We start from the raw sequence: 116,447 nt of genomic DNA, 5'->3' as shown, positions 1-116,447 counted from the left end.
CAAGGAGCACAGACCACTGCCTAACAGAGTGAAGGTTCTTATTGTATTGTTCCTTTCTACTTCCCCCATGCTTTCATTGCTTGGGTACTTATCCATCAGTGTTTTTTTTCATGTTGATGGGTGGGGTGGCCAGGAAAAGTATTAATTTCATAATTACAGAGATTTTCTTTTTCTGGCCATCTTCCCTGTCAATATGCCATCCCTAACCGCTTATTAGCTTTATTATAAACTCAAGGGGGCCAGAAAGGGGAGGGTTTCCTTCCGTTGGGTTATTATACAGATGTTATTGCATTACTTATTACATTATTGGTTTTTCATATTCCAGACTTTAAAGGAGAAGGAAAGGCTAATAAAGAGTTAATCCCAAGCTGCAGGCATACCTTCAGTTCTCTCAATAGTGCCCTTAAGTCTCCCCATATTGCGATCGTTCAGACGATCAGAAGCCAAACGTGAAAAAAAATCCGCTGAGCTGGGTAAAGAGGATTCCCATAATGCCTCACTCCTGCACAGACACTACGACCAGGACACTGTAGGTGGCGCATGCGCATTGCTCTCTTCAGTGACAAGCAGGCACGCTCCCCTACCCTCTGAGCTGGCCCCTATGAGCTCGCACCATTAGCTTGCAGGACCCAGAGACACAGAAGGAGAAGGCGAGTGCTGTGGGGAGCGGAGGGGTGCAGGGGGGTTTGGCTGCCGCAGGGACGATGCTGGGGGGAGCTGGAGGATGCGCATTTAGGTGCACAATAGATCCAAGATGGCGCCTGCGACAGGACACAAATAGAGCAAAGTTAAAAGGCATAGTTTGGGAGAGCATTATTTTAAAAAATAAAGTTGCCGATCTGCTACAGGCAAGGGGGCTCTACAATATATTAAGGGCTATAGTAGAAGCCTTTCCTTGCTCTTTAAGGACATCTAAGGGGGACACCATAGATGTGAAAATAAGAGGATTTAAACTGGAACATAAAGGATTTTTTTCCCAAGACCAAGTGATATAACAGAAGGTGAAAGAGACATTTACTACACATTAAGGGGTAGCTTGCTTTCTCTGTACTTGGATAGGAAATCCCTCAGCTGTTTTATCTCATGTAGGAAGGGTCTCCTGAAAGTCAGAGAACAAGCTGCAGACCATGGAAGGGCTCTCCAGACAAACATTCTCTTTACGTTCATATGTTGAACAATTAGGTTGGGCTGGAGACTACAGAGAAGGAAGTCTGACAGCAGCTTCTAAGTACTGACGTGCAAAATGCCAAGGCCCAGTCCGGCGTCTGTTCTCCATTAGGTAACTTGAATGCTGCAACAGTTACGCTTTGCTTAATGCAGAACATTCACAGCTTGACAATCCCAGACAAAACAGAGCTGTGCTTCTTGGGGCTGGTTTCAGAGGACTGAAATGTATCCCACCTGCAGGAGCCTTTTCCTTTGCGCAGTGGTTTAGAAATAGTAGTCAGAGGTCTCAGCGTTTCTCTAGATTTATATCAATCCATATTGCTTGTGTCTGGAATATGTTTTTCACATTAATATGAGAGCAGCGCATACATTCTTCCCAACCAGAATGGCTTTCGCTAATGCTAGGATTATTCCATCTGTCCTGCTACATTTCATCAGCCCTGATTTCCTGCCTACCACAAACACTGGGAGAGCGCTGCTTTTAATCAAGGGAGACACCGAGAAAAGTGCAGAAAAGTGACAATGAAATTGCTGTAAAATAAATCTGCCTGAATTCATCTTTCTGCTCCCAGTGGGCCTTTGCCACCTGACATCTGTAATTAGAGAGTAAGCTCTGTGGGGTATGGATCAAGCAATGCCTTGCATAGGTTTTGTACATGATAGTTTGCAAACCTGACTGCATTATATGGAGATATTATTCACAAGATAGTAAAATATGTAGTCAAATGTATTTGTATTTTTCATATTGACGTCCAGTGCCACAATTTAACCTTTTGTACCACAGCAGTCACCACGTGTTCCTGCCCATGGCGCAGTCTGCAATCTTTGTCTGCCCCAGCTCTGCCAATTTGGCATCAGATACAAGTCATTGCTAGGGACTTCCCTGTTCAATGCCTTTAAATGCTTCACTCTTTCTCTGTTGTCAATAACATATTGCCTGAGGCATAGAGGCGGGGCAGTCAATTACTTTCACTTTCCGTTCAGCACTTACGAGGTGTCACTGCACTCCTCATATTCCTCCTTATGCTCTATAAATGTGTATCAGGGGCATGAGCTTCAGGTCCCCCATTTTAGTGCATTCAAAAGATTTTTAGGGTAATAAAAAAAACATCTGTTGACTCCAAAGGATTTGACACAAGAAAAAACCCATTGATTCCAATGCATTTGGAACAAGAAAAAAAACAAGACAATGCCAACTGACTCCAATGCTTCGGTGTGAAAAAAACTTAAGAAAAACCACACACTGACTCCAATTGCATTTGGTGCAAGAATAAATGCATTAAAAAATTACCTTTGGCTCCTTTCACTCATCACTAGTAGGGAAGATGGACTTTAGGGTCATGACAGACGGGGAGATTAGTTGTAGCACAACAGATCTCCCTTGCCGCAGGTGACTAATCTCCCCATAATGCTATTCCACCGGCTAGAATGTAAATCGCCGGTGGGATGGCATACGCGGCGCAACGATTTGCCGAAATCGCCGAAGTTGCCTTGAGAGGAATCTTTGGCGATTTCAGCGCCACATATGCCATCTCTCCGGCAATTTACATTCTAGCCGGTGGGATGGCATTACAAAGAGTTTAGTCGCCCGCGACAAGGGAGATTTGTCGTGCAGCGACTAATCTCCCCGTCTGTCACAGCCCATAGTGTTGGACTTTAGCATTAAATAACGACTGTATGGATTTACTAAAGCCGGCATAGCTGGATGATAGTGGGTGGCAATTAGAGTTGGATAGGGGATTCAGAGTTTATAAAGGCAAGGCTGGTAGAATAGGGTGATGCCAATGAGCCGCTGGCCAAGCTTGTCATATAATATGAGGGAATCTGCCCCTGAGTAATTCATCAAAATAACAGGTTTCTATTCTGATACAAACAAAGGGGCCCTTTATATCCACACGCACCAACATTTTCTCGGTGCCCATTCTCACGTCATCGCAGGCTTTACAGACTTTTTGCCCCAGACTTGTTTTCTTTTCTAACCAAGAAACCTTTTAAAAATCTCAGTATTTCCACTGACTCCAATGGGCTGTTGTCTTTTTCCTGCAGCCACACGTGGTCTCAATAAACATGCTGATAATATGCGGGAGAGTTATATCATAGCTGGATGCTTCCTGTGAATCATGGGATCTGCACACTAACCCAGCGTATTTAAGGGATCAAACCTTGGCAAGGAAACGCTGTACAGAGGAGAATATAAAACCCATAAGCATCGTTTAAACCCTAGCTGTGCTCATGTGTCCAAGAACTGCTGCAAACTCTCCATTTAACCTTCTAACTCCAAGTGCAGTGTTTGAGACTTCATCGACCACAGACACACGTATCTTACTGCACCGGGGAGGAAAATCGTAGAAGGGGTTATTTGCTAACATACTGGCGTGTTGGTTTTATCGAGTCCCAGTTTGCCTTTTTAAGGGATGAAAACCTTATTTTAAAAAGGGGCTCAGCATGATACTTACTGACTACGGGTCATTTAATATGGGCACTTAGACTTGTAGTGCAAAGGTATTAAAACTGTGAGTGCAGAAGCTAAAGACCACCAAAAGTATGATGGCAATCTACTGTATCTAAAGTGGAGGGTTATGGCACGCCGACCAGAGTTTGCCGGATTGCCGTGCCAAAATTGAACAAGAGACAACCCTAAGCTAAGGTGCACCTAAGTAAACAATAAAGGTGCGTATATAATTTTAAAATGGCCATATAAATGAACCTTAAAAAGAAGGCTACTTCAGGGCCATTCGAAATATAATATATTGTAAAATAACTTGATCTGATTTCATAAATCTTGAAAATTCATGGTAAAAAATGTAATCATGTTTTCATGCAAAACCTTTATCTGGAATTTATACCTCCTTTTTCAGCATTTTATAATACTTAAACCTTGTGCTGAACATATTTTTGCCTATTGTTTTAATCAGGAAATATTGGTGGTTTTTTTGTTATTTCTAGGCCTAAACAGGGTGAAATTTGAAGTCACATTCTGCTTCCTGATCCCAAAAAGCAACAAGCACAAGTCCAACAAACCTCTATAAGATGCACTTTGTCTAAATAGAGAAGGGAGGGGTTTATTTATACAGAGGGCTTCCCAGTGGTTTGTTTGTTTGACTTGCTCTTTGGAATCAGGAAGTAGAATGTGACCTTAGTTTTCATTTTCAAATTTAGCCATATTTAGCTCAAGCAAAAAAACATAGATATCTCCAAATTAAAACAATAGGTAAAAAGTATATTTGACACAAGCGCTATTCATTGCACCAATGTTGAAAAAGAGGGGAAAGTGTCCCATTAATATATTTGCCCCCATCGCATGATGACTTTTATTAAAGGAAGGTGGATATACGTGGGTGTAATTTAGACCTTGATGGTTTTACAGTGTATGCTGATATCATAGATTAGACAGTATTCTTTTATTCCCTATATCACATTCATTAATTCTGTTTCACCATTCTATTTATTACAATTCTTGGTTTTTATACTCTCTTTCCTGTGCCCTACATTGTGTGTTAGATACAGATTCTCGTTTCCTGTCAAGCAGTCCATCAGCAAGGAATATGCTTTTGGCATGAGCAAGATCCAAAACCCAGCAATATCCGTTGGGTCCACCTTACGGTTGTCTCGGAACCGTCTCACTATTACTTATAAAGGCCACACAGATGCTGAGCCGGATCCCTGCTGAGGAAATACAGGTTTCTATGACTCCCATAATGTTTTCACATCAGTAAGATTTACTAGGGCATGTCAAGAGAAAATATCTAGAAGAAACACCAAGACTTCCATCTGTGCTCAAATAGAAACACCAAGACTTCCATCTGTGCTCAAATAGAAACACCAAGACTTCCATCTGTGCTCAAATAGAAACACCAAGACTTCCATCTGTGCTCAAATAGAAACACCAAGACTTCCATCTCTGCTCAAACAGAAACACCAAGACTTCCATCTGTGCTCAAACAGAAACACCAAGACTTCCATCTCTGCTCAAACAGAAACACCAAGACTTCCATCTGTGCTCAAACAGAAACACCAAGACTTCCATCTGCGCTCAAATAGAAACACCAAGACTTCCATCTGTGCTCAAATAGAAACACCAAGACTTCCATCTGCTCAAACAGAAACACCAAGACTTCCATCAGTGCTCAAACACCTAAATTTCCATCTGTGCTCAAACAGAAACACCAAGACTTCCATCTGTGCTCAAATAGAAACACCAAGACTTCCATCTGTGCTCAAATAGAAACACCAAGACTTCCATCTGTGCTCAAATAGAAACACCTAAACTTCCATCTGTGCTCAAACACCTAAACTTCCATCTGTGCTCAAACAGAAACACCTAAACTTCCATCTGTGCTCAAACACCTAAACTTCCATCTGTGCTCAAACAGAAACACCTAAACTTCCATCTGTGCTCAAAAACTTCTTTCCCAAGCTACCTGCTCACCAGCTCTCCTATGCCTCCTAATATGAAAACAAGTATGAAGCATGCCCCCTACGGCACTAAATGAATGAGCAGCCGGCCCAGCTTTGGCATTGTTCGTGTACCTTCAGGTACCATGGCAGCACCAATGTGTAATAAACATGCAGAAAATAAATACACACAGATGCTGAACTGAGGATTTTTATTTTTTTTTAAATGCATTTTCCCCATAAAAAAGATAGATCCATTTATACTTTATAAGGTGTAGAAGACATAGCAGTCACTATTTTGGCGTAGCTTGCCAGTTATCATCATTGTTGGAACATCCTATTTATAAAGCTTCAAAACGATCCTGTCGGAGTCAGAGTGATGTTGACATTGTGGATAAAGACGTGGAAATTTTGCCAAAGCAGTAAAAGAAAGAAATCTCCTTACAAATGTTCCACATGAGCTCCATTTTGCCTACAAAACTCAGCGGTGCTTAGCGGTGCTAGTGTCCTGCTGCTTTGGCCATGTCACTTCCCTTCCCAACCTTGGCCTTGTGATCAGTGGGCCCAATCTGGCAATCTGTGGATTCGGGCAAATACCAGAGGGGTTGCTGTAAGATGCCATAGACAGTCACTATTTAGCGGGCTGGTGGGGGCTGTTGATTCCCTCAGAACTGCCAACCAACCCCATGTCAAGAGGGAGATAATGATCCAGTCCTGGTTTGTTTTAGGCCTGAATTCCTCCTAACACTAAATGATAATATACAATAAGGTCTGAAAAGGCCTGGAATGGATCATTATGTCCCTCATGACATGGGGTTGGTTGGCAGCTCTGTTCACTTTATTTGTTCACACAGCAATACTGGGACCTGTTATCCAGAATGCTCAGGGAGGGGGGGGTTCCAAATAAGGTATCTTTCTGTTATTTCAATCTCCATACTTTGTCTACTAAAAATCATTTAAACATTAAATAAACCCAATAGGATTGTTTTGCCTCCAATAAGGGGTAATTATATCTTAGTTGGGATCAAGTACAGGTACTGTTTTATTATTACAGAGAAAAGGGAATCATTTAACCATTAAATAAACCCAATAGGGCTGTTCTGCCCCCAATAAGGGGTAATTATATTTTAGTTGGGATCAAGTACAGGTACTGTTTTATTATTACAGAGAAAAGGGAATCATTTAACCATGAAATAAACCCAATAGGGCTGTTCTGCCCCCAATAAGGGGTAATTATATCTTAGTTGGGATCAAGTACAGGTACTGTTTTATTATTACAGAGAAAAGGGAATCATTTAACCATGAAATAAACCCAATAGGGCTGTTCTGCCCCCAATAAGGGGTAATTATATCTTAGTTGGGATCAAGTACAGGTACTGTTTTATTATTACAGAGAAAGAAAAATAAATGGTTTTAAAAAAATGTAATTATATTCAAATTTTTAATTATTATCTATCTATCATCACATTGGAAACAGAGATTGCTAAGCTCAGTTACCATTGACTACAAGCTACTGTTTTATTATTACAGAGAAAAAAAAAATATATTTTTTAAATTATTATAATTATTTGATTAAAATGAAGTCTATGGGAGATGGCCTTCCATAAACTAGAGCTTTCTGGATAACAAGTTTACCACCATACCTGTGCCACACATCATATACACAAGGCACTGACAAAGTTATATATTCCATACACAGTACATGGCTACAGCCACATGCTTCAATCATACCCTTTACCCAAGGCATGTCCCCAGGTCGTGTAACCCATAGGCAATACTTTGGCCCATGTGACCCATACGCAAGATGTGATTGGTGCATGAATAAAATATGTCAGATCTTTTAAATTGTTTTATTTCTGTTGCCATGCTTATTATGGCTGTACACGATATGACTGACTTTGTAAATAGAATGTGTTACGTGTACTTTCAGCCCAATAGAGCAACAATGAGGCAGAGACATCATGATATGAAAATCCAGACTGGAAAATGTTTTCCTGGGAAAATCAATGATTTAGTGGCAATACTATATTTCTGGCAAGGACATATTTACAATTCCGATTGGAAAGCACACATATATATATAGATAGGAATATAGAATATCTATCCACATGTCCCTAGGTATCAGAGCTTCCCAGAGGAATGGTTTTGATGCTGAACTTGTGTTTCTCAGGTACATGACAGAAGAGCACTCGTGTTGGTGTGGAAAGGGTACAGTAGGTAAATAATCCAGCCAAAATGTTCATCATGGCAGCTCGTCTATTGTAAGAGAAGTACCATGATGCAATGCAACTCCCAGCTACCACACTGAAAAGCTTGTTACTTCAGCCAATCCATCTTTAGTTAAAAATGTTCTCAGAACATAACAGGGCAGGCCAGGAGGCCGTATTTGGTACTCCACAAAATTATTATGGCCTTTCCCTGGTCATGTGATGTAATGGCCGACTGGCCCACTGCATGGAAAGTCTTGTTTAGCATTGCTTTATTACATGTCCCGTTGACTTCCCACCGCTCCCTGAGCTCACCAACTTGTCTCTGCTCCTGGAGTCCTGCCAGTCCGGCACCCAGTGCACAGTCAAATGCAGTGACTACAACGCGGCTGTGATAGGTGGGGGTACGTTATGCACCGAAGGAAGGCAAAAGGGTCATTTTTATGAACAGATATTAAATGTAATGTAGTAAATTTTTTAAAACGTTTCTTGCATACGTGGCTTTACTGTATGTGTGGTGGGGTTTTCAGTCACTGATGGAAAGCTTCTAAACGTATTCTGTTGGGGTCTTCTGGGTGTCTGAGCGCAATGCCGTACCGCAGGAGCATTTCTATGTACGGAGGCCAGTGATGGGGTTCTATGACAATATAAGGATCATGTGGCGTTGTCATCAGTTTGTTTATGAGGATCTAAAATAGAAAAGAGGAATGACAATTAGATTATTATAGTTCAGTTAAAATTACCAACATATCCTGCAGCAATGTCCAATTACACAAGCAAGAGACCTGCATGGATCCAGTTGGGCTGACCAGTGCCCAACCCAGACTCATAACCCAACCAGCACACACTACTTCTCTCTGCCTCCTACTTAGACCTGCTATTCGACCTGCACTCACAATTTGTTTATTTCCCATCTGACCTGGGGACCTGCGAGGCTGGACGTGACGTCACTTCAGGAGGTGGATCAAACAGGTAAAGGGGAAAAATAGCCTGATCATCACAGGGGGGTGGGAGGGCTAAGCTAAATCAGATACCCAAGTGGAGACTGGCTGTCCTGGTTGGTGAATCAGGAGCTTTCTACATGGAACCTGCCTGCTTTGCGGGTATTCTGTGGGTACCCAACCCAGTCCAGGTCTCTAACACAAGCATAGGGACGTGAGCTCAGAGCGCCCTATCCATGGGATTCTTGCATTCTAGGGTTAATCGTAAGTTCAGATGCTGCTTGCAATAAAACATTAGGCAGTGGCATAACTATAGACTAGACAGACCCTGTGGCCATGGGGGGCCCGTCAAAGGGGTTGTCTGGGGGTACAGCCAAGGTGTCAAGGGTTATTTGTGATCTTGTCATTTCACATGCAACCCTAATACTGGTGACACATGATTTCACGTGGAACCGGGGCCCCTGAAGTTACACCACTGACATAGATAGATCATTTTCTAGCTCATATACACATTAATGCTGCAGTCAGAAATGAACAATGCAAAATATCAGTGATTTTAAGGAATACCTCTACAGGTACGGGAGCTGTTATCCAGAATACTCGGGACCTGGGGTTTTCTAGATAAGGGATCTTTCCGTAATTTGGATCTCTATGCCTTAAGTCTACTAAAAAGCATTTAACCATTAAATAAACCCAATAAGATTGTTTTGCCTTCAATAAGGGGTAATTATATCTTAGTTGGGATCAAGTACAGGTACTGTTTTATTATTACAGAGAAAAGGGAATCATTTAACCATTAAATAAACCCAATAGGGCTGTTCTGCCCCCAATAAGGGCTAATTATATCTTAGTTGGGATCAAGTACAGGTACTGTTTTATTATTACAGAGAAAAGGGAATCATTTAACCATTAAATAAACCCAATAGGGCTGTTCTGCCCCCAATAAGGGCTAATTATATCTTAGTTGGGATCAAGTACAGGTACTGTTTTATTATTACAGAGAAAAGGGAATCATTTAACCATTAAATAAACCCAATAGGGCTGTTCTGCCCCCAATAAGGGGTAATTATATCTTAGTTGGGATCAAGTACAGGTACTGTTTTATTATTACAGAGAAAAGGGAATCATTTAACCATTAAATAAACCCAATAGGGCTGTTCTGCCCCCCAATAAGGGGTAATTATATCTTAGTTGGGATCAAGTACAAGGTACTGTTTTATCATTACAGAGAAAAAGGAAATCGCAGGCAGCAGCTGCAAGGGCAAACAAGGTTCTGAGCTGTATTAAAAGGGGTATAGATTCACGGGAGGAGGGGGTTATTCTTCCCCTTTACAGAGCACTGGTAAGGCCCCATCTAGAATATGCTGTTCAGTTTTGGTCTCCAGTGCTCAAACGGGACATTATTGAGCTAGAGAGGGTCCAGAGAAGGGCAACTAAGCTGGTAAAGGGTATGGAAAGTCTCAGTTATGAAGAAAGACTGGCCAAGTTGGGTCTGTTTACACTGGAGAAGAGGCGCTTAAGAGGTGACATGATAACTATGTATAAATATATAAGGGGATCATATAATAACCTCTCTAATGTTTTATTTACCAGTAGGTCCTTCCAACGGACACGAGGGCACCCACTCCGGTTAGAAGAAGGGAGGTTCCATTTAAATATTCGGAAAGGATTTTTTACAGTGAGAGCTGTGAAGTTGTGGAATTCCCTCCCCGAATCAGTCGTACTGGCTGATACATTATATAGCTTTAAGAAGGGGCTGGATGGATTCTTAGCAAGTGAGGGAATACACGGTTATGGGAGATAGCTCTTAGTACAAGTTGATACAGGGACTGGTCCGATTGCCATCTTGGAGTCAGGAAGGAATTTTTTCCCCTCTGAGGCAAATTAGAGAGGCTTCAGATGGGGTTTTTTGCCTTCCTCTGGATCAACTTGTAGTTAGGCAGGTTAGGTATAGGCATTATGGTTGAACTTGATGGACGTATGTCTTTTTTCAACCCAACTTACTATGTTACTATGTTACTATGTTACTATGTTTTTTAAAAACAGATCCCATACCTGTAGAATGCAATGAGATAAGCTGAGATGTTGCATTACAACTTTAGCAACTTTAGGCGAAGGTCCCTTTTGTATTCACATTTACTATATATTTTGTTTTTTTTTTTTTATCAGGAGTCAGTTAACCTGCTTGTTATTGGAACGTAGAAGGAATGTTTGTTGAAGCTGTACAACTGGCAGTACTAATGCTGGATATAAGGATACAGCCAGGGAATTAGCCAGGACAAATTAGCCTCTGTCCAAATCTATACCTTCAGGCATATTCTCTGCAAGTGGTTCTTTAGCCAACATGCCTGAATCTGTCCACGCTACCCATCACCATGCCACAAAATGTACATGTCAGGGCCTTCAGGACAAACACTGTAGGTGAATAGAGATGCAGCTGCAGCTTTCAAACACAAGCTGAAGAAACAAGGATTCCCACAATCATTAATTTTTAAAGGGTATGAACCCAGGGGTACCTCAGCTGTTGCTGGACTGCAGATCCTTGCCTAAGGAATACCGGGGGTTCAGTTCAGCAATAGCTGGAGAGCTCCCAGATGTGATCCCATACATCCTAATGCTGTGAGACTACTGTGGGATACTGAAAGCAGCAGCTGGAATAGGAAAACTTGCACATCCATGGTATAAACATTGCTGTTGTGTTTGGAATGAACCTACTGCATGTTATAGTGGTTATGGCACCACAAGGAATAGCTTGGATCCCTTCTATAATAGGATATGGAGTAGAGCAAGGTCCCCGCGTACCAGTACAAACAGATATCGCAATGTAGCCTCTGAGGGTCGCGCTGACCTGACGTTTGGCAGTACTTGCCCTGAAGGGGAAGCAATTGTTTCCAGCACAAGTCAGCTTCCCAAAACAACAGCTCAGATTTTAGCATCTTTATGGGTTGTCTATTTTAGTTTAGAAGAAACATCCCTGCGAAACTGATGCTGTGACCAAGCATGTCAAGCTTTTTTAGTGTCAAATGCTGCAGGCAAGGTCAACCAATACTAGCTTTAGTTTAACCCCCTGGTAGAAAAGGACTGGCAAAGCTTCATTCCAGCGCCAACAGCCATGTATCTAAGGGCACCCATTTTAGTGATTTGCACTTGTGTTCTTAAATAAACCCTACAATTCTCTAAGAAAAGTGATTCACAAACTGCAGGATAAATCTAGTAGCTGCTGTAGGTATCTGTCTGATTTCTGCATTTGAAGGAAAAGCCATACAGTTTATGTACGAAATAAAATTTTGAGACAAAAGGGCTCATTTCTGAATGCAATAAACAAAGTATAAAGGTGCTCCTTACAACTTGTGTGTAGCACCTATGCACCCATTCAGCTGCTCTGATGAACTGCACGCAAGGTGCATAGTACTGGGTGTATAGTCGCAAAGTAGCCCTGGAAATAACACCTGTCTTGGCGTGTTGCACTTACAGGCAGCTGCTGCCTCTACTGACACAGCATGGGAGAAAACCATACTTATGATTAATATAACTGCACAGTGCTTTGCACACTTTGTTACTTTAGAACTCTTTTCCCTGCTCACTCAGAGAATCATTTTCTGAGCAAATCAAAATCAGAAGATGTTCCTTTAAAGCAGCTGTACCTGGGATGTACTTGCTGTCTTTCAGCGTAAGTGACTAAATCTAAAATGGTGTGAGTAATGGTGCATGAAGTGTTTATCAGCCTGCATGATTTCTAGCTCACAGGTTAATGGCAAAGCATTCAGTAATACCCTTCTGTAGATACAAATGTTAATGGAGCCGATCCTGACTGTGTAAATGCAGGTTAGGTGATTATCGCGCAAAAACTGGATGAGACCAAGAACAGCAGCTTGCAGTGAGGAGTATAAGGAAGCTTGAACATACAGGATATACTTGTGTTACAAAATGTTTTTCATATGGGATGAACCTGTACTTTAGGTTTAGTGTGCCTTTAAAAAGAAATGAGTACACTCCAAAGAAAGAAAATAGTGACTGACAAATAACGTGTGTATAAGACAATCATACAGACTATTTGGAACCACTGCATGGCAGGATTACCTCTAAAATTTCATGCAATGTCATCAGGGGGACAGTTTTCTTCCCGGACTGGCCCTAAAAAAAAATACAAATATAGAAAATGAAATATACAATCAATATCGGTCAATATCTAGTCACGTGATATGAGGGACTTATTTACACCTGAGACATCATATAACACATCGTTTACCCACTGCTGTACAAGATCCACACTCACGAATACAAAAGATTCAAACTGTATTCAAGAATATTTAGCTCAACCCATTTCACTTCACAGGGCAGGGGGGGGAAACGAGTTGAGCTAAATATGATTGAATACAGAGTGGATCTTTTTTACTTGTTAGTACAGATCTTTTCCTTTGATGGGCTTATTTATAGGGATATATATTCACAATACAATCACAGTACAAAATAAAAAGTCAGTCAATACATCAACAGCCTTTTTACCATAAGCATCAACCTATATAAGATGTTTGATATAAAATTCTTAGAATGTCAGCTTGGCTAGAAGTGACATCAGTTTATTGCCCTCTAAACCCATGGCCAGTGACAAAAGCAGGACTAAAGCAGCACAGCCTTCTGCGGGTAAATGGTCTCTGTGCTTTAGCTAATATAAGATATTTTCTCAAAACCCAAAACCACCACCCAGAAGATCAAAATGATACCGGGAAGGGGTTAAACATTTGTTTGGATTTGAACAATGAACCTCCCAAGCATTGGTGTGACTTTGTGTTAGGCCAGCAAGACCTTTATATTATGAATGGTTTCAATAGAGCAGACATGAATCAATGATAAAAGAGAACATCAATAAATTCAAGAATACACATATATTCAAGATTAAGTGCTAAGTATCATAAGACAAGTGAAAGGAGGTCCCTTCCCAGTACAGAGTGGGTAACTTACAGACAAAATAGGTCAGTCAAGAAAAATAAAGAAAATAACCCCCCCTTTTTGACATAGGCTGGGCTTATGAAGAAAAGAAGTATAAATGCAATCTAAAACTTGCACATTATATATATATATATATATTTTTTTTTTTTTGTAGAATTGGCAATCCTTAGTAACTTTCTAATTGGGCTTAATTTTTTTATTTTATCATTTTGAATTAATTTGCCTTCTACTTCCAATTTCTAGTTTTCAAATAGGGGTCACTGACCTTAGCAGTCAAAAACTACTGCACAGGCTACAATTGTATTGTTATTGTTACATTTTATTACTTATATTTCTATTCAATCCCTATCCTTCTTAATCTTCCTGTCTGGCCGGTGGTAATTTGGACCCTAGCAACCAGACAGCTGCTGAAATTACAAACTGGAAACCATAAATAGTAATAAAATAAAAACCAAATTGTATGAGAACAGCATTCTGTACATCATACTAAAAGGTGAACTACACTTTAAATAGAATACAAAACGTAGATTCTGTTTTCTGTACAATCTATGCTGTTGGCAAGCAAAGGGATTATAAAAATGTCATGCAGTTTAGTGAGTGCAAAACTCCTTGACTTTCTAGACATTAAAAAGAGGCAGGGGCCAAGATGTTGGCAAGGACGTCTAAAACATCTCAGCTAAGGAAAAATACCTGTGAAAAGCAGCAGAATTTGTGTGAATCATTTCTAAATGCACAACACAGCTAAAAAGCAGCTCTGGGGGTAAACAGATTCAAGCAAAACCCACAGGACGTCAAAGAAATGAATACTGCATCTTTACTAGTAAACATTAATTATCTTTTGTAATAGAAATGGTTCACAAACTAGGAGCTTGGGACCAAACTTCCTTTCCACACACTAGCAGCTAGTCTGTTCCAGTAGTGCTGCCCAAATGCCTGGCACAGCAGCCAACAGATCCAGTAAATAGGAGCCATACACGCCGTTAGAGGGTAATGAAGGGTTAACCTATTTACTAGCCACAGACTGAAACCAATAGTGTTTTGCGGGACAAGTTCCCCTTTGTCAGATTAGAGTAGTGCCAGGGGGCTCAGTCTCCTTATAGAAATATAAAGTGGCAGAATACACATATAAAATTACTAAATGTACCTTTTTCTTTTTACTCTGGTTCTCTTGTTCTTCGGGAAGGGGAAAGTGCTCCTCTAGAAAATCCCCCAGTGCTGATAAGAGTTCTTCTTTGTAAGCTCTCACCTTAAAAAGTTTATTTGCAATGTCTTGAAAAACCCTATGAGTAATACAGAAATAATGAGATTTAAAAATGGCAAGTTTATAAAAATAGCAGCACCAGCAAGATATATTTATATATACATATCACGGGGACTTAGGAAAAAACAAAAATGTGTTTATTGGAAAAGATCTGACGTTTCAACCACCAACTGTGCTCTTCCTTTTTTTTTTTGTCCCTGAGGAAGAGCACAGTTGGTGCTTGAAATGTCGGATCTTTTCCAATAAACATGTTTTTATTTTTTCCTAAGTCCCCGTGTGTGCCGCATTCTGTTCCTTTATTGTTTCTTTCTGGCCAGCACCCAAAGCGTTTGATTGCCTGAAGGGTGTGCTCCTTCTGTTCTTGTATATACTGTATATAAACATACATACACACACAAAGCTTGGCAATATTGCTGGGTACTCTTATGCAACTACCTTTTCTCTGAAAATGTAGAAAGTTGATTTTTCAGCTCATCTTGTCTGGAGGTAAGAGCATCTACTAATTTCTGTTGGCCATCCAACCAGTTTTGCTCTCTATAACAGAAGAAAAGAGTATTATTTGATAGCTTTGTTAGTTTGACAGTTTAAATATTCTATTAAACTCACTAAGCCCCCCCTGGAAACCTGAGACCATGATTATCCCACCCAGTAGCATTGCTTTAAGTAACACCTTAGTATTCCTTGACACCTACCTTCTCTGTATTCCACCTTTCCTACCCAATGGTGCATTTAGCCTTAATTATTTGCATTTCTTTTACTCCCTCTCAAAATTAGTCCTCTTTTCCTTCCTGAACAAGCAGTCGGGCAAGGCAGGGTGCAGGAGTGAGCATGCATGTATAGAAAGAACATGTAGGTATGTGCCAGAGGGTGTGTGGCACCCTGCCACACATGATAATGACTATTAAGACTAATGTAATGTGGGGAAGCACAGTTCATACCACTGCCAATGCTCTGTAGCCACACTGATCAGCTTCCCTTGTACTGTGCTTCACTCACTTGTGTCTGGTTCTGACAACACTGAGCATACAATGTCTCTCTCTGTCATTTCTCATACTTTACTCACTAGTGCCTCTCATTTCTAAACAGTTACAAAACCTCTTTCTTATGCACTGTAACAAAGTGTTAATAATTCCACTGTCTCTCCCTTAAACTCCCATCAATGTGCCCCAGCCTGGCTGACTGCCTAAGCCTCTTCAGTGGGGGGGCGTCTGATCTGAGTGAGGTAAAATGACTTGAAGATGTCTCATTGGTAAAAACATTCAGATACTCTGGAGCAAAAGGACTGATGTTGATTGAATAGCACTGTAATAATAAACCTCAGAATACAGTGAAACTGTGTAACCTTAAGGTGAGAGAACTGATATTACAGCAGGATAATCCTACTTAATTTTAATTAAAGAGTATGCCACTTGTGTAGTATGGAGGCCACATAGCCTGTGTATTATATGAAATACACGTATCTGTGGCTGAGTCATACATAATATTTTCCTACCTGGTACACTCACTACAGGTTCCGGGGCACAGGTGAGATAGCTCTGACTAGATGTACAAATGAAAATCTGCTTATTTTGCCTTCCTCCTTTATATAGACAGTCAAAATAGAATGTCAAAATATTATGGTACAGTTATTTCCTTGAGAACATAGCTATCTGAAGTGCATTTAGATACTGTTCCACTGGCTCCTATAGGTTGCTCTGTTGTGCAGCTGTATGACATTTACAGGCATTAAACATGCCAAACTATTATGGTGGTCTTCTCTGGCTTTCCTAGGAAACATGATGGGAGGTAACAGCAAAGATAAAAGAAGATCTAGTATGTTCTGAAGCCCTTGTAACAAAGCATGTATGAGAAGTGGTTATGGTTATGTCAGCTACACATATATACAGGTATTTCATATTTATAAATTTCATACTTCTCCAGATCTTTCTTCAATTTCTTGTTCTTTGCTTGGACTGATGAAAGGACCATCTCTAGCTCTCGGGCTACTTTATCTAACTTCAGGGGAAAAAAAAGAAAAAAGATCTCAGGCAGCTGTTCTATAAAACAAAAGCCAGAGGCATTCAAACTGTTTTCATAAAATACAGAAATACAAAACAATGACCAAAAGAGAAAGCAACAAAATGATTAAGCAAAAAAGTGTTATCCTCTTATACTTTGTACAGGTTTATTAAAAGAGATCTAGCATTATGACATATGCAATTGGTCTTTATTTTTTTATTGATTTATGTTTTTGCTCTGCAGCTCTTAAGTATGAAACTCCAGCAGCTACCTGGTTGCTAGGGAACAATTTAGCATAGCAACAAGGCAGTCAGTTGATTGACAGATAAGAAGATGAATAGTAAAAGCTAAGTAATAAAAAGGAAAAATAAACTTGTAACCTCACAGAACAATCATTTATTGGTTGCCGGGGTCAGTGACCTCCCATTTGAAAGCTGGAAAAAGGCAGCAAATAACAAAATAAAAAAAGTCTAGATGAAAAGTTGCTAGGAACTGGACATTATATAACATTCTAAAAGTCAACTTAATCACCCATTTAAGTACCTGTAGACCCAGATTCTGCACTCTCCAAACTGAATGCACAAATGTAACCCTTCTTTTTGCTATGGAGCTCCTGATGCTCAGAGTAAAAATGATCCTCAAATGCTTCCAACGTAATGATAATTTATGCATTTCATCATTCAAAACGGAGCAGATTATATAATCCATTCTGTTTTTATGATCTGTGACATGAGCTCATGGAAATATGACAAACCTCATGTTCTCTGCGCCACCATTTCCCCGCAGCCTAAAACAAGCTTAACTTGCCTCTCATTTGAATGGCGCAACATGTTCCATGGGATGTTAAATTTAGAACTGAAGCATAAAACAGGAATCTGAAAAGAAGGAGCTCAAGTGCTTAAGGTATGAGAGGGGAAATGTATAAACCATTTTCTGTGGAAAAGTCGGCCTAATCAATAAGTATTTTAGCAGGGATAGTGTGGGTCACATTCACCATCTTGCCAATGAAATATACTGCTTATGGGCGATCCCACGAGATGGTTACCTCTTCTTTTCCGACAGCTAGCAGAACATCCTGGTTGTCAGATATTACTAAGAAACAAAAAAAATAAATAGTGGTTAATGTTTTGGTTGCCACAGCAACAAATGGACAAAAGGCATCTTCCTCCTCTCATGACATGAAGAGGAGCAACAAAAGCCAAGAATGACTGCACTGGCCACAATGTTGGACATGGCCAAATATATAGGATTTCCAGCGTTAGGTCATGGTAGCTAGTAGGTAACGTGTGCTTCCACACCCAACATTCCAACAGTGTGTGTTAACTGAATGGGTGCAGAATGGAACATTGCTTCCACTCTGATATTTTTAATTACAATGTAGTCTATGGGAGATGGCCTTCCCGTAATTTGGAGCTTTCTGGATAACAAGTTCCGTATAACGGATCCCATACCTGTACTAAAAGTTAATTTAAAGGCAAACAACCCCTTTAATTGTAAAAGTTAGAATTCTAACATTTTCTTTATTAATTAAGGTGCCCCCTTTCTATTGTTTTGGTTATTCGGGCAGACCTCACAAACTATTAGGAAGTAAAGATGAGATATCGATTGAATTTTCCATCAGCACAGGTAATTCGCAATTCACCACAATCACAGGATTATCTGTCTAAACGGCTGCTCAATTTGCCATGCATGCCCAGAGAGTCAAGCAGTATAGTCGGATTATTTACCCATATGGAAAGCTCTGAATCTCCAATAACTGTGCTTCTCTCTCTCTCATTGGCCCCTCATAAAATGCTAATGCTGTTACTTTAAAAAGGTACAAGTGCCCCCCCTCACACACTGATATTTACATTCACTACAGTTGGCATATATCAAAATATACTTGAATATATATACTGAATATTCTTTCATATGGTATAATACTAAGAATCCAGAATGTGTCTGCCCATGGATAGTATATTTACATTAGAATAAATATTTTGGGATAATTTGAGGAGGATCTATAATTTGCAGCAAAATAAACGTCTATATTTTTAGAACACTGCAAGTCTGTTTCAGTCTTTTTTCGTGTATATGTTTATATTACAGTAAGAAAAAAGGGCGGCCTGTCTTATATCCATAAGCAGTTAATCCAACGCTATACGGAGGGATGGAAAATTCACTTCCGTTTTTCCAAAGTCCCAGGCCTCAGACCCCAAAAGATATATAGATAGCTAAATGACTGGATTGTAAGCGGTAGTTTCCAGTGCGTGTATTAGGGACACGCCCGCGCTGAAAACCCAACGTGCTATTACTTATGTTTGCATACAAACAGGGTGGCAGTTAATGCTATTTCAGCTTCACCAGTATATTTGTCAGGTTTACACTCAGTTGCAATTACAAATACCCTCTCAAAAGAAGAGAAACTAAATGAATAAGCAGTCAGGTTTCTGTCCATAAATAAAAAAAATACCACCTTATTTACAGTCATTTCTAGAAAAATTCAGTAAAACATATTCGCATGGGTTATTCTGCCCAGGGAACCTTATTTATCTTCATGTTTTTGTTGATTTACAAATAGCACCTACTCTACTATTCTGCTCCAAAGGCACTAATTAAAGGGGCAGTGTACCCCCCTTTTCAACACTAGTTCAGTAAATAAAGCTTGTGTTGGACTTGGATGTATGTATATATATATATATATATATATATATATATATATATATATATAAAATTATAGCCATAAACATTAAATGTACTATAGGTTACATCATTAGGGCAAATAGGTGCTGCAGATAGCCTGCAGATATTCAACTAAGCTGCCTAAGCTCTTCCACTTAATACCCTAGTGGGCTTAATTCAGGAGGGTCCACAAGGACTGCAAATTAATTAGTTGTGTGCTGGGTAACCTACTTAGAAAGAAATGTATGTGTGTGTTGTGGTCTGCCTCAACAATATTTTATAGAGGGATAAGTAACCTAGTGAGAGTAAAGAGAAATGCAGATATGCAAAGAAAAGACAAAGAAAATTGGTGAGAAACAGGAAATGATGGAGAAAGGTTAAGTGACAGACACTGATAAATCATTATTGGGGTGTATTCTACAAAAGATAAAGGAATGAGAATCTTTACTAGAGAAAAATGGGAGAACAGGAACACATATATCATAAATGAGAGGGCAAGATTATTATACAAGGTTTGGGAAGGTGTTTGGATAAAGAAAATCTAGGAGTTTAGGAATGGAGTTAACCATGTGATACATGTATATAGAGCAGAAAATAAAACTGAGTTAAAAATAGTTAAAAATAACAAGGAGTGTGAGAGAAAATGTGGGATGAGGAGGATAAAGACTGCATAATATCATACTAATAACTGAGTAAAGAATAGTTAGACACAGCCTTTGGTTGGAGAATACTACTTTAGAACTTAAGTGCAGTCTGCAGATCAGGACAGGATCAATTTGCAGTTACTACTGGTCACTCTGGAGCCCCTGATATTTGCACATGAGGCCAATACTATGCCACTTTCTATACCTTATAATACAGTCCAAACCAAGAGATACTCTGCTGACCTCTGTACCTGTAACAGTGCAAGGGGTCAACAGATGATGAACGGAGGAAATGTCAGTGGAGCAATATGATCTTGACCATTACACAGATGCTCACTGCAGTCTCCCCCACTTACTTTCAGGTGTTCTCTTCTGCCACTGTTCATATTCAGCAGTTAGGGCTTTCACTTGCATCATGAGCAAGTACAGCTAAAAGACATACAAGCCAAACATTACAATGGTGCCATGTGCCTTCCTTTACTGCACATCTAGCCTAAAAAGAACAGTCACCATTTAATAAGGGCCTATGCCTATGGGTATGGGACCTGTTATCCAGAATGCTTGGGACCAGGGGCTTTCTTGGATCACCATAATGTATATCTTCTAAAAAAATCTTTTAAAAATTAGTTAAACCCAGTAGGATTGTTTTGCCTCCAATAAGGATAAATTGTATCTTAATTTGCTTTAATTACAAGATACTGTTTTATTATTAAAGAGAAATCATCTTTAAAATTTAAATTATTTGATTAAAATAGAGCCTATGGGAGATGGCCTTCCCATAATTCGGAGCTTTCTGCATAATGGATTTCTGGATCCCACACCTGTACAGGAAATAATGTACCACCTAGTGTTAAAAATACAAAATATATGGTCATATAGTCATGGACAGTGCTGGGCCAAGTGCAAGGGCACCCAATGCAAAGCCTTGTTTGTGATTGCCTTCTCAAGGTGACTAGGAGGGCTGATGCCACTCATATGTATAAATACTCCATAAGGCCTCTGTTTCCTCAGCAGGCTGCTGTTCTGAGATACAGAAAGGCTGGAAAAAGGGCAGGTATGTACCGATCGCCTACTGGCAGCCTTGTAATAGCCTGAGTTTGTATAAAGTTTATGCAACCCTGGCTCACTGGCACTAAAATCAGATTTGTAAGATCTGCAGATAAGGGATAAGCAGCACCTAAAAACAAATCAGCTTAATAACAACAATACAGGCCAAGTATAGAAAGTACTGGTGTTCTTTAACAAGTTTTGAATTGCTTTTGCTCTCTAAGGTGCTTTTCAACAACACTAGTGATTTATAAATAAAATAACAATCTCACCTGCACATCCATCTCCGGCAGCGTTTCTGGCCCAGACATTGTCAGTTTGCTCTGGCACTGTTTGCAGAACAGATAGAATAGTTAATCCCTGAGGCCACACATGCATAAGACATGTATAAACAAAAAAGGTAGCAGAGAAGATACTGTATCACCTCTAAAGGAGAACTCCACCCAAAAACCGATTTTATCCATAATGAAAGTCGATGTAATTCTAAGTAACTGTCAAATAAATATGAATTAAACTTGGTGTTTTTAAAGTTTTTTTCTTTAATGGAGAAGAAAAGGTGAAATCATGGGGGGGGGGGGTGGCAAATGTTATGCACACCCCAGTGATAATAATCACTTACCTTAAAGGAACAGTAACACCAAAAAATCCAAGTGTATAAAAGAAATTCCAATATAATGTACTGTTGCCCTGCACTGGTACAACTGGGGTGTGTGCCTCAGAAACACTACTATGGTTTATATAAAGAATGCATCTGTGTAGCCATGGGGGCAGCCATTCAAAGGAGAAAAGGCACAGGCACTTAGCAGATAACAGATAAAACACTATTGTACTCTACAGAGCTTATCCATTATCTGCTATGTAACCTGTGCCTTTTCTCCTTTTTTCCAGGTTAAATGGCTGCCCCCGTGGCTACACAGCAGCTTATTTATATAAACTATAGTAGAGTTACTGTAGCAAACACACAACTTTTACCAGTGCAGGGCAACAGTTCATTATATTTCTTTTACTTTAAAACTCTTTAATTTTTTGGTGTTACTGTTCCTTTAATTCTGAGCAAGCATCACGGAGCAAAAAGACTTCTTCCGCCAATGGTCAATGCATGGGCAGTAGAGTGAAAAGGCCAGCTACAGGTTAACGGTAAGGCCCCACAACGCAGAAAAATCTAATTGTGCCTACACCCAGAAGCATTGAAACCGCCCAGGTGCAGGCACACTCAGCCAATATCAGGGAGCAGGCACACTCAGCCGATATCTGCCAACAAACACCGGACTTTACGTTTGTTGCCGGATATCGGCTGAGTGTGCCTATGCTTGGGCAGATTCAATGCTTCTGAGTGCAGGCACAATAACTCTATTACGCATGTGTACTGGGCACAAAAGAAAGAGGCAGGAAAATTGCTCTATGGTGCTTGTTCAAAAGTATTAGTCACTGATACAGTTTTCTGCTAAGAGGAGCACCAGTCGAGAGTATCAGGTAAGTGATTATATTCACGGGGGGGGCTAACATTTGACCTTCCCCCAGTTCTCCTTCAGGTCTGTGAATCAGTTGGCTTCTGCTACATTGTTCAGGTGTTAGAACCAGCAGCAATAGCAATTACATTTACATATAACATAAAAATCAATTACAGCTTTTAATTATGTCCAATCCCTGACTTAGCTTTAACTGGGCATGCTCCTGGTGGCAGGTCCTACAGAGAAGCAGCGTGAGAAGGTGCCTATCAGCCCATTGCACAACTGCATTTTTCTATTAGACACACACACAGGGGCATTTTTGAAAGTAACAGGTGGTACAGTTGTGGGTTCATTCCCCTTTATTTAGTTCTTAGTTAATAGTTACTTAGGGTGCTCTTCTATCGTAGTATAAAGAGCAGATGTAAAATCAAACAGTCTACAAGATCTGGGATACATCAACAATGGCGATTGACCTTCAGGGTATAATATGATTATCAAGAGGGAGAACATGAAGAAGAAATGTATGGGGGTACTTGGGCCCCAGCAATGGAGAGTACATTAAAGAAAAGTAATTCTGAAGCGTATAAAAAAACAAGAACCAGTAGAGCATACATGTCTATTAGGGATGCACCAAATTCAGGATTCAGTTCGCGATTCAGCCTTTTTCAGCAGGATTCGGATTCAGCCGAATCCATGCTCCAGGCCGAACCTAATCAGAATACTTAAAATCACATGACATTTTGTCACGTAAACACAGAAGTTGAAAATTTTTCGCCACGCACTGTGTGCGTAGTTCTCTTTATTGCTTCCTTGTCCTAAACTGCATATGCAAATTACGATTCGGTTCAGTATTCAGAAAAATCTTTCATGAAGGATTCAGGGTTCGGCCGAATACCAAATTAGTGGATTTGGTGCATCCCTAATGTCTAGTGAATCAAAGTTCTGTCATTATATTTACCAATACTGCAGCGGGTCTTTATGCTTTAGGAGAAATCCAATGCAGGCTGTACATCTTGCTATCAGTTTAACTAGAGAAAAGTGTACTGACCTCCTCCATTTGTTTCCATATTTCTTCACATTGTTGCAACAATTCTTCCCGGGCTTCCTCTGGAGCTTGTGATGTTTTGCTTATGTCGGGTGGGAGCTCATGTTGGTATCCTGACATATAGCGTGCCAGGGTCTCTGCCTACAGGATTTAAGAACAAAATACAGAGAAATAATGGAAACACCAAGCAAAAATAAAGAATCTGGTGACTTTTTGCTACAGTGTGACGATATGAGCATCGAGAGGCTAGGGAGAGATACTGAGCACAGCTGCTAGTAGTGTAGAGAAAGGAGCTTATGTCTGTGCAGGCAGGGGACTCTGATAGCAAGCCAATATAAGCCTGGCATGAGATGTGCCCACATTGATAAGCAGTTACAGAAACATTTTTGGTACTGTTCCACCTCTCAGCCTATAGAGACAAAAGAAGGCTTTCAGCTATGGCAAGGTATGGGTTATACAGGAATCTATTTGTTCATTGGGATAATAATTAATTTAAATATAGCTATCTCCTCTTCTTCACAGCACAGTACATAAACCACAAGTACCAATTCTGCTACAATACTGATCATGCATGCCTGGATAAGCACTACACATGTAACTCACCTCTTTAAGAAGTTCATCCTGCTTGTCCTGGATATAAGAAAGAATGGCACATTAGCAAAGGGGAAGGATAAGGCATGTTCTATAGCAGGAAATTCGGTTGGGGAAAACAACAGTTTTTGTTTTTTTAAATACAGCCCCCACCGTAGCTGGGCTGCCCATACCAGAAGGGAGCTGCCATATTGTTTATTGTGCAATGGCATAATTAGCTCCCATCCCTGCTTGCACATTTTGCACCTGATGTAGAAGTTGTAGATGCAATTCACCCTTCTACATCACATGCATGCGCATAATGAGCGAGTTGTGGCATGCAAGTGTCACAATATGGCTGCCCGCACTGGGAGCTCCCTCCTGTTGTGGGTAGCCTAGCACTGGTGGGGGCTATTTTTAAAAAAAAAGGAAAACAAAAAAACAGCTATTGTTTCACCCAACCGGAGTGTGGGATCTATTAGCCAGTGCCTCTGGTGGGGAACAGAATATGAGGACAAAGGTAACTCCTTAATACCAGCCACATGTTGAATCCACATCCTGCATGGCTATTAAGCAATTAATTTAGATGCATGCATTATGATCCAATTGTTGAATGATAAAATCATGATGCCCAGCTAGGGGATGGGGGGGGGGGGGGTTTGACGTTCTCCTTTGACCCAGTCCCCACTCTCAACGTTATTAAACAGAAAGCATTTATAATCCCCCTGTGTCATTAGACTAAAGACTTTATAAAACAAGGAGTATATTCTTTGGCTGTAATGATTTGTGGTTCTACATATTTTGGGGTATGCTGTCCCTAACCTGCCCACCCCTAACATGAGACTGACCTGGCTCACTCACTGATTCATACACTCATGCCAGACCCGCCCATCTCTGACATCACTGGATGGGAGTGTATATATATAATCAGCAACCAGTTCCAGCAATCACAAAAGCGGGCTTGGGATAGGGTGGGGAAGACTGGAGGGGCTGCACCAATTGCGGGGGAATTGTTTAGCCTGAACTTGCCTGACCTGCTCGTTACTATTTGGCTGGCATTTATTTGTCCTTTATATTCATTATTATGTGGAAATCTAATAGCCCCATATGTAATAAAAGGCATTAAGGCGCAGGTGCAGTAACCCAAAGCAACCTGATACATTATAGCAGTGATCCCCAACCAGTGGCTCAGGAGTAACATGTTGCTCCCCAACCCCTTGGGTGTTGCTCCCAGTGGCCTCAGAGCAGCTGCTTATTTATTAATTCTTGGCTGGGAGGCAAGTTTTAGTTGCATAAAAACCAGTTGTATTGCCATCAGAGCCTCCTGTAGGCTGCCAGTTCACATAGGGGCTACCAAATAGCCAATCACAGCCCTAATTTGGCACCTCAGGAACATTTTTCATGCTTGTGTTGCTCCCCAACTCTTTTTCCATTTGAGTGTGGCTCATGGGTATAAAAGGTTGGGGATCCCTGCATTATAGGATACCAGTACATTTTACTTGCTGGCTGGTTGTTAAAGGTAACTAGACCTGCAACAAACTTTCTATTCCATAACCTCAGTCACTGACTAAAACATTCAACGTTCAACATGAAGCCACACACAGTGAGCCGCAGGCACAGCCCGGATAGCCCTGGGTTTGTAGGACATTTCCACAACGCCCGAATCTCCTACTGATACGACTGAGTGCCACTATCCCCCCACACACACACCAACCCATACTGCCCCGTCCCTGCACGTTTTATAGGCTCAGAGTGAGCCGCTGTAACGTTACCATAGCGACAGGCAGGTCTCCCTCTCCGTCCGCTGATGTCACGCTCCCGCGCTCAATACAAACGGTTGGAACTTCCCCGGCACGTCTGCACCCTATTGGCTGCTCCCAGACAGTGACATCATCATACCGCGCCGAACTCGCGTCAAGGGTTTTATGACGTCATTGAGACAACATGTCGTCTGATAGGAAACGAAGGGGAAGGAGCAGTAGTTCTAGCAGTAGTAGTTCCAGTAGCAGTAGCAGTGAGGATGAAGTGCCGGAGAAGCGTCGGTGCGAGCAGAATGATGAGCCGGAGGAAGGCTGGGTGGGGCCCATGCCGGCCGAAGCCTCTCACAATAAGAAGCGAAAAGGTGAGTTGAGCGTGGGGCGCCCAGGCTTGTGCCAGAGGGGGGGGGGGGGATGCCTCAGTATGGGAGCTCTGGGGGGCAATGCACTTATACTGTAATGGGAGCTTAGGAACAGGAACACCAAAAAATGCAATTGTTATAAAGTAGTTAAAATATGATATACTGTTTCCCTGCACTGGTACAAATGTTGTATTTGCTTCATAAACACTACTATAGTTTATATAAACAAGCTGCTGTGTAGCCATGGGGGCAGCCCACTGGGAATTCTCTGAATTGCTATAGCTGGCCTGAGGTTGAGGGGTAGAATCAGTTCTTAAAGGAACAGTAACACCAAAAAAGTGCTTTAAAGTAATACAAATATAATGCACTGTTGCCCTGCACTGGTAAAACTGGTGTGTTTGCTACAGTAACACTACTATAGTTTATATAATAAGCTGCTGTGCAGCCACGGGGGCAGCCATTCAAGCTGGAAAAAAGGAGAAAAGGCACAGGTTACATAGCAGATAACAGATAAGCTCTGTAGAATACAATGGTGTTTTATCTGTTATCTGCTATGTGCCTGTGCCTTTTCTTCTTTGAATGGCTGCCCCCATGGGTACACAGCAGCTTATTTATATAAATTATAGTAGACTTTCTGAAGTAAACACACAACTTTTACCAGTGCAGGGCAGCAGCACTTTATATTTTAGTTACTTTTATACACTTTCATTTTTTGGTGTTACTGTTCCTTTAAGTTCGGGCCCAGAGCCCTCTATTGGCTTTTATCATCGGTGCTGTCTGATATGAACCTCTTTAATTAATTACTATATGGCTGATGTAGGGAGCTGCTGCACCATAAGCATTTAGTGGCACATATGTGCCCAGAAATGTTAGCATTCTCTTATTCCCCATGCTTGACAAACGCTTTTCTGGGGAGAAATACGAGGGAGAGCAGCTCGGCCAGAAGCTCCCTAGGGACATCTCCAATTAAATCACCCCCGGCACACTAAGATACACATGAAATCACGAGTGGCGGGCAGGACAGCTGATGTAGGATTTTTTTTTTGGACTTTGGTTATTTCACACATGGCAGTACCCTTGATTTACAGAGAAGGATGGCTGTACAGAATAAAGGATGTTGCTACCCCCACAGCACTTGTTAGTAACAAAACACATATTATTGAACATCTCACAGGTTACTGATTGCTGTTGCGGTATGATGCAGAAAAAAAAAACAATTTCTCTATTTATTCCCCCCATCCAGTTCTTGAATTTGAGAGAGTATACTTGGACAATCTCCCCAGTGCTTCCATGTATGAACGCAGCTACATGCACCGAGACGTCATCACCCACATCGTATGCACAAAGTAAGTATGACCCATAGTCTTGTGCCTCATGTAAATGGCATAAATCATTTATACTGGAGGGAAGCCTGGCAGGCAGGAAACCCACCTGTTACAGGAAAGATAAGGTATTCTATAAATGTGTGAATTTTAAAACCTTTATCCAAGTGCAAGAAAGGACAAATGAGCTTAGAATGCATTTGGCTTGTCTTTATTAATGCACTGGATTCTGATTTAAGCCGAGAGATCTAAATCTGTTCTACTGAGTGTATTTTTGTTTTAAATGGGCATTGGCATGACAAAGGCTTTGCTGTATTACGTAGCTGTTTGTTTGCCTTATTGGTGGTGCTGTTCATGAGGGGTAGGGAGGCCTCTGTATGCTATATAATAAGTTTTATTCTCTCTATTCTCCTATTCAGTGTTTACATTGCAACCATATTTTGTACGTTAGGCCAATTTTTGTGAGAAGACCTTTCTCATGCCAGCCTACAATATGTATGTTTTGTGCTGTGGGAGGGCTTGGGAAGGGGTGTGTTGGGGCAGAAATTAAGCTCCAAATGTTCTCAATCCTTGGGAATAAATACAGCAGTTTTTAGTATGAGTTACAACTTTTTTTTTTTTATTTCAACAGAACAGAGTTCATCATTACTGGAAGTCATGACGGACACGTCAAGTTCTGGAAGAAAGTAGAAGAAGGGATAGAATTTGTAAAACATTTTCGAAGCCACTTAGGTGAGAGGCTGTGTTTTAAGTCATTTATTGCAAATGTCATTAAATTGTCCTGGACCTATAAAATAATAGTGTGTGTTATATATTTCCACTTGGCAAAAAGCTTGTGTAGCCATTTCCTTATGTTAAAGAGCAAGTAAAAAGGCTACTACTGTAGCCGTTAATATAGTGTAGAGCTCCCTTGCCCAAAGTAAATCGCCAAATTTGTTTTTTTAAAATCGTGCTCACATCTCCCAAAAATTTGCTTGTAAGTTAAGTTTATTTGCAGCCTGTCACGGCCGCCATCTTGGATTCCCCGCTAGCACCCCCCCGTGATCTAACATCACCGCTCCCACCCCGCCGCTCGCTCCCCGCTTGGCTCCTTGCCTGTTCGGCGCTTCACTGTGTCAGTGTGTGCAAGAGGGGAGGGGAGCGCGCCGGCTTCTCACTAAAACCTACCACAGCGCATGCGCCGCCCTCAGTGTCCCGGTCACACAGTCAATGTGGGAGCGAGTCATTATGGAAATCCTCTGTACCCAGCTCAGCGTTTTTTCTTCTGGTTTGGCTTCAGATCTTCTGAACAGGTGAAATATGGGGAGACTTAAGGGCACTATTGAGAGAACTGAAGGTATGCCTGCAGCTTGAGATTAACTCTTTATTAGCCTTTCCTTCTCCTTTTAATGTTAGTGCAATGAATAAGGCTTGTGCCAAACATACATTGTTTATTCTTGTAATCACAAAAAATTCTATTGTTTTTATTATCCCTTGAGCTGAACAAGGCAAACAGAAAATCTGAAGCTAACCATGTTTGGCCCTTGTGAGGCAGATAATTAGATTACCAATGCACAGATAAACAGAAGTCCATTATATGGGGGGATTATGTGAGCGCTGGTAATCTGGATCAGCACAACCCTGTTCATTGCACTCCTGATGAACATGCATGTACGCTTTACCAGGATGAAATTTAGCAACTCTGGCCCCCCAGCAGTGCCAAGCATATTTGCACCAGGTGCTCGTTATATTTCTGTTGTCCTTTCTTATTGCAATGAGTTTAGCTATGTCAGTATTACTGTAGTGTAGTTTCCTGTAACATTTCTATCATGGCTTTTCTTCTATTCCTGTTATAGGTGTAATAGAGAGTATAGCAGCTAGTGCTGAGGGAGCCCTGCTTTGTACAGTTGGAGATGATCAAGCCATGAAAGTATTTGATGTGGTGAATTTTGATATGATCAACATGTTAAGACTTGGGTATGTATTTCTGAGACTAATAAAGGGGCGGGTCGCCTTTAAGTTAAATTTTAGTGGCCACTTCTAAACAACTTTTCAGTTGGTCTTCATTATTATTATTATTATAATTTACTAGCCGCCGCCTTTTGACTTTTTCCAACTTTCAATGGTGGTCATTGACCCCAGCAGCCAAAGAACTATTGCTCCGTGAGGCTACAATTTTATTGTTATTGTTAAATTGTATTACTTATTTTTCTATTAACGTGCTGTCCTATTTATATACCACTCCCTAGTTGCTATGGTAATTTGAAGCCTAGTAACCATATAACTGCTGAAATTACAAAATGGAAAGTTGCTGAACAAAAATTGAAATAATGGGGAAAAAAAACACAAATAAGAAAAAAATTAAGACCAATTGCAGTTAGTCTTAGAATATTACTCTCTACATCATACTAAAAAGTTACATTTGCTTCATGTATAGTATAGTAACAGGTTGCTTCTTATCTTTGTGCAGATACATACATATGTATGAATAGCTCTGAATACTGGGTAAACAGATTTTTTTTTTGTTTGTTTTTTGCCTGGCTTCTCTTGTAGTTTCCATCCTGGGCAGTCAGAATGGATTTATTGTCCCGGTGATGCGATATCAGCTGTTGCCTGTTCTGAGAAAAGCACTGGGAAGATCTTCGTTTACGATGGTCGAGGAGATAACAAACCAATGCATGTATTCGACAAGCTTCACTCTTCCCCTCTAACCACCATCCGACTGAATGCCATTTACAAAGTGGTTGTGTCTTCTGACAAAAGTGGGATGATTGAATACTGGACTGGTCCCCCTAGGGGATATAAATTCCCAAATAATGTCAGTTGGGAGTTCAAGACTGACACAGACTTGTATGAGTTTGCCAAGTGTAAAGCCAATCTCACAAGTATTTCTTTCTCACCGGATGGCAAGAAAATGGCCACCGTTGGATCTGACAGAAAAGTTAGAATATTTCGCTTTTTGACTGGAAAACTGATGCGTGTTTTTGATGAATCCTTAAGCGTAAGTATTACTAAAAAAATGTATCTGGCAATATTTTTTCTATAGATAATCACAGGATAAATTGAGTTAATCTTAAGGCAGTAGGTGCCCACAAAACATATACCAAGCCCTAGGCACCAAACAATGTTCCCTTCAGTCGTTAGTAATAAGCCCCAAAGCATGGCTTTTTTTATATGAGGAAAAGGTTTCTCCTGTTTGATTTTTTTATTCTTAACTTGATATTTTACGTTAATCTTGAGTCAGTAGGTGCCGACAACACCTATACAGAGCCTCCAGCACCAAGTACATCAAAATCCAACTTTTACCGATTATCATGATTTCCATATTATGAGTAAACTGCAGACATTAAACATATTGAGTTACTAATTAAAGAAAAAAGGCAGTCCAATCTAGAACCAGATCTCTGGCTCATACTCCTACCCTGTAAACTTTCCAGTTTACAAATAGTAATAGTTTTAGTATACAACTGTACTTAGCCACTAGATGCTTTGTAGCAAAAAGATGGTCTGGGGTGCCCCCAGCCCTACAAGAAATCATAAATATATTCTGCTGGATCCTGAAATGGAAAAAAATTACAGTTTTGCTAAATAACATGAGAAAAATCTGGAAAGTCGGGAACATCTAGCTATACAGACAAGGCATGTTACATACTCAATAATCAATAAAGCAGAACCCCAGCTCCCTCCTCCCTAGTTTCCTTTACCCTGGTTAAAAAATCCAAGAGATATAAAAATTATTACATAAGGTAATGTTTTAAATGCATGACATAAGAGCGATGTTCCTTTTTCTTCTGATCCATTTAATGTTGCAAACTCAAGCAACAATGTAACTTTGAAAAAATAAAAGTTAAAAAAAAAAAAATTTTAAGAAAAATATTTAACAAAAAGAACTGTGTTTGAAAAGATGTTCACAGAGCTGCAGCAAATGAAGCAACAACTTCCTGACATGGAGTTTGGGCGCCGTATGGCAGTCGAGAGAGAGCTAGAAAAAGTGGACGCAATGAAGCTAATGAACATTATTTTTGACGAGACTGGGCACTTTGTGCTGTATGGGACGATGCTGGGCATTAAAGTTATCAATGTTGAAACAAACAGGTGGGTTTTCCTAACTCTCTTACAAAATTATAAGCGTTAGCTCTTCCTCTGCCAGATATGTTTGTACATGCTTGAGAAGCTAGGTCCTTGCTGATATATAAAGGCTGCTTTACTTTGTCAGCCTGAGGGTGTACAGGAGCACCTTTCCTCTCTCCAGGCACCATGAATGCCAATTATTCAGTAGTTCTAACAGTGCTACTGTAAACTGACTCCAAAGAAGTGTTTACTTTTATATTCTGATCCACTTGCATGTCTCCCTCTTGCAGGTGCGTCCGTATTCTGGGCAAGCAGGAGAACATCAGGGCGATGCAACTTGCAGTGTTCCAGGGAGTAGCAAAGAAGCACCGTGCTGCTACCACAGTGGAGATGAAAGCCTCAGATAATCCTGTGTTGTTGGCCGTTCAGCCTGACCCAACCATTGTGTGCACAGCCTTTAAGAAAAATCGCTTTTATGTGGTCAGTGGCTATATAGTGGATAGGTCAGATCTTCCTGTTTATAGTGTGCAATATGCTGGGCTTGCCAGCTGCCATTTTGCCAGTGTATACGCCATGGGGGAGGATTTTGCTATTGCTGCAATGACCAAATAGAGGTGTAGGAAGTGACTATAAAAACATGTCTTGCTGGCTTGTTTGTCCTGCATGTTAACATTGTAATATGGCTTTCCCTTGTAGTTCACCAAAAGGGAACCAGAAGACACCAAAAGTGCAGAGTCAGACAGAGATGTATTCAATGAGAAGCCATCCAAAGAAGAGGTGATGGCCGCCACTCAGGCAGAGGGATCTAAACGAGTGTCAGACAGTGCTATTATACACACCAGCATGGGAGATATTCATGTCAAATTATTTCCTGTTGAGTGAGTATTTCTGTGCTTTCTGTTTAATTATTACGACAAATTGTTTGTCTCCATTTATTTAGCTAAGTGCAAGGCTTTTGGGAAGAATAACATGATTGCTTTTATACCTTACAAAGTAGCAGGTGTGTTGTACAACTGATAACGTACCTACATATAAGCTTGTAAACTAAGCTTTGAACTCAGGCATATTTCAGCTGCAGTGGAAATGTACATTTAGTATTATCAACAAGGAAAGAAATCTATCTTAGTGACAGCATTTTTTGCACTGTGGGTCAAACGTAGATCTTTGTATATTTTTGTGTGATGAGATGATGAATTATGTACGGTGTATAAATGATTTTGTGTATATATGTGTTGTGTATAAATTATATTGTTCACATGATATGGTTGCACAGAGGTGTGCTAAGGTGTATTCAATAGCTAGCACTATGTAGCAAACAAAAGTAATTTGGTGTGTAGATATTTGGGCTTAACATGGGAGCTAAATTTGACTAGTCCAGTAACTCATAACTAATTATCAGCTAAGAAGGTTGGCTTTGTTTGGCCCTCCAGTGATTCTGTGTGTCTCCAAGTTGGGGCTAAGAGTGAGAAAAGTGATGAACATTCTGTACAATCTATGGGAAGGTGAATGAAGGGAATAAATGAGGATGTGGAAAGTACAGAAGGGTATACAGCTGGGGGCAAATGTCCTACTGGGCCAAATAGACAGCTGCTTGGTACTGGTTAAGATTGGTTTACAGACACAGACAAGGATACTAATATTCTGCATTTATCTCACTCAGGTGTCCGAAAACCGTAGAGAACTTCTGTGTCCATAGTCGGAATGGCTATTATAACAGACATATGTTTCACCGTGTTATTAAGGTAAGGAAGGGCGATCGAGCAACATCAGTGAGTATACATGGTGTTGGCTCACTTGTGAGTATATTTTGGCAGACACATGCTTCTAGTGGATAATTACCTGCTACAGAGCGTCAGTATTACTGAGACTTCGCTAAATGTTCTCAATGTACATGTATGTATATCTTTATTTATAAAGCGCTACTTATGTACGCTGCACTGTACAGTACATAAGATTTCATTTTTACATTGTGAGTAGTGATGTGCAGGCTGGACTGAATTCCGCATGCCATTGCCAGCACAAAAAATAGGTGCCCGTGGGCCATACTGTGCATTCTTCCGCCTCCAGTGCACGCCTTTTATAGACTTGCGCCTGCTTGGCCCTGCTCCCTTCCATGATGTCATAGCGGGGAGGGCACGGGTCTATAAATTTGGTGGCGCACCAGGATAGGTTCTGGGGCAGGTGGTGCAGCTCTTTTGGGCAGGGCTAGCTCTGTATTTACCATATTGGCACTCAAGGGCCTGTGCCTAGGGCAGCAGCTTTAGGATCGCGACCCCCAGATGTGGTAAATTAAAATGTTTTTGTGGAAGAAAAAAAACACTTTCCACTGCCACTGGATCCTTTCCTTTTAACCAGAAGCTTGGTCTGTACTGAGATGAGTAAGACATTAGTATTGTTTAGGGCAACTTTTTAACGTGACAGTGATGATATTGTGAGCACGTTGTGTGTTTTTGTCATTTTGCAGAATTTTCATTCTGATTGTTCCAGTGCCTAACGTAGTGTAACTTATTTTCTAGGGATTCATGATCCAGACTGGTGACCCTACTGGTACCGGAATGGGAGGAGAAAGCATCTGGGGAGGAGAATTTGAAGATGAGTTCCATGCAACGTTGAGACATGATCGCCCCTATACTCTCAGCATGGCAAATGCTGGCCCCAGCACAAACGGCTCTCAGTTTTTTTTGACTGTTGTGCCTACAGTAAGTGACTTATACTGTTAATGTTTAGTGGATATTGAATGTGGTCTTCAGTGTAGCCGAAGAATTATTAGTTTATTCACATGCAGCCAAAATGGTGGTGTCATGCAAAACAAAATATCTGTGGCCTTCGTTCCTGGCAGGCCTTAGGCTCACAACTTGCATTTAGTCTTTGACATCTCTCATATTTATACAGTATTCTTAGCAGCAAGACTAAAACTCAAGGCATATCCTTTTCAATTAAGAGTTCTTCACAGGAGGTTATGCGCCCAGTATACCCCTGCAATGAATCCAAGCCCTCTGACCCTGGGGTTGGACTGCACACTGTGCTGCTTGGATTGCATGTCCCAGTGCACCTCTATGAAGCTAGGCATGTACATTATGTCAGGCCTTGTTGGTCCCTGTAGAGCTTAGATTCTGTGTTTTGGCTCCTGAGATATAGTGCCGTAGAGATCAACCCTGGCCTCCTGTCATGCAGTTAATTAAGTGAGCCACTCCTTGACACAATGCACTCCTTTGTGTCTCTGTTCAGGCTGCTTCCCATAGGTATGATTATCCTGTGTATAATCATGTACAAGGGACTGGGACATGGTACCCAAGCAACAACCCATTCCTACTGCTAGAATACAGGAAATGTTGATTCCGTTACATGCTGCCGTGTCTCACATTCTCTTCTTTCTTCCCAGCCTTGGCTTGACAACAAACACACTGTCTTTGGGCGAGTAACGAAAGGAATGGAAGTCGTACAAAGGATCTGCAACTCCAAGGTTAACCCTAAGACGGATAAGCCTTATGAAGATATCAGCATAATCAATATCACAGTTAAATAAGATTGCGACCGCTTGGGTTTTATCATGCAGTGTACATATGTTCATGATTTTATACTAAACTACACAAACCAAAACATGTCCTGTCCTCAATAAATATGTGGCCACTTGGACTGCTGTGTCTGCTTCTGTTTTTGTTTGTGACTGAGTTGGGCTGAGTAAATGGGACACTCACTATATTTTTAATTGTAAATACCACCGCATCCACCCTCAAAGCTCAGTCTGATTCTTTTACTTTGTGGCCGGAACATCCATTTATCTTGCTACCAAATTTATAATAAAAGGTGCTCCAGTATTTCTTGTGTATTTAACAACTTGAAGGTTGGGACTGTATTCCCATTAAATGGAGTGCGATTTTTTTTTCTTAGGAGCATTAATAATAATTTCAATCAGATGTTTTTTTATGGAGGATTCGGTATTCAGCTGATCTTAAAGGAACAGTAACACCAAAAAATGAATAAAAGTAACTGAAATATAATGTGCTGCTGCCCTGCACTGGTAAAAGTTGTGTGTTTACTTCAGAAAGTCTACTATAATTTATATAAATAAGCTGCTGTGTAGCCATGGGGGCAGCCATTCAAAGGAGAAAAGGCACAGGCACATAGCAGATAACAGATAAAACACTATTGTATTCTAAAGAACTTATCTGTTATCTGCTATGTAACCTGTGCTTTTTCTCCTTTTTTCCAGCTTGAATGGCTGCCCCCATGGCTACACAGTAGCTTATTATATAAATTATAGTAGTGTTACTGTAGCAAACACACCAGTTTTACCAGTGCAGGGAAACAGTGCATTATATTTTTATTACTTTAAAGCTCTTTCATTTTATGGTGTTACTGTTCCTTTAAAGGAACAGTAACATCAAAATATGAAAGCGTATTAAAGTAATTACAATATGATGCACTGTTGCCCTGCACTGGTATAACTGGTGTGTTTGCCTCAGAAAGACTATTATAGTTTATAAAAGCAAAGCTGCTGTGTAGCCATGGGGGCAGCCATTCGAATGAGAAAAGGCACAGGTTACTTAGCAGATAACAGATAAAATGCCTTTGTATTCTACAGAGTTTATTTGTTATCTGCTATGTAACCTGTGCCTTTTCTCCTTTTTTCCAGCTTGAATGGCTGCCCCCATGGCTACACAGCAGCTTATTTATATAAACTATAGGAGCGTTCTGTAGCAAACACACCAGTTTTACCAGTGGAGGGCAACAGTACATTACATTTTAATTACTTTAAAACACTTTCATATTTTGGTGTTACTGTTCCTTTAAGTTATAGCACATCCTTGTACTACACGGCCACATACAATGACACCCCTAGGTGGCAGTATGAGTACAGTGTAGTAGGACAAGTAGAAGTACCCCAGCAACATGAACAACTAAGATGGCTCGAAAAGATATTCCACTTCTTCAGCTTAGTTTTGTGGTGCCATTTCCAACATGCCGAAATAGGGAGGAGCAAAGAAGCATGTTTCAGCTGGCTGACAATTCACATGCATCCTTCCATTCATGTAAATTGAAGCGGTCATGGTTTTGGGCCAAAAATTCACATTACGGTATTTTTCGGAACCTTTTGGAACAACCTGTTGGGGTGTACAATAATATAAATGACAGGGCAGGAATGTTGGGCATTTCTCCACCAGCAGAGGAACATTAAGGGGCCGATTCATTAAAACACTAGTTCGAATCCCAAATGGGACAAATTTGCATTGGATATAATTTCTGGAGATCGCAAAAATCACGAAAATGCTTACGAAAAAATCGTATTAGTTGCGATAATATCGTATTGGTGTCCGAAAGTCACGAAATTTTCGTATCCGAATGATCATAAAATGCAGGAAAACCTTTCCGACTTTAAACCTTCAGTGCATGATTTTGGAAGCCTCCTGTGCAGCTCCAACCTGACCCAAGGAAAGTCACGATAACGAAGCTTGAATGAATCCAAAACTTTTGTACTTGGCGCGACAATACAGTTTGCGCACATTTTGTCGCAAAGTACAAAAAAGTCATGAAAGCGGTGAAAAAGTCGCGCTAGGTACGTAATTGTCGCAAAAAACACGATGATTACGAAAAAAACACATTCGGACGGTTCGTGCGTTAATAGATCTCCCCCTATGTGTACTATTTGCCCAAGGCAGCATGTAAATACAGCCATGAGCACTCACAGAAACGCTGCACTGACTTCTCTGTAAAAAGATTAGTTGTGTCTGTTTTCCTCTGCCACAGGCACGCAGCTTTCTCCTCTCTGCTGCTCCCCCCCCCCCCTTAGGACTGTGGATCTAAGCCAATCAGCAGGAAGATTCCTCATAGTCTTACTAACTGAGCATGTTCACTTGGTCTGGGTGTCTGTGCAGGAGTGAGGCATTATGGGAACGTTCTTTACACAGCTCAGTGGTTTTTCTTCCTGTTTGGCTTCAGATCTTCTGAACAGGTGAAATATGGGGAGACTTAAGGGCACTATTGAGACAACTGAAGGTATGCCTGCAGCTTGAGATTAACTCTTTACTAGCCTTTCCTTCTCCTTTAATCACTTGCCCTTCCCCAGACAAAACAGCAGGGGGCATTTAATTTAGGATTCCTGATAAAAAGGCCAGGAAACACTGTCATAAAAGGATAAGCTCTTCTGCCAAATGTACATGTAGAGTGTTGCATACCGATGGAAATGCAATAAATAGAGTCGCGCTGTGAGGACAAGTGGTTTATTCTTAGAGTTCATTCATGAGAAGCAGGAAATGGTTACATGAGTTAGAGAGTGGCTACTCAGATCTACAAAACAAGGTCCAGAAAGATCAGAAACAACAGAAAAAAGAAAGTTCCAAATGTCCTTAATGCAAGAGCGTAGGCAGGCAGGCTAGCCGAACGCCGTGCAACCGCTTCCACATGTATCAGCAAGGTCTTCGCTGAGACTCCATCCACAGTTACAGCCCAGGTCGGACCAGCCAAGCAACTAGACATAAATACACTCTCAGGACACATTATTTTGTCACACCCTAAATATTCTTTCCTTTGTGCTTCCTTCTCTCTGAGGTGTCTGGACAAGTAGAGGTGCACCAAATCCTGAATTGGTTTGGGATCCGGCTGGGCCTTGGTCCTGGACAAGCCAAATCCTCAACATCAGGTGACTTTGGACTGCGTGGCGACTGAAGGTAACAATTATTTTTTGCATGTTGCAATTTTTTAAAAAATTGACAGGGTAATAACTTGTATATATAAATTAGGGTTTGGAGTCAGCCTTTTGTGGTGGATTCAGTATTCAGCCAAATCCTAAAACTGTGGATTTGGTGCATCTCTGGACAAAAGTAACAGGTCACAGGGTCCACAACAAAGTGCAACTAAATACAATGCAGGGCCTGTATTGTAACTTTCTCCCTTTTATTTGTATACATTTGGCCATAAAAAGGCACAATCACTCCATAACATTTCCTTTGCATCATTGTAACATTTACTGAAAAAGTGAAAAATGAACGAAAAATGAAGCTGTATATTTCTGCTCATAAGCTGGGTTTGGGGTACGAGTTAAGGTAGACACACATGGACTGAACTTCCACATATCTAAATGCATGGACATGGTGCTCTATGGCCACTTTACATTGATCTAATTGCCTAATTGCCTATTGGTTCCTCACTAGACAGAAGTCTGGTACATGCAGTTGCTGTTGGGTCCTTGATCTCCGTGCGGGGGAACTTATAGACCAATAAACATTCACAAGCTGAATCACAGGGTCAGGGGCTGTCATGCAAAGGCAGATAGTCAAATATATTGGCTGGAAAGGGCAGAACCTTGCGAAGCCCCTATGCGGCAAGTTACCAGATTATGAAGAGGGGCTTCTCCATGATGCTGCAGGGGTTAGGCCGTTGCTTAAGAAACCTATGTCAAACAAAACCTGCTCTTGCTTTGTGATATTTTTCCCCCAAACAGATTAAAACAAGGTTTGCCATTTATAGGAGATGGCTTTGAGTTAGAATTGACAGCTTTGTCATCTGCAGTACCTCATCTTGCCCTTTAGCCCTGGGAGGCATCACAGGCTATAACTTGCACAGCATTTATATCACTACACAGAATCTCCCCGAAACCACCCCTCACTCTAATCAGCCTGGAGAGTACAGTCACTGTGCAATGTGAATACTGCACTTTTACACAGCAGCAGGGGGGACTGCAAACTGGACATGCCTGATGTCATACACAATGTAATTAAGCTAAATGCCCCTTTCTCTATCCAAAAACTGTCCCTGTGTGTTTGGCAACACTAGGAGAGATTCCGGCAGGCAGTGGATATAGTGACACATTACAGATAGTGCTCGTACTAAAATCACTTTTACATCATTCCCTTCTCAATAAACTATGAGCATTCCTAGGGTGCCCACCGGGCAAGGCACTGCCTGACATATACACACTAATGTCACTCTTCATGTTTTCTCTGCCAGAGGGAAACTGCCAATACAACTCTGAGTCTCAAGGCAGCACTGTCACCCTGACTTTACACAAGGGGCAGATATTGTCCCCAAAATGGCCTCTGGAGCATTTACAGACCCCATGTGCGCATGTGTCCTAAAAATTTATATTCTGTGTATTCCCTGTTCAGAGGATTTCTGACCATACCTCTTCTCTATTTACAATACATAATTTTGTGTGCATTTAGAACATGATTATGTTATTAGCACAGGCACAACCATAAGGAATACGTCTCTGGGCAGCGGATTAAATAAAAGGACCTCCCTTTAGAGCCCGTGTTCTGATACATTTCATGTTCCTGGGCTGGATTATATTAAGATAATGGGGCATATTAAAGTCTAAGAAGCCTGTGGGTAGGCTGGGAAGTATCCCCCTTGCAGGGCTGCACTCACCCTGCTCGACTATTAATTAACCTGTGCGCAGACTCTGCTCTTTTGCTTATTCACCTATTTGTTACTACAGAAATGTAAGTGAAGTGATGACATGTGCCACTGCTGAATGTTTCTAAGTAGAAAAGTTAAAAGCACACTGAAAGCAGCTGTACATATGTTCATTTATTGTACTAGGTTACCGACTGGGATTCTGGCTGATCCCCATGCTGTGCAACTGTGCCATATTTAAAGTCACGCCTCAAAGCTGCAGGGCTGAAGCCTCACTATTTCATGAGCATGGCATTGCCTATAACACACAAAAGCACAGAAGCCAATGCAAAAAGAAAATAAAGCCGCTCAACTACTGTTTATGGTTTTAATGCACCTCGTAAGCTACGCTCCCGATTGCTTAAGCCACAAGCTAACGTTAATTCACTGCTACACCACTTACACTGAAACTGCCTCTTAAACACATACTAATACAGCTGGAGGCATGGATGGAAATGTCCTGCACACACACGCAGCTTATTTGGACTGGTCATGGGCCACCTTTAACCCATTCATTGCCAAGCTGCGCTGCAGCGGTGGTTAGTGGGTTAAATGTAACCTAAGATGTAACAATTCCACGGCTATGGTGGGAAAGGCTTTAATGTGTCGTTTTGTTTAATACTGTTACTGTAGTGTAAACATTAGACTGTTAAACATATTAAATAAGAGCAACAATTTCTTACCTAGCTAATTAGTTGTATTTCCAACCTTCACAGTCAGGCATCACAAAAACTACTAATTCCGGGGAGTTTTTGCACTAGCTATAGTAAAGTGACGTAAAGAGATATGTTTTCTAGCTGTCAATACAGTTATGTTTTCAAACTAGCCTTAACCAACCTGTGGGGCTCCCAGCAGGCCAACAATCACAGCGCCACGGGCTGGTTAGACATGTTTTAGGCTATTCTCAGACAGGCCACTGTAGTGTTAGCAACAGCTGCTCACACATAGATTACTTGCCCCTGGCTTCAGTTAGGCAACATCAAGCACACCGGCTGCCACCAGTTGCCTTGAGAGCCAGTCAAGACCATCATAGAGCCCCATACCACTCCTGGCATCACAGCCCTGGATGTACCAGCTGCGGCCACAGCACAGTTTGTGAAGACTCAGGAGCTCAGTCATTTCTTCCACTGAGAGGGCACCTGTTACATCCTGTGTAGAGAATCAGACAGAACAGTTCATTTAATGTGCAAATCACAAAATGCTAATGCACACCCTGCATGCAGAAGAATACATTTAAAACTATACTATATTAAAAATTGTGTGGTTTTTATTTATCCTTAGCCTGATTTATAGCAATATTGTAAAACTGCTCTTTGATTGGTTAAGCACATTGCACGGCAGGATTAAGGAGTGCCAAGCATGCTCTGGTAGAAGAGTAAATGAGCCTTAATTTTGGTGTTGGGCTCATAAGCAAATCACTTGGAGAAATTGAGGAATCGATGCAGCCCTGTCCGCCACTGACTTTTATGTAACTTTTATGCTGGGAGTGTAACCGCTTGAAGGCTGTGGCCTGCTAATGTTACTTTTACTTTTTCCATCTCATTTAGTTACCTGTTTATTGGCAAATATTAGCAGCAGAGCATCTCGCAGTTCCTTCTCAGTAAGCAGCTTTGAAAGTTCACTGTGTGCTTCAGTGACTCTCTCCCGGTGACTGCTATCGATTACAAACACCACGGCTGCACAGGGGACACAGACAGAGAGCATGAGGATTGGAGAGTCATGATCTTATGAACAAACACAGGCTTAAAAGGAGAAGGGAAGGCATTTTGTCCTTTTATTGCCAATAGATTAGCCACAAAAGTGCTAGCTAGAACGCTATATTTATTCTGCAGAAAGCTTTACCATACCTAAATAAACAGCCCTAGAAGCTTTCTCTATTTGTTCAAGATAGCAGCTGCCATTTTAGCTTGGTCTCAGCAACTTCCGTGCTGCAGCTCTAGCTGTTGGTAGTGCAGATTACACAGCACAGTTGGGAGGGGTAGAGAGGAAAGTTGGGAGGTGGAGGAGGAGAAGGGAGGGAGAGAGAGGAGCAAACTGAGCAGACTCAGGCCGTGCCCTGAAGGATTATTTTAAGCAAATGAAGTCTGATACCCGAAGAAAATATGTACATGAAAGAAGAAAATAAATCCTGTTTTTTTTTTTATAAAGGTCTCAATGCAGCTTTTCTGCGAGTGCTTATGGCTGTATTTACATAGACCTTTCTGATAAAGCTTACTTAGTTTTTACCTTTCCTTCTCCTTTAAATCTCAAGAACTAAATACAGGGTTATTTATATGTATGCCTACATGGAAATGCTACTCAGGGGAAGAGTAAAGGGATCCTCAGGGCAATACCGGTGCCTCAATGTGTAAAAAGAGGACTAATCTGAAGCCCCTCCGTTTGAGAACTACTCCTTTACCAGCCATGCGTGACAAAACTGGCCTTTAACAACAATGTTCAGACATCCCTGATGTACATGCCACAAATAGTTACCCACTTATAATTATTCCCTATTCCTGCTGTGTCAGCCCTGCTGTGTTAACCCTAAAACCAGCCATAATGATCCAGTTTGGTTTTGCCTTCACTGATTCAGGGATACTAGATGGCAGAGCCTGTATCAGTACATGTGCCTTTGTCAATACATAAAAAAATTAAATATAACTAAGGCAACCGTAACTTACAATGGAAACTAGGCCTCATACCCATAAACGTGTTCCACTACATTTGCCACTGATGTGCACTGCCCCAAATGTATTAAAGGGGCAGTTCACCTTTAAGTTAACCTTTAGTTATAGAACAGTCAATTCTAAGCAACTTTTAAATTGGTCTTCATTATTCATTATTTCAATAGTTTTTCAATGATGTGCCTTCTTTGCCTTATTTCTCTAACTCTTTCCAACTTTGAAAAAAAACTATTGCTCTTTGGGGCTAGAATTTTATCATTGCTGTTTTTACTTTGTATTACTTACCTTTCTGTTTAGGTCCTCTCCTACAAATATATTACTCTTTCATTCAAACCACTCCCTATTTGTTAAGGTAATTTGAACCCTAGCAACCAGATAACTGTGGAAATTCTGGAGAGCTGCTGAACGAAAATCTAGAATATTCATAAACTACAAGAAATGAAAAATGTGACCAATTGCAAATTGCCTCAGAATATTACTCTCATACATCATATTAAAAGTTTACTCAAAGGCAAACAACCGCTTTAAATGATCTTACTCATCCCTATAGGTTTGGAATAATGTACAGGAAGATGAACAGTGAATGCAGCAAACACTAATCTTGTCATGAATTGGTTTTCTATTGGGAACATAACAACAGAATTGAAAAAGAGCATTAAATACAGGAGGTGCCCAGAGGCAGAATACGGCAGAAACACCCCATAGCAACCATAAATCAAATGGTCATGGGTATAAAGTACGCTAGTACTTTAGTGATGCTGACAGGAGAGACTATAAAAAGAAGCCAGTTTCTTAAGAGTGACAATAGTCTCAAGGGACATTTAGGGAACTTACTTAAACACTGCTTTATAAACATTTAGGAACCCAAACTGTTAATCTGGTCTGTAGCACAGCACATGTGCCAAAGGCCAAACAGCATTAGACTGCAGTGCCTAGCAGCACATGGCCTCCTTACCTTGGGTATTAAGGTAATAATGTTTCCACAGTGGCCTAAGTTTGTGTTTGCCTCCAACATCCCAAATTGTAAACTTCAGGTTTTTGTATTCGACAGTCTCCACATTAAAACCTTTAAAAAAATAAGATTTCTGTAAACCACAAAAAGAAACAGTAAGGTGCAACTAGAAACTGTGGTAGCAAGCAAAGCCTGTCACTGGTAGGTATCAGCAGTCAGTGCACCCTACAGAGCAAGCAGAATGGTTAATGGTTTGCTTCACAAGCACAGGGATATGTGCCATTAAAGGTAAATATACAGTATATATAATCATTTATTTAGAATAATAAAGAGCCATTCTTCCCCAAATCTAAGCCTAACTGTCCTTTAGTGTGGGCCCCCTGCCATGGATCTGGTTCCCCCTAGGTGGGCCACCCCTACAGTATGGGAACCACTTCATTAGAGGCACTGATCTCCATAGCAGCATGTCAAAGCTTAGTTATTATAAGTAACCCTGGGAACAAAGATAGCTGCAAATAACAAAAAGCATTTCAGAATATTATTGTAACTAGGTATCAGGGTCATAAATATCTCTGCTCATACTATTGTAGTACAAGAAACACAACTCACTGAAAGTGTATTACAGTGTAACTATGGAAATAGCGATTTTCATGCACCCCTGATAGGAAGCTGCCTGACATATGCAGGGAGTTGCTGAAAGTCCTGTAGTTCAGTTACTGCTGAAGAAGTGTGTTACAGATACAGATGGGAAAGACTTTCACTTACACACAGGTTTACAGACAGACACAATAACTACAAGGTCTTATTATACATTTGCCCTACAGGGAAGTTTATAACCTAGTACATGTCATTTACAGAATCTAGATATATATATTTGTTTTGAGACCAGCCAATAGCTAGGAGACACTACGCACCAATTGTTGGGATGGGTTGCATGAACTCATCTTGTTTTAGCTTAAACAAAATGGTGGTTTTTCCTGCTCCATCTAATCCCAATGTCACAACACGAATTTCCATTTTTGGGCCAATATGAACTCTATTATCCTGCAAATTAAAGGGCAAAATATTATTTCAATTTTGTAAAGCATCAACATGTCCCTGCATTACTATTACAAAACAGACAAGAACATAAGCCTAGACACAAGTAGTCCTGCTTCAGCATACAAATCACCTCTTTCTGATGGATTTTTATGATCACATGCGAGTCTTCTGAACAAACAATATGGTGGGGTAAGTAGAAGGATGAGAGCAATCTAGTCATCTACCTGCCTAGCCAAACTTTTAGCTATTTTGCAGTTATAAAGTTTACATCTTCTTTGAATCCTAATATTTACCCACACATTCTCTATTATACTGAAGCCTGTGTTTGAGCTAAGTCACTTTAGGACACATTTTATTTGAATTCACTCATTTTCACTTTCAGCATAACAAAATCATCATCCCAAAGCCCAGTCTGGCATTCCTCCAGCTTGTGTACCACCATATTCACCCTTAGTCTGTAAAAACCTCCCCTATCATGCTACAGAACATTCCAAAATATAACCCTGTCGATGTGATTTACTGCAGAGATATTTACACTGCAGCAGCGTATGATATGAAATAAGAATGCCCAAAGTTAGGTTTAGTTTGCCCAAAGACATTATAGGATACAACTTGCCTTTGTGAATGTGACAGGGATACTGGAGTCCAGTTGGATGTGATCTGCAAGGTCTGTAAACTGCTGCTGCTGTTTCTGTAAAGTCTCTAAAAGTCGCGTAATCTCCTGCTTGGCAAGCACCACTCTGCAGTCATCCTGTGGCACAGCAATAATGGGTGTCACTTTTAATATTATATATACACATATATTTTTTTAGGAGAAACCATACTGATTGCTTTAGCCGAGCCATTGCCATAAATTACAGCAAAAGTTCTTTCTCTTTGAATCTCTTGCTTCTGTGGACTATTAAAAATAAATAAAAATGCTGGAGTGTTAAACTAATTCTAAGGGCTCTGGCACACGGGGAGATTAGTCGCCTGCAACAAATCTCCTTTGTCACGGGCGACTAATCTCCCCGAACTACCATCCCACTTGCGAAAATGTAAGTCGCCGGTGGGATGGCACACGCTGCGCAGACGATTTCGGCAAATCACCGAAAATGCCTCGCAAGGCAACTTCGCCGATTTGCCAAAATCGCCTGCCCAGCGTGTGCCATCCCACCGACGACTTACCTTTTCGCAGGCGACTAATCTCCCCCTGTGCCAGAGCCTTTAGGGGGTAATTTAACAACAGTTGAGTTCGATTTTTTCAAATGTCTGGTATTTATTAAGTGCATGAAACCCGAAAGCCATCTAAAAGCTTGCGAGTTTCTATAGAAGTCAATAGGAGTCATAAGCAAAGCCAGGCCATATCTCACTTTTTTGAGTTTGTAAACTCGAAAAATCTAAGATATTCAAGTTTTTTTATTCGAACAAGTTTTCCTTTTTGATAAATAAGCACTTATATGTTTGTGATATTATCATGTATTCTGGACAAGCTGCTAGCATGCTGTATGTTCTAACCAATGTTACGACTCTTCTTTATAAATCCAACTGAATGTGAAGCCCAAAAGGGATACATATAGAAACCATATGTATCAGTGTAAATACGCAGAAAAGTGTTTCCTTAGAGTCCTTTAGCAAAGGCAAGGTGTGGCATGCTGGGAATGCTCACAAGTGCTGGATACCTGCTGGAGAGCCTTCTCGCAGTGCAGACAAGCAGTTGACACTTCAGACAAGAGAATAGTCATGTTTTCCTGCTGCTGCCGAAGCCACATTAGCTGTTCTCTCACATGGGCATCAACGACACTGAGGGCCATTTCTTCCTGGCGGCAAAGTGTTTCATGTAGGTCGGAAAAATAGGCTCTGACACAGGACCGGGCATTCTCAGCGGTTCCGGGAACCTATTCAATGGTACAGAATAAGGATTGCGAGATGTTTAAACCAAGCATATCCCAAAAAGCGTGTCTACAAGCCATTAGTGATATTAAAGGCAATGCATAGAGAATAATAATGCACATTTTGTTGCCAGTCTGTCATCTATTTGTGTATGTGGCCAGAAAAGACCATCAGGTAACCTTAAGAAGTGACCTGACTGGCTTTTCTCCGTGCTTTTTTTTGGAGGCCCCAAATCTGTCGGTCTATATTAAGAATACCTTTCTCCCACTTACTGGCCATTTAGTAGATTTAAGAATGTGACAGCTGGCATATTTCTGTAATTCAGCAGCCAAACAGCTGTAGGCTGATACAGTTGTGACAGGGAGTGGGTGAAACATCAATAGTCTAAAGCTGAAAAAATAAATACCTGTTGAAAGACTAATAACCACTTTTTCTACCTGCATAAAAAATATAGTGCATTCTGTCTACATCTATCCAGTCAAATAATGCTTGCTGCCGGTCTGTATAGCTGAAACCAAGACATGATCTCTGGTTGCATACCTACCAGGAAAGAACCTTAAAATGCACTGATGCAGTCCTGGCCCAATGGCATTCTGTAGGCAATCAGAAAGGGCAATAAGCTGCCAAGTTGGCAGTTCTATCAGCCTGTGTGTGGGCAGCTTTAGTCATGTTCTTATACAACTATGTATGTGATTAAATATGTGGACTTGTCTGATTTATTTTTAAATCCCACCCATTTCTTGTATAAATATATTATCAGTCTTAAATATTCTCAAATAAGATAGCAGAGGGATTTCATTTAGCTCAGGCAAATGACATATGGTTTTGCTTATCATATGATGTCAAAGCACCTAAAATAACCCCTTCCAATAAAGTTAACGGGTTTCAGTGGCATAGCTACCAGAGGGGCATGGAATGCCAAATGAACTTGGACCTGAGGTCTGCAAGGGATACCATAGAGAGAACCTTTGGGTGAGGTGTGGGTTGCAGGTGGCTGGACTGCAGGGGCCGGGTGCAGATTTTCTTTAGATAAGGGTTATGCAACTAATGGCCTTTGTGTGTGTTTCAACTGGCTAAAACCATTACTAAAGTAATTTTTCTTACCATTCACTGAACATACAAATTGCTTTTAGGCAAAAGTAAACCATTTTTGTATGATTGTGTTCCTGTAATATATGTTAAAAAAAAAAATGTAATAAAGGTTTCATGGTTATAATGACATGGTATTTAGCTAATGTGCTGTATGTAACTGAGAGCCTATTTCCACCTAATTCAGCAATAATGGTGAAAAAATAAACGAAAAAAAATTACATGTTCTGTGTGAGCCATTCCAATGCCATCCTCAACAATCTGCTCCCCTCCTTCGATCTGCTGAACAATGCCAGTCAGTTTCCTGGAGTACTCAGAGATCTCTTCTGTAAATGTCCTTATACAGTGTGCCATATCCAAAATTGAAGCACGGATCTGGCTTGCTTCGCTTTCCAGAACAGCATGCTTAGAAACAGAAAGGTATATTAACTCCCATTAAAGTATTATTTTATTACAATACTAACAGCACAATATGTTCTGTCTAACATTGTAGTAAATATAACAGTTGTTACAACAATATAGTACTATAAATCTAAAACATATTCCTTGTGCTGTCTCTCAGCAGGGGTGTTAAAGCTGCAAGTGTTCGGAAATAGAAGTTTAAATATTCACCATGTACTTACAACCTGTTAAGGAATGCAGAGAGCGGCAGCTCACAACAGATCAAGGGCTGCAATTTTGCACTCTCTTTTTAGACAGTTACATTGGGCCTGTCAGTGTGTTGAAATTTCCTTTAACACCAAAGATATGTTTGTTGGGGAAGGTTGTAGGGTAAAATGACTGAGCTGCCAACAAGCACCTGTCATATTTCCTGTCGACATTTTGGCAGCTGAACAAATTCAATACTTAAATAAATATTATCTTAATATGTTCAACAACAAAACTACTAGGCACTGTTTTAGCTGGCTGTGTATGGCCAAAACAAGCTTTTTGTTAACAGTTAAATTCCAGTAAGTTGGGACCTCTCATGGCCATCTACAAAATCATGTAATACTGATACCAACACTTTCCTATGAAAATCCATAGGACCATTACTGGGTTGCAGCAAAAGCCAACCTCAGTGCAGTAGTACCTTCCCAAAGCAAGGGGGACAGAAAGTAGAAGAAGCCATGTTGTTTTCCATCTGTCACTCTGGTCTGGGGGTGGCACAATCCTTCCACAAGCTAAGCAGAATTTAAACCAGTACTCCAGCCTGTGGAATGACCGCACCGCCTCTAGCCGAGTGTGACTGACACAACTGCAGAGCAGCCTTTAGCTATGCTGGAGTGTCGGTAAATATCGCTGGGCTGAAGGCAGCTTTTGAGGAATTCTTTTTCCAAAACAAAATTCTTTATTAATACTGATATGTTTCTATTTATTTTTATAGGAACATGTCATTATTTTCTGGCTCCCTGAACAAAGTAAAAGAGGGGTTCTACTGTAGTTTCTAAGAAGGTACACACCTGCAATTCAGGGATGCCATATTTTCTCAAAATGGCGTCCCTGATATGTCTACAGTAAAGCTGGTCATACATTGCCAGATCTGGCACACTGGGCCACTTTAGGCTGATCCGATCATTGGTCATCAGATAATATAGAGGGGTCTATAGGCCTATTGGATGATGATGTCATCATATGCTGATGCAGACCTCGTTGGATGACATAATCAAACCTGACAGATTGATAACTAGCCAATTTACGTCAATAGATCAGTTGGGCAGGCCCAAGAGCTGCTAACTCTTGTAGGCAGAGTTGGCAGCTTTTATCAACCTTTGTATGGCGACCTTTATTCTCCTGATACCTACCTTGTGTCCCTGATGTTTTCCATATTCTTTGCAGACACAGCACATCAGAGGACTGGGCTGGCAGCCATCTTCCAAACAAACAAACTCTATAGCATGGACTTGGTGCTGAGAGCACAAAGTCTTTTCATAAGGCTTATCAGCTAAAGGAACACGTCGGTGCTTGGCCAGTGTTTTAGTGGAATGTGTATTCAAGGAGCAGTCTGCACAGAGATGGGTTGCACAGACTGTGCAGTACACAGATGCTACATGGGCTTCATCTTCATCACAGCGTACAATGCTCTACAGAATGAAAGCAAGCACAAACACTGCTGCTTAATAATCAAGCTGATACTCTGACAGATTAAAAACTTCCAGCGAATGAATAATACAACAGAACATGTACAATATTTTTCCAAAGAATCCTAAAACAGGGTAATAATAGAATGAAATATCTAGAGCACAGGTCCCTAGAACTGCGAGACCCATAGGTATCCCGAAACAAGAAATCCAAATGGAGTAAGATATGGATATATGCATACTTGTGGTCCTGTATACACCCAAAAATTTGTAGGAGCACTTCCTGAAGTTCAAATAAGATAAACTTTGTGCTGATTTGCTGTCCTTGGTATTCTGCAAGCTGTATTAGCATAACTAATAACTGATAAAGTGATGCTTACATATATTTGTAGCTTTGGTATATGGTAAGGGGCTGGCCCTGACCAAATCTAGGACAAAAAAATGCATTTAGAGGGTCAGAATGGTGTTAAAACTTTGACAACTTCAACAACCAGATTATATTTTTTGTTTATAAAATCTACTTTTATAATCTACTGAATTAGCCAATAAAAGATATTGTATACCCTGTAGCTTCTGGTTTTGATGTAAATCATACAAAATTAACTGAAAAGTGGCTTATAATAGGTCCATCTATATTAACATAGCTAAAACAGGTGAATAAAAAAGTTGAATACCCTCTCTACCACATGTACTATACAATAACTACAGTCAGCATTACCTCTCCAGAGCCGCCCATTGCCTCTTCTACAGTGCTACACTGACTACTGGCACCATTCTGCAACCGCTCCAGGAGTTCCAGTAATGCAAAATTTTTCTTTAAGCCCCACACACCAGAGTCTCCTGTATAAGAACAAGACATTTACACATTATTTAAACAAATAATAATCTTAATTTCTTACTGTTCAGCTTCTCTGCAATTATAAGACAATGCCTAGTACTTGATGGCAATGAAGGTAGCTTATTGTATCCAAACTGGCATCAAAACAATATATATATTTTTTAAATATGTCAATGCTTATTTAACAGTCTTAAGGCATGATGATCCAAATTAAAGAAAAAAACCTAATCCCATACCAAAGGAATAATTCATTAAATAAAACAAATGGTTTTTAACATTTTGGAACAGAATAAAGGAGAGATTCTCAAAAGATGGGCTGTTCCCAGAGTTTCTAAAGCACACCCAGACTGGCAATCTGTGGATTCTGGCAAATGCCAGAGGGGCAGCTGCCTATTATAAATCCCAGTCTGGGCCTGTTTGAGAGCAGTGGGTCACCCAGTATCTATTTGTTGCAAGAGAGAGCAGCTAGTGCAGAGCAACTTGAAGCAAATGGGAAGCAATCTGCAGCAGGTAACAGCTATCAAAATCCTTGTGTTATAGAGACCTTAAATACATTACATAATACTATTGCTTAGTAAAGTAAAAAATGAATTCTTTAATACCTAGTTCAGTAGCTTGTCTGTCAAATGGACAGCGTATGGCTCTGCCATGAAGAGGCAGGCGTGTTAGACAGTCATGGCACACAGTATGGCCGCAAAGCAGCAAACGTGGAACTTTATCTCCTTGCAGTGAAAAGACATCTTCACAGACACCACATTCCAGAACCTAGTGTTGATTAAACAATTGTGGAAAGGTTACATTGTGGAGAGACATTTAAATATATCAGTCTGAAAGTTACGAGGATGCAACCATGTTGCTGGATGTATCATTTGCTTGCTAAAGATCAGGCTGGGGACCACTGCTCCTCCTGAACAGCCCAGGAAAGCTGCCTGTGGAAGTGGAAAGGCTGGGTGGTGCTAATAAGGTTTAAGATAAATTAAAGCAGCATTTTCTCTTAAAATGATACAGTGCTATGTATCCTTGCAGCAATATAAAAATAAAGTTATAAATACATACAATAGGCTTATTGCCTTTGCAGATGTGGGTATGGAATATCAATAGCTGCCATTGGGTATTATCCATATGCTTCCTACATCTAGCTGACTTTGCATGCTGGGAGTTGTAGTTCATTGGGAGTTAAAACGCATAGGAAAGTTGAAAGACAACCCTGTATAGGACATTTACACTTATCCATACAGCCAGGGCTGGAGTTAAAGGGGGGTGGGTAGCTTGCAATGCAGAAAGCCTGGAGTCTGATGAAGGGGATTAATATATGTATATATAATATATTAGGGATGTTTAACCTGCAGCCCTCCAGTTGTTGTTCTGCTAGAACTCTCAATAGCCCTACTAGCCAATGTATGGAGGTGCAGTACAACAAGAACAAAGAGCTCTAAGGCTGCCCATAGCTAATGTCAGTGGCATAACTAGAGGTGTCTGGGCCCCACAGCAAATTCATATTACCCCCCCCCCCCCCCCCTAAAGTTTAAGAGTTATTGTACATAAGTATATACTGGAATTGCTTATCACTCAGTGTCTGGGCCCCACAGCAAATTCATATTACCCCCCCCTAAAGTTTAAGAGTTATTGTACATAAGTATATACTGGAATTGCTTATCACTCAGTGTCTGGGCCCCGCAGCAAATTCATATTACCCCCCCCCCCCCTAAAGTTTAAGAGTTATTGTACATAAGTATATACTGGAATTGCTTATCACTCAGTGTCTGGGCCCCGCAGCAAATTCATATTACCCCCCCCCCCCCTAAAGTTTAAGAGTTATTGTACATAAGTATATACTGGAATTGCTTATCACTCAGTGTCTGGGCCCCGCAGCAAATTCATATTACCCCCCCCCCCCCTAAAGTTTAAGAGTTATTGTACATAAGTATATACTGGAATTGCTTATCACTCAGTGTCTGGGCCCCGCAGCTTCCTCTCTAGCACAATATAATAGGCCCTTTCTGCTTTGTTTCCCCCTAGGAGTATCCCATCTCCGAAACTGCCCTTTCCCCTAAAGCCTCCCTGCACTCTGCAACGAAATGATGTAGGAAGGAGAATGCATATAGCCAGACGCAGGGGGGCCCTCCTGCAGGGATAAACCAGGGCCCAAACTACACGGCATACACTTCTCCCGTAACCCTGCTCTAGTATCACCTTTACTGCTCCCCCCGGACCGGTCCGGCTCTGCCGTCCGCTGCCCTCCATTCTTCCAGGGCCGCCGTGTCTGTTTACAGCGACAGCCATGTTGACAGCTGGACCGTACCACTTCGGGTAGAGGGTTGAGAAATCATGTGAATCCTGGTGTTGAAAATGGCATTATTTAAGAATAAACCCTGTTTTAAAAAACAATGAATATATCTACTTAGGTTCATAACAGTAGCAATCTGAGAAGTCTAATCCGTATGACACCACCGACTGAGCAAAAGGCTTTTAAAACTATTACTAGCGAAACCGCAAAGTGGTTTCACCCAATAGCTATAACCCAACTCAGTCTCTTGCCTCAGAAAAATGGGAGCTAACGCTATAAGGCGCCATCTTAAACATTGGCAAACGTGCCCTCATATTTTTCCCCTGAAACAAAAACAAAATGATAGATAGCAGAGACGGCGATTCTGTGGTTCTGCAGCTTTTGTCGAAATAAAAGTTTTGCAGGGCTCTGTTGCAATGTGAATAATAGAACTGAGAAGCGGAAAAAGCCTCTGCGCATGCGCATTTTGTTTTACTAGAACTGGCCCTTTCGTCTTCCCGTACAGGCAGTTCCGGGTGTGTGTAGGGGTGGTGACGGCGGTTCTGGCACCATGGACGTCAATCAGCCCAAGCAGGAACATTTGTTGGCCCTGAAAGGTATCAGTGTGAGGCTGTGGTGTGTGTTCTCTGCGCCCTGACTGGGGAGTCAGCCCGGCCTGCCCCAAGCTGTAGCACAGGAGCCAGAGCTTTCCTGCACTGGCCATTCCCATAGGTGTCCTGGCCCACTCACTTCTGTTCCAGAGTACATAGACTATGCACCTAAGCAAGAGGCTGCCCTGCCTTGCCCTGTCATTTCTAGTTACTTCCATCCCTTGCCATTATGGTAGCCACATTGAGTGATCTTCTTAACCATTGATGCTACAGTAACCCCATGGCAGCGCAGTTAGTGCAAATGATTATTCTGCAAAGCAGCAGTTACTCAGATTGTCTGCCATAGCTGAGTGGCCCCCTCCTGCTTATGCTTGCGTTTGGAGCAGGTTGGGGGCCCATAGGACACAAAGAAAGTGCATGGAATTAACCAATTGGGCATGATCTCATTGGTGGGCTCCACAACGGTTACAATACATTTTTGTATGATTATCCTCAAGCAGGGGAACTAAAATACAATAATGCTGGAAATACAGAAAAACTCTGTGCTGACTAATAGACATGATAAATGATAGACATACCAACCTGTACCAACAGTGATGGGAAAGATAAACTGTAATCTCAACTAAACCAGGTTTTTATTAAGAATATATCATTAAGGAACATTTGTTCTAATTAAAAGTAAGTTAATAGCAAGGATGAGCTCATCCAGCTGACAAATATAAGGGTTCTACTATTTTTTGAGAGCAGCGTCATTCAAAAGTTACAGTAGATGTAATAAATAGCCCTGGTATCAGGTAGTAATTATTTAGGTCTTTTGGGGCTTTAAAACATTACACGGGGGCCAATTTATGCATATACGTGTAAGGGGTGCAACAAACAGCATTGTAAAGTGAACCTTGTGCAAGCAGAGCTGTGCAGCAAAACAAATTAATGGCACACACAATGCCAAATTAACTAACATTAATGGAACAGGCAGGTCAGTACAATGAAATATAATACAAAATACAGTTACATTCAGGATTAAGTGGTAGAGACGAGAGGAAAGAGATTTTCCCCATAGAATCTAGATAGGAGTTCTCTAATAATCAGACATTGATAGATGTAAAGCAAAACATTTTTTCCCATAAGTGCTTTAAGAAGATTTTTCTGATCAATTTAGTGGCTTGGAATATAAGCAATACAGTATGAAAATAATACGATAATTCTCTTTTGGTGCTGGCTGCTTTGTAAATAGCTGCTCCAAAGTGCAAATATAAAATTTAATAGATTGTTAACAACATTTTTTTTTTGTGGATTTGCTTCAGTTTATGGTGTCATTATGTGTTACAGGTATGGAACCTGTTATCCAGAATGTTCAGAACCTAAGGCTTTTCCACATAATAAAACCTAATAGGACTGTTTTGCCTCCAAATTATTTGGATCAAATGCAAGGAACTGTTTTATTATTGCAGAGAAAAAGGGAAATCATTTTTAAAAATGAGAAATATTTTCTCATAATGGAGTCTATGGGAGATGGCCTCCCATAATTTGGAACTTTCTGGATAACAGATCCCATACCTGTATGTTATTTGCTTCAGTTTATGGTGTCATTATGTGTTACATTAGCCCATAGTCTGCCCTTAAGCTATTCCAGGAGATCTGTGTCAATGTACTTTACTGAAAGTCCTATTTGTGACTACTTCACATCCCCCCATGCAACACTGATCATTTATAATGGATAATTCAAACATTTTTGGGCTGATTTCTAACCACTGTTAATCTTTCCTTCTCTGTCAGGGTTTTAGATGTTCTCTTTCTGAGGATACAGAGTCTATTGATATAGAAATGTTTAGACCATTATCTAGAACAGGGATCCCCAACCTTTTTGACCTGTGAGCCACATTTAAATGTAAGTTGAGTTGGGGAGCAACACAAGCATTTAAAAAGTTCCTGGGGTGCCAAATAAGGGCTGTGATTGGCTATTTGGTAAGCCCTATGTCAACTGGCAGCTTATAGAAGGCTCTGTTTGGCAATACACCGGGTTTATATACAACCAAAACTTGACACCAAGCCCAGAATTAAAAAAACAAGCACCTCTTTTAGGGCCACTGGGAGCAACATCCAAAGGGTTGGTGAGCAACATGTTGCTCACGAGCCATTGGTTGGGGATCACTGATCTAGATCATGGAGATGATCTTATTATATCCTATAAAGCTTTATTCTCATGCAGTTGTACATAAAGGCTAAGCTATCAAGGGCAACTAACCACTCCGAAATGGCTTTCCACCGCCAACAATAGGAATCGGTGGGAAAGCCTTTCACATCACCTCGGTTTTCCGAAGTCACGTGAAGTTGCCTGCAGAAGGGAACTTTGCACAACTTACTGAAGAAATGCAATGGCTTTACCATTGGTGACTCCTGTTGTTGCTGGTGGAAAGGCATTTATGAGCGGTAAGTCGCCCATAATAGCAGAGATCTATCACATGTGACTGAACCGCTCCCTTGGTCCCTAGCCTTAACAGATTTTCTTAAAAAAAAAAAAAATTTTTTTTGTGTGTGTGCTGTATCTGTGTGATTTATAGTAGCACCCTAAGTGAGCTCTGGTTTGCACCAAATAAGCATCATAAATAGAGGTTATGGGGAGCTATGTTTGTGGTTGTTGTTTTTTTTCTCTTACCTATGGAAGTTGGTTGTGTTAAGGTTTGTAATGAACGTTCTGATGCTCTGGTTGGCTACAGGTTGTGCCTGTTCCTTCCCTCTCAATGGTTATACACACAAGATCACAAGCAGAGATATTGCTGTAGGGGCTTATACATCAATCAAATACTTTTAGGCTGTATTTTTAAAGAAACTTTAAAACTAGTTGTATTTGTGCTAGCAAAATCCAATAATAACCATAAAGGTCCTTTAAGTTTACACCAGTCATTGGGTTATTGATAAGTGAAAGCAAAAAGTCCTATACCATTTCAGTTATTCCGGGTAAATGCCTACTTTGCAGTTTAATGTCATTTATCTTGTGCCCTTGGATGGCATCATAACACAGCTTATGTTTGGGCTATTGTTTCATAGAGGGTGATTGGTTCCTGATGATTTGTGATATGATTTGTGATAATACATGGATTTTTTTTTATTCATTTATTTTGTGCAATTTTGGAATTCGCTTCCGAGTTTTTTTTTTTTGGGGTTGCACAGAGAGCTAAATAATACTGTCCATTTTTAGTGACATGACCTTTGACCAGTGTAGGCAGAATGATATGTATCTGCTTGGTTCTGGGGGTATTAATGCAGCTGTAAAGGGAACTTTAAGATTTAACTACAATAAAATCAGACAACTGAGCAAGGTATGCCTAAAGTACAATTGTTTAATGTCTTGACTTCATAGAAAGAAGTGACTTAACAGGAGTATTTGCTACAGCAGATGGGCAGAGTTTCACACATTAAACTGGGCACTAATGGTTATGAGACTACATGAAGTAACCAGCGGAGCCAAGAGCTGCAGCTCAGTGTTGCTGAGGGCACTATTGTCCATGGTCACATTATGAAAGCATGTTCCTGTTTATTTGCACAGTTCATAAAAGAGTAAAGATTATTTTTCTCTTGTTGCTCTGCAGCTGTGTTGTACTGGAGGGACTAGTTGTTAATAATGGTCATACTCTGGCAATGGAATTGGTTCTGCATTATCGACCGTACTGCCGACAAGAAGAACTTCAAAAAATTGCAGAAGCAGCATTGGAAGAATTTCCTACTCGCCCCTTGCCAACCTTTGTTCCTTGGTTTCCATGTCATCTAAAGAGTTTTACACTCAAGCCAGCAAGATGTGCACCTACTCTTTCCAAAGAGGACATTTCTCGGTACGTTTCTTCTGTAGGTCTGGAGCAGTATAATCCCATTACCAGCTATGATTCCACCGTAGGCCTGTTAGAATTCAAGCCAAAAAGCACTAATTTGAGGACTGGAAAGGAAGTTATTAACGGCCAAGAGAACCACACCAACCGTCACAAACTATTCCCAAGTGGGACTGATGGTGTGGGAAAACCTACAGTGAGGAGGTCATGGAGTATCTGTACTTTGAAAGGTACCAGCCAAGATCAAATTGCCCCAATTTCACAAGATCTGAAGAACAAGTTGGAGAAAATGAAACTTCCCCTCTTCCATCGAGGGAAGTGGATAATTCCGCCATCTGTTTGTTCTTCAAGTTTAGAGAATATCTGGGAAAAACTAAACAGCTTGCTGAGACATCATTACTTTCCAAACTGTAATGCAACCATGCAGAGAGACATCTGTGAGATCTGGGTGTTCTGCGACTTGCTATATTCTGAATACACTGGGCAACTGCTTAAAACAAAGTTACAACTGACTGGCAGAATCGACTTAATTGTTCATAAATATGGAGTACTCTTAAGCTTATAGGCTGATTGTTCACATTTGTTTGTTCTGATACTGCAGAAAAACAACCATGAATTTAGTGATGCCACTTGTTTGGTTTCAACCAGGACTTTTAGTTTTTTTTCTTAGGGCTGTTCGGGTCTTAGTTGTCTGTTTTGGTTTTAGCCTTATGAAACCCTAGTGTCCTAAATGAAAACTCTTAGCCTGTGGTCATGGAACTAAACACTGAAGTCTATTATCCTTATATAATATACAGTTTGGTAATTTCCCTATGGGGCCAAACTGTAAATTATATCCTTATAATCGGAGCTTAGTGATGTAATTTGTCACATTACTTACTAAAACTTATATATTATAACAAAGTACCCCCCCCTGTTGTAAAATATGAGAATGTTAGAAGTTACCTTGGCATTCCATGACCTGTATAAAAGCACTCTGCCTTTGGATCGTGCTTTCATGTGGTCATGGAACTCCTAATGACAAGCGGCGGGGGCAATGACAGAGGAAGAGGACTAGGGGTAGAGAGGAGAGGCTCCTGCCTGGCGCCCCCCAATCGTTGCGCCCTAGGCAGCTGCCTCTTCTGCCTACCCCTAGTTCCGGCCCTGGACCATACAGGAGCAGATAAAAGCTGCCAACCGATCGATTGCAGCTTACCGGCCTGGGTATGGGGCCCTCAGATGGGGCCTACCTGACGAATATCTGAAAATCATCCAGATGTCAATCAGGCAGGTTTAAAATTCCTGTTAGGGCAAGGAGCATGTCTGCTTATCATCCCGTCAATGTGATTTGATTGTTTAGCCTTCAGGTAAACCAATCAAATCAGTCTGATATATTATTGCACCTTAAGGTGGGCAGATCAGCTTGATTGGTAACCTTGCCAAACAAGCAGATCTTTCAGTGTATGGACACCCTTAATTTTCATGGATTTCATTAATTAATTATTTGTGTTGTTCACTCATAGATAGCGGCACTGTTGTGTTTGAGTGTCTGTTCAAGAGGTTTGCACTGGCAATATAATGAACCAAAACACCTTTTGATCTAAGCATTTTCCAGTAATAACTGATCTGATAATAAATATCTGAAGATGCTCAGCTAGCTTTGGAAATCAGTGTAGCAGCAGAAAAAATACATTTATTTTTTTTTAGGAGCTGATGCGAACTTCTGCCTGCAAATGAACTGTCACATTCTATAGGCTTGCATGTATATAAAATATTTATTTTTCTACTGTTGTAATAAAGTATTTTTATATTGTTATTTTTTTAATAATTCTATAAAATGTGCAAAACCAATTACAGGAATAAAACATTGTTATATTAAAACTTGAAATATATGTTTTGTGTTATTCTGTTCTGTAAGAAGCTCACACACTTGATGTGCTGTGCAGATTATTTTTATTAGATCCAAAGAAGTTCAAGTGCATTATGTCCTATCGCAGTAGAGCAGGGCACCTTGCCATGCCGTGCTGCAGTAGGGAAGGCAAAATGCACTCTGCACAAAAATGCACCTATATATCTGAACAGGCAGGAAGATCATTTTCTTCATCTAAACCATCTTCTTCATTCTCAAAACTCTGCGGGGCTGTTTTACTAAGACGGGTACTAAACTGGCTTTGGCCAATTGGATCTTTGCTTTCATTTTCTAAAGCTGGCCGTACACTTAAAGATCCGTCCATTTGGCAGTCTGTCGGTCTGTCATTGGCCCGTTTATGGCCACCTGAACTGATAGTAGACAAAATTCGTACATGACTTATGACTATGGGAAACTTATGGTACTATAAGTTACTATGGTAACTTATTAGCTTTAAAGTCACTTCTGTAAATCCTTATTTAGATTCAGCTTGAAACCTGCAATCTGGGTTGGAGAAAATATTTACCCGGGTTAGGTTAGTTTAGGGCTAGATCCAAGCTCTAGTAAGGCATGGCAGAACCACCATGCACAAAAGTCCAGTTGACTGTTTATCCTCCTTGCAGTTTTGGATCAGAAAAATGGGCAGACTTTAAGGTTGGTTGTGGGTGCGAGTAAATTGTGTCTTTGGTTCAGGCTTGCAGCTTTGCAGCAAAATAAATCATGGTAAAATGGTTTATAGGTGGCATCAGTGACCAGGATTTTAATACAGCAGCAAATGTTATCTGATTGAAGCCCCTTATAGTAGTGAGCCAGTGTACTGAATGTTGTAGCCCTCTGCCTGCAAAGCTTTGAATTGTGAATCTGTTCCCTGCTGGTGCCCACTGTTTTTCACTTGCTCTTGGAGCTGGTTGTTTTAGAGACTGGTATCCCATATTATTATGACATATTACTTAGAATTCCTATTAGATTATTTACTTGGGTGTGAGCGCCTAAATTACTTGCTTTTCTTGTGTGTGTAAACTTCTTTGAGATGGGCAGGGCTTTACCAACCATTAAGTATTTTAAAACTAGCAGTCAAACTGTTGACTTCCATATGAACAAAGAAGTTTAGGTGCATAATTTACCTAGTTCTAGTAACCCATAGCAACCAGAAGATCAGTAGCAAATGTAGCCAACCTGAATATTAGATATCGTGATTCAAAAAGTTCTGGCAGGTTTTGCAGTCTAATGGACTGAACACTATGGTATTACTGTGGTTTTATGTCCTGTGTTTTTTGGGTTTTTTTTTTTTTTTTAGACATCGTGTCATTATGTATTTGGCTCATAAGGGCAGGGGGGTTGGTTTTATTAAATCTTTAGGTTTTGATTAAATGTAATTTTAATTGTTTTTCCCCCAGTAATGCGCCTTACGAAACCAACATTATTCACCAACATCCCAGTGACATGTGAAGAACGAGATCTTCCAGGTACTGTGGTTGCTTTATTATAGTTCCATACAGTCTGATTAATCATCATATCAGAAATCACTGTAAGCCAATATATAACCTATAGCCAACTATTCAGATCTTATTTCATTTGGATCACCTGAAACACTGTTTTGGCATTACTGTGGTTTTTACAAAGTCATATCCCTTCATTAAAAAAAAAAATATAAAGGATTCCATCTTGGTCTTTCTGAATCAGATTGCAGTTTCCTACATTGTTATAAGCATTCCAGTAAGGTACTGCGGCTCTATTAAAGGGTATTTCTTCCTCCCACACAATATCGGACTTTCCATCAGAATGGGACAGGCTGAATCCTTTTATTTTTAGTTTGGCCACATTTAAAGCACCCTCAATAGATGTAGTGCCCAGCATACATGTCTTCCAATACTGTTTGACTAGATATTAAAGGAACAGTAACACCAAAAAATGAAAGTGTATCAAAGTAATTAATTATGTAGTATTGTCCTGCGCTGGTAAACTTTGTGTGTTTGCTTCAGAAACACTACTATAGTTTATATAAATAAGCTGCTGTGTAGGTATGGGGGCAGCCATTCAAGCTGTAGAAAAGGCACAGGTTACTCTGGGGTTCTGCTAGAACATGAATGGAAAAATGGAGGAAACTCCTACATTATTATTAATATTTCCTTTTAATGTGAAATGCTTTGCTTCATACAGGAGATCTATTTAGTACCCTAATGAAAGATGACCCTTCGACAGTGAAAGGTGCAGAAACACTAATGCTGGGAGAAATGCTTACACTGCCACAGAACTTTGGGTAAGGAGGTCACTGACTATTTCCTGCCTGTCTAACCTCTAACTAACTCTGACACTGGCACATTGTTGGTGGGATTTGCTTCTATTTAGCTGCAAGAGCATTAGGGAGCTTGGGCACTGATGTTGGGGATCAGGTCTAGCAGTGTTCCAGTCCATCCCATTGGTGTTCTGTTGGTTTGGGGTTCTTTGCTGGCCATTTTAAGTTCTACTGTCATGAAAATTATTTGAGTGTGAAAAAGATCTTGATGTATCTAAAAGGTTCTATGAGAATAGGGTGTAAGGATATAAAGGCTAGGCATAGTGAAAAATGCAAAATTTTCTTTTTCTCAACAGGAATATATTTCTGGGGGAGACCTTTTCAAGTTACATCAGTGTCCATAATGACAGTAATCAAGTGGTAAAAGACATACAAGTTAAGGTGGGTTGCACTTTCCAAGGCAGTCAAATGGTTACTTTACATATTGTTTCATAACTTCTTCCCCTGCAGCATTTTGAAGATGACCAGTAGAAAATTCTACCTCCAACCCAGGCATCAAGCAATGCCACTTTCCAAGTGTTTTCATTAACCACTATATGTAGAAACCCATTACAGTAGTAACTAAAGTACTCTGCTGTATGTTTTTAAAGGGGACCTGTCGCCCTACGAGATAATTCTAAATTATTTTCTATTAAACTTTTCAGGCAAAATTAACTTTATACTATAAAATTAAGTCAATCTTTGTTTCTTCAGTTCTAAAATTGAGAGTTGCCACAAGCAGACAGGAGCCATTTTATTGGCACTACTAAATATGAATACAAGCTATGTATCATCCCAAATCTTTATTATGTGCCAGAATAGGGGACCTCATGCCCATGCCTATGCACAGGATACACGATTATAGACTGTGAGGAGGGAATGAGAGAAGTGCAGTGACACCTATAAACTATTCCATACCTGTATATGTAATGGAAATCTGTAAAATTACAAATTCAAACCATGTACCTAATTAATAGTTCGTTTCTAAGCAGAGATAAGCTTACTAATTTGCAGCAAGGAGCAAATGCGTAACAGAGATGTCTTCCATTGGAAGTGCCAGTGGGTGTCTGGGCAGGGGATGTACCCAGTTTGTGGGAGCACAAAAAATAGATCAAGATCTACTCCATCTGTATAAGTGAGACAGTTGGGATCAAAATCAGAAACTGCCATCTGATATAAATAAATATAAATGAAATACCTCAAAATGTTTCCCGAGAGAGGTTTATTGGTGGTTTTTTTGTTTTGTTTTTTTTGCTTTTTTTTTTTTAAATTTTTTTTATTGTACTTTTCACATTTTCATAACCTGTTGCTTTTTAATTTTAGGCAGATCTACAGACAAGCTCCCAGCGCTTAAACCTGTCTGCATCCACTGCAGTGGTATCAGAACTGAAACCTGACAGTTGTATCGATGATGTAATTCATCATGAAGTAAAAGAAATAGGAACACACATGTTAGTGCTTTGGGTGTTTTTTACAGTGTATGCATGTATAACTTTATTTGTAAAGCGCTACATGAATACAAGAAATGTAGTGAGGAGCAGAGTGAAGTGGCTTTGAATGTTAGCAGAGGGATTTTGTATGCAATACTTTGCTTAACAGACAGCCATGATAGGGTTTTTATCAGGGGATCAACAAGTTGCCTTTTAGGAGAGCAGGAAGATTCTAGTAGAGTTTAAGATTGTAAGGGCAGAGGTGGGAGCATTCGAGCATTGATTAATATTTTAGATGTTACTGAAACCAATAAGTACAGGAACAATATTGTTATGGCATGATTTGTAGCATATCCATATTAGAGATGAAAGCCTTAAACCAAAAAAGAGATGAATGTTTTTGCAAAACACTGGGTCTGCAGGTTTACTTACCCCAATATCTTTTTTTTTTTATTTCAGATTAGTATGTGCTGTTAGTTACACCACCCAAACAGGAGAAAAGATGTACTTCAGGAAGTTTTTTAAGTTCCAGGTACTTTTATTCCTTGATCCCATAACTGTTTATACCTTATAGTACACAGGGCATGTTTATTGGAGGCACAGACAAATCTTAGCAAGAGCTAAAAATGTGCCTGTCATCTCCAAAGTACAAATTACAGGAGTGGACAACTGGATAGCAGATAAGATTTCATTAGCCACAAAACTGTAGACCAGGACAAATATGGGCTGATTCACTAAAACGAGCGCTATTTATATCACGTGTTAAAAATTTTAGCGCTTCTTATTTTTTGCGACTTAACGCTCGATTCACTAAAGGGACATTTGTCATAATTAAGAAGCTATGTTCTTTGCGTTATTTAACTCGCGATGAGCGATTTTCTTGCGTTATTTTCCACCGCATGCGTTATTTCCTGCTGTGCGCAATATATTACGCTGCTTTCGATATTAGAGCAAGATATTACGCACGTAACCATTACTTTCTGAAAACTACTGTTCTGAAATTACCATTTCCCTGAAAACTGGAGGCTGCATCACTCTAGGATGATCACATACTTGAAAAAATCCGACTGCAAACTCCATGTTGTGTTGCCAAAAGCTCACGAACTGCAATGTTGTTTAAGTACCGCCTGCCCCAAGTAGGTGTTAATATTTGCACAGATGAATATTTTCTGCGTTTAACGCTTCATATGTGTTTGTGAATCATGCGTTAATACTATTTCTATTCGCTAATTAGCGCAATGCGTTAGAAATAACGCTTTGTGATGATGCGGTTTTTTGCATGGTTAACGCATGCAAAATGACTTTGATGGATCGGTACTTATTTATTGCATGCTTTTTAACGACATAAGTTCTCTGAAGGTGCAGGTGTTAGCCTTATCCATTCTCTTTCAACAACTGGTTCTGGGTCCTATCAAGACCTTCCTCCAGTGGCTTGTTTCTTCATACAGGCAGCCCAATCCTGCCTTGGGATTTCAATCAGGTCCTCCAGGAAGATCCAATAGAGCCTTTGGATTCTGTCCCATTGTTGCGTTCCTTCTGGCCATCACCTCTGCCAGATGAATGTCAGAGCTGTCAGGGTGTTGTCCTGTAAGCCTCCATTCACCATCTTTCATGCTGACATGGTATTGTCGCGATTGCTCCCAGAGTTTATTCTGAAGGTGGATTTGGAATTTCATCTTAATTAGGCGGTTCCTTCCTTCTGTCTGCACTCAGACTCATCAGGAGAGAAAACTACACATGCTTTATGAGGTTCTATCATTTAGTGATTACATTAGGGCAGAGTGCATGTATGGAAGGTAGATTTTTATTCTGCAAGAAGGCCTCCAAGGCTACAACTGCTAAATGGATTTGGTCTGTAGTACTTTGGGCCTGTACGGTCAGGCATACCTACATTTGGAGTCCAGGCTCACTCTACCCATTCTGTTAGCTATTGTAGAGTACACCATCAGCTTTCCACTGAACAGATTGGTAGGGCTGTGGTTTGTATCTACAGGGATTCTACAAGGTGCACACAGTACTCAGCTGAAGCTGTTTTTTTCTCAACACCTAGGGGTTCTTAAGTCCGGCTCTCATGGATAGCTTTGGGATGCCCTTATGGTGCTTGTGTCTCCATGGATGGATACATACATCCATACTGCCACAACCAAGGTGGTTATAGAGAGTTCATTCTTCACATGCTTGGGGTGTGAGTTCTCTTCTGGTTTGGGTTCTTCAATTCTCTGGGCTCTTGCCCTTTCCTTCTTTGGTACAAAAACTAAGGGTAGAAAGGAATAGGCAGGGGATAATGCCCTGAGCAGGAGGAGGAGTCAGCTTTTAAACTTTGTGTCCATTCTCCAGCTACAAGATCTTCATTCCTATGGTGCTTTTGTCCCCCATTGTAGTCAAAGAGAAAAGAATTTCCCAGTTAGTACAAAAATTCCGCTATTTCTTAAATCTCTTTTTCACTTCTAATTTTCAAATTGCTGTATTCATAAAACCTTGTTTAAATAAAAACCACCAAGAAAATCTCAGATCAGATGCTAAATTATTGATGGATAAATCAACAAACAGAAAATAAATCAAATTGTTTGGTTAAACGTTGTACAAACATTTAAAATGGGCTGTTGAATTAAACCTCTTCATAGGGTAATAGATGAGTTTTTAAGTACCTTGAGTTGATTATACAGGGGCATAGCATACATATTCTCTAAAACGCAAAATCCCAGAAAAAATTCTAAACTGGGACAAGTAAGTGCCATTAGATAAACCTAAGCATCCAAGATATCTACATGAGACCCTTTATTGAGAATTTATCACGCTCCTATTATCTTTGTAGTTATTTATTGATACTTTCATTATTTTAGGATATCTTGGAAGGTACATAAAATGTTAAAACAGTGGGTAGATTGTAGAACTCTTGCTGTCTTGTGCAATCATTCAGCCAATTAACACGAGTATGAAGAATTTCACTGACTGGTAGTATTTACTTCCAAAGAAAACACAATGTTCTGAGGCTTGTAGCTGAGCATACTTTGCTTTACAGAAGCTAGAGCTGTTTGTGTGCAATCCAGTAGCAGCCAAAGTATAGGAAAAGCAAGGGGTAGAAGAGCACTGCAATGGAGAATCAAACGGAACGATTGCTCTTTAATCTTCCATCTGTGTTCACGCAGGTCCTGAAACCTCTTGATGTCAAGACCAAGTTCTACAATGCAGAGGTGAGCCAATATTTGCAGGAGGTTTTTTAAAATATAATGATGGCTACATCCTATACATATATGGCAGTAGGGTAAGAAACTGTTCAGAACACAGTGGCTTGCCCTGGCAGTGTATAGGTTAAGATACATGTAGAAGATTGTATTATAATAGCAAACATGACTTCATTACATTTATATATCATTTATAAGTGTTACAGATAGAAACCAGGTTTCTTTATAGATGTGTGTAATTTGCTGCTGTGCTGAAGGGCCTTGCCTCATCTTTAGTCTCTGCTGGGCCTGTCTATGTGTAATTATACTCAACAAAGAAAATATAAAAGTGGATACAGGTCTGCCGGCACAGAGATATTGGCAGGGGCATCATTTGTGCTACTAAGTTCAAAAAAAATTATTTTGGTTAAAACAGTGGATTCCAAAATACTAACCTGGCCAATTCAGCTCAACCCAAAGTTATTGTGAATTTCGGAGGATTGATTTATTCCTGTATTGTCTTAGATTACACCTAAAATAAGAGCTGGTGTCTGCGACAGCCATGTTTTATTATAGTGGTGTCCTACCAAGTGTTAGATCATAGGGTGGTTGAACACCAACATGCAGAAACCTCTGGGGTATAGGATTAAAGACCACTATAAATATCTGCACTTTACAGCCTTAACTGTAAGTCTTTTTAGTATTTACATTAGTGCTCTCATACACTGCTGTGCTCTTCCCAGGTACCACCCTCTCTGAGGAGGTCTCTGCTTTATATCAAAATCAAAGTATATCCAAATCAAAGTATATCAAAATATCTCAACATTTCAACAGCTTAAACCCATCTTCACATGGAAGCCTTTTCCCCCTCCCTTTTTTACCTTTATATATATATAAGTCAGTGCAGAGAGACACAGGAGCGGATGGGAGTGCATCTGCTTTTCTTCTCTTGCGGGGAAAAAATGCTGAAACCCAGCTCTTTGTGTCATTAGTTTTATTAGACTTAAAGAGACTTAAGCTTTCAGCTTGGATCCAGTTTCAACTGTTGGTTCCAGTTCTTTTCTATCTAATTGGCCCGTCCATTATGCAAGCTACAATCCATAATCGGCAAAGTTGGTAGCTTTATGTTTTCATTTCTCAGTAATAGTGTGACCCGTTTAGCATGGTGCACCCTTCTGCAAGGTGGCAGGTATCTGATCTTTGCCCTTATACTGCATGACACACAACTTCAGGGGATGCACTCTAAATGCATGGGGATAACTGCTGAAGCTAAAGGTTGTGTTAGGCCACAACATTGCAGGGGTCCACATTGGTTCCTTTCATATCTGCAAACTTCAGTATCAGGTCACAAACACTGAGGCAATGACTTACCTACAAGCATTTATGTCTTTTCTACTGGTTAAAGGGGAACTAAAGCTCAACAATGAATAAGTCTAATGCTGCACACTATGGCTTTATTTACCAGCCTAAGGCAACCACAGCCCTTTAGTTATCCCTTTCTAATTTTCTGCTGATTTACAACACATGCTCTGTGCCACTGTCACTTACCCGAGTAACATAGTTAATGTGGGTTAAAATAGGCAACAATTCAACCCTTCCAAACGATCCCCAGCATTTATATGAACATATGGACTCCTGTAGTTTGAAAGCCTGGGTCTTTACTGTTACAATAAGTTCAGTAAATTCGGAGTGTAAAATGCAGCATATATAGCTATATTCATTTTTAGGCTTTAGTTCTGCAGCCTGCAGCTTGGGAATTTGTAACACAAAGCCATGACATTATTCTGTGTATTTGTCATCAAAACCTCACTTTTCTTTGCAGTGTTTGGAAAGAACGTGAAATGGGCGGCCCATTGCGTTCCTGGATTTGTTTAGACTGTCTCATCATTGTTGTGTAACACATTAGCTCCCATGAGTAGGCTTGTCTTTAAACAAATATTCCATGTTTTTTCCCCATGTTTTACTAATAGCGCTGTACAGAGATATAACCTTGCGCCTGTGCGATTCCAGTTAGGTTTCTTTTTTTTTTTTTTTTTAGTTCTTTCACATTTAACCTTCATTTCTTTCTCTAATTTTTTCTTTTTATTTGTTTTTCTCCCATTAGAGTGACCTCAGTTCTGTGGTAATTTTTATCATTTATTTCTAAACCGTGCGCTTCATCTAATCAATCGTCTTTGTGCCTGTCATTCAGTTGATTTGGAGTAATGAGCATGATGGAAAAGCAAACCTCACAATACTCTCAGCATGTAAAGGATCCTGGAATATGATAAAGGAGGCTGAGGCCAGCCTATTTATCCACAAGCTCTGGACTGTTTTAGGCTGAGCCTCATATTAGTCCTCCTGTGGTTGTCCTCATATGAGATTGTAGTGCCCACTGCTGCCATGATTATTAGTCCAGGCTGAACAATTCCCCATGGGCCAGTTTTCTGGTAAGCAGGCAATGTCTGCTACTATACAGGACACTTCAGGCTACTGCCACACAGGGCTGTTTCTCTGCCTGCATATAAACGCAGGGCGGAGAAACAGCCCTGTATGGCAGTAGTCTTAGAAACCCTTTGTTATGATTTCCCTAGTTTAAATGAAAATCTAGATTTTCCTATACCATTAGGAATTTTATAACAAGAGATTTCCTTTATAAGCCCAATACAAGCAATATCATTCGCTCTTTATTATTTTGATGAGCCATTTGCTTTTCCAATCTGCTGCTTTCTATGATTTAACTTCACTTCCTAATCCTCCACTAAACCTTTTTGCCTTTTCTGTTTAGATTCGCTTCATTGGTATTTAGCTGAATGCAGATTTCGGTTAGACTCTAGTTAAGCAATGGACTTCTGGGATAGCAACCGTTCCTATGTCAAATACTGGCAATAATGACTTAATACTCCTAATGCTAATTGTGATTTTTGTTTTATACTTTTATTAACCTTGAATTCCAATAACTTGCAAAGAATAGTTTTGCTGTTGACCTTAGCACCCTACAAATCCCATATGTTGGAATATTGTAGTATCCTGTATTCTTGCCATAGATTAACACTGTTATTTTTAAAAGGGGTGGTTAACTTTTAGTATGTTTTAGAATTGCCAATTGCAAGCAACAGTTTCAGTTGGCCTTCATTACTTATTTTTTATAGTTTTTGAATGATTTGCCTTGTTCTTCTAACTCATAGTAGCTTTCAAATGTGGGTCACAGCCAAGAAACTATTTCACAGTGAGGCTATAATTAAATTGTCATTGTTACTTTTTATAACTTATTTTTCTATTTAGGTCCTTTACTATTATATACCAGTCTCTCATTCGAACAGCTCCCTGGTTGCTTGGGTAATTTGGACCCTAGTAACCAGATAGAGACTGGAACTCAAACTGGAGAGCTGCTGAATAAAAATCGAAATAATTAAATAGTAAAAAATCAATAGCACTCTCAAAATCATACTAAAAGTCAACTCAAAGGTGAACAACCCCATTAAATATCTCTCATGAGACAAAAGGCAGACAATTGGGGGTCATGATAATAGTATCAGTACAAACAGCTCTTCCCTGTGTTTCCAGCCTAAGCAGTAGTGCACATATGGTGTAGCTATCCCACGTCCATTGCTTGCAGAGACGTACATTTGACTAACGTTGCTCCTGATTCTTAAGCTTTGGGATGCCAGTTGGAACGGTCATTAATTCCGGGAACCTTGATTTCCAGGCATGAAACTAATCACATTGAATAATATGCATTATTTTCCACTATCTGCAGATGTTTCCCCTTATCTTTAACCTGTCGCCTCACTTCCTCAGACAGATGAGGTGTTTTTGGAAGCACAGATTCAAAATATCACCACCTCACCGATGTTTATGGAGAAGGTTTCCTTGGAGCCATCGATAATGTACAACGTGTCTGAACTAAATACTGTGATAACAAATGGTGACGGGTAAGGGCTTAAGTCTGTTTATCTTATTTTTCTTTCCTTGGCTGGGCATGTGTTTGTGAAATGGCAGCTGAGTAATGATTCAGGCCTTTAAAGTTGTTCCTAGGAGCTCCCCGGCTTGGATCTTGTTACGTGCCCATGCCTAGTATGCTCTGCACTGCTGTTGAGAAGCTAAGCTTTGAAAATAGTGACATGGTTAATTTGGGTTAAAAAAAGAACAAAGTCCATTGAAAGAGAATTAAAGCTTTACTAAAGAAGTAGGGTAGAAATGTTGTACATGTATATATGTATGTATGTTTTGGGCTTCTGTGCCAGCCCAAGGCAACCACAGCCCTTTAGCAGGAAAGATCTGTGCCCCCAAAGATGCCCCAGTAGCCCCCCATCTTCTTTTCTGCTGATTCCCTGCCCATGCTCTGTGCTGCTGTCACTTACAGATATAACTGTACTGGGCTAGCTTAATGTTAAGCTTTAGGTTTCCTTTAGAAAATGGCTAGTGTAGTGTCCAGATCAGCTGTTATGACTTTTCTGGGTCACTACATTGCACAAATCAGGTTGACCAAGAATGGTTTTGTTTCTTTCGGATTTTCTTGTTTTCTTTATTTTTGCTGTATGTCCTAATTTCCTCCTATTAAAAGCTGATTCATGTTTCAGGTGCTCAACCTTTGGAACAAAGACTTATTTACAACCACTAGACACACGACAGTACCTGTACTGCCTGAAACCAAAGCCTGAATTTGCAGAGAAAGCAGGAGTCATTAAGGGCGTGACGGTGATTGGCAAGCTGGACATTGTGTGGAAGACAAACCTGGGAGAACGGGGGAGACTGCAAACTAGTCAGCTGCAGCGAATGGTAAATGTATTCACCACTTCAATGGATAGTGTTTAATGGTGCTTTATCCTCAATGATCAGTTAAGTTGACCTGCGTTCATGTGTAGTTTTACATGGTATTGTATTCGAAGTATAAGAAAAATAGTGACTAAAGCAAGGCTGTAGCCGGGAACTGATTGTTTTCATTTTGGTTGAAACCTTTCAAATTATGAATGAACAGAGTTCCAGTGGGAGCAGAGAATGCAGTAGAAAATATCAAGTATATTTGTTTGCACATCTCCCCCACCCAAATGGCCTCATTTATATTGCACATATCCCCTCTGTTTGCCAGCACTATCACATTTTCCAAAAAAAAAACAAGTAACAGCTTTACCCAGTAGCCATTTTCCCTCTGACACACCATCAGTAACGTTTCCATCTGTAAATGGCACATGTGTGCTGTAAAGTTCATGCAGTGAAGAATGCAGGCTTACACAGGCAGAACTTACTTTGATAAAAAGTTTTGATTAAGCACAGTAATGTAATAACTGAGCTCAGGAGAGGTGAAAAAAAATAGGAGCAGACAGCTAGAGTTTCTATGGGAACCAGCAATTCCATATCTGTATTGGCTTCTAGACTGGAGGGCGTGTCTCGTAATCTGGGCTGAGAAGAACTGAGCATGCTCAGTAGCCAACAGCCAAAGAATATTCCTGAGGGAGGGGGCCAAGTGGGTTAGAGCAGGAGAAGGAATCCTAAGTAATTAAGGGGATGCTGCAGCCTTACTATTAACCTTTTAACGACCGAAGTGGCAGGTATTAAATTATTTCAGAGGCTGTTCACTGATTACATTTTCGTGTGGGGGGTTAACATGTCCTTTAAGCTTTGGTCTTTACTTCTGTGGGTACATACCCCCAAGAGATTAAGAGCAAGTAACACATGATTAAACACATGGGAATACATCTAAGGGGAAAAGCAGGTTTAAAGGCCCTTGTGTATGTACCCTCTTGTACTCTGGTGTTTTTACACCACTTGAGTCTTAAGCTGGCCATACTCGGGCAGATTTAAGCTGCTGATTCGGGACCTTCAGACCTAGTCACCAGGTTATCTGCCCATATATGGGCCCTCCCTAATAGATATCTGGCAGATTTGAAATTCGGGGTAGGGCTCGATGACGTGGTCCTCTTGATAGGCTTTCATAGGCACCAATTATGATCTGGCTGTTGGCCTCGGGGCCAAACAATTGAACCAGCCCAAAATACCCCAGAATGTAGGTGGGTAAATCAAAAAAGATCCAATGGTGTGGTGACCATGCCAAACAAGAAGCTTTTTTTTTTTTTTATTTGCTTAAGTCAGATCTTGGATCATCATCTGAGTCTTGTGAAACATACTGGATGTCAGTTAAAGATGTTATTGTTAGCTGTGTGTATGCACTGATGCTCTGAATATTAGCCCAATGCTGAAGCAGCCCATTTAGTATATTGTATAAATATATACTATCTTATTATGCTCCTGAAGGCTCCAGGCTACGGAGATGTGCGGCTTTCAATAGAAACTATTCCTGATACTGTCCGTCTGGAGGAACCATTTGATATCACATGTAAAATCACAAACTGCAGGTAATATCTATGGCATTCTCTCACTGGCGCCTTTCTGATTGTAATACCTTCTCCCCAGGTTATACTCTAAACAGAGAACAGCAGTTTGTATAATGAGAAACCATGTCATGTTGACCCAGTACTAGAGCTGGGATAATGATATATCTTTTGTTCTTCTAGCAGTGAAAGAACCATGGATCTGGTTTTGGAGATGTGCAATACAAACGCAATTCATTGGTGTGGGGTTTCAGGCAGGCAGCTAGGGAAGCTTCACCCAAGCTCCTCCCTCCATCTGACCCTAGCGCTGCTCTCTTCTGTTCAAGGCCTGCAAGTAAGTTGAACCCAAAAGTGGAGCATTTTATCATCTCAATGCAGTTCAGTGCCAGTGCCTAACATAGGCAGGGATAGATGTTTAAACTTTACTCAAAAGATCTTCAGATAAAGAGAAATTATATATGCTGGTAACAGTTTAGTTTTTATGTAAATTTGTTTTTACTCTTAACTTACATAAAGGAATTCTTTTTATTTCTAAATTACACTGTTTACATAGCAAATAATTCAACAAATGTATTTTTTTAGCTGTAATATTGGTGTGTAGGCTCCATCTCAGTGCATTGTGCCTGAGTCTGAGCTTTCAGAAGGAGCCGGCGCTACACATTAGAACTGCTTTCAAGTAACCTATTGTTTCTCCTACTCCCATGTAACTGGAGGAGTCCCAAGCCGGACTTGGATTTCTGACTATTGAGTGCTATTCTGATACCTAGTGGGAGCTGCTCCCTTTCCACTGCTGATTGGCTGCTTGGATGGGGGTGATATCACTCAAACTTGCAGCTCAGCAGTAAAGTGTGACTGAAGTTTATCAGAGCAAAAGTCACATGGCTGTGGCACCCTGGGAAATGAAGAATGTGAAATTTCAAAATTAAATATAACAAAAAAATCTGTTTGCTAAAAAATGCACTGGACAAACATAGAAGCTAAAAGTGGAATTTTCACTCTACTGGGCAGTGGGCTATGAGCTGCAGAGAGGATCCAAGAACAGGAAAAAGGTTGCACTGTGTGCCCCAGGCTGGTGCAGATTTTAGTGAACAGGAGCACTATCCCCCAGTCTCGGGTATATTCACTTTGGGGTGCCTAACACTTTTGTCTATTGTTTAATCAGAACATATCTATTTCTTGCTCTAAAGCTGGCCATACATGCACCGATGATGTCGTACAAAACCTTGTTTCATATGATATTCGGTGCGTGTATGGCGGCTCGACGAGGCAACCAATTTCGCAAAAGGCGCCCTAGCAAAATCTATGCTCAGGGCTGAATCAGCAGGTGGAGGTAGAATTTCTATTGTTTCTACCTCCATATCTGACAATTCAGCCCTGAATGTCAGTGAAACTTAAGCAACATTCTACTTCTGATCCCAAAGAGCATAGTTAGAAAAACCAGCCGTCCACTGAAAAGCCTCTGTATAATCACCTGTTCTTTATCTAAAAAGATAACAGGCTGTAGTCGGCAGAAGGGAGGAGTTTATACAGAGGCTTTTTGGTGGGCTGCTGGTTTGTTTGACTTTGTTCTTTGGGATCATGAAGTAGTTTTAGTTTTTAGTTTGCTTTAGTTTTATTTTCATTTTGTTTAGAAAAAAATAACAAGCCATAGATATTTCCTAACTGAAAATAGGCCAAAAGTGTTCAGCACAAGTTCATATTCTTTGCACGCCTGACAAAAAGGGGTGGTACACTGTCCCTTTAACAGCAAGGGCAAGCATGGCAGCTGTGGGGTAGTATTGGAACTGGGGCAGTTTTAAGATCCCATTCTTGAATCACATTCATGACCAGAATCCGTTATAGGTGCACTTGTACAAATGTTTGCCTGATGGGGTGTTGTCTCCCTCTCGCCAGAGCGTTTCAGGGTTACGATTAACGGACACTTTTCTGAAAAGGACATATGAATACGACGACATTGCACAGGTCTGTGTGGTCTCCTCAAAACTTCAAGCAGAAAGCTAATTCCTTACATACGGTTTTAAAGATGTTTGTAACACGGGCCAGCACCTCCCAGAATCCCTCCATCACTGGCACACACCAACAAATGGACTACCACGGACTTGCAGGGCATTGCAGCATGTTTTTATTGTTTAATAATGTCAGTTCTGTGAATCTGTGTACATTTTTTTTAAATGATGTTATGTTTTTAAAACATTTTGGGACTGATTTACTAACACATGTGCTAAACTGCCTCAGTACCAGTCGGGTTGTTTGCTTTTATTTTCTAGCTTGTAATAGTCTTCTGAAATGTAATTGCTGATTGGTTGCTATTAGTTTAGCGCCTGTGTTGGTAAATCAGCCCCTCTATGTATTTTATCTAATATTTCAGTAAATAAACTGTATATAGGAATTTAAATATTTGCGTTTATTAAAAAAATAAAACACTTTAAATCTGTAAATGTTTGATGAAATCATGTGCTTGTTTATTGACATATTTGAATCCTTTACTGCTTTAACACACAAACAGCTGGAAGAACACTTAGCGGCGGATATGAAACAGCCATATTCCTTTTTCATTCATCGCAGTGTCAGACAACCCTAAAGTAGCTCACAGCCTGCAAGTATAGCTTGCAAACACACAGGGCATGCAGGGGAGATCTATGGGGTGTATTTATTAACACTGGAGGCAAATATCACCGGTGATGTCGCCCATAGCAACCAATCGGATCTTTGCTTTTGTTTGTGAACTTGTAGGTGACTGTTCAAATCTAATTGCTGATTGGTTGCTATGGGCAACATCATCAGTGATGATTGTCTCTAGTGTTAATAAATTACTCCCTCTTGTGTAATATACTGCATGGCTATACTGTAATGAGCTTCTAGAGCACAAGAGCCTGTGCTAACCTGTAACTTACAAGTGCTACTAACCTGTAAATTGCATCCATATAATACATGAGAGCCATAATATATCCTGTAAATTATATGCCTAGAAACCGTGCTTAGTGCTATTAGTGTTGTCACAACTCACTGAAACTTGTATTATAAAAAATAATGTACTCCCTGTTTATAAAATATATTTTTTAATATTCGCATGGTCTGTTTAAAAGCACCACAATGAATTCTAATCTTTTTATATTTTACATTTGTTGGTACATAATTCCAGGGCCAGAACAAGGGGTAGGCAGAAGAGGCACGGGCCTAGGGTGTGATGGTTGGGAGGCACTAGGCATGTACCTCTTCTGTTGTTTACCCCTAGTCCCCCAACAACCCGCACCATGGTTACCTTCCCGCATCAGTCAAGGTTTATGTGTGTGAACAGTTGTTCTTGTATGTGAGTGGGAGGGGAGGAGAGGCGGCTGGCTAGGTTGCCTAGGATGAACAGCTGGCATGGTGCCCTTTATGTGGTTATGGATCTCCTCTGTTACTTTTATTAATCTAACATTTTGAAACAGGGCCTACATTCCTCCCAACATAACCTACAGGTTGAACGTACAGCATTGGCTTTATTCTATTTGGCTACCAACGTACTGATGCAGTAATTGTATGACAGGATTTTCTATCCCCCCATGATAGAGAACTTGCTGATTTCCGCTCCTATATTAGTTGGGATGACCCCATACACACACCAAGGCCCCTGTGCAGCCACCTATAAGGGGTGGTTTACCTTTGAGTTAACTTTTACTATGATGTAGAGAGTAATATTCTGAGACAATTTGCAGTTGGTCTTCACTTGTTATTATTTGTAGCTTTATTTGTTGTTTTGGAGTTCAGCTAGAGTCTAAATTTTCTTGGCAACCATGCAGTGGCTTGAATGAGAGACTGATGTATGAATAGGAAAGGACCGGGATAGAAAAATTAGATTTAAAAAGTAATAATAACAATTGCTTCACAGAGCAATAGTTTTTGGAGTCAGTGACCCGCAATTGAAAGCTGGAAAGAGGCAGAAGAAATAGAAAAATAATTCTAATACTATATAAAAAAATAAAATAAAATAATGAAGACCAATTGAAAACTTGCTTAGAATTGGCCATTCTATAACATTATAAAGGTTAATGTAAAGAAAGGTGAACCACCCCTTTAGGGCAGTGGCAGACGGGCGACTAATCTCCCCGCAATGCCATCCCACCACCTAGAATATAAATCATCGGTGGGATGGCATACGCAACGCTATGATTTCTTAAAGTTGCCCTTCAGAAAATCATAGCGACACATATGCCATCCCACTGGTTAGTTACATTCTAGCCGGTGGGATTGCATTGCGGGGAGATTAGTCGCCTGCGGCAATGAAGACTTGTTGTGGGACAACTAATCTCCCCGTCTCTCCATCTGCCCTTAGGGACAATGTGTTCCTCGTTCAAAAAAGCCTTGAGGGCCGTGATTCGTTCAGCGCTATTTCTATTACTGGTTATGAAGCAAAACAGATCTAACAGTTTATATTCATTACTGAAAAGGGATGGAATGATACAAAGTTCCTTTCATTGGCAAAATATTTACAAAATCTCTCACTAGTATGTCAATTTGTTTACACATTGCATTTTGTCTGTTTTTTTTTTTTTAATTCCTTGACCCAGACTCCACAATTTAACTGAAGTACAATTGTGTGACAGTGGTCACATGGGTTTGGATTAGGGAAGAAGCTGACTGCGCCCAGGCACCATGCCCTCACCCTGAATCCATAGTACATTCATGAGCAGTCTCATACATTCTTATAAAAATAAATACCAGTATGGGATCCATTATCCCGAAACCCATTATCCAGAAAGTTCTGAATTACTGAAAGGCCATTTCCAATAGACTCCATATTAATCAAATAATTCAGATTTTTAAAATAATTGACCTTTCCTCTGTAATAATAAAACAGTACCTGTACTTGATCCCAACTAAGATATAATTACCCCTTATTGGGGGCAGAACAGCCCTATTGGGTTTATTTAATGGTTAAATGATTCCCTTTTCTCTGTAATAATAAAACTGTACCTGTACTTGATCCCAACTAAGATATTATTACCCCTTATTGGGGGCAGAACAGCCCTATTGGGTTTATTTAATGGTTAAATGATTCCCTTTTCTCTGTAATAATAAAACAGTACCTGTACTTGATCCCAACTAAGATATTATTAATCCCTATTGGAGGCAAAACAACCCTATTGGGTTTATTTGATGTTTAAATGATTTTTAGACATCAAATAATTTATTAATAATCAAAAAATGTATATATTTATGGAAAGCCCCAGGTCCCGAGCATTCTGGATAACAGGTCCCATACCTCATTACAATGAGTGAGATACTGAAATAAACTGCATGATTGTCTCCAATGAGGAAGAAACGTGTATATTGAAAGGCAGTATGGGAGCGAGTGTAGGAGAGACAGTGAGTGATGTTTCCATTACTCAGTCCTTCTCCAGGTACCACTCTAGGAGCTCCCCTCTCAGACTGCAATCGGGATGTGTGTGACAATGAAACGTTATTCAGGGGATGCAGTCTCCGGCCTTCTCACCGTAAGTCCCGTTCTCCTCACACATGAGCAGCACTTGCTTTCTCTTCTCTTTAGCTGACTGGCTGCCTGCAATGCAACACAGGGATTGATTTGATTTGCTTGTAACGTATGCTGAATAAGCGTGTCTGCTGAACATACTTTTTACCTATTGTTTTAATTGAGATATTATAGAATGGATATTTAGAATATGAAGCCAGTTTCACTTTAGTACTTCCTGTCCCACAGAACTTCAAAGAAGCTGATAAAACTAAATACCAGTCCACTGAGAAGCCCCTGATAATAAACTGCTCAAAGGCTGCTGCTTAGAGAAGGAAGCTCAGCTCAGTGAACATAGGCCAGCTTTCAAATTATTGCTTAATAATGGCAACAAATGGGAAAATATTTCTACACAAGCCCTATTTAATGTGCTGATTTTTAGCAAAGGTGTTTTTAGGTGTATACTGTCCCTTTAAAGGGGACCTGTCACCGTGGTACAAAATTTGCAAACTAAACATGAAACCCAAATTAATTTTGTTATTAAATCATGCATACCTGTAATAAATGTATTTATAATATAATAAATGTATCTGAGCTGTCACTCATGTACTGCCCCATCTCTATGCCTGAGGCAGGGCAGCAATATATGATTAACAACTCAGATTTTTAATTAGAAGTACTTTCACTTTCCATTTATCACTTCCTAGATGTCACCTAGATGGTGCAGTCACAAGATTTTAGTAAGTAAAGTTTATTTTGCTCAACTAACATAATAGAAAACGATTTGGAATTATTTCTTAGGGTGACAGGTCCCCTATAAAGAAAAAAAGTGAATAAACATATACTGTATGCTCTGTAACATTTTACAGCGACTATAGGAACATAATTATGAATAGGTAATAGGTGGTAATAGGTCCATCACACAAGTTCCCAAAATCCTATACAGTCGACTACTGAAGGGAATTGACTTGTAATGAATATAAATTGTAAATAATAACTGGCCTTCTGGAGGAAATATACAGCAGCCTATGTAAGATTTCTGGACACATAACTAACAAAACAAATAAATTGCTTTATTTTGCTAAGTACCACAGGACACCTTGCTGATTTTTGAAAATGTCTCCTGCTTCTATAAACATAGAGATACTTCTGGCCGTATAGTGTATCTGGGCACATGCCTGTCATTTCAAACCCAAGGGTATTAGTATGAAATTGCTCCTCCCTTTGCTGCTTGCAAAGGAAGGTTTTCCACTCTATGCAGTTGGTGGCATTTGTTTCCATTGATAAATAACTGACCTAAAAAGGAATATGGCTAGAAGTGCTGTAGTTTATATAGTGAACATTCAGCAGCCCTATATTAGTGATACAGGTAAAGGACCCGTTATCCAGAATGCTCGGGACCAAGGGTATTCCAGATAAGGGGTCTTTCCGTAATTTGGATCTTCATACCTTAAGTCTACTAAAAAATCAATAAAACATTAATTAAATCCAATAGGATTGTTTTGCATCCAATAAGGATTAATTATATCTTAGTTAGGATCAAATACAAGGTACAGTTTTATTATTACAGAGAAAAAGGAAATCAATTTTAAAAATCCTAATTATTTGATTATAATGGAGTCTATGGGAGACAGGCTTTCCGTAATTCGGAGCTTTCTGAATAATGGGTTTCCGGATAAGGGGTCCGATACCTGTATTAGTTAATGATCCAGGCTTTCAAATGTGTTCACTGCAACTCCCCATCTTGAATCTTGTTAGGCTCCCTTTTAAGTGTCAGTGACACTGTACATGCTCAGTGCACAGTTATGTAAACTGTAGCAGAAATTGACATCTGTCACAGAAGCTGATTACTTAATAATCAATCAACTGAGATGCAGAATGCACTGGTGTCTATGTCACCATACAATGTGAATTAATTACCGAACAGCCTGGTACCATAAATTGTATATTGTGTATATCCTGTCATCCGACTCAGGTAAATGACTGTAAGAGTAAGTCCTGTGAATCAGCAATAGAAAGCCTGATGGTAGCATTTTTGAAGGCACAGATAAAATCTAGCAAATATCATAGGAATTAGCCAAATACCCAAATGTGGAAATGATGACGTGCCTGCTCTGCCTTAAGAGTGCTCCTCTGTTGTGCCGCTGAATGACCTGCTCCGCACATGGTTCCTCAGTTGCTGTATCAGATCTGGGTTCTGCTGCTGGATCTGCTGAGCAAACTGCTGCCCCCTAATAAAAAGCACCACGTGTTATAACCCAGGCAATGGCAGCAGCTTCATGGCTACTCAGCACGGTAACTGCTTATGGCCCCAAAGTTACAACTAAAATTCGGATATAGTTGCATGGGATTAAAAATAACGGGACTGATTGGAAAATCTGATGTGTAAACTACATGGAACATTTGCTATCCGATGTGACCCGCTTGCCTGAAGGGAACGCTGTGCTGCATCTGACAAGATAAAATCTGATGCTCTTGTAAATATCCTTTTTTCTCATTGAAATACACTGACTGACTGTTGGATGAAGATGCAGGAACAAAACCCAACACCCAACTTTATCTGATCCATCGTTACTTTTTAGCTGTGAGGATCAGATTTAGGGGATTCTACAAATTTCAAGCTCAGATAAAATCTGACCCACAAAATCTGACTAAAATCTCCCATGTACTTAAGCCCTTAAATCATTACTGTGGCTTCATACACTTTCACATAGGGGGCACATTTATCTAAACACGCAGAAAGTGCGCTCATTAAATAATAAAAAGCAACTTTGGGGTACCCCAGTGATAAAAATCCCTAACTTCAGACAAGGAGTCTCTTCACTGAAACATGCACTGGGCCCGGGTGCCACCCTGAAATCTTTTCTCTTGTCTGGGGATACCTTGAGGCAGTCCTGTCCAATGTGCATGGAATGCTGAGTAAAAGTTTGGATTTTCCTCTATTGTACATGTTCCCCGCCCAGGGCAGCCACTGGGGCATCAGACAGGATGGAGGTGCAACACTCACTCAAACAGGACCCTGCCTGCCATGTTTTACAGACAAGGGGAGCAGCAGCCCAGGGTCTAAAAGGAACAGTAAACGAACAAAAAGACCTTCCTCGCACACCCTTAACTCCACCAAATTTCAGCGCTTGGTGCACACTGCTGGCGGGGATCGGCACCCTCCCAAAAATCCAAATAGCAAAAAAAGCACTGGCACTCATCTGCAAACGGGACTAGCCCTTCAAAAGTCTTTATTGCGGAGGTGCAACGTTTTGGGGCAAAGTCACTTTGCCCCAAAACTTTGCACCTCTGCAATAAAGACTTTTGAAGGGCTAGTCCTGTCTAAAAGGAACAGTAACACCAACAAATGAAAGTGTATCAAAGTAAATCAAAGTAATTAATATAGTATGTACTATTGCCCTGGTGAACAGTAACACCAAAAAATGAAAGTGTATAAAAGTAACTAAAATATAATGTGCTGTTGCCCTGCACTGGTAAAATTTGTGTGTTTACTTCAGAAAGTCTACTATAATTTATATAAATAAGCTGCTGTGTAGCCCCGGGGGCAGCCATTCAATGGAGAAAAGGCACAGGCACATAGCAGATAACAGATAAAACACTATTGTATTCTACAGAGGTTATCTGCTATCTGCTATGTAACCTGTGCCTTTTCTCCTTTTTTCCAGCTTGAATGGCTGCCCCCATGGCTACACAGCAGCTTATTATATAAATTATAGTAGTGTTACTGTAGCAAACACACCAGTTTTACCAGTGCAGGGCAACAGTATATTATATATTTATTACTTTAAAGCTCTTTCATTTTTTTAGTGTTACTGTTCCTTTAAGCCACTGCTGACTCCATGCTATTGCTGTTTTTATCCCATCCTTGTTATTGGATTGAACTTGCTACTTGGTATCGGGCCCAAGCTAAATATAATGTTAGGGCATGAAACAGGCGACTACTTATTTCTTGTCCATTCTCCCTACTGTTTGTAAGGAACATGTTATCAGTAAGCGTCTACAGCATATAAAGCAACTACTTACGCCTGTATTAGACTTGAGAGGTCTGTTAATCCACCAACACCCGCAGCGGGTCCGACTGCTGCATTTGACATCATGCCAGACATCCTGCAATGCACAAACACCCTGCTGTACCCTCTGCATTATTCTGTCACGCTCTGCATTATCCCTCACTGCTGTGCCACCCTCAGAATTAAAACTTCAGAGAATTCTGGCTGCCTGGGAGCTTCTTTGCTACTGGTGCCATCATTCTTGCCCTGTACAGTGCTGTACAATATCCTCCATGTGGAGGTACCTGGTGCTGTAATGAGTAAGGCGGCAATAAAGATCCAGCATGGAGCCTACAGGGAGGCAGATAATATACAGGGCCCATGCTGGAGCTTCCTATGTGTATGTGTACACTCCAATTTGCATTTTTAAAAAACGCATTTGAGGAATATTGGCCTAGAACATAATATTTGTAATTGGATAGAAAACTGGCTGAAGGATAGAGTACAAAGAGTGGTGGTAAATGGAACATTTTCTAATTGGGCCAGTGTGGTTAGTGGAGTACCGCAGGGGTCAGTCCTTGGGCCTTTGCTTTTTAACTTGTTTATTAATGACCTGGAGGTGGGCATAGAGAGTACTGTTTCTATTTTTGCTGATGACACTAAATTGTGCAAAACTATAAGTTCCATGCAGGATGCTGCCGCTTTGCAGAGCGATTTGACAAAATTGGAAAACTGGGCAGCAAACTGGAAAATGAGGTTCAATGTTGACAAGTGCAAAGTTATGCACTTTGGTAGGAATAATATAAACGCAAACTATCTACTGAATGGTAGTGTGTTGGGGGCATCCTTAATGGAGAAGGATCTAGGGGTTTTTGTAGATCACAAGTTGTCTAATTCCAGGCAGTGTCATTCTGTGGCTACTACAGCAAATAAAGTGCTGTCTTGTATAAAAAAGGGCATTGACTCAAGGGATGAGAACATATTTTTGCCGCTTTATAGGTCCCTGGTAAGGCCTCACCTTGAGTATGCAGTGCAGTTTTGGGCTCCAGTCCTTAAGAAGGATATTAATGAGCTGGAGAGAGTGCAGAGACGTGCAACTAAACTGGTAAAGGGGATGGAAGATTTAAGCTATGAGGTTAGACTGTCGAGGTTGGGGTTGTTTTCTCTGGAAAAGAGGCGCTTGCGAGGGGACATGATTACTCTGTACAAGTACATTAGAGGGGATTATAGGCAGTTGGGGGATGTTCTTTTTTCCCATAAAAACAATCAGCGCACCAGAGGTCACCCCTATAGATTAGAGGAACAGAGCTTCCATTTGAAGCAGCGTAGGTGGTTTTTCACGGTGAGGGCAGTGAGGCTGTGGAATGCCCTTCCTAGTGATGTGGTAATGGCAGACTCTGTTAATGCCTTTAAGAGGGGCCTGGATGAGTTTTTGAACAAGCAGAATATCCAAGGCTATTGTGATACTAATATCTACAGTTAGTATTACTGGTTGTATATATATAGTTTATGTATGTGAGTGTATAGATTGGTTAGTATAGGTTGTGTGCTGGGTTTACTCGGATGGGTTGAACTTGATGGACAATGGTCTTTTTTCAACCCTATGTAACTATGTAACTATGTAACTTAAAAACGCCCTGGGTACCCTTGCCCTTATAGTCACTTTTAATGCTTGGGGCTGCTGTAATGCTTCAGTTACACCATTATCTGCTGCTGCGCAGACCTTCTGGCTTGTGGGCACCATTTCCTTTCCGACCCATAGGGCTTAGCATCTGTGCAGTGTTTTGGCCCAGGCTGATGCTCCATGATGTAAACATGGTAATTTAGGCATGCCCTTGGCATCATCAGAGAGAGGGAATGCAGGCAAGCCGGCAGGCAGTATGATATAAATGGCAGAAAATTGGGGCAAAACTTAGTATATATAGGATTTATGTATCTGGGAACTGGCACAGAAGCTCCGTGCATTAATATTGTCAATATAAGCCTATACCTCGGAGGTTTAGTTGCCCTTACACAAAGTGATCTAGCTTAAACTGATAGCTTCATAACCCACTCGATGCATATACTCACAGCTGTTGTACTTGGGGATCCCGCATCAAGCTGGCTGCCTGGAAGGAATTGCAAAATACAAGTACTATTGATTATTTAGAATAATCAATTATACAGATACATTCCATTTATATCAGCAGGCTTTATCTGCCTTTTTATAAAGTGAAAAGATACAAGGCTACTGATATTAAAGAGACCCAGTTGCTATTTTCCAATCTTTGCCCCGACCTTGGGAGCATCACAAATAACAGGGGCAGGGTATTGGAGAGTACTAGCTTATAAAGCCATTTATTCAACCGAGTCTACTGTAACAATGTAGGCCAAGCAAAGAGTTTATGCATTTTCTTCTTATATAGACCAACCTCCTATGTTTATAAGTGAGATCTTCTTTCCCTTCGTTGTTAGTCGCCCTTTCCTGGATTTATACATCTATAAATGTTTCTGCATGCAGGAAACCAAATCCGTATGGAATGTTTAAGGTTGGGATCTGAATTGGTTTATTTAAAAGAGTGACATTCTCATATTGAGAGTCAGGATTGTATTAAGCCGTTTCTAGCTGCTGCAGGTTGCATTCGTTTCTAGCTGCTGCAGGTTGCATCCGTTTCTAGCTGCTGCAGGTTGCATCCGTTTCTAGCTGCTGCAGTTGGCATTGCTTTATACATGAGAATATTACCTACAGATACTTCTACATCCATCTCCATTTTAGGTCCCCTTAGTCCAATTAAAGTCACCAAACACGCCCTCCTATACAAGCCTTTGTATTTATGTAGAATCCCTTGATATCTATGGATCATGAAATTAGAACCTATTATGGCATGCACCAAGTTACATGTACCCCAGTCTTATGACTTGAGTCTGCTGAGCCCAGATTGTACTTGCCCTTTAATGTATCTTACCATGCTCACAAATGCAGGGTTGTTCATCAGGCTGGCCATATCAAAGCCCCATCCAGTGCTGATCTACAAGAAATAAAGCAAGAAAGGGTTATTATAGTATTGGCTGATAGCAGGCATCATCATTATACACTGAGTAAGGGAGTTACTTACAGGGCTTGGGATCTGCCTCATCTTCTGTTCTGCTAGTTTCAAATTCATTTTATATGATTCATTTTCAGGATCTAGATCCAGGGCTTTCTGGTAGCTTTCAATAGCTTCTTTGTACCTAGACATAGCAACCAATGCACGCCTGCATGATAATATTAATAATAAAGGTATTAGAGGCATGTCCCTGTAATATATGTACTGTGAGTAAGTGCAAGCTCACACACACCCTGTGCTACCACAGACCCACAGGAATCACAAGCTAATGTTCTGTAGCTCTCATACCCCATTCTTCCATAGGCTTTGCTGTACTTGGGATCAATGCATATGGCTTTCTCGCAGTCCATTACGGCTTCACTGTGCTTTCCTCTCTGACTTTGTGCTGCTGCTCTGCAAAAGTGCACACAGAGAGAATTCAGATGGCCATTTAAGTCGCTGGCTGTTAGTTTTAAAAAGGAACAGTAAAAGAAACACATGTATAGCATTTATAACAGTTTTGTTAGTCTCATTTATTCACTTGCTGCCTGGTCACAATCAATTACTTCCCATAGTCCTACTGTAGTGGTGACAGCCAGCCAGCAGGGGGCATGGTCAAGATCCAGAAAATAAACAGGTGGCAAATGGATTATACACAGGATTGGGACTAGTGTTGGGTGGGTCAGGAGAAACTCAACCTGCACCGACACTAACCCACACAATGTTGCCATTGTTTGACCCGTACCCAACCTGTACCCACATCTTTCTGCTCTGTACGCTACTTCTGCTTCTGCCTTAGGTTCCAAGACAGGGAAAGTTCGGGAGCAGAAGAATGTTATTCCCCAGTCCGAGCCACACCCAAACCTGCAATGGTCAAGCCATACTTGAACCCTAACCCACCTTACCTAGGGGTAAACACTAGAGATAAGAGTAGTGTATAGGCATTTAAAACGTCAACTTGACAGGTGGGCGGAGCTATGGGTGTGTCTATAGACAAGACGACCAGTTACCCCCGCCCACTGTGCATTATGGCCATGTTGAGCCACCATTTAGCCCCGCCCACTGCGCAGCGGGCATTTTGAGACTCAATTTTGAGTAGTACCCATAATGCCCCTGTGTTATGCTCCACCCATTGCGCAGTATTGCCCCTCCCACTGCGCAGCCGCCATTTTATGATTATGGTCCGCCATTTTGTGTGTTACCCACAATACCATGCATTGGTAAGTTGGTGCCATTTTGTGAAATGGCACCCTTCCATACATGGTGCTGTGTGAGCGCCACCATGTGGTTATAAAATGGTAATGCATTATAGACCCATAATAACACGTTTATGAACCTCTATGTTAGCGGTACCTAGCGGTTATGATTAATATTACAGGAGGATATCAAAGGCATGCCCAGACAAATATTTTTGGAAATGGTACCGTATCCGGGCATATTTTATAGCTGATTCCAACATGTCCAGGCTTGTTAGCGTGCTTTCATAGACATGCGCAGTCTTGTTTATGAAAGACCGCTTCAAGATTTATAGTAGCATACAGGAAAGTATGCAGAAAAAACACACAGACACACAGTTTTACAGTAACACACATAAAGTACATCCTTAGTTTTAAGTTTTAGATTAACAAAATCACTTACCGGTGGGGAACCAATAGTTCTCTAGTAGGTCTTATGGCTCTGGCACACGGGGAGATTAGCCGCCCGCGACAAAACTCCCTGTTTGCGGGCGACTAATCTCCCCAAAATGCCATCCCACTGGTGAAAATGTAAATTGCCGGTGGGATGGCATATGCGGCGGTGCGATTTCAATGAAATCACGCAAGTTTCCTCTTGAGGCGTTTGCCATCCCACCGGCGATTTACATTTTTACCGGTGCGATGGCAATCTGGGGAGATTAGTCGCCCGCGAACGGGGAGTTTTGTCGCGGGCGAATAATCTCCCCGTGTGCCAGAGCCCTTAAGAGATAAAACAACATTTGGAATTTGACAAGGAGCTGATGCAGCTGGTAATAAGACATGAGAGAGTAAACCTTATTTCTTTGCTACAGGATATGGGTCTTGATGATGACATTGCTAAATATTGTAGTTCCTGATCAAACTTCACAAGTTGTCCACAATCTGATTTCAAACTTGTGAAAGGGATTTCCTCAACTTAAAATAGTACAGGAACCTCTCCTGAAGCCTTTGTTGTGTGCCGTGTATGGTGGTGATAAGATAAACATCGTAGTATATACAAGAGCATCCCCTCAGATTCAAAGTGGGGGATTAACAAATTCCAAAACTTGTGAAAGGGATTTCCTCAATTTAAAACAGTACAGACATCCCTTAAGGACCCATTGTTGTGTGCTGTGTATGGTGGTGATAAGATAAGCAATTTACCTGTGCTCTAAAAAGAGAAAGACTGAAAGTTAAAATTTTATCTAACAATATTAATTATGACTAATGAAGTATTAAAAAAAAGCATACTATACACCGCAAAATATAGGTAGTTTTGGGGGTGTGGCAAATTTGCACCAAAATTTAAAAAATAGGAATAAATCGGAGAGATGTAAAACAGTGGATGTCCGCACAGGATCCTAACACATTGCACAAACCTTTACGACGGAATTTCAAGAGAAACAGAATTTGTGTTTCAGATATAGACTCTCAATGGCAGGCTGATTTGGTGTCTATGACTGATTTTGCAAAGTATAATGATGGTTTAAAATACATCCTCACAGTAATCGACGTGCTTTCAAAATATGCATGGGTAGTTATGTTACCCAATAAAACTGGAGCCACTGTTTCAAAAGCTATTGAATCTATATTTCTTAGGGCTCTGGCACACGGGGAGATTAGTCGCCTGCAACAAATCTTCCTGTTCCAGGGCGACTAATCTCCCTGAGTTGCCATCAGTTGCCATCCCACCGGCGAACATGTAAGTTGCCGGTGGGATGGCACACATGGCGGCGTGATATACGCAAATCGCCGAAATTGCCTCGCGAGGCAACTTCGTCAATTTGCCGAAATCGTCTGTGCAGCGTGTACCATCCCACCAGCGACTTACATGTTCGCCGCTGGGATGGTAGTTCAGGGAGATTAGTCGCCCGTGACAAGGGAGATTTGTTGCGGGCGACTAATCTCCCCGTGTGCCAGAGCCCTTAGTGGCCGTATACCCCAAAAATTACAAACTGACAGGGGCAAAGAATTTTTGAACAGTGGTGTAAGGCGTTATTTAAAAGATACAAAGTACACCACTTTGTAACTAACAACACTGTAAAAGTAGCTATCGTGGAACGGTTTAATAAAACGTTAAAATCAAAAATGTGGCGCTATTTTACAGCAAATAATACATACCGTTATGTAGACGTTTTAAAGGATCTAATATATAGCTACAACCATACAGTCCATAGCACAACACGCACTAAACCTACCGATGTTACAAGTGCTAATTCACTTACTTTTTGGAGAAATATATACTCGGACTACTTTAAAACTAAAAAAATTAAACCAATCCTCAAGCCTGGTGATCACGTGAGAATTTCAAAATATACGGGCTCTGGCACACGGGGAGATTAGTCGCCCGCGGCAAAACTCCCTGTTCGCGGGCGACTAATCTCCCCGAGTTGCCTACCCCTGCCATCCCACCGGCGAACATGTAAGTCGCCGGCGGGATGGCAGACGCGCAGACGCGCAAAGCGCCGAAAAAGACTCGCAAGTCTTTTTCGGCGATTTCCTGAAATCGCCCCGCCGCATCTGCCATCCCGCAGGCTATGAACAGAGCTTTACAGATGAAATTGTTATCATTACGGCGGTAAACACTAGAGGCGTTAAGCCGATTTATAGCTTGAAGGATAGCAACAGCGAACTAATCGAAGGTACATTTTATGGTGAAGAAATTCAAAAAACACCTGAAAATTACAACCGTATTTACAGAATTGAGAAGATATTAAGGCATTCTATATTACACTGCCTAGTAACGCATCACTTAGTACATTTCCTCAAAATGAAATATCTAAGTATACTGTAAAATTATCCAAGCCGGTTATGCTACGCGGCGAATGGGAGGTCAGTTTGACAGAAATACAGTACCCACATACCTGGAATACTTTTGAGACTGATGAAGGTCTATTCTATGTTGAAATTCACGGTGGACCCCTGAAAGAGCTAAATGTGAAGCCAGGTTTGTACAACAGCGTTAAAGATTTGGTGAAAGCAATAAACGATAAAATAAAACCTTACAAATCACCTACTTATGATGTGAAGCTGCGTTACGATGAGTTGGAAAGGATTGTGACTGTAAAAGGGACACACAGATTCTTAGCCGGCAACAAGCTGACTCATATTTTAGGTATTGACTCTAACAATTTCAATGATAGTATTAACGGCCAATTATGTGCGAATATAAAAACAGCCTTTTACACACTTTTTGTATATACTGATATTATCAGGCCTCAGAGGATTGGTGAGTTTTACACACCTCTGCTTTGTACAGTCCCCATTACAGGCAGTAACAATGAGATTGTTACACAGCAATTTATAAAACCCGATTACCTACCTGTCAGTAAACATCATTTCGATAACATCACAATCGAGATAAAGAGCGACCAGAACAGAAGCGTGTCATTTAAGTACGGGAAGGCCATCGTTAAACTTCACTTTAGGCCAAGACGTGCCTACTATTAAAAAACAATATGGTAGCTGTTAAAAACTATGGGGAGCCGCATATTACAGCTCATATTATAGGCACAAGCTGGTAGCGGCATAGCTGGCTTTCATGGCACTGCTTATCAGCATGGAAGGGGCCTTGGAGGATTATTTAGAGCTTTGATTCGCCAAGCAGTTCCTCTTTAAACGCGGTATAAATATCGTAAAACCCCATGTAAAAATGGCTGCTAAAAATCTGGCCAAAGATGTTGTTGGTAAAGTTTCAACAGCAGTGATGAATAAATTGACCAGCGATGGACAGGTTCTGGTTTCGTCTACATAGGTAAAAACAGACCTACTAAGAAACGGAAAAGGACCCCATCACTTCCGCCATGGATGCCGCAAAACCAAAATAAAAGGCGCAGATGCAAAGACAGTAAGAAACAACGTTTTGGGAAACGGAACAAAAGTGACATAGTTTAAGCTCTAACCAAATTGCTGAAAGAAATCATGGTATTTATCCATACATCATCAGTTGAATGTGCAAAATCTGAACTGGATCTTTTTGAAATCCCACCCACACAAACCAGTGTAGAAAAGAGCTTTTATGTAGAAGTTCAACCACTGGAGTCGCCGCTGGAATTTTACATTGCCGGTAGTGGTGAACATTACCTAGACCATAACAATACGCTGCTTTACATCACATGTCGAATCTTAAAAAGTGATAACACAGTACCAGCTGATGGTGCACGTGTGAGTTTAATCAATTATCCTATAGAAACATTATTCAATCAGCTGGATGTCACCTTGGGTGACAGACTCATATCGCAATCTAACAACTTGTACGCCTATCGGGCATACATTGAGACTATTCTTAATTACAGTACGGATGCTTTATCCACCCAGTTCACAGCTGGTTTGTTTTACAAAGATACGCCTGGTCAACATCATACACGTGTTCTGGATGGGGATAATGAAGGTTTCACAAAACGTGCTCGGTTGATGGAGCGTGGAAAGACTATTGAATTACTAGGCATATTACACGGGGACATTTTTCAACAGGATAAATTATTATTAAGTGGATTAGACAGTACCGCCACTCCCTATACGCAGAGTACGCACTCTGAGTAGGGCACCAACTCCCAGGGGGGCACCCAGTACCGCCGCTCCCTACGCAGAGTACGCAGTCTGCGCACCAACATAACAAGTCATCGTCAGCAGCTCCTTCTCTCTTATGCGGCAGCGACAGGCCCTTTTATAAGGTTGCGCCCGTGCGTATGATGTCACACGTCAACGACGAGGCGCAACCTTATAGAAGTGCCTGTTGCCGCGGCATAAGAGAGAAGGAGCCACCGACGATGACTTGGTCTGTTGGGGGTACTTTCTATGGGGGCAATTGGGGGGCCCTGTGTGTGGGGGCTACTGTCTATGGGGGGCACTGTTTATGGGGGCAATTGGGGCACTGTGTATGGGGGCACTTTCTATTGGGGGCACTTGGGGGCATTGTTTATGGGGGCAATTGGGGCACTGTATATGGGGGCACTTTCTATTGGGGGCACTTCCGTAATATTTGGGGGAGGGGGCACAAAAGTAAATTTCTGCTCAGGGCACCCATTTGGTCAGCAGCGGCCCTGGGATTAGATCTGAAAATCAAACTTACCAGAAATAAGGATCTTTTTTGCTTAATGTCGTCAGAGGTTGATCCATTTAAGGTTCAAATTTTAAATGCGTTTCTTTTTTTTAAAAGAGTTCAGGTACCACCAGCAGTGCGCATAGGACATGCCCAAGGACTTTTAACAAGTAATGCAAAATACATTATTGATCATGTTAGCATGAAAGTTTACACTATACCCGCAGGCAGTCGTGTCTGCAACCAAGAAAATCTGGTTTTGGGCCAGCTTCCTAAATTGGTAATATTAGGCTTTGTTGATAATGAGTCATTTTCTGGAGCTTATAATAGAAATCCATGATGCTTTTATCATAACTACGTGTGTTTTGCCGCCTTGTACATTGACGGAATTCAAATCCCCAGCAAGCCTTATCTCGCTGAGTTTGAAAATGGTAACGCTATTAGGGAATATATGTCACTTGTACAAATAGCCGGTAAAAAGAGCGTTGATTCTGGTTTTTTAATAGACAGAGGGGCACATTTACTAATCCACGAATCTGAATCACGAATGGGAAAAAATCATACGAAATGCTTACGAAAAAATCGTATTAGTCACGATAATATCGTATTGGCGATCCGAAAGTCACGAAATTTTTGTACCGAACAATTGTAAACAACGGTAAAACCTTTCTGATTTTTTTGCACAAACGTCCGAAAAAGTCGTGCGACATACGAAAAAGTCGTGCAGATGCCCGAAAAAATAGGCGAAAATACGCTCGGAGTGTTCGCATGAACGCTCGAGCGTTCGTGCTTTTGTAAATGCGCCCCAGGGAGTCATTTCTTGGTGGTTATACTCTATTTGGTTTTGATTTAACTCCAGACCAAGAAAGCAGCAACCATTTTTCTCTGATTCGTAATGGCAACCTAAGAGATGAAATACGTTTTTCAAGAGCTTTGGACAGAACGGTTAATATGATAGTGTACGGCGTGTTTGATAATATTACTGAAGTAAACCAGAGACGTGAGGTTCTCTATGATTTTCTCTAAGTAAAAAACCATGAATACATTGGAACTAACGCGGATTTTAACTGCTGACCCCTGTACCAGGCATATATTTGCTGGAGTTTTACCATGTGATCTTTTACCAATACACAAACTGAAAGATTTACCGGCTGCATTTATTATAAACACTCACAATTCAAGACGGCCTGGCGAACACTGGTTAGCTGTCTATATTGATCATAAAAGACATGTACTTTTCTTTGACTCTTTTGGAATATCACCCCTGAGTGGATTGTACCCTCATGAAATTCTCTGTTTCATAAAGAAAAATGCTGATAAAATTATATTTCACGATGAACAGTTGCAAAGTTCTCTCTCAGCTGTGTGTGGGGAATTCTGTATATTTTTTATTCATCAAATCTGTAGTGGTTTATTGTTTAAAAATGTACTGAGTTATTTTACCAATGATTTGAAACAACATGATCAATTGGTTTCACATTTTGTATGGAAACACTGGCGTAGTTTAAGAATTAAAAATGTACACTGTAAAAGCTACAATGTTATACTGCATATTGTAAACACAGCTAATAGGGCAGTAACAAAACAATCTAATGTATGTATCATGCATTTTAAAACCATTTGACATTAAAACTGATTTGAACTCTGTCAAGGCACATGGTTGTGTTTCAATAAAGTATCAACTTTTATAGACATTACAAAATTGTTTTCATTATTTTAATTATATTGTATATTCATTCAAAGTCTAGTGGACAAACGGACTTACAGGAAATTCTAGTTTAAAGTCTAGTGGACAAAAAGGACTTACAGGAAATGCTAAGGACACTGGTTATCCCTTTCTGATAAGACTGATTAATGGCTAGTGGGGGATGAACAAACATAGGTGTATAAAAAAGATGAACTCCAGTGCTGAGAAGCTATATACATCTTCAGTATATTACAAAACTGAATAAGAAGACTGCATACACACTCCGTGGGACTAAGAATTGATGCTGTCAATATAACTAAGGTAAAATAATTCTAACATGTTCTTATTTTTCTTGAAAACTGTTTTGTCCTGTCTCTTTTAGTACTGATTCAGTTATTTATTGACCTAAATACTAAGATAAATCTACTCACCCCAAGTTAGTATTGTCAGACTATTAATAGTGCCTGCCTGTAATGTAGTTTTACATGATTTTTTAATTTAATTTAGTGTTTTTTCTTTAGTGTCTTTCTTTAATGTTATTATTAAAACTTTGTTTATACAGTAGTAATTGTTAAGGTATAAGCCTAATTAATGACCCAAATTTTTTTTTTGTTTTTTAAAATAGCAGTTATGGTTTTACATAATCTCGTAGTGAGGAAATTGTACTATTTATTGTTTATAGTACGATTAGTATTCTGGAAATGTATTCTGGAAATGACGTTGATTTCTACGCCACAAATATATGTATAACTTTATTATAAAGTGTCACAAGGGTACGCAGCGCTGTACAATCTTACAGAATACAAAATTACACACAAGGAGGACAAGTGATATAATAAATAAATACAATATATATATATATATATATATATATATATATATATATAAGTGCCATGTGGTATGAGACACAGTAGGAAGGAGGTCCCTGCCCCGTAGAGCTTACAGTCTAAGTGGTTGGGTAACATACGGGCACAAACTGGAAGGTAAGAGTGCATCAGGTATGGGCATTTGCCCTTAAGCGCAGGACTGGGCAAAATAATGTTTTAGTGCCCCAGAAGGTAACAGCTGAGTTTTTTCTTAAAGAGAGTGGGTGAGTGTTCCCTACGGAGGGATTCAGGGATAGAGTTCCAGAGGTAAGGAGCAGCGAGATAAAAAGGTTTAAGACGAGAGGGCAGTGGGCGTGGATGTGTTTTTTAGAGCAGCATGCTTAGTTTATTTAGCAAGTACCATATAGTTTTAGTAGGTAATATACACACACACACACACACACACTCACAGGACTTGTATGAAGCAAAAAAATGGTGTTTAGTTCAACGTTTCGGCTTAGACTCAAGCCATCTTCAGGACACACACATATATATGTGTGTATATATATATATATATATATATACATTTTGCACCAAATATGTGCCTTTATGGTATCAGAGATACATATAAAAAATCATTTTTTAAATTAGTAAATAGAGCCAATACAGTGTGGGGGAATACCATGTTGTGTGCCGTCTGAGTGATTAGGAAGAACCCCAACTGCCATGTGTAGGTTTCATTGGGGGGCTGTAATGTGATTTGGCTTATGCATAGTTTATGCTTAGAAAAGTCTTAAACCTTATGGCATTGATACTGTGTTTAAATTCTTGGTGTATTCACTTTTTTCTTTTTTCATGTCCATATATGAAAGCATATCAAAGCTGTAGAGTAGTCACAGATTTTTGTTTGTCTGCCACACTGTAAATATGTATGTATGTATAACTTTATTTATAAAGCGCCACAAGGATACGCAGCGCTGTACAATCTTACAGAATACAAAATTACACACAGGGAGGACAAGTGATATAATAAATAAATACAATAAATAAATATATATATGTATATATATAAGTGCCATGTGGTATGAGACACAGTAGGAAGGTCCCTCTGCCCCGTAGAGCTTACAATCTAAGTGGTTGGGTAACATACAGGCACAAATTGGAAGGTAAGGGTGCATCAGGTATGGGCATTTGCCCTTAAGCGCAGGACTGGGCAAAATAATGTTTTAGTGCTCCAGAAGGTAACAGCTGAGCTTTTTCTTAAAGAGAGTGGTTTTGTGACAGGATAAAACCAGTCAGACACTAGCTGAAAACAAGGACGGGCAGACCTTCAGACAGTTGAGGGGAGGTATGTAAGCATTACTAAAGATTAATAAATTCTATGTATGAATTGTATTAGTCATATATGTACATGAATCCTATGTTTTATGCAGTAATAAGAATTAATATAACCTTTGGACGCTTTTTACTGTGTTTTGTATTTATATATGTCACTAGTTATATCTTATAGCGTACATTTCATTATTCAACTGTTTAGGTACTCACAAATTGTCTGATAGAAAGCTGATTCACGTGCTTGTTGATGTGCACAGATCATTTGAATCCACACATCCTGGAGACATACATTTACCATTAGAAGCTCAATCCAACAAACCAGTTTTCGGTAAGCAGAAAAAATAGATGGTTTGAGTTAGCTAATACATTTTGCACGGCATGAAATAGTAAGCATGTTTTTTATCCCTATAGTCTCAAAACTATCCTTAAGAAGAAGACGTGCTGCTAAGTTGTTGACTGCTAAAAATAATCATAATGAGAATATTGTTCAACACAGAGCATCAGTAGAAAACATACCGATACAGCCTAAAGGTCCCCATACACGGACCGATTATAGCTGCCGATATCGGTCCCTTGGACTGATTCGGCAGTTTATCGGCCCGTGTAGGGGCAGAACCGAGGGGCCTGGCCGACTGATATCTGGCCTGAAATTGACCAGATATCGATCGGCCAGGTTAGAAAATCCAGTCGGATTGGGGACCGCATCAGCTCGTTGATGCGGTCCCCGAACTGACTGCCCCATTGCCGCGTGCAGAATTCGATCGTTTGGCCCCAGGGCCAAACGATCGAATTCGCCTATATGCCTCCCCAATATCGCCACCCGTAGGTGGGGATATCGGGTGAAGATCCGCTCGCTTGGCGACATCGTCAAGCGAGCGGATCTGCCCGTGTATGGCCAGCTTTACACATTAGGGTTTGGTGAGTAAAGCCGAAACATAAACTCTAAATCTTTACTATGTATTACATATTTTTCATTTAACGTATAACATCTCCTTTGTTTCCATACAGATACAAAATTACCTTTAACAAAAACCTTACATGATAAGGTACTGAAAGTGCCATCCAACCGCTCCTACGATTTTGATCCAGCTTCTACATCATCATCTAAAGACACCAGAGCACTATTATCCTCGTTTGCAAACATCAAGATACAGAGTCATACGTCGGCACTGGGGCGCAGTAAAGTTGTTGGTGAGTCTGTAAGCAAAGCACCAACACAACAAGCAGCCATGCAACAAAAAAGTGATAATTTATATGTTAAGCGATCTGTGAGTCATGTATCAAAGCCGGTAGAGGTCACAACTAAAAAAACACGATTGGGCCATTCCATAGCAAACACTAACATGGCATTATTGAATAAAGCAGCTAAGAAGCAAAGCTTTAATAATCATAACTGGTACACTTGGTACACCCACCAAACTGATTTTTGGCACAAGTTACAAGGTACTATTCAGAATATAATAATAGATGTTACAGCCTTATTGGGCCTACCAAGTAAGAATGAATTATTATCCAAAGTTACTGAATTGAGTGAAAAACTTGCAATGTACAATATAAATAAGACATTTATACATGGTGTAGAACTTTTACCACAAACTATTGTGGGTGATGCACACTCATTGCTTAGCTCTTTTGTACCTACACCATTACCAACCAATAATGCCAATGACACAGTAACATGGCTTATAGCCCAGTGTCGTTTCTGTTGTGGTTTAAGGTACGTTATTCATTCAGTGTTGAATGAATTTCAATGTTTAGTATCAATGTCTGATGAGAGAATGAGGTCTGTAATGGCATCAAAACTAAAAACTAGATACACTGCCGTAAGCAATGTGTTTCGTTGTGGTCTAAGAGAAATGATTGGTAAAGGTTTAAAAACTAAAAGGGTTAGATACCTACAACACAAAAAAAATGTAAAATATCGATCCAAGACTGTAAAAAAAGCTATAAAAATGCTAAGATCATTAAGGCGTACAGTCCCAGATAAAAGACGGCACTGTAAACCTTATTGTAGTGTGTCTGGATCTAGAATAGCCTCAACTGTAAACCAAAACATTAATCCCGATACAGTAATGCCTGGTAGTTCATCTACCGTACCTGTTAAAGAAATAATGCAGTCACATATACAATACTCACCAGTGGTCCATCAAAATGCCATTTCAAATACGCCCAATGAAATACCTGTACAGAATGAAGCGCATGACCAAAATAATGGCCGCGAAGCATCTGTGTATTTGGAACATATTAATCGTTTCCAAAAATCACGCCGTGAATATTATGAACATTTTAGATTTGTAAATTTAGAGAAAATGCCATCATGTAAGGATTCTGTTCATTCTGTACACGGCGCTATCCAAGGTTTATTAAATGGTATGATGCCTGATATAGGGCATCATGATTTGATTCAGTTGAGACTTGATGGTGACGGCCTCAGCAATCCTTTGTATTCTATCAAAAGATCCAAGGACAGCTTTAATGCTGAATCCTTTTTGAATGATGTTTCCAAATTATTACAGAGTAATACTGAGCTTCTTGGAAATGGAACATTAAGACTAGTCGTGTCGATTGTCAAAAATAGAGTCGGGGGAGTAATATCTCGAAGGCGCGTGAGGTCCACACCCTATAGTCGTATTATAGCTAAGAAAAAGCGCTGGCTTTTTGACTTACACAATGAAAATCTAATTCAGGAAATAGATTTTTGTAGAACAAGTTTTGTACAATGGTAATACACTATTATCGCATAAACCTGATAATATTATTTGGTTTTATCCATGTTGGCAGTCGCTTTATGATGAATTGATGCAAAAACTACCCAATATACAGTTTATAGAAGGCTTACCTAATAGTTTTACAGATGATGCATTATTTCCATCTGATAAAATTAATTTAACAGTTGTTGATGATCTCATGGAGGCTGCTAGCGAAAGTTCTGAAATTGAGAAAGCATTCACCAAGTACGTGCACCATAGAAACCTTAGCATCATGTACCTTGTACAAAACGTGTTTTGTCAAGGTAAAAAAAGCAGAACCATTAATTTAAATACTAAATATATAGTTCTATTTAAGAACCGCAGGGATAAGTTACAGATTACAACTTTGGCTAGACAAATGTATCCTGGAAAATCGCAATTCTTTTTAGAGGCTTTTGAGGATGCCACCAGTAAACCTTATGGCTATTTACTTGTAGATTTACGATCTACAACCCATGATGATTACAGATTAAGGGCAGATCTCTTTCCACCTGATCTGCCATTGGTGTACATCTTACATCTGACACTTCACACTTCAGTTACTTACCCTAATTTATATCAAGTCACTTTGATCCACATTATCCTGTACCTTATCTGTTTGTATCTATTTGTCCCTTGTAGCCCCCCCCCCCCGTTTATATGACTTTGTCAACACCTTCCACACAGATATTCCTTTTTTTCTGGTTATTTGATCTATGAGCTGAATGTTGTATATATATCAGCGAGCACCACAGCTTCTTTGTAATCAGCTTGAAAAAGGAACTAGAATGTTCTGGAAGCTTGCTATGGTTATCTTAGTTAGCCAATAAAGGTATCACCTTTATACCACTTTTGTTATTTTTTATTTCAAAAGGGTTACCCTGTAAACATTTTGACTGGCTAACACGGTACATCACCTTTTCCTGCATCTACAACTCAAGATCACCTTAGAAATGCTGATATATCTAACACAACTGATCCTATGATCCAGGAAGTTATTAATAATGTGAACCCCCACTTTAGGAAAAATGCTGAATTGCTACTCAGTAAAATGTCACAGTCTAAACATACTGTGGAACTTGTTTATAAAAGCGTTACTATACCGGGGTCAAATATACTGGATTTAGTTTGTTGTGTTACCCAAAGCCATTATGTTGTGGCACGTAAAATGCCTCACGATTGGACCACTTTTCTTCAGATTCTAGCACAGTTGAATATACCATCGTCAGTTGTTGGAAATAGTTTGCATAGAGAATATCTAAATCAATTAAAAACAATGCCTGATTCAGCAAATATATCTATAGACCCCTATAAGTCACCGGTGCCTTTTAAACAACCTGTAAGATGTAATATAGCTTTAAGTACCATTGAATCAATAACACCAAACAGATACTTATTACCCAAAAAACGTTCTGGTGCTCTGATGCAATCCATTGACTGGCTGGATTTTTAAACATGTTAATAATTGTATATTTTTCTGATTGTATGATTTTGTATTTACCTTTTCATATTATTGTATATTTATTATATCAACAATTTAATATGTATAAAATGCATTAATGTTATGGTTTACTGAATGTACTATGTTCTAATGGTAAAGGTAAATGTTCATGTTTTGTCTTCCTTAAATAAAAATAATGTATGTGTTTTTTCTGCATACTTTCCTGTATGCTACTATAAATCTTGAAGCGGTCTTTCATAAACAAGAATGCGCATGTCTATGAAAGCACGCTAACAAACCTGGACATGTTGGAATCAGCTATAAAACATGCCCGGACACGGTAACATTTCCAAAAATACTTGTCTGGGCATGCCGTCAATATCCTCCTGTAATATTAATCATAACCGCTAGGTACCACTAACATAGAGGTTTATAAACGTGTTATTATGGGTCTATAATGCATTACCATTTTATAACCACATGGTGGCGCTCACACAGGCACCATGTATGGGAGGGTGCCCATTCACAAAATGGCGCCAACTTACCAACGCATGGTATTGTGGGTAACACACAAAATGGCGGACCATAATCATAAAATGGCGGCTGCGCAGTGGGAGGGGCAATACTGCGCAATGGGTGGAGCATAACACAGGGGTATTATGGGTATTACTCAAAATGGAGTCTCAAAATGCCCGCTGCGCAGTGGGCAGGGTCATAATGTGCAGTGGGTGGGGCTAAATGGCAGCTTAAAATGGGCTCCACGCTGTGGGCAGGGCCATAATGCGCAGTGGGCGTGGCTAACTGGTCATGTTATCTATAGACACACCCATAGCTTCGCCCACCTGTCAAGTTGACGTTTTAACTGCCTATAGACTTCTGATAAGCTCTGTAGAACATTATGAGGCTCTATCTGTTATCTGCTAAGTAACCTGTGCCTTTTCTCCTTATAATGGCTGCCCCCATGGCAACATAGCAGCTTTTTTTTATATAAAGTATAGTATAGTCTTTCTGAGGCAAACACACCAGTTGTACCAGTGCAGGGCAACAGTACATTATATTGTTATTACTTTCATATTTTGTGCAGTGACCAGTCAATTGCTTGTCGCCACATCATAACCACGCCCCCTAAAGGCATAACCACACAAAACATCACCCGCCCTCCAATGTCATCTGCCCCCCACCCGGGCTCCTGAGCCACAAAAGGTGGCAACCCTAGTAAACACACAGATGCCGGTCAATCTGCATGACTGATTGGGAAATGTGTTGCAGCACTGGGAACCAATGGGAGAAGTTTGGAATCATATAAGGAGTGTGGGTATCTGTTTGCATCATGGAATACTCCAGTACAGAATGACATAGTTGAGCAATTTCTAGAAAGTTAGAGGGCTACAGATTTGATGTCAGGGGGTGCTGCAACTTTGCGTTTGACCACAGCTAAAGGGACACAAATCTGGAACTCCCAATCCCCCATGCAGCTATCCACTCACTATTGCGAGTTTTCTTTTAGCAGTGAATACTATTATGCGCTGCTGCATAACACAGTTCTACATACCTGTTACAGTAATAGACTGCATTGTTGGGATCCAGTTCTATAGCCTGTGAGTAGCAGTCTACAGCTGCGGCATAGTTCTGCTCCTTCATGAAAGCATTACCTGAATAACAGAAATATTGCACACGTGGATTAGACTGCTTCTGCTACTGCACAGACAGGGCTTCATTAGTGCTATATCTTTAATATAACCAGGTTGCTTGTTATTACCGAAGCCTTTAAGGACACACTGGGCAATTTCTAGTGTGGTGTTGCCCCAGTATTTTTTCTCACTCCAAGGAGGGGGACACAGCATGGGAGTGAATGGGAGATTGTAAGCTCTTTTGGGCAGGGCTCTCTTCACCTCTTGTATCGGTTATTGATTGCTTTATATGTTACTCTGTATGTCCAATGTATGTAACCCACCTATTGTACAGCGCTGCGGAATATGTTGGCACTTTATAAATAAATGTTAATAATACTAATAATCACCACTATAGACACATATTGCATTCTAGCAATGAGTTAAACAAAAATATGCCGTCTGTACAGGAAAAGTCCTTGAACAGACCAGGCCCCCCACAAAAAAAATCTTTGGATCTTTGGGGGCTGACGTAACACCGTAGGCAACAACTTCTCAAACACCACCAACCCCCCTCCGCCCTTCACTCGTCTGTAGCAGGAGGCAAAGTTTAAGCTACAGAAGGGGGAATACCATATAGGAGACCCTATGATCCAGGCCCCCTGTACCCGGTCACGGAACCTCCTGTATGTATGTAGTTATGTCACTGCATGGATTCTCTAAATAAAATGAACCTGGCCCTATATCATATGAGACATGCACAAGCAAAACACACTGAACTTACTGCTATATTTTCATTTTAAATTCTACATTGTAATAATTAATTATACAGCATTATACACACAGTATAAAGAAATACAGTTCCTAAAGGGTCACTATACCTTCCATTTTTGTTGTACCTTTAAGTTTGTCTGTTGGATATAAATGTTGAATGTATAAAAATTTCCACTAGCTTTGTCTCCTCTCACATCTATGAAGGTATTATTAGCTCGGTTTGCTGTTTTAGTCTTGCTGTCACTGTCGGGGCTGCGGGCTGCAAACATTTTACTTTGTGACCTCATGTAGCCCTCCTATTCTTCTATATGTCCTGAAAAGAAGCTAGCAAGGGGATAGGCCTAATGGCCAAGACTTTGTTCTGATGTCATAGGGAGTAGCAACAGCCAAAAATCTTCCAGATATATCATTAGCAGGAAAGACCCTTAAGTTATGTTATCACCTGTACAGCTTTGCCAGCATATTTCCTCCTCTGTACTAATTTTTACGCTAGAGTGGGCCTTTAAGCGCTACCAGCAAAGCATGGTAAGAGACACCAATAAGTAAAGAGGTTTTGGCAAGTAAAGAGGTAACCATGGGTGTATGTACCCGTCATAAGTGAGTGTCTCAACAATGCCAACCAACCAAATCCCCCACCAGTTGCTACAAACAGAAGTACGCCCAGCTCATTTAGATGCCAAAGCAAGGCATAATGGTATATACACTTCCTATCACTAGATTATGCTCTCTGGCACATTGTTAAACAGTTTTCCTCCCAATTTTTAATTCTTATTAGATGAACATATTCAAGCCTCAATGAAGAAGGACAAAAGCATAACATTAAGATTGTACTGTGCGCCAATAATAAGAAAAAGATGCACACGCCTTGCAAAAAGGACCAACATACACAGCACACTGTTAAATAATTTCAGGTGTTTTTCCCCCAGCCAAATATTTCTGGGTTCTAACACAGTCACTAATATAGAATATATACAGAACAACCCTTACCTTCATCTTTTAACTGTTCAGCCTTTTCTGCAACTGATGGTGACGATGGAGAGATCTTATTAGGTGTCAGGTCATCATCCTGTGTAATGTAAATGGTTATTATATGCTCAAATGGAATCATCATTACTTGAATTGCTGGTATTTTTTTAGTTTTGCTTTTAGTTTTGTTTTTAAACTCATTTTGGGCCATATGCAATTCTGTGATTAAAAACTTGTTTCATGGTTTATCACATGAAAACTCAATAGAAGTCTATAGGGAAATCTGGAACTGAATTAGGAAATCAGCTCTTTTAATATAATTGAACCTGACCCTTTAGGTGGCAGATTTTGATGTCCTTTAGGCGGAAGTCATCACTTTGTAAATTCTATTTGTTTCCTACATGGGACAATTTCTAACAGATCTGACCACATGGGATCCAGCATGAAACCTGTGGTTGGACAGATTGTCCAAAGAAAACAAATGCTTCAGCATACCACTTACGTATTTCAAAGCGCCTGCTTCCAAGTCAAACAACATCCAGTCCAGTTGGACAGATTGTTCCAATCCAATGGTTTAGGCTGAATAACTGGGTCACATTAGAAATGCATCCTATTCCACCTCTAGGTCCAGCAATGACCTTGCCCAATCACCTAAAGAGGCCATTAGCAGACTGATTTCTTTCTGTTCTGAGCAATCACTGCAGTTCTTCCCAGTGGACCAAAGAGAGGCCTAATACACTCAGCTGAGTGCAAGAAAAAACCACAGCAATTTTCAGGTATACATCTAATAATACATGTAAGGCTCAGTTTGGCCTATACCTTGATTATGCAAAGCCCTTGGACGTGGGCATTATATTTATGTATTTTTCTAGAAGCAACAATGAACTATTATTTCAACTCCATTAGGCCCCATCTCCATAAAGATATAAAAGAAAATGCAGTGACTGAAGGGAGCAGTGGCAACCATTAATTACACCAACACCGAAAGAGCAAGATGTAATGAGCAGCAATGGATGCAGCAGCATGTACAGCCAAGGGCCCACAACTCAGATGCACCAGAAAAGGCTTCTCTAAATCATTACACAAAGATCAAACTATACTTATCCCAACCACAGAGCAAATAATTCTCCAAGAAGTACATTATTCCATTTCTCAAGGCCAGACCTCACCTTTAACAGTTTCTGTTTTGAAAAGAAGCATCTCGCACAGCAACAATGAGCCAAATGCCTCCCTTCCATTATACAGCACTTGTGTGAAAAGACAGAGTACTTGGCTTAGTTATTCGTAACATTTATTCATAATTTAGCCTAGTGATGTAATGTAGAGGTACAATATCTGCACAAACTCAGCATGATATAAGTTTTGTTTAAAAATATTCATTTTTTTCTACAGTTCTATACTGCTGGAATCAGCCATTGTTGATGCAGGATAAAGGTAGGTTTGCCAACTTTCTGTGGGTTCTGGCAAATGCCAGAGGGGTGCTGTAAGATGCCATAGACAGTCACTATTTTCTGGTAGGGGATGTTTGGGCCTCTGCGTACTGGAAATGCCAGGGCCTATTTTGAATCTCAATGTGAACTTGGCCTAATGGGAGTGGGACTGGAATACAAGGGGAGAAAGTAGCCCAGAACAAGAGACTCCAGCTATGAAAAGATCTAACTTTTGTGTCAGGTAAAGTACAGTATTGTGTCCTATTCCCAGCAGCACAGAACCTTATTCAATGTATGCAATAATATAACAGTAAATAGGAGGTGAGTTAGACAAGGGCACAGTGGTGCTTTTTTCAATAGATGGGTTTTTATGGAGCTTTTAGAACTGTGGGATAGCTTAATCGAGTATAGGAGGAATATGGATGATGCTAAACACATAATAAGTAGGAGATGATGTTCAGCACACCTAATAGCAGGGATCCCCAAACTTTTTTACCCGTGAGCAACATTCAAATGTAAAAAGAGTTGGGGAGCAGTACAAGCATTAAAAAGGTACCTGGGGGTGCCAACTAAGGGCTATGACTGGCTATTTGGAAACCCCTATGTGGACTAGCAGCCTAAAAAAGGCTCTGTTTGTCTTTACACTGGGTTTTATGCCACCAAAACGTGCCTCCAAGCCAAGTAATCAAAAAATGAACACCTGCTTTGAGGCCACTGGGAGCAACATCCAAGGGGTTGGGGAGCAACATGTTGCTCATGAGCTACTGGTTGGGGATCACTGCCTAATAGCTTAAATGACTTTCTTTAACCCCTTTACCCAGTGAGCCCAACACTGTGGGATATGCAGACAAGTGCAGGGGGCTCATACAAATGTTTTCAAGGAGGACACTGGACAATTAAATTTTAGGATAGGTGTGCTTAGTCACTGAAACACTCAGCTCCTGGCTTCACATCGGCATCAGTGCTGAATCAGGCAGCGCATGGTAATGAGTCCTAAATAAAGCTGGCAGCTGGCTGATTACAGAGTGCTCCTGCTGTAAAGTTCTATTGTCCTACATCCTCCTTGATTTCGGTAGTAAAAACTTCTGGTGCCACTGTGTTATATGTAGCTTGGCCCACTGTGTCATAGAAAACTGGGGCCATTGTGTCATCTCTTGGGTGGTAGAGAAATGAGAAATGGATATCTAGATTAGAAGGTAAGTAAGGGAAGGAGAAGAAATAAAGAGTAGAAGATGATAATTATAAGAAAAGCAACTTGGACACACAAGAGAAAAACGAGATTGTTCAATAATATTAGCAGAACTCGTTATGCAACGTTCCTATCAACATAGTTACATAGGGTTGAAAAAAGACCAGTGTCCATCAAGTTCAACCCATCCAAGTAAACCCAGCACACCTAACCCACACCTACCAATCTATACACTCACATACATAAACTATATATACAACCACTAATACTAACTGTAGATATTAGTATCACAATAGCCTTGGATATTCTGATTGTTCAAGAACTCATCTAGGCCCCTCTTAAAGGCATTAACAGAATCTGCCATTACCACATCACTAGGAAGGGCATTCCACAACCTCACTGCCCTCACCGTGAAAAACCCCCTACGCTGCTTCAAATGGAAGCTCCGTTCCTCTAATCTAAAGGGGTGACCTCTGGTGCGTTGATTGTTTTTATGGGAAAAAAGAACATCCCCCAACTGCCTATAATCCCCTCTAATGTACTTGTACAGAGTAATCATGTCCCCTCGCAAGCGCCTCTTTTCCAGAGAAAACAACCCCAACCCTGACAGTCTAACCTCATAGTTTAAATCTTCCATCCCCTTAACCAGTTTAGTTGCAGTCTCTGCACTCTCTCCAGCTCATTAATATCCTTCTTAAGGACTGGAGCCCAAAACTGCACTGCATACTCAAGGTGAGGCCTTACCAGGGACCTATAAAGGGGCAAAATTATGTTTTCATCCCTTGAGTCAATGCCCTTTTTTATACAAGACAGCACTTTATCATGATCAGTTCATTGCTGGAAACAGATTACAAGTCTCTTCTCTGGCCAAAAATTTAACCAAAAGTTATGCCAAATCTTTTCATTAAATTCTTACCAGTCTCTGCTTTAAAGAATCACAAAGATTAACCCCTTGGTCAGGTACTGTATATACAGATGCCTTATGTACAGTTACACTATTGTGGCTCAAAAATCCCTCAAAAGAATATGGGCTACAAACCAGCCTTCTTATACTCAGATGTGCCCATACACTGGAGGCTGTGTGTGCTACCCGTATAATATCATTCTCTCAGATGGGTCACTAGTGGTTTCTAAATGAACAATAACTTTTTAATAATTAGAAATGGACAATACTTTGTTACAGTTAATCAGCCGCAACAGGAGGTCACTCAAATTCATATGGGTTACACACTACCAAGGATCAGCTGTAGCACATCTGCAGGGTTATGGTTTCTTAGCTGGTTGTTAGCACAGGGGTACTAACCCCACCAACAATCCTCTGTGGAGCAGGGTATGTTTTCTAAGTTCTTCTGCAATTTACATTTATTTGTTTTATTTATTTTCATATCTTTTAAAAGGGGACCTGTCACTCTAAGAAATAATTAGAAATCCTTTTCTATCATGTTAGCGGAGCAAAATAAACTTTACTTACGCCATATCAATTATTCAAAGCAGGCAGGCGCCATTTTGTGGACATTTTTATTAAGGCAAGCTTTGTATCACCTCAAAATCTTGTGCAGGAATATGGAAAGAGAAAGTGATTGACTCCCCTGGCCCTGAGGCATAGAGGCAGGGCAGGCAATATTTGATTGACAGGTCAGATATTTCTGGGATGTTTAAATAAAAAAAGTGGGGTTTGTGTTCAATTTGCAATGGAATTTTATTATACAGCTTTTTTTGTGTGGGTAACAAATCCCCTAACTGACTACTTCAATGGGGCCTTATGCCACAGACTGTAGACAAACATCAATTCTCCTCAGGTGGGGAATCCAAGAGACTAAATATAACTTTTACTCTAGATAAGACATCTTCCACCAACATCTCTAGTGAGGCAAGTCACAGTGAGGATCTCTCAAATGAATGGCAGAATTCTTGCCCATGGTACCAACTAGGGGTATTAACCTAAAGGACGAATAAAATGTGATTGCAAGCGATATTTACAACTCTACAAAAGCAGACACTGATAAAAACTTTGTTTTATCAGCCAATAAATACACTTCTTTTTTTCTAAAAAGAAACACAATGAAGTATTACCTTAACTGTTTGTGAGAATATTTCTTCCAATGTTTGTGGCACTGCAAGATGCTTATCCTTGGGGGAGATCTTAAACACAGTCTCAAGGCATTGCACTGCAACTAAAACAGGTGAAACATTCACGTTACAAAGGAATCAAACAACATTTTGTTTTACCAGTACAGCTGGTCACTTCACTTACAACCTTCATGGGTCTTGCTAGGAGTAACCTACACATACAGCTAAAACAGCAACATTTGGTTTTGGGATGATCCTTGCACCACTCAGGCGCCACTTGGACTTTGGATTATAAGTGTCACCTGTGCTAAGTATACTGTAAGAGCTCTCTGGACCAGAGGTGGAAGAGAAAGCAGATCTTGATCCGGGTTTGGGAGCAAGTAAAGAAATGTGATCCTATTCTAAGGTAGTGTGCCAAGAAAGGGTACAATTCACTTGCCTAAAAAATACCTGGCCAACAAATCTGCCAGAGCTATTCTATGAGCTATATAAAAATAACTGTAGGGCTCATTTACAAAGATGGCCACAGCTGTTGCACATATTAGCAGCATCTACTGGTGTCTAGAGCTGCTACCTCCACTTTTGCATTTTGGCATAAAGTACCAATACCACTGGCCAGTCTGTTTAGATAAATGGTGCTCTGCAGTCTGTGTTAATAGATGCTGCAATATTGCACCTTAATAATCATGAGCAGATGCATTTTTTTATGCCAAGTGCTGGAAATTACAACATTGCACGCCAGGGTCAGACTTGGCTGGCAGGACACTAAGAAAAAGATTCAGTGGGCCCTGCTGACCCAGACCTGATCCCCACTAGGAAGTATTGGAGCTCCCCCACTGACCTCCCTCCCCCATTTGCAGCAAAGTAAGTATATGGTACCCTTGTGGGTGGTCAGGCAGTGGGGGCCCCTGAGGTGGCAGACCTGGTAAGCCCCAGACACCCTGGTCCGACGGTCTCGGAGAAAATTGTGTGAGGCCGATCTTACAGCCACAATTACACTACAATTATGAGAAAAAACTCATGCATTGTGGGTAAGGACTATGAAAACTGTGCTTGCAGTTGTAAATGTGCAGTTAGATGTTTGCAGGCCCAGTTATACTAAAATGATTATGTCACAAAAAGCACTTCATCAAGTCTTTTTCTTAAAGGCCATATTTATTCTAAAGGCCTTCAATCAGACAACACCTGATCAAGATATCAAGAGAAATGCTGAAACCCTATGAACTACAAGCAGAAGTACTGGGATACTCATCATTTTTGACAATGAAAATCAAAATAAACCAAATAGCCTAAGCAAAGTTTTTAACACTGAGGGAGTAGCAGAGGCATTCCATGGCCGTGGATACATCAATGGATTTCTGAATATGAGCTTTTTATGTATGAAACTTCCAGGAAATTCCTAACGAGAGCATGGTTGCCTTGTATTAAAGGAATCGCATACAAAGAGTAATGGGTTTCTCATGTAAATTATATACCTTCCAGACTCTCTTGCTCATCCAGTGTGCATGCTTCTTGCTGACTCTGCTCTCTCAGGAACTGGACTACTGCATATACGAGACGCTTGATGGATGACATCTTGCCAGCCGGGACACCACACTTAAATCACAGCAACAAGAAAGCTTGAATTTACCAACAACAAAATCTCTTTCAGCTTTAAAATTATGATGAATATATGAAGCCCCCATCACTAGCTGTGCTGTAAATCAATCAGCAGGACAAATTCTACATGTATATCTGCTGACATAGAATTTCCATTCATTGCTTTGGGAGTTTAAGTTTGAAAAATGTGTCTAGGAAATATTTATGTATAAAAAAGTGTAACATTTTTATTGATACATATTTTCAATCAAGAAAACAATGATGGATACTCTACTATAAGGAAATGGCCTTGAATCCAATCCAGACACCCATGATTTATAAACAAAAGAAAAAAATCCTACATATCTTTTTTAACTGTATGACAAGTCCATTGTACCATGATAAAACTGGCTTGATCTGATTTTTTAGTATATAATTTTGAAGTAGGACAGGGCATAACCAAGGGAAAAGGTAGGTCCAGAACTGGCATTGGCAGTAGAAGCACGTGCCTAGCATGCAGTTGCAGGTGGGATCACTCATCCGTCCTCTCCTTCCTCCTAACTTGACATTCCTAAAATGATGGGCGAGTGATATGGGCAACTGTGCCGTGGGCCCCAGTACCACTTGGCTCAACTCTAGGGGAGAGTGGCCTTGTGATTGCTGGGAGTAGATTTGCATGGCCGCTTGTCAGTCAATGTGGAATATAGCCAGTACTGGACATTGGAAAATTAATGTTCCCTATCAACAAGTGCCACTTCTGGAAAGTGGCCTGTACAAGTGCAAAGATCTACTAAAACTCTATTCTGTGGATAGATTTAGACTGTAGCCATTCAGAACTGTGCAGCATAATGTAGTAGAAGTCAGTTCTCCACCAGGCCTGTTATCCAACTAACTTTACTTTCAGAAGTGGGAGGCAAAGGTGCCAAATCCACATAGACACTAAGCCACCCAGTGGTGTAACTAAAATACAGCAGATGCTGTGGTTGCAGGGAGGCCTGGAGCCCCTCTCCTACCTGAAACTTTGCTGTCTTCAGAAAACAAGCAACGGAGGGCAACAGAGAGCAGGCGGTTTTTTTTTTAGAGGGGGGGATGCCACCAAAGCCACTCATTCTCGTTTCTTTCATTGTTTCATCTTCCAAGCTTACTCACTTTGCTATCATGTCTGCACTTTTTTCCTCAGCTTTTATGGTATATAAATAAGTGAAATCTTTGAATATGGCCTACTAAGTAAAAATGAATTTTGCCTGCCTGATAACTCTCTGGGATCACCTTTATTTTAGTTATTCTGTCCCTTATCTGGTGTATGCACTGCCTGTTGTTAAAGTTTGTAGAGTGTTACAGTTTGTCCCTACTTCCTTGTGAGATTTCATGGTGGAATCTGAGAGGCTGTGGCACTTCTGAAAGCTAAAGGACACAATAACAGGCAGAAAGGTGTACCCTGACCTTGCATCCGATTCACTGGGCACAAGTCTGGTGCACCTTTTGACACAACTTTTTGTGGGTATCTTGTAACTACTGCCAGTTCCTGGGTGGTGGTAGCTCAAGGGAACCCCCAGCATCAATAGGCACAGTGCATCAGCAGAGGCTGGATAGCTGCATTGTCAACCATATGGAAGTGCAGGGGAGTGTTTGCATACAAGTACCTTAATGTGTCAATATGTGCTCCCCATTGCATGCATTTTAGAGCTCCCACATTCATAAATGACCCCTTACATCTCTTCAGTAACACATTGGTGTAATCAGAGGGTTGTGTTTCATAACTGAGGAGACCCCTGATATCTATCTATCTATCTATCTATCTATCTATATTATTGGTATTAGTATCTTATTCATATTCTTATTCAAGGTGCACAGGTGATTACCAGGTTACCCTCAGGGTAAGGTAATGAGAGCACTTGGAAAATCATGGATGCCACAAATGCTAGCGGCTAGGCTGTGCTGATCCAACTGCAAACAATACAGTCCTGGGTTTGGTTGCTTTGGTTACATGTATTTTGGCACAGACTTTTGTCATTAGACATAAATGACCTGACAGAGTACCAAATGATCCACCAGGGGGAAAAGGTGCAAGGGTGCTGCTCACTGATACTCAAAGTGCCACTAGGCCTGTGGACAGTGGCTTCTCTCACAAACTTTCAAGTGGGCCCAGACTGTCAACTCCTCTGGTGGACAATAAAAGCTACAGGCATACACTGCAGTTGTGGCATTTAAAATAAAGCTCAGTAGAACCCCATTTTCACTCTAGACAGTGTTCTCCCTCTTAAGGCCTAGCTATTAGAAGTAATATGGCAGCCCCAACAAAAAGCAAACACACAGTGAAAAAATGTTGTGTACACAGAAATACACTACACAGGGCTGTACATCTCAGTTATATTATAACAATTGTCCCCAAGCTCCAAGTTTCATTAGCTAAATCTCAAGATTTTCAGTCTTTGATAAAATCCCATTAGTCAGCTTTCCCTTAGTTCACATTATTTTTATGTATATATGATAAAACCATAGCCATAACAATCACACTGTTATAGGTCCAAGGATAGGTAACGGAGAAAATTTGCATTTATATGTCCCAATTTACTGCATTTAGACCTTGAGCAGCACCACAATGTGATATTGAAAGGCTCTAACTACTTGAGTATCTATAGGAAAATAAATATGTGGAACATAGACAATTTGCGTATAGAAAATCCCTTGTGTGGCACACAGGCAGACACACACATGCATTCTATACTCTATGCTTTCATGACAGAACCACTATGCAAGCGAGTACACAGTGCGTGGCTTCTCAAATGCAACACATCACCTATCTTGCACAGGCATCCAAAACAGTGCCCCCCTTCTTTTATATTTCCAAATTAGTATTCTGCACACAGCAAGCCATGCAAAATGTACCAGGACAGGAGCTTCCCTATGCAGCGAGCAGCATCCCCCTGTAAAGCAGATAATGACTAAAGCAAGCTGGAGCAGACAGCATCCATTCAGCCCTGTGCCTAGCAGAAGGCTATTTAGCATACAGGCAATTACATAACCACAAACTCAGCATTTTGACTGCGTGCAACTAGTATTCTGTAAGATCCTGGACATAATCATCTCAGTGCCTGGTTTCATGGGAGGATGAAGCAACATTTGCAGGTTTTTTAACCATAACAACATTTTTACCTAATTCATTCTGACTTTCACAAGTTCCACAGCCACCAGTGCAGCCCAAAAGCCCATTATATAGATAAGAGAGAGACAAACCACAGCATCTCTTGCACCCAGAGCCTGGCTTTTGCCATGCACACCAATGACAGCATCCCTTACCATGCACACCGGCAGCAGACGTGAATCTGGACCAGCGAGGCTGGATCAGCCTGTGTCAGAAAGCTGACAATGAACCTCCCTCTGTCACAATAGGTTCTCCGTGGGCAGGTCCCTCCCTAGTACTTCCCTATTAGTTACAGCTATTAACTCTTCCAATACAGAGATGTAATACGCAGCGCTCACTGCAGGGACAACTTAGAGTGCACAATCTTTCAATATGTTCAATTAGTCTTTGGTTAGTTTTTTGAAGGATATTGGTAGTTGGGTCAGTTGGTGATGGCAACTTACAAAAGCTGGAAACACTTTTATGGGTTGTTCACCTTTAAATTAACTTTTAGTATCATGCAGACCTTAATATTTTAAGTTTATATGCAATTGGTCTTCATTTTTTATGTTGTATGTTTTTTAGTTATTCAGCTTTTTGCTCAGCAGCTCTTTGCTGGGATGCTCTAAAAGTAGATAAAGAAAACCTAGTTAATCAACTGAAAGAAAATTTATTATATTTGGTAATTTATTTATTGAAAAAAATGATCCAATAACATTTCTGCGTGTGGCAAAAGTAAGTGAATTGTGCTGTCAGTATTTGTTGTGACCCCCTTGTACAGCAATCATTTCACCAAAACTTTTGCGGTAACTGTTGATCAGTCCTGTACATCGACCTGGAGGAATTTTAGCCCATTCCTCCATACAGAACAGCTTAAGCTCTTAAATGTTGGTCAGTTTCCTCACTTGAACTGCTCGCTTTAAGTCTTTTCAGAACATTTCAGTTGGATTATGGTCAGGGCTTTGACTTGGCCATTCCAGAACATTTACTATTCTTTAACCATTCTTTGGCAGAACAATGTTCCATGACCCACTGTCAGTTGAGATTCAGTTTACAGACAGATGTCTTGACATTTTCCTTTAGAATGCTCTGATATAATTTAGAATTCATTGTTAAATCAATGATGGCAAGCTGTCCAGGCCCAGTTGCCACAAAACAGGCCCAAACCAGAACACTCCCACCACCATATTTCACAGAAAGTATAAGGTTCTTATGCTGGAATGCAGTATTTTTCTTTTTCCAAATGTAATGCTCCTCATTTAAGCCAAAAAGTTCTATTTTGGCTTCATCCGTCCACAAATTCTCCCAGTATCCTTCTGGTTGGCCCACATGATCTTTATCAACCTGTAGACAGTCAGCAATAGGGTCTCTCACTCACACCTGTCATCCCATTGACTGAAAACACCTGACTCTGATTTCACTTTCAAATTATATGATAATCCTAAGGTTTCACTTCCTTTTGCCACACACAGATATGATATTGAATCATTTTTTTCAATAAATACATGATCAAAAATAATCATTTTTGTTTCATTTGTTTAACTAGGTTTTCTTCATCTACTCTTAGGACTTTATAAAAATCAGATGATGTTTTAGCTCACATTTATATAAAAATATATAAAATTCTCAAAAACTTTTGAGAACCAGTGCAGGTCATGTCAGACAAGTCTCATTGCTTTTTATGATAAGGGTAGTAAGACTTTGGACAGGGGGGCTTAAATTAGATGTGATATATTTTGAATTTTGCCAAAGCCTTAAATACAGTGCCCCACAAACAACTCTGGGAGATGGGGGGACAAGGGCCTGGACTAGGTGTAGGTGACAGAAAAGATATGTGTCTAGCCCCACCCCATCATTGCACTCTAGGTATGTGCCTTGAATTGGGCAATATGACTGTGTGTACAGGGCTTCTTTTTTTTCATTGGGGTTCATACTACTTGATGGAAGGGCTCACCCACTATAGGACCTACAGCAGGGGTGGGCAAACTTTTAGGCTCAGGGGCCACATTGACTTTTAAAATTTGACTGACGGGCCGGGCCAGCGCCGTCTCCACTCGTCAGTCCCCTAGGTTTTGCATCGCTGCGCTTACATGCAGTCTTGAAGCCAAGTCTCATGTGATGAGACTTGCGGAGTCTTGATTTTCTGAAAGACAGAAGATTGCGGACTGCGGTCTCTGTTAGGAAAAGTGAGACACACCAATCCTCGTCAGGCCGGATTAAAAAGACCAACAAGCGGACGTGGCCTGCAGGCCATAATTTGCCCACCCCTGACCTACAGTATGTGACCAGTGGGTTAATAACTGGGGCCACCTTAAGGGATGGGCCCTAAACATAGGGTTACTGATAGCAGCCCTGAATTAAAACAACAAAAATCTATCCAATGTTATCTTGGAGTTTGCATTGTGTTACATTCCACATCTTTCATATAATTTGAATATCAGATTTTAATATACTGTACATAACTACATTTTTTTAGGCATGTGAAACAACATCCCAATTGTAGGATGCTATGTGTTGAGGAAAGGACAATCTAACAAGAAACACACAGCCCTTAGAGTGCCAATTGTAAATATCCTGGAAAAATACAGTATATATATGTAAGAGAAAAGAAATGATGACTTTTGTCCCAGATAGAGCCTTTATGTTAGAACTTAACATAGAACTTAAGCCCAGAGGTTCAGCAGCCATATACCAGGAATGATACTAATATTTCTCATATATAAATAGCGCCAACATATTGTGCAGCGCTTTAGAGATTTTACATCATATGCATCAGTCCCTGCCAGATTGGAGCTTACAATATAAGTTACCTATCACATACACTTGGGTACCCTGCCTGTATGGTTATCTTCATCATACTATTGGAACTACACTTCTGAATGGTTACAAAGGAATTACTGGCCTGGTGTGGGTCTGTCAGAATTTGGGGCAAATGTGCAGGTTCCATGCTCTACTGGCACTTAAGGGCACATTTACCAAAATTCATTTTTTTCTGGCCTTGAAAGTGGCATAAACTCGACATGGTATAAATTCGAATTAAACTTGATCATTGCTCTATTTATAAAGGGGCACATTTATTAAGCAATTTTGAGAAAAAGTCAGATTTTTTCTGGGAACAAAAATGAAAAAATCAAGTTCTGGCAAAAACCCATTCATAAATCTCGAAATTATTCAGAAGAATCCAACTTTATCTCAAAATTGTTTAGCAAATGTGTCCCCTAATTTTAACCTGCTAGAGAGCACCCTGTTCTTGTGTCCCTGTGGGTGCCCTCATTATATTATTGAATAGCAACCCAGACATATGGGGTTAAAAGCTTACGCAAGGTCACCTGACCATTGTTTCAGATACCTGATTATTGGATCAGTGCAATTAAAGCACCACCATGAACAGCCAGACTGTAGCTACTACTATGTATGCGCCACAAGGGTACACAGCGCTGTACAATCTTACAATATACACAATTACACACAGAGAGGATAAGTGTTATAATAAATACAATAAATATATATAAATGCACAGGGAATAAGTGCCATGTGGTATGAGACACAGTAGGAAGGAGGTCCCTGCCCTGTAGAGCTTACAATCTAAAGGTCCCCATACACCGTAAGATCCGCTCGGGTGGCCGATATCGGGGAGCTTGAAGTTAAAATGATCAGATTATGTAGGCGGCAATGGGGCAGTCGGTTCGGGGGCCGCATCAACGAGCCGATGCGGTCCCCGATACCACTGGATTTTCTAACCTGGCCGACCGACAGCTGGCCAATTTCAGGCCAGATATCGGTCGGCCAGCCCGCTCGTTTCTGCCCCTACATGGGCAGATAAGCTGCCAAGTCGGTCCAAGGGACCGATATCAGCAGCTTCTATCGGCCCGTGTATGGGGGCCTTAAGTGGGTAACATACAGGCACAAGTTGGAAGGTAAGAGTGCACCAGTTAGGGGCATTTGCCCTTAAGCTCAGGAATGGGCAAAATAATGTTTTAGTGCCCCAGAAGGTAACAGCTGAGCTTTTTCTTAAAGAGAGTGGGTGAGTGTTCCCTACGGAGGGATTCAGGGATAGAGTTCCAGAGGTAAGGAGCAGCGAGATAGTAGCAGCTACAAAAATAGACAATGCTTCTCATTTACTGTCTCTACATGTGTTTTAGCAGAGGCAGTTGTCAGTATTTTCTGGTATTTAGTAGCAGTGATAAGCAGGCTTGCCACCTTTTCTGTAGAAAAACACCAGCCTTCCTATATCCCCCCCCCCCCGCCCTATTAATAACATTGGCATACAGCATCATTTTTACTGGACAAGTGCAAACCCCAGAGTAGCTGCTACTATGTGGCTCCATGTGTCTTCACCCTAAAAGCAGCTATTCTATAAGCTGCCCTGTGTCTCCTGTCCCACAGCTGCCCTTACTGGGGTGACAGGCTTGCAACCAACACCACTGTATATAATAAT

At 40.4% G+C, this 116,447-nt stretch overlaps 6 protein-coding genes across 10 annotated transcripts; 3 read left to right on the top strand and 3 right to left on the bottom strand.

Annotated features, from left to right (window-relative positions):
- Positions 1 to 7,398: 7,398 nt before the first annotated feature.
- cenpk (centromere protein K) lies at positions 7,399 to 26,193 on the bottom strand. The gene is made up of 12 exons (XM_031894042.1): positions 26,110 to 26,193; positions 24,371 to 24,397; positions 23,771 to 23,908; positions 21,544 to 21,600; positions 20,581 to 20,653; positions 17,965 to 18,011; positions 16,834 to 16,916; positions 15,357 to 15,455; positions 14,805 to 14,940; positions 12,791 to 12,844; positions 8,267 to 8,458; positions 7,399 to 8,185 (listed from the first exon to the last, which is right to left on the bottom strand). The coding sequence occupies exons 1-11, from the start codon at positions 26,110 to 26,112 to the stop codon at positions 8,300 to 8,302; spliced, it is 876 nt and encodes a 291-aa protein (XP_031749902.1). The 5' UTR covers positions 26,113 to 26,193; the 3' UTR covers positions 7,399 to 8,185; positions 8,267 to 8,299.
- A 44-nt stretch (positions 26,194 to 26,237) lies between these two features.
- Positions 26,238 to 35,464, top strand: ppwd1 (peptidylprolyl isomerase domain and WD repeat containing 1). The gene is made up of 11 exons (XM_002934193.5): positions 26,238 to 26,459; positions 27,700 to 27,802; positions 28,410 to 28,510; positions 29,614 to 29,734; positions 30,311 to 30,758; positions 31,662 to 31,852; positions 32,119 to 32,308; positions 32,525 to 32,706; positions 33,489 to 33,570; positions 34,345 to 34,527; positions 35,211 to 35,464. The coding sequence occupies exons 1-11, from the start codon at positions 26,282 to 26,284 to the stop codon at positions 35,352 to 35,354; spliced, it is 1,923 nt and encodes a 640-aa protein (XP_002934239.3). The 5' UTR covers positions 26,238 to 26,281; the 3' UTR covers positions 35,355 to 35,464.
- Positions 35,465 to 38,033: 2,569 nt separating this feature from the next.
- trim23 (tripartite motif containing 23) lies at positions 38,034 to 53,486 on the bottom strand. The gene is made up of 11 exons (XM_002934206.5): positions 52,931 to 53,486; positions 51,340 to 51,502; positions 50,618 to 50,739; positions 49,624 to 49,902; positions 48,062 to 48,244; positions 46,540 to 46,755; positions 45,495 to 45,629; positions 44,752 to 44,881; positions 43,841 to 43,951; positions 41,774 to 41,898; positions 38,034 to 41,371 (listed from the first exon to the last, which is right to left on the bottom strand). The coding sequence occupies exons 1-11, from the start codon at positions 53,018 to 53,020 to the stop codon at positions 41,192 to 41,194; spliced, it is 1,734 nt and encodes a 577-aa protein (XP_002934252.2). The 5' UTR covers positions 53,021 to 53,486; the 3' UTR covers positions 38,034 to 41,191.
- Positions 53,487 to 53,502: 16 nt separating this feature from the next.
- Positions 53,503 to 74,956, top strand: trappc13 (trafficking protein particle complex 13). Of its 4 annotated transcripts, none has more exons than XM_012962305.3 (13): positions 53,537 to 53,620; positions 60,724 to 60,792; positions 61,487 to 61,586; positions 61,919 to 62,003; positions 62,925 to 63,052; positions 63,491 to 63,563; positions 66,181 to 66,225; positions 68,300 to 68,317; positions 69,976 to 70,109; positions 70,758 to 70,956; positions 72,430 to 72,530; positions 72,693 to 72,840; positions 74,400 to 74,944. In XM_012962305.3, exons 1-13 carry the CDS (start codon positions 53,575 to 53,577, stop codon positions 74,505 to 74,507), a joined length of 1,254 nt encoding a protein of 417 aa, XP_012817759.1. In that variant the 5' UTR covers positions 53,537 to 53,574; the 3' UTR covers positions 74,508 to 74,944. The 4 variants fall into 4 exon arrangements, with proteins under 4 accessions (NP_001016427.2, NP_001231833.1, XP_012817759.1 ...); XM_012962303.3 differs by having other exon boundaries at positions 72,690 to 72,840; NM_001016427.3 differs by lacking the exon at positions 68,300 to 68,317 and having other exon boundaries at positions 53,503 to 53,620; positions 74,400 to 74,956.
- A 2,844-nt stretch (positions 74,957 to 77,800) lies between these two features.
- On the bottom strand, positions 77,801 to 112,260 carry sgtb (small glutamine-rich tetratricopeptide repeat (TPR)-containing, beta). 2 transcript variants are annotated; one of them, XM_004910377.4, is made up of 12 exons: positions 112,186 to 112,260; positions 108,783 to 108,903; positions 107,311 to 107,411; positions 102,640 to 102,718; positions 100,821 to 100,920; positions 85,325 to 85,429; positions 85,046 to 85,184; positions 84,896 to 84,958; positions 84,021 to 84,058; positions 81,985 to 82,068; positions 80,044 to 80,189; positions 77,801 to 78,048 (listed from the first exon to the last, which is right to left on the bottom strand). In XM_004910377.4, exons 1-11 carry the CDS (start codon positions 112,186 to 112,188, stop codon positions 80,078 to 80,080), a joined length of 945 nt encoding a protein of 314 aa, XP_004910434.1. In that variant the 5' UTR covers positions 112,189 to 112,260; the 3' UTR covers positions 77,801 to 78,048; positions 80,044 to 80,077. The 2 variants fall into 2 exon arrangements, with proteins under 2 accessions (XP_004910434.1, XP_031749895.1); XM_031894035.1 differs by having other exon boundaries at positions 80,068 to 80,189.
- Positions 94,987 to 98,463, top strand: LOC105947813. The gene is made up of 2 exons (XM_012967165.3): positions 94,987 to 95,426; positions 96,107 to 98,463. Exon 2 carries the CDS (start codon positions 96,328 to 96,330, stop codon positions 97,822 to 97,824), a length of 1,497 nt encoding a protein of 498 aa, XP_012822619.2. The 5' UTR covers positions 94,987 to 95,426; positions 96,107 to 96,327; the 3' UTR covers positions 97,825 to 98,463.
- Positions 112,261 to 116,447: the final 4,187 nt, after the last annotated feature.

The sequence above is a fragment of the Xenopus tropicalis genome, chromosome 1, assembly GCF_000004195.4.
Source record: "Xenopus tropicalis strain Nigerian chromosome 1, UCB_Xtro_10.0, whole genome shotgun sequence".
Classification (NCBI taxonomy): Eukaryota; Metazoa; Chordata; class Amphibia; order Anura; family Pipidae; genus Xenopus; species Xenopus tropicalis.
This window is presented reverse-complemented; position numbering and strand designations above follow the sequence as displayed.

Bases quoted from the DNA above. Each gene is read 5' to 3' on its own strand.
- ppwd1 (XM_002934193.5), top strand. From the start codon at position 26,282: ATGTCGTCTGATAGGAAACGAAGGGGAAGGAGCAGTAGTTCTAGCAGT. The intron at 28,511-29,613 runs GTGAGAGGCTGT...TTCCTGTTATAG, and splicing joins ACATTTTCGAAGCCACTTAG to GTGTAATAGAGAGTATAGCA. The intron at 29,735-30,310 runs GTATGTATTTCT...CTTCTCTTGTAG, and splicing joins ATCAACATGTTAAGACTTGG to TTTCCATCCTGGGCAGTCAG.
- trim23 (XM_002934206.5), bottom strand. From the start codon at position 53,020: ATGGCTGTCGCTGTAAACAGACACGGCGGCCCTGGAAGAATGGAGGGC. The intron at 45,630-46,539 runs GTATCCAGCACT...GCTGTGCCACAG, and splicing joins GCGAGAAGGCTCTCCAGCAG to GATGACTGCAGAGTGGTGCT. The intron at 43,952-44,751 runs GTGCGTAGTGTC...ATTTTTTTAAAG, and splicing joins GCAACCCATCCCAACAATTG to GTTTTAATGTGGAGACTGTC.
- LOC105947813 (XM_012967165.3), top strand. From the start codon at position 96,328: ATGCAACAAAAAAGTGATAATTTATATGTTAAGCGATCTGTGAGTCAT.
- trappc13 (XM_012962303.3), top strand. From the start codon at position 53,575: ATGGACGTCAATCAGCCCAAGCAGGAACATTTGTTGGCCCTGAAAG. The intron at 61,587-61,918 runs GTAAGGAGGTCA...TTTTCTCAACAG, and splicing joins ACACTGCCACAGAACTTTGG to GAATATATTTCTGGGGGAGA. The intron at 62,004-62,924 runs GTGGGTTGCACT...TTTTAATTTTAG, and splicing joins TAAAAGACATACAAGTTAAG to GCAGATCTACAGACAAGCTC.
- sgtb (XM_004910377.4), bottom strand. The intron at 84,959-85,045 runs GTAAGTAACTCC...TATTTCTTGTAG, and splicing joins TGAGGCAGATCCCAAGCCCT to ATCAGCACTGGATGGGGCTT. The intron at 80,190-81,984 runs GTAAGTAGTTGC...GCTTTTTATTAG, and splicing joins CTCTCAAGTCTAATACAGGC to GGGGCAGCAGTTTGCTCAGC.
- cenpk (XM_031894042.1), bottom strand. The intron at 21,601-23,770 runs GTCAGTACACTT...TTCTGCAAACAG, and splicing joins TATGGAAACAAATGGAGGAG to TGCCAGAGCAAACTGACAAT. The intron at 15,456-16,833 runs GTATGAAATTTA...CTTCTGTTATAG, and splicing joins TTGAAGAAAGATCTGGAGAA to AGAGCAAAACTGGTTGGATG.